Source organism: Ornithorhynchus anatinus, chromosome 14 (assembly GCF_004115215.2).
Source record: "Ornithorhynchus anatinus isolate Pmale09 chromosome 14, mOrnAna1.pri.v4, whole genome shotgun sequence".
Lineage (NCBI taxonomy): Eukaryota > Metazoa > Chordata > Mammalia > Monotremata > Ornithorhynchidae > Ornithorhynchus > Ornithorhynchus anatinus.
In genome coordinates this window covers 45,587,042-45,726,859 of record NC_041741.1, presented here as the reverse complement: position 1 = coordinate 45,726,859, position 139,818 = coordinate 45,587,042, and the positions used below count along the sequence as shown (strand labels likewise).

The 139,818-nt window shown below is 54.7% G+C and overlaps 5 protein-coding genes, 1 long non-coding RNA gene and 3 other non-coding genes across 19 annotated transcripts in view; 4 read left to right on the top strand and 5 right to left on the bottom strand.

Annotated features, from left to right (window-relative positions):
- Positions 1-4,485, bottom strand: part of MIEF1 (mitochondrial elongation factor 1) — a 12,079-nt gene extending 7,594 nt beyond the window's left edge. For 8 of the 9 annotated variants that reach the window (XM_029078925.2, XM_039914052.1, XM_029078928.2 and 5 more), the window contains exon 1: positions 4,079-4,485. The gene's annotated coding sequence lies outside the window, so the exon portion shown is untranslated. Of the gene's footprint in view, positions 1-1,039; positions 1,151-4,078 lie in introns of all 9 variants that reach the window. The other variant, XM_039914051.1, reaches the window with a different exon arrangement.
- An 11,641-nt stretch (positions 4,486-16,126) lies between these two features.
- MGAT3 (beta-1,4-mannosyl-glycoprotein 4-beta-N-acetylglucosaminyltransferase) lies at positions 16,127-41,461 on the bottom strand. Of its 2 annotated transcripts, none has more exons than XM_029079242.2 (2): positions 41,389-41,461; positions 16,127-17,718 (listed from the first exon to the last, which is right to left on the bottom strand). In XM_029079242.2, the coding sequence occupies exon 2, from the start codon at positions 17,715-17,717 to the stop codon at positions 16,197-16,199; it is 1,521 nt and encodes a 506-aa protein (XP_028935075.1). In that variant the 5' UTR covers position 17,718; positions 41,389-41,461; the 3' UTR covers positions 16,127-16,196. The 2 variants fall into 2 exon arrangements, with proteins under 2 accessions (XP_028935075.1, XP_001519819.2); XM_001519769.4 differs by lacking the exon at positions 41,389-41,461 and adding an exon at positions 20,080-20,160.
- A 7,505-nt stretch (positions 41,462-48,966) lies between these two features.
- Positions 48,967-71,761, bottom strand: TAB1 (TGF-beta activated kinase 1 (MAP3K7) binding protein 1). The gene is made up of 11 exons (XM_029078600.1): positions 71,709-71,761; positions 65,171-65,307; positions 63,041-63,194; positions 61,162-61,248; positions 60,594-60,732; positions 60,098-60,211; positions 57,418-57,529; positions 54,451-54,595; positions 51,971-52,193; positions 51,038-51,194; positions 48,967-49,635 (listed from the first exon to the last, which is right to left on the bottom strand). The coding sequence occupies exons 1-11, from the start codon at positions 71,739-71,741 to the stop codon at positions 49,428-49,430; spliced, it is 1,509 nt and encodes a 502-aa protein (XP_028934433.1). The 5' UTR covers positions 71,742-71,761; the 3' UTR covers positions 48,967-49,427.
- A 5,428-nt stretch (positions 71,762-77,189) lies between these two features.
- Positions 77,190-103,648, bottom strand: SYNGR1 (synaptogyrin 1). 2 transcript variants are annotated; one of them, XM_029078601.2, is made up of 4 exons: positions 103,207-103,640; positions 87,469-87,706; positions 83,658-83,803; positions 77,190-80,115 (listed from the first exon to the last, which is right to left on the bottom strand). In XM_029078601.2, exons 1-4 carry the CDS (start codon positions 103,303-103,305, stop codon positions 79,906-79,908), a joined length of 693 nt encoding a protein of 230 aa, XP_028934434.1. In that variant the 5' UTR covers positions 103,306-103,640; the 3' UTR covers positions 77,190-79,905. The 2 variants fall into 2 exon arrangements, with proteins under 2 accessions (XP_028934434.1, XP_028934435.1); XM_029078602.2 differs by lacking the exon at positions 77,190-80,115 and adding an exon at positions 81,359-81,915 and having other exon boundaries at positions 103,207-103,648.
- An 8,263-nt stretch (positions 103,649-111,911) lies between these two features.
- Positions 111,912-123,141, top strand: RPL3 (ribosomal protein L3). The gene is made up of 10 exons (XM_016226605.2): positions 111,912-111,992; positions 112,569-112,761; positions 116,431-116,599; positions 117,381-117,516; positions 118,940-119,126; positions 119,962-120,122; positions 120,954-121,055; positions 121,893-121,988; positions 122,180-122,299; positions 123,039-123,141. The coding sequence occupies exons 1-10, from the start codon at positions 111,990-111,992 to the stop codon at positions 123,081-123,083; spliced, it is 1,212 nt and encodes a 403-aa protein (XP_016082091.2). The 5' UTR covers positions 111,912-111,989; the 3' UTR covers positions 123,084-123,141.
- On the top strand, positions 117,325-117,380 carry LOC114816826. The gene has a single exon (XR_003764633.1). It is a non-coding gene; the product is annotated as a small nucleolar RNA U82P (small nucleolar RNA).
- On the top strand, positions 118,507-118,599 carry LOC114816825. Its single transcript, XR_003764632.1, has one exon. It is a non-coding gene; the product is annotated as a small nucleolar RNA U83B (small nucleolar RNA).
- LOC114816824 lies at positions 119,209-119,301 on the top strand. The gene has a single exon (XR_003764631.1). It is a non-coding gene; the product is annotated as a small nucleolar RNA U83B (small nucleolar RNA).
- Positions 123,142-125,975: 2,834 nt separating the features above from the next.
- On the bottom strand, positions 125,976-135,982 carry LOC114816410. Its single transcript, XR_003764182.2, has 3 exons — positions 135,898-135,982; positions 128,810-128,964; positions 125,976-126,048 (listed from the first exon to the last, which is right to left on the bottom strand). It is a non-coding gene; the product is annotated as an uncharacterized LOC114816410 (long non-coding RNA).
- Between the last annotated feature and the right edge of the window lie 3,836 nt (positions 135,983-139,818).

Below are 139,818 nucleotides of genomic sequence, written 5' to 3'. Positions count from 1 at the left end.
TCTGCACAGAGTAAGCACTCAATAAATACGATTGATCAATTGAACCCAGGGGGCCAGAAGCCCCTGAGGACCAACGGGAGATCCTGCTCGTTCCAGCCCAGGCGGCTTCCCTTGGGAGGTGGGGGAGACACCCGAACAAATCCAACCATGAGCTTGCACCCAGCCGGGGAAACCTTCAAGGGCTTCCTGAAGGGCAAACTGGGCTCAGCCAATTCAATTTCTCTTTTCTGAAAGGCAGAATAGGACATGTCACCCATCCAGACTGAAGGAAGCCCTAGATTCCACCCGCCTTGCTGTTCCCCTGACCAAGGGCACCATGCTAGTCTGAGCCTTGGCCCGGAGAGGACCACGTGGCTGGGCCGATTGGCCCGGGCCCAGGGATGGAAGGAGCCCAGAAGCAGGGCAGAGGCAGTCCTCCCCCTACCTCTGCTCCTACTTCCCCTCTCTCCCCGTCCCCTGGAAGGTCGCGGGGCAGCCCTTGTCCAGGAGCACCAAAAGTAGGGACCAGAACCAGCCCTGGGGTCACCTTCCCTCGCCGTGTCTGCAACAGAGGGTAGACTGTGTCTACCGACTCTGTTGTACCGGCCTCTTTTAAGCACTGAGCACAGTGCTCTGCACACAGTAAGCACTCAATAAATACCAAGGAGTGACTGATTAGCCCAGAAGCCGGTGGCACTGTGTCAGGTCTCAGGGCTCATGGCTGACTCTCTCTGCCAGTAGGGAAGACCCAAGATTGGTGGGGAAAGAGTGGGCCTGGGGAGGGTGGAAACCAAGCCGGGCCTTGGGGATGAAAACGGTCCACGGCGGTGCCGGCCCGGCCGCCCCCAGGGGGTCGGTGGCACCGATGGCTCCTGAGAACGTCCTGAGGGGTGGCCCAGCCACGGGACAGCCGGGGTCCAGGCACCGTTGACTGGTCACCGGATGGAGGAATGGAAAGCACCCTCACTCAATTTGTAAGGACTACAAAACTCTAGAGAAAGGAAGAAAATGCCTTGATAAAAGAGGGGAAGAGGGAAATCTGGAGGCAGAGAAGCCCTACCTCAACTCAGGGCCGGGCCCAAAGGGAGGAAGAAAAGGGCCTGAGCAGTGAACAGGGGTCACAGGCTGAATCTGAGGTGGCAGCTCCACACTCCTAGGGGGAAAAAAAAACCTAACACGGAAATAAGGAAGCGTTACTGGGGGGTGGGAAACGGGCAATAGCCGGGACCTGATTTGCCTATGTTAAACCAATTTCACTTAAAAGGAGCAAGTGGAAAAACTGGAAAGGGTAGGGAAGAGAGAGGCAGAGGGGCCTAGGGGAACGAGTACAGGCCTGGGAATCAGAGGACCCGGATTTTAATCCTGGCCCTGCCACTTGCCTGCCCTTTTTATGCCCTTGGGCAAGCCAATTAACTTCTCGGTGCTTTTGTTTCCTCATCAAATAATGGGGATTCAATACCCTCCTACTTTGACTGGGCGCTGCCCCTGTGGGACAGGGACGGGATCCAGCCTGATTAGCTTGTCTCTGCCTCAGTGCTTAGGACAGCGATTAGTACAGAGTAAGCGCTACACAAATACCACAATTATTATTATTAAACGATCAAGGCGGTGGAAAACAAGTCCTTACGAACAAAGGTAAGAGAAATCAGGGTTATTTAGCCTCAATTGGAGAAGGCTAAAGAGTGGCTTAATTGTTCTCAAGTTCACCGAGAACCAAATTAATAACTGCAGCATCTGTTAAGTGCTTCTTCTGTGCCACGCACTGCCCTAAGCACTGGGGTAGATACTAGATCATCAGGTCAGATTGGGGGGAGGAGTGGCAGGCTGTCTAGAGAATCAAACAATAACTGGTAGGCACTGACTATGGGTCAAGCACCGTTCTAAGTGCTGAGGTAGACAGAGGTTAATTGAGTCAAACATAGTCCCAACATGGGACTCACAGATTAAGTAGGAAGACAAACATCCCCATTTTACAGAGGAGGAAACTGAGGCACAGAGAAGTGACTTGCCCACGGTCACACAGCCGATAAGTGTTGGAGCCAGGATTAGGACCCAGGTCCTTCTGACTCCCAGACCTGTGCTCTATCCATTAGGCCACGCTGCCAAAGGTCCCACAGCAGACAAGTGGTGGAGCCAGGATTAGAAAAAAATAATAATAAAGGTATTTCTTTAGCGCTCATTCTGTGCCAAGCACTGCTCTAAGTGCTGGAGTAGATCCACGTTAGTTAGGGTGGACACAGTCCCTCTCCCACAAAGAGCTCACAGTCTCAATCCCCATTTTACAGATGAAGGAACTGAGGCACAGAGAAGTGAAGTGACCTGCCCGAGATCACACAGCAGACAAGTGGTGGAGCCGGGTCTAGAGTCCATGACCATGATCTTAGAATGATGACGGTGGTATCTGTTGAGCGCTTTGTGCCAAGTACTGTTCTCAGCGCTGGGGTAGATACAAGGTCATCAGGTTGTCCCAAGAGGGCTCCCAGTCTCAATCCCCATTTTCCAGATGAGATGACTGAGGCCCAGTGAAGTGACTCGCCCAAAATCACACAACTGACAAGGGGTGGAGGCGGGATGAGAACTCAATGACCTCTGACTCCCCAACCCGGGCTCTCTAATCCCGGCTCCTCCCCTGGTCAGCTATGTGACTTTGGGCAAGCCGCTTCATTCCCTGTGCCTCAGTTCCCTTATCTGTAAAATGGGAATTTATTCATTCAATAGTATTTATTGAGCACTTACTATGTGCAGAGCACCGCACTACACGCTTGGAATGGACAATTCGGCAACAGAGGGAGGCAATCCCTGCCCAGTGAGCCCCACATGGGATAGCCTGATCACCTTGAATTGTCCCCAGTGCTTAAAACAGTGCTTGGCACATAGTGCTTAGTAAATGCCATCATTATTATTATTATTGAGCGCTTACTGTGGACAGAGCACTGTACTAAGAAGCAGCGTGGCTCAGTGGCAAGAGCCCGGGTTTGGGAGTCAGAGGTCGTGGTTTCTCATCCCAGCTCCGCCCCTTGTCAGCTGAGTGACTTGGGGCATCACTTCACTTCTCTGTGCCTCAGTTACTTCACCTGTAAAATGGGGATTAAGACCGAGAGCTCCATGAGGGACAGCCTGATTACCTTGCATCGCCCCTTGCGCTTCAAACAGTGCTTGGCACATAGTAATGCCATCATTATTATTATTGAGCACTTTCTGTGGGCAGAGCACTGTACTAAGAAGTGTGGCTCAGTGGCAATAGCCCGGGCTTGGGAGTCAGAGGTCATGGGTTCTAATCCCAGCTCCAATCCTTGTCAGCCGTGTGACTTGGGCAAGCCACTTCACTTCCCTGGGCCTCCGTTCCCTTATCTGTCAAATGGGGATGAAGTCCATGCACGCCATGGGGGCCAACCTGATGACCTTGTATCCCCTCCAGCGCTTAAAACAGTGCTTGGCACATAGTAAATGCTTAACAAATGCCATCATTATTATTATTGAGCACTTACTGTAGGCAGAGCACTGTACTAAGAAGTGGGGCTCAGTGGCAATAGCCCGGGCTTGGGAGTCAGAGGTCATGGGTTCTGATCCCGGCTCCGCCCCTCGTCTGCCGTGTGACTTGGGCAAGCCACTTCACTCCCCTGTGCCTCTGTCCCCCTGTCAAATGGGGATAAAGACCGTGAGTGCCACGGGGGCCAACCTGATGACCTGGCATCCCCCCCAGCGCTCAGAAGAGTGCTGGGCACAGAGCCTGGGCTTCAGAGTCAGAAGTCCTGGGTTCGACTCCCGGTTCTGCCACTTGTGGGACTGTGGGCAAGTCACTTTACCTCTCTGTGCCTCAGTTCCCTCATCTGTCAAACGGGGATTAACAGGGAGCCTCACACGGGACAACCTGATGACCCTGGATCTCCCCCAGCGCTTAGGAACGGTGCTCTTGCACGTAGTAGGCGCTTAACAAATACCAACCCGATTAATAATAATACCGTCGGGATTTGTTAAACGCTTACTACGTGCAGAGCACTGTTCTAAGCGCCGGGGTTGCTAGAGGGGAATTTCTTAAGCAACGCCGTATTCCGAGGGTTCCTAAGCGCTTGGGAAGTGCACGCAGGGAGGGGCCTACCTCGGCCTTAGTGCATCTGGGGTGGCGGTCCTTCCTCCTCCTCGTGGTCCTCGGGGTGGTGGCCCCCTCTTGGTGGGGGGGGGGGGGTCCCCCGGGGCCGGGAGGCCTAGAGGAGGCCGCCGAGGCCGGAGCGGAGGAAGGCCCGTCCCTGTCGGAGCAGGCGGGCTTGGGCTTCGGGCTCCCGCAGCCGCTGGTGCAGGCGGAACTGCCTTTGGACGGAGGCCCGGTAGAAGTCCCGGTCGGTGTAGCGCAGCCCGCCGGCCCGCCGCAGCAGGCTCCGGTAGAGGCTCAGCACCGCCCGGCGGCTCCACCCGGCCATGGGGGGACGCAAGGACCGGCCGGGGGTCGGAGGCCGCGGGGTCACTGTGAAGGAGGCCTCCGCCGCCGCTCCCCAAGGCCCCGCCAACATGGCCGCTGCCCGCTTCCCTTCCGGGGCTCGGCCCGCCGCCCCGCCCGCCATTTCCGCCCTCGAACCCCCGCCCCGAACCCCGCACCCCCTTGCCTTGCCCGGGAGGGCGTTTCTCCAGCCCTTGCTGTGGGCCCAGCACTGGTCGAAGCGCTGGGGGAGCTACAGGGTGGGCCCACCGGCTTCATCTCTTCATTCATTCATTCAATAGTATTTAATAATGTTGGTATTTGTTAAGCGCTTACTATGTGCCGAGCACTGTTCTAAGCGCTGGGGTAGACACAGGGGAATCAGGTTGTCCCACGTGGGGCTCACAGTCTTCATCCCCATGTTACAGATGAGGGAACTGAGGCACAGAGAAGTCAAGTGACTTGCCCACAGTCACACAGCCGACAAGTGGCAGAGCTGGGATTCGAACTCATGAGCCCTGACTCCAAAGTCCGTGCTCTTTCCCCTGAGCCACGGATTGAGCGCTTACTAGGTGCAGAGCGCTGGACTAAGCGCTTGGAATGAACAAGTCGGCAACAGATAGAGACGGTCCCTGCCGTTTGACGGGCTTACGGTCTGATCGGGGGAGACGGACAGACGAGAACGATGGCAATAAATAGAGTCGAGGGGAAGAACAGCTCATAAAAATAATGGCAATGTCCCCTTTGACAGAGGAGGGAACTGAGGCACCGAGACATGAAGGGACTTGCCCACAGTCCCACAGCTGACAAGTGGCAGAACCGGGATGAGAAGCCATGACCTCTAACTCCCAAGCTTTAAACGCTTACTATGTGCCCAGCGTGGCTCAGTGGAAAGAGCCTGGGCTTTGGAGTCAGAGGTCATGAGTTCGACTCCCGGCTCTGCCACTTGTCAGCTGTGTGACTGTGGGCAAGTCACTTCACTTCTCTGTGCCTCAGTTACCTCATCTGTAAAATGGGGATTAACTGTAAGCCTCACGTGGGACAACCTGATTACCCTGTATCTACCCCAGCGCTTAGAACAGTGCTCTGCACATAGTAAGCACTTAACAAACACCAACATTATTATTATTAGCTGGGGGAGATACAGAGTGGGCCCACGTGAGGCTCACAGGCTCCCTTTGACAGAGGAGGGAACTGAGGCACCGAGACGTGAAGGGACTTGCCCACAGTCCCACAGCTGACAAGTGGCAGAGCCGGGATAATAATTATGTTGGTATTTGTTAAGCGCTTACTATGTGCAGAGCACTGTTCTAAGTGCTGGGGTAGATACAGGGTAATCAGGTGGTCCCACGTGAGGGTCACAGTTAATCCCCATTTTACAGATGAGGTAACTGAGGCACAGAGAAGTTAAGTGACTTGCCCACAGTCCCACAGCTGACAGGTGGCGGAGCTGGGAGTCGAACCCATGACCTCTGACTCCGAAGCCTTAAGCACTTACTATGTGCCCAGCACTGTTCTAAGCGCTGGGGAGTTAGAGGGTCATCAGGTGGTTCCACGTGAGGCTCACAGTCTTCATCCCCATTTGACAGATGAGGGAACTGAAGCCCCGAGACGTGAAGGGACTTGACCACAGTCCCACAGCTGACAAGTGGCAGAGCCGGGATGAGAACCCATGACCTCTGACTCCCAAACCTTAAGTGCTTGCTATGTGCCCAGCACTGTTCTAAGCGCTGGGGGAGATACAGGGTGGTCCCACGTGAGGCTCACAGTCTTTAACCCCATTTGACAGAGGAGGGAACTGAGGCACCGAGACGTGAAGGGACTCACCCACAGTCTCACAGCTGACAAGTGGCAGAGCCAGGATGAGAACCCATGACCTCTGACTCCCAAGCCTTAAACGCTTACTATGTGCCCAGCACTGTTCTAAGCACTGGGGGAGATAGAGGGTCATCAGGTCATCCCACGGGAGGCTCACAGGCTTCCTCTCCATTTTACAGAAGAGGGAACTGAGGCCCAGAGAAGTGAACTGACTTGTCACGCTCCTTCCCTTTCCTTCCCTTCCCCTCTTCCATTTCCCTTCCTCTCCCTGATTTGCCCCAGCGCAGCTCAGTGGCAAGAGCGCAGGTTTGGGAGTCAGAGGTCGTGGGTTCTAATAATACCAACATTATTATTATTATTATTATTAATCCCAGCTCCGCCGCTTGTCAGCGATGTGACTTTGGGCAAGTCACTTCTCTGAGCCTCAGCGATCCCATCTGGAAAATGGGTGACGAGACTGTGAGCCCCACTTGGGACGGTGCTGTTTCCACTAAACCACACTGCTTCTTCTACCTCCCCTCTCCCTCCTCCGCCCCCTCTTCCTCCTTCTTCCTTCCTTCATTCATTCGTTCAGTCGTATTTATTGAGCGCTTACCGTGTGCAGAGCATGTACTAAGAGCTTCGGAAAACACAACAATAAACAGTGACACTTCCTGCCCACAACAAGCTTACAGTCTAGAGTCCGGAGAGACAAACATCCATACAAATAAATAAAATTACAGATATGTACATAAGTGTGGGGCTGGGAGGGGGCCCTCTCCCTCTCTATTCCTTTTTCCCCCTTCCCCCTCTTCCTTCTAGATAGAGGAAATGAGGGCTTAGTCAAGGCCTACATCTTTTTTTTATACACACATGTATTTCTTCATCTGTAAAATGGGGATTCAATCTCTGTTCTCCCTCCCCTTTAGATTGTGAGCCCCTGTGGGAAATGGGCCACGTCAGACCTGATTTTCTTCTTATCCACCTCTTGGTTCATTATCATTATTAAAACACACCAAGGCCCGCCCTGCCCCTTTTCCTTAGTCATGCCTTTTGATCACTTCAGGCAATCCAACTCTGTCAGTAATTGAGGATCCCCTAAATATTCAGAACAAAATATTAAGCAAAACCCTTCCAGAGGTTGGTCGAATCAGCTAAAGTCAGGCTGCCGGCACCTGAGACCTAAGAGGGAGCGGTAAGGCAGGTGATAGCCCGATTTAGGGAAAGAATGGGATCCTGACACTCCATTGCTCTGGGTCTCAGTTACCTCATCTGTAAAATGGGAATTAAGACTGTAAGACCCCAAGTAGCACAGGGACTGTGTCCAACCTGATTACCTTGTATTTACCCCAGCAATCAGAACAGTGCTTGGCACATGTAAGCTTAACAAATGTATTTATTATATCTGTAATTAATTAATTTATATTAATGCCGGTCTCCCCTTCTAGACTGTAAACTCACTGTAGGCAGGGATCGTGTCTGTTTCTTGTTCTATTGTACTCTCCTGAGCGCTTAGTATAGTGCTTTGCACACAGCAAGTGCTCAAAAAGTATAATTGAATGAATGAGTGAATAAAATAGCACAATTATTATTACTGCTGGAAGCTTTGGAGCCTGGGTTCCCTCAGGGGCAGGAGCTGGTCCCGACTGTTGTTGCGTTATTGTGTTGTGCTTTGCATTGTGTTTTCCCAAGCTCTTAGGACAGTGCTCTACACACAGTAATCACTCATCCCCCCCCTCCCTTGGCCAGTGAGGCATCCCTGCGTTCTACATAAGACGAAGGCATGGATGGATGGAGGGAAGCAGCTTGGCCTAGTGGAAAGAGCAGGAGCCTGGGAGTCAGAAGTCATGTGTTCTAATCCTGGCTCTGCCACATGTCTGCTGTGTGACTTTGGGCAAGTTACGTCACTTCTCTGTGCCTCAGTTACCTCATTTGTAAAGTGGGGATGAAGACTGTGAGCCCCATAGGGGAAAGAGACTGTGTCCAAACTGATTTCCTTGTGTCTACCCCAGTGCTTGGCCCATAGTAAGCGCTTAACAAATACCAGGATTATTATTATTTTATTATTAACGTTTGTGGAATGTGGTACCTGGCCCGGCTAAGATGGCTGATGGGTTCCCATGGCCCTCTGCTGACCGCTGTGTGAAGGCGAGCCGGAGGTGTGACGGCTCAAGGGTAGGTTGGTTTGAGGAAAACCAGGTTTTCTTCATGGAAGGAACAGGCCCCTCCACCTCCTCTCAACCCTGCAGCGGGGCTTGAGTGATCCTACAGGGAGCTCAGATCCTGCTGCCTGGATTTGAACACCCGGGATCTCCAAGGAGCGGGTGGACGGGATGGAAAAATCACAGCGCGGCACCGTCCCAGAGCATCTTTCCCTTGGGCGCATGGGAGGTAGACGGGGGGCGGTAATTCCAAAAAAATTCTCGTGTCAGAGAATCGGGATCTGATGGAGGGATCGAGGCTCACGGGAAGCCACATTATTCATTCATTCATTCGATAGTATTTATTGAGCGCTTACTATGTGCAGAGCATTGTACTAAACGCTTGGAATGTACAATTCGGCAACAGATACAGACAATCCCTGCCCATTGACGGGCTTACAGTCTAATTGGGGGGACAGACAGACAAAACAATAGCAATTAATAGAATCAAGGGGATGTACATCTCATTAACAAAATTAATAGGGTAATAAAAATATATACAAATGAGTGGACGACCACAGTGCTGAGGGGAGGGAAAGGAGCAGAGGGAAAGGGGGAGAAGGGGGCTTAGCTGAGGGGAGGTGAAGAGGGAGGCAGAGAGGCAGCAGAGGGAGCAGAGGGAAAAGGGGAAGCTCAGTCTGGGAAGCCCTCTTGGAGGAGGTGAGCTCTCAAAACAGTCGAGTCCTCTACAATTAGGAGATCCCATCTTGGTCTTCAAGGAGTCGACAATCGAGTGAGGGAGAGAGGTGCTGATGTAAAATTTCAGTCCTCTTCTCCACTTTGCCTCGGACCTTAACCCGAGGGTGGGAGGTAGGCCCGCCACTCTGAACAGTGCTCTGCACCCAGTAAGCGCTCAATAAATACGACTGAATAAACGAACGAATGAACTCCCCGGATGACTCGGCACTGATTTTCACTGAGTCCTTTTTCTTTTTTTGATGATATTTCTAAAGCGCTTACTATGTGCCAGGCATTTTACCAAGTACGGGGGTAGATTCAAGCTAACCGGGTTGGACAGAGCCACCGTCCTATAAAGGGCTCGCCGGCTTAATCTCCCTTCTACAGATGAGGTAGCTGAGGCACAGAGAAGTTAAGCGACTTGCCCAAGGTCGCAAGGTAGACCAAGCGGCTGGAGCCGGGATTAGAACCAGGGTCTTCTGACTCCCGGGACCGTGCTCTATCAACTAGGCCATGCTGCTTCTCTATTATGGATTCAATCAATAAATTGTACAAGCGGCAGAGCTGGGATTAGAACCCACGACCTCTGACTCCCCAGCCCGGGCTCTTTCCACTGAGCCACGCTACTTCTCTAAGTGTTTAGCACAGTGCTTGGCTCACAGCAGAACGGCCTAGCGGATAGCGCGTGGACCTGGGAGTCGGAAGGACCTGGGTTCTTATCCCGGCTCGGCCACCTGACTGCTGTGCGACCTCGGGCAGGTCATTTCGCTTCTCTGGGCCTCAGTGGCCTCATCAATAAAATGGGGATGAAGGCTGTGAGCCCCACTCGGGACGGTGACTGTGTCCAACTAATCACCTCGTATCTACCCCAGTGTTTAGGAATCATAATAATGATGGTATTTGTGAACTACTTACTAATTGCCAGGCACTGTCCTAAGCACCGGGGTAGATACGAACAAATCACTTTGGACATAGGCCATGTCCCACGTGGGGCTCACAGTCTCAGTCCCCATTTTACAGACGAGGTAACTGAGGCACAGAGAAGTGAAGTGACTTGCCCAATGTCACACAGCAGAAAAGGGGCGGATCCAGGATTAAAACTCATGACCTTCTGTCTCCCAGGCCTGGGCTCTGTCCTCTACGTCATGCTGCTTCTACAGTGCCTGACACATAGTAAGCGCTTAATTCCACAATTATTATCATCATCTTGTATCTACCCCGGTGCTAGGTACAGTGCCTAGTACCTAGTAAGTAAGCACTGAACAAATTAAAACCAAAAAACCCCCTCTCATCCACACTGCACATCCCCTCCCACCTACCTGCTCATCACACTCGGGGGTCCCAGCGGGAACCCACCCGGCCGGGCCGGGCCGAGACGAACCCCAAGAGCACGTGTGCGACCGCGCAAACCACGAACGTGCCATTCCATCGATTCCTTCCGGCAGCTTCTTGGTCCTGAAGAGGCAAGGCCGAGGCTCCACCCTCTACACCGTCGGCTCGTTGTGGGTCCGCCAACTCCGTCGTAGCCTACTCTGCCAAGCGCTTAGTAAAGTGACCTGCACACAGGAAGCGCTCAATCCATACCACTGATTGAGCGACCCGACTTTCCGGCCGGGGGCTTCATCACACGCCGGGCTCTGAGTGTCACTGGGCTGTGTCAGGTCAAGTCAGCCATGCCCCTGCCTTCAGACGAGACTGCTCTTGGTTTGCACCCTTTTTTCACCCCTGCCTCAGCCCCCCCCCCAGCACTTCTGTCCACATGGATCATTTATTTCTTTATAATAGCGTCCGTCTTCCCCTCTAGACTGAAGCTCGATGAGAGCAGGGACCGCGTCTACCAACTCTGTTGTAGTGCACTCTCCCGAGTGCTTAGTCCATAGCTCTGCACGTAATAAGCGCTCAATAGATCCCACTGATCGATTGAGAAGCAGCGTGGCTCAGTGGAAGGAGCCCGGGCTTGGGAGTCAGAGATCATGGGTTCGAATCCCGGTTCGGCCGCTTGTCAGCTGTGTGACTGTGGCTCTGTGCCTCAGTTACCTCATCTGGAACATGGGGATGAAGACTGTGAGCCTCACGTGGGACAACCCGATGACCCTATATCTACCCCAGTGCTTAGAACAGTGCCCTGCACCTAGTAAGCGCTTAACAAATACCAATATTATTATTATTATTCTTATTATTAATCCAGCCAGGCCGGTGTCCATCTCCCCTCAGGCTTGGATTCGAGGGGGTCGCTGCCTCTCCGCTAGGGGGCGCTGTCCACCCTGCTCATGGCTCCCTTCTGGCCTCCTCTGGACGGACACTTCCATTCATTCCATTTATTGAGCGCCTAACGTGTGTCAAGCACTGTACTAAATGCTTTGGGAGAGTGCAATACAACAAGAGATGCATTCCCTGCCCACAACGAGCTCAGGCCGGGAGGGTGGGCGGGGGGAGAGGGAGGAAGAGCAGCAGAGCAGGGTTCCCTCTTCACCCCCACCCTCTGCTGAGAAACAAACACCTCTTTCTCACACACACACATACACACTGGTGCCCCTTCATCCTTTGCAACGTTTTTATTATTAATATTATCTTCTCCTTTAAACATCCCTTTAAGGGTGAAATGAAATCCAACCATTTACAGAGAAAATGATTTCAGAAATGTACATTTTGATTTATCCTTACCAAAAAAAATATTATTACCGGGGGTCTTTAAATGACATACATCCCAGAGTCCTCAATTCCCCCTCCTCCAGCCTGGGGCAAATCTCTCCCGCCCTCGGCCTTATTGCCCCCGGGGAACGTCCTCGGACCACCCTGGATCAACTCAACCCGCTCTGGGGAGCAGCACAGGCTTTACACTCTGGGAAGACAAGGGGGACCCTGCCCACCCCAGAGAGACCTCCTTCGGCCCCCAACCCAACGCGGGAAGGGGAATGAACAGTGTTTAAACCTGCAGTGTATTTTCCTTTTCTAGTCCTTTGGGAAGGGGCCAGGGAGACAGGGGAGAAGGGGCTTGGCGGAGACTCTCCCCCACCCCCGGAATACCCAGCATCCACGTATTGCATTTAAAATTCCCTCTGCCAGCGTGTAAACCTCTTCCTCTTTCTCCACCTCGCGCCTCACACCTCCCCCGTCCCTTCCCAGTTGGGAGAGTGGAATCCCCACTGCTCCCAGCCCGGGTGGGGGCCGCAACAGGAGGGGCGGCGGGTGCTCCAGACAGAGAGCCGGAGAGCAGATGGAGTTGACGACCCTTGACCTTCCCGCTGGGGCGAGGCTGGGCCTCCCTGGGAGCTTCCCTGCCCCAAACCAGTGTATCGGAACGGGATCCTGGCTGGGCGGCCCAGGACCCCGGCAGTGCACAACTAGAGCAGCCGGTGGGGGGTGGGGAGCGGGGCAGGGGGAGAGCGATGAAGGACACAGGTTCTCAGACTCACGGTGGTGCCCAGGAGATAGGGAGGAGACCAGTGCTCCGATCCCGGGCCAAACGAATCGGGGTGTGGGTGTGGATGCGTGTGTGTGTTTAGGGGGAGAGGGTCCGAGGGCAACTTTGCGCAGGGGGTTCAGATCCAACGAACACTGTCCCTCTCTCTGGAGTGCCCCCACATCCCAGGATAGCCCCTCCTCCTCCTCTACTCACTCCTGCCAAAGCCTCAGCTGCTCCAGCACGGAGGAAGTGGGGAAAACTTAGGAATGGGGTCCACTCAGAGCCCCCCGCCTTCCCGTTCCCCCCAGCCGGCAGGAGAGGGAGGCTGGGCAGGGCAGGGCAGAGGTCTCGTGACCTCCCAGCAGAAGGAACCGGCCGCGTTATAGAGCCAGGCCGAGATCTGGGTTCTCTCCTGGAAACCCGGGCCCCACATGCACCGGGCCAGCCCGTGGGCCCCTGTGGACGGATCCCCGGTGCCAAGCCGGCCCCGAACGCCAGCGGCCCCCAGCCAGCAGATGCCATCAGACCACCGGCTATGCCCGGGGAGGACAGGAAACGAGCCTGGACCCAACAGGTGAGAGGTCGGACCCTGGCACCCGATGGGACGTGGGGCCCTGCCACAGGTACGGGGACTGGAGCCGCCCACGGGCAGTAGTCCCCAGGGACTTCAATTCCCTGCAGCCCTCGGGGAGACCTCACCCATCCTGCCAGAGACGGGAGGAGGTTCGGCTTTGGCCGCCGGGGCTCAGGGCTGTGGTCGGGCCCCTCGAATCTGGCCCCTGCAGGACCCTCTGCCGACCTTCTCTGAGGGTCAGCAAGAGTGGGGTGGGGAGGGCAGCCAAACCAGAGTCCCGGGGCAGTAGACGCTTCAGAAAAATGCCACAGGGGCTCTCACCTGTTGTTTAGAACTGAGGTTTGGAGGGGCGGGAGGGTTCTGTGCAGGCAGGAGGGTCCCCAGAACAGGAACCAGAGACAGAGAGGATGGGAGTAAGGAAGATGAAGAGGAGGAGGAGGAGGAGGGGCCGGGCTGTAGCACAGAGTCACCATCACACCACCTGGAGGTCCACAGCTCAGCAAGTACTAAGGGACTCTGGGAATATCCACCTCGTGGGTCCTCCCCTTGCCCTCTGCTACCCTCCCTGGCATCTCTCCCCCTCTCTCCCGCTGCCAGCCAGTCACCTCCCCAACTCTGCCAAGACCCTCCCTCACACCCAAGGTTTAGTCAGAGACCTCTGATCTCTTAGAGTTCACTGCTGGATGCTTTAAAGGTCCTTGTTAAGTTGGGGTTTTTTTTTGAGTTGGGCTTGAGGACACACAAGTTTTATCTCTCTCTCTTTCCCTCTCTCTCCAAGCCCCCTCCACCTCCCCACCCCATCATCTGACTGGATCTGATTAAATTAATATTTTCTCCTCCCTCCTAGGAGCCTGAAAAGGCAAGGGAAGAGAGAATTTTATCATCCTCTCAAAACCCAAAGTCAACTTTCAAAGGTTTCCTCCCTCTCCCTCTCACCCTGGAAGGGGGTGAAGTTCCAGGGCATCACAAACACAATCAGCTGGAGGCGGGGGGTGGAGGGGAACCTGCTGGGGATTCAGCCTCGGAGATTAAATAACAGAAATATTTGCTTTGATTCTCAAACGGGGAGATTTAAAAAGACGAAGGCGAATACCAATTGCGAAAAAAATAAATAAATTTCCTTCTTTAGTCCCTTCTCTGTAAAAGCCAGTTTTTAAGTTCCAGTTCCTGACTCGGAGGGAGGGAAGACTGAGAGAGGAAGAGGGTTAGTCTGGACAAGGCTGGATCCTTGAGCGGCCCAAAAGAATTCCCTTCGGATCCAGTTGGGAGACCTGAACCCCCCTCATCGGGGCAGCAGGAGAGTAAGGGATAGGGGAGGGGAGACAAGAGAGGAGAGGAGAGGGAAGGGGAGAGGGTGTGCCTTAGAGCCACCGAGGGATGGGGGAAAGGGAGTGATTTTACAGAAACCCTCGATAGGCCAGTACCACTTGGCCAGGCAGCCACTAGTCCAAGACTGGAAGCCCAAGGCCAGGGAGAGAGGGGGTGCGGGAGAAGGGCAAGATTTCTTCTGCCCCTCATGCATCCATCTGCTCCTGGCCCTACCAACCCTCCTAAGCAGAGCAGTGGAGCCGTTGAGGAAAAGGGGAGGGGGAGATGGGGATCCCTCTCCTCACACTCTGCTGCCTCCCCCCTCTGTCTCAGACCCTCAGGGGGGCGGAAGGGCAGGGTGGAGGGTCGCCCCGCCCGTTACCAACTGAGCCCTTCCTGGGACCGGAGGGCGGCAGCGCCTCCTGGCCCTTCCTCCGTCTGCCAGCCCTGCTGCCCCTCCAATCTCTCAGTGCCGAGCAGCGCTGTCTCGATGGGGAGAGCGGGTGGTGGGGGAGGAGGAGGAGGCTTGGAGGGCTGTGTTGGGGTGGGTCTAAGAGCAAGGGTCGTCTCCCGAGGGGTGCGGTGGGAGCAACGGCGTCTCGGGTCACTCGGTCCGGCGTCCCCCGGCGGCCTTGCCCGCTCAGCCCCGCCACCCCAAGGAGCAGCGGCCCCGCGATACGACAGGGGCAGGCTTGAGGCTGCCCAGTGGCACCGAGAGATTCCTGGGTTCCCTGGAGACTTTCCCCAGAAATTTTCCCAGAAAAAAGATGGAAAACTCCCACCCCGTGGGGGAGGAGCTACAAACGAGGACAGGAAGTCGAAACTCCCAGATGGGCTTGAGGGGGCACGGGTAGCTCCTTGGTCTGGCCGGGCCCCTCAGAGTAGCAGCCCCCGCCCCTCCCGTTCTGAAACCGGGCCCTCGGTGTGGCGGGATTTACGAGATTGGCGTCCCTTTCTTCTTCCAACACTGGGGTCCCTCCCCCGGCTGGCTCCTTCCTCGCCGTACTTCCCAAAAATCCTCTCCGCAGTTCCTCCTCGGGCCCCCGTTACCTCTGCTTCCGGGGCTCCCCCTCCCCCTTTCTCCTCAGACTCCTGCGCGGAGAAAGGGGCTGCCTCAAAATCCCCACGGAAGGCAGGACAGCCCCGCCTGAGGCCTGCCACCCTCCAAAGACACATGGGACCGTGGGACGCTCATTCCCCAGCGTGTGCTCTCACGCGCACGTCAGTCACCCTCCACGTGTGTGTCCTCACCCTCACTAACCCAGCAGGTCCCCAGGGTCGCCAACTCACCCGCTCCCACCCGCCACCACTCGGACCCCTGGGCGGAGGGGGAGTCTGCGGCCTGGGAGGCAGGGGGTGAGATTTCTCCACCGACTCGAAAGACAGTCCTCGGAACAAAGAGCCCCGGCTTCACCCGGGGGCCCTGGATGTCCAACCGTGCATTCACACGTGTTCACGCGGGTACACTCTTTCGTCGGTACTTGGGCCGGCCTCACACGCGTGTCCACGCCGGGGGCCCGGAAGGGCCCGGCCCATGCCCGTCGGACCCGCCGGCGCCCCTCCCCCCGACACGGTCCACTCTCTCGGACCCTTCTGCCCGGGGCCCCCAGGGAAACCCAACCGGGAATCCCGCCCGGGGGGGGCGGCGGGGGGCCGGGGCGGGGGGGGGGAGGCGTCTCGACTTCCCGCCGTGGGTACACGGGGGACCCGGAGGAACCCCGCTCCCTCCCCCCTAGCCTCTCCCCACCCCCGCCCCGCCCTCCCCCCGTCCGACCCCCAAAGAAACCCCCCCGCAGCGGAGCCTCGGCCTCCGGAGGCCAGATCGCGCGGCCTGCTCCCTCACCCCGCGCCCTCCGCCCGGCGGTAGGGGTTGTCCAACAGGTAGCGGAACCGCCGGTAGTTCTGGAGCAGGTACTTGGGGGCGTACATGTGTTCCTTGGGGTCGGCCGGCGGGTACTCCTGGGCGGTGCCGTCGAACCAGCCGCCCGTGCGGATCAGCTCCCGGATGTAGTTGAGGTCGCGCTTGTCCTCGTAGTCGCCCCACCGGGGGAAGTCCCCGTTCTGGGCCGACACCAGCTTCAGGTAGATGCCCTCGGGGGGGAAGCACCAGGAGCAGTGCCAGCCGGCGAAGTGCAGGGGGCTGCCCAGGGACCACTGGACCAGGATGTGGCCCGTGCGGTTCTCGTAGCGCCGGAAGCCGGGCATGGTGTAGTAGTCGCGCCGGCGCAGGCGGATGCCGTCCGTGGCGTAGACGGCCCGCAGCATGTCCACCGTGCAGCCCGACACCACCTCCAGGGTGCCCGGCTGCTTCCAGAAGAAGCCGTAGAGCGACTTGCGCAGGTGGAAGGCGAAGGGCTCGGTCCAGCCGTCGAAGAGCTTGAGGAAGAGGACGCCGTCCCGGGCGGGGATCTCGTCGGCGTCGTCGATGATGAAGACGTCGTCGGGCCGCAGGTTGCGCAGGCGGGCCACCCCGTCGCGGGTCAGGAAGGTGCGCAGGTAGTCGTCGGCGATCCAGCCGTCCTGCCGCCCGCCGGGCGGGAAGTGGTCCAGGAAGACGTAGAGGACCTTGTGGCGGATGTAGTCGAAGGAGCCGTTGCGCAGCAGCTGGCGGAACCTGAGCGGGCGCGGCTCGCCGTAGGCCGTGAAGTTGGACTCGCAGACCACGAAGGCGTCCACCACGTCGCCCAGCTCGTGGAAGCGCACCTCCAGCAGGTCGAACTCGTGGTTGACGTTGATGGCGTTGATGACCCGGCGCGGCCTGGCGCGGGGGACCAGCCGGTCCTTGGTGGGCAGGTTGGAGTACTGCACCACCGTGGGCACCCCGCAGCTGGGCCCGTGCCAGCCGGGCAGGCACACGCACTCCACCCACTTGCGGCGCCGCTTGGGCCCGCCCCCGCCCCCGCTCAGCGGCCGGCGGCCCGGGCGCCCCGAGGCGGCCCCCGCCCCCCTGTCGTCCGCCCGGCCCGGCGGGGGCCTCTCCGGGGCCCGCGTGCCCGGCTTGAAGCAGACGCCCCCGGCCTTGGTCCGCACGAAGTAGTCGGCCGTGTCCTCCGGGAGCACGAAGTCCAGCCGGTGGAGCTCCTCGCCCGCCCCGCTGGGCGGCAGGGGCTGGAGCAGGGGCGAGTGGGAGGAGAGCGGGGGCCGCGGCGCCTCGGGGGGGCCCCCGGCCGGCCCGGCGCTGGCCCGCGGGGTCACGGGCGCGTGGTTCCAGAAGAAGCTGGACACCAGGTTGGGGCTGAGCGAGGCCAGCTCCCGCGGGAAGGTCACGTAGGACAGGGCCTTAAGGAAGTGCAGGAAGGAGATGAGGCACAGGCCGGCCATACACAGGGTCAGAAACAGCTTGTGGCGTCTCATCTTCATCCTGTGCGGGAGGGAGAGCCGGCGCGTGGGGTCCGGGGCCGTCGGGGGCGGGCCCCGCATCCCCACCCCCTCCCCGGCCCCAGAAACGGTGGGGAGCGGTGGGGACGGTGTCGGGCGGGGGGGGGCCCTGTTCTGAAGCCTCACCGGGGCACCGTGCGGAGCGCTCGGGAGAGTCCGACACGTTCGGCAGCCCCGATCCCCCTCTTCGACAAGCTTACGATCTAGGCGGGGAGACGGCCCGGCAAACGGATTCCGGGTAGAATCAACGAATCAATTGACGGTGTCCTACGGAGCGCTTACTCTGTGCCGAGCGCTGCTCTAAGCAATGGGGAGGGACGATCCCTCGCGGAGCCTGCCCCCTCCGCCCCAGAAAGGGAGGGAGGGAACCCCGCCCCTCGCCCCCCAACCCCACGCCCCGAGCCCTATCGTCTGGCTTCTGCTTCGTCCACGGCCTCTCGGTTCCGGTCCCTTCTCTTCTTCCGGGCCGCCTCGCCTCTTCCCCGGGGTGGCCCGGGCCCTCCGCAAGGCGGCCCGGCCGCTCGCCCCTCGCCCACGTAAGGCCGCGGCCTCCGCTCACCTGCCTCAACCCCCCGTCATCTGGGAGGCCCAGTGCACTGTGGCGAATTTCCAGCTACAGCTGGGGGAGGGGAAGGGGGGCGAGGGAGTCCCCAAGGGGGCACGATGACAGAGGTGAGTGGGGGGTGACGGAGAGAGCTGGGGGGTACAGGGGGAGGACCCTGGGAGACCTCCTAGGGAAGGACTTGTCAGAAGGGAGGACCGGAGTCTTTGGGCCCGAGGCCCGGGAGTTCCGAGCTCCAGAACCCGGACCCCGGGGGCGGGGAGGGGGAAGGGCTGGGGCTCAGACTGAGGGGTTGCTCCTGAGCCCACCACCCACGAACACGGGCCTTCCCCGCCACCGCCGGGGATCCCAGGGCCAATTCGGTTCCGATCCAAACCCAAGGTGGCTCATGCAGAACCACACCCTGCTTGACCTTAGGTAAGTCACTTCACTTCTCTGGGCCTCTGTGACCTCATCTGTAAAATGGGCTGAAGACTGTTTGCCCGACGTGGGACGACCTGATGACTTTGTATCTACCTCAGTGCTTAGAACAGTGCTTGACACATAGTAAACGCTTACTAAGTACCAACATTATTATTACTATTACTATTATTATTATTATTATTATTATTAATAAAAGAGCTAGTAAGCCAACCGTCTGTCAAATGCCCAGTCCTCTCCCTCCCTGAACCCCTTCCTCCAACATACCCTTCCCCAACCGGGGCCCAGGACATTCAAGGGGTCTCCCCCCGCCGCTCCCCCACACACTGTTTCATTTCTTCATCATTTGTTCGGATCTGCCCAAGGGGAACCTCTAGACTCTAAGCTCGCTGTGGGCAAGGAACGGGTCTACCCACTCTGTTATATTGTACTCTCTCAAGCGCTTAGTACAGTGCTCCACCAACAGTAAGCGCTCAATAAATACCATTGGTTGATTGAACCAGTCTGTTCCTTAAGCAGCGTGGCTCAGTGGAAAGAGCCCGGGCTTGGGAGCCAGAGGTCATGGGTTCGAAACCCAGCTCTGCCACTTGCCAGCTGTGTGACTGTGGGCAAATCACTTGTCGGTGCCTCAGTTACCTCATCTGTAAAAGGGGGATTAACACTGTGAGCCTCACGAGGGACAACCTGATTACCCTGTATCTACCCCAGCGATTAGAACAGTGCTGTGCACATAGTAAGCACTTAACAAATACCGACATCATTATCATTATTATTTACACTGAGAAATCTAGTTCCCTAAAAGTTACTCCTACTTGCTGTCCCACCTTGTAGCCATTTCCCTTCCTTGCCTGTTTTCTCCATCTTCCCCTTTTCCTTGGTCTCCTTTCCCGGGGAAAGAGGCCTGTCCGACACTGCTCCTTCTCACAGTGGGGGAGAGTGGGAGGGAAGGTATGTGTGTGTGTGTGGGGGGGTCTTCCCAGCAAGGAGGGGGGTCCTGCTCTTCAGCCGCGGGTTGGAGTTGGGGGGGCTGGGGAGGGAAGACTATGGTGGGGGAGGGACAGAGAAGAGCGTGGGATGGAGGATGGGGGCGGAGGAGGGGGTGAGACAGGAAGGGCAGAATGGGATAGAGGGAAAGGGGGAGGGCAGAGGGAAGAAGTGGGGCAGGAGGGCGGGGGGAGAGGCGAGACGGGGCGTGAGACAGAGGGGAGCGAGGCGGGGTGCTGAGAAAGAGAGGGGGGTGGGACAGAGTTGAGGGGTGGCACAGAGGGGACGGAGGCATGAGAAGAGAAATAGGAGAGAAGGAGAAGGAGAAGATGGCCAGGAGAAGGTCCGAAGGAGAAGACAGCAACAAGGTGGACTCACAGAGCCTCAGGGGGTCCTCAGCTCCTCCGGCAGACCGCGTCGGCCCCGAGCCGGGGAGCCCGGACCCCGCCACTGGCGGAGAGCAGCTGCCTGTGACCCCGGGCGCGGGCCCGACCCCGGCGGAGCTCGGCTCGGCGAGCCAGCGAAGGACTGTGAGCGGACCCGTACGGCCCCTGGCCGGAATTCAAATTGAATTAGATGGAAAATTAAAGTGGAAAATTTAAACTTTAACTAAGCTAAGAGGCTCCAGTTTAGATTAGAGGGCACAAGGCGACCCGCAGAAAATATCAGAAGGCCCAAGACGGACTGGGGTGAATTCATGCCTGAGCGGTGTCTGGTGGGATATGAATGTGTCTATTTACTGTTATACTGTACTCTCCCAAATGCTTAGAACAGTGCTTTGCACACAGTAAACGCTCAATAAATACAATTGAATGAATAAATATGAGAGGGAAACATTATTATTATTAATAATAATTGATGGTATTGATGCCTGACTAGTTGTTTTGTTTTGCTGCCTGTCTCCCCCTTTCAGACAGGCAGGGATTGTCTCTATCTGTTGCCGAAATGTACATTTTAAGTGCTTAGTACAGTGCTCTGCACACAGCAAGCGCTCAATAAATACGATCGTATGAACGAATGAGAAAAGTTAGGAGTGCAGGGTCAATCAATTGCATTTATTGAGCACTTACTGTGTGCAGACCACCGTACTAAGTGCTCGGGAGAGTACAGTATAACAATAGAATAGACCCATTCCCTGCCCAAAGCCAGCTTATGCTCTGGAGGGGGAGAGAGATATTAATATAAATAAATAAATAAATGACAGAGATGGACATAAGTGCTGTGGGGCTGGGAAGGGAGATGAATAAAGGGAGCAAGTCAGGGTGACACAGAGAGAGTTGAAGAAAAGGAAAAAAGAGCGTTAGTTCTGGGGTGATGTTCCCTGATTCCACAGGAGAAGCGACCAGGAGGTCAACCGTTCCACAGTCCCTCCAGGCTTCTCTAGAGGTAGGCAGAGGCTGCCCGGAGCTAAAAGGACAACAGCTGTTGGCCAGACCCTGACCTGAGCGGGGAAGGGGCTGCCCAATCTCTGCAGAGTAATCTCCTGAGCCGGGACGCCTCGCCCTCCCACCAACTCAGGATCCGTTTCCGGCTCGATCCCTGCCCACCGGTGAGGCCGGGACAGGATCCGCCTTCCCTCTGCTGGCTTTTAGTCCCCACACTCTCCCGTAGCGACGTGATTCTTACAGGTTCAGAAGCCGGGGTCTCCTGGCCCAGAGAGGAAGTTCTTCCTAAATTCTAACCCTCCTGCTCAGTCGGTCAATCAATCAGTGATATTTACTGAGCCCTTACTGAGGGCAGAGTACTAGACTAAACGCTCGGGACAGAACAATGTAACAGAGTCGGTAGATGTGTTCCCCACCCACAACGAGCTTATAGTGTAGAGGGCAGGACACGCTCACACAAAATCTCTTTGTGGCTTGAGTACTCATTCATTCAATCATATTCAATCATAAAAATAATAATAATAATGTTGGTATTTGTTAAGCGCTTACTATGTGCCGAGCACTGTTCTAAGCGCTGGGGTAGACAGAGGGGAATCAGGTTGTCCCACGTGGGGCTCACAGTCTTAATCCCCATTTTACAGATGGGGGAACTGAGGCACAGAGAAGTTAAGTGACTTGCCCACAGTCACACAGCCGACAAGTGGCAGAGCTGGGATTCGAACTCATGAGCCCTGACTCCAAAGCCCGTGCTCTTTCCACTGAGCCACGCTGCTTCTCCAATCATATTTACTGAATGCTTACCGTGTATAGAGCACTGTACTAAATGTTTGGGAGAGTACAATATAACAGTAAGCGGACACATTCCCTGCCCACAACGAGCTCACGGTCTAGAGGGGGAGACAGATATTGATATAAATAGATGAATGAGTACAGTTCCCTCATCCTCTTTCAGCTTTCTCCTCTCCTTGACAGCTGATCTGGTGGCAAGAGTGTGGACCTGGGAGTTAAATCCTCACTCTATGCCAAGCACTGTAGTAAGTCCCACGGTGAATGGGGATAACCACGTCGACCGCCTCGCTCGGGGTATACTCTGGCGTTGAGAGGCCGGAGGAGGGAGGAGGAGGGGACCGGGCCCTGGAATCTGGGGCCCACAAAGCCAGGAGAGACCTGAAGGCAACGACGAGGGGAATCGGAAGAGCTTCTGCCGGGCAGGCTGAAGGAGAAAGAACATCATCAAGGTCAGGGTCCAAGAGGAAGCCATAACAAGATGGAAGGTCCGAGCACGGGCTTGGGAGTCAGAGGTCGTGACCGCCTCTTGTCGGTTGTGTGACTTTCGGCAAGTCATTTCACTTCTCTGTGGCTCAGTTACCTCATCTGTAAAATGACGATTAAATCTGTGCGCCCCACCTGGGACAACCTGATAAACCTGATAAACCTGTATCTCCCTCAGCGCTTAGAACAGTGCTTGGAACATAATAAGCGCTGAACAAATACCGTCATCATCATCATTATTATTATTAGATGCCTCCTTAGCTCCAGAGCCAGGAAGGTGGGAATGCACAGATCACGTTAAAACAAGTTTTTATTTTTTTAATGGTATTTGTTAAGTACTTACTAGGCCTCCTCCATCACCGGCCAATCACGTACCTCCACTGCATCCTGAGCCCCGGGGCACAGCAGGGGGGACCCCACGTTCTGCTGCCGGCCACCCGCGGAGGGAATTCCTGCAGTTTGCCCCTAGTCACCTGACCCGGGGGGGAACCTCGACTCCCTCCCGCTGCAACCTTTCTATCCACCCACGGCCCCAGTTTGGCTGACACTTTCATCCTCTGCCCCTCCGGTGCCCCCTCTTCCCGGGCCTTCTTGGTGGGGAGACCCAGTCCCTCCCCCAGATCCTCACAGTCCGGCCACCCGTGAGTGACCAGACACGCGTCCACGCCTCCCTGGCCACATACGCCCCCCCCGCCCCCCCATTCAGGAAGCGGCTAGTGGACAGAGAGGGGACCCGGTAGCCCGGGGAACTGGCTCCTAATCCCAGCTCGGGCACTTGCCTGCTGGGTGACTTTGGGCAGGTCACTTCATTTCCCAGTGCCTCAGTTTCCTCTCTTATATAATGGGGATTGAATACCTGCCTCCCTCCCACTTGGTGAGCTCTGTGTGGGACAGGGGCTGGGTTCGACCTGATTATCTTCTATCCACCCAAGCAGAGCACAGTGCCAGGCACATCGAAGCGCTGAATAAATAGCACATTTATTGGGAGCCAGGGCATCTTCTCACCTCCTCTCCCCCGGCCAAGCAGGGCCCTCTGCTCTGTGATCCTCAGATGCTCGGGAGCTCCTCAAGGTCAAAGGTCCCATAGAGGGGAGGAGGGGTCGGGTGACGCGGATAGGGGCAATGAGAGATTTGGTGAAGGGGGTGATTTCTACACCTCCTCCCCGGGTTTTGTGGGGTGAGGCTTGGGGGTCCCCGAAAGATGGAGGACCTTCCCTCTGAACCGGAGCTCGGGAAGCTTGGATACAGAGGGGTCTGGGACGGGTTGTGGAGAGCGAAGGTGAAAAAGCCAGATAAACAGGTCCTGCTATTGGGAGGGAGTGGAAAGACAGGGTGAGGGGAACACTTCTGGGTCTGAGGGAGGAGGCAGGGGGAAGAGACAGCCCCTACCCCGCCCACCGGAGGACACGTTGGCCAGCTCCCTTCCCCCACCACGGTCCAAGGGACCTCAGCGGAGAGGGACGGGAAGGGCAGAGGGCCGGGGAGCAGCCATGGAGAGGAGAACGGTGATGCTGAGGTCAGAATCTCAAGTCCTCAGGAGGAGGCCCCTCGCCGGCTCAGAGCACGGGAGTCTGTCCTGGGAGGAGCCTGGGGGGGCCGAGGGGATGGGGGAGAGGGAGGTAAACCTGCTGGGGGTCAAGGGACAGGTGCTCGCTTCCATCCCCCGAGGAGACTCTGTGAGATCCCCCCAGCCTCTTCCACCCCGTCCCGTCCCATCCCGCTCCACCCTTCCTTACCTCTCCACCCCAGCTCCCGGCTCGGCTGGCGGCTCCGGCTCTTTGGCGGGGCCCCAGAGGGACGAGGAAGAGAGGATCTGGGCAGGGTGTGTGTCGGCGGTGGGGGGGGGGGGTGGCGATGGAGAACGGACTCTATGCCAGCAGCACCGGCCCAACCCACTGGTGCGCGGAGCCCGGACCCGGAGTCCTCCCGGGAGCCTCCATTAACTCTGGTTCCCGTCCTCGGGCCCAGTTGGGCTCTGAGGGATGGCAGTTGGGCTGCTGGTTCTATGAGGGGTTGAGGCAGACACGGCCCCCGGTCCCACCCCGGGGCTCCCCGCCTCGGGGACTCACAAACCTGGCGCTCTTCAGGGCCCTGGGCAGCTCCTGCCCATGCTGAGGGGCTGGCCCTGCCCATTTTCTCCGTCTCCGTCTCTCTTCCCCTACCCCCACGGTCAGAGGGGCAGAAGGAGAGAAGCCCGTTTCCAGGGGGCCTCGCCTCAGACAGGAGCCATTTTCAACGGTCCCAGGGCCGGCTTCCAGGCCTCTCTCGGGCGTTGGCCGAGTGCGTGCGGAGAGCAGAGCACTGTACTAGGCGTCGGGGGAGCAATCCGAAGAAGGAGAAGATGCCATCCCTACCATCGAGGACCTGAGCGTCTGAGGTCGGCCTTCTCCCCAGTCCACCTCCGCGGCTGCTCCGCGGTGAAGCAGGAAGGATTGGAGGAGGACTTAACACCAACTAGAATGGGGAAAACTTGGGCTCCAGGGGAGTGTGTGGCAACATTAATTACGATGATGATAGTAATAGATGTAATTTGTAAACTGCTTTTATCTTCCCAAAGGGCTTTTCCATGAGCCATTTCATTTCCCCCACATGACGTTCTGTGACGCACGGAGCGGCAGCTATGATTATTTCCATTTTACAGATAAAGAAACTGAATCCTTCTGAAAAACCACCTCCTCCCGGAGGCATGCCCTGAGTAGTCCCCACATCCCTGGCCATGCCATCTCATCAACCAGCTCGCCACTCACGAAGCAGTGCGGCCTAGTGGAAAGAGCATGGGCCCGGGAGTCAGAGGACCCGAGTTCTAATCCCAACTCTGTTCTTTTTCTGCTGTGTGGCCTCGGGCAAGTCACTTCACTTCTCTGTGCCTCAGTCATCTCATCTGTAAAAGGGGGGTGATGACTGGGAGCCCCTTGTGGGACGGGGACTGTCTCCAACCTGATTAGCTTGTATCGACCCCAGTGCTTAGAACAGTGCTTGGCATATAGTAAGCGCTTAACAAATACCTTTAAAAAAAAAGCTAAAAACCAGCAGAGCCCATGAGTTGGAGAGGACGGAACCCCTGGGAGGTGGAGTTGGGGATGGGGGGAGTGGGAGGGGCCTCTATGTATAAGGGCAGCCCATTTGAGGGTGAGTGACCCCCCCTGGGCGGAGTAGACTGCAGTCCACTCCCCTCTCCCCCCCCATCCCGACCCGGCGAATCCTCTTTTCCTTTGGGAAGCAAGCAGGGTTGGGCTGCGTGATAGGAGCCCGGGGAGGGGGCCAGACTCTCCCTCCTTCCCCCCTACCCGCTGGCCCCCTGCCCGCTCCTGAGATGGTCCAGTCCGCTGGCAACCGCAGCAGGTTCCCACACTGGCACCCGGACGTTGCCGGGAACAGAGCTTCCCAGCTGTGGCTCCGGCTGGCCCCTCCTCCTCCTTCCCCTCTTGCTGGCCCCTTCCTCTCGCCCTCCCTTTCTTCTTGGCCACTGGGACACCTCCGAGCAGGCTACGACCCGTCCCCCGTTCTCCCCCGCTCGTCCCCCGTCCTCTCCCACTCTCTCCTGGGGCACTGGGCCACCTGCACGGGCTAAATACTAGTGCTGAGTCTCCCTGCTCTTCAGGGGGATGGAGACAGGAATCGAGACACCCGACGGGTGCCCCCACCTCTCCCCGGATCCCGGGGGGGATTGTCTCCAGAAAGAAGGCTACCGGGGAGGAGGGGGGCGTCTAGGACAGTTCTTGGCCCCCAAGGGAGCCCCTCCTTCTCTCAATAGCCTGCAGCCAGGCAGGGGCAAACCCTGCTTGCTTCTCCCCACTCTGCTCCTGCCCCTTCTGCCCCTCCACAGGTCTCTGAAGGCCCCCGCCGCCCTCACCTGCCAACATCTTGGTTTTCAACTGCCCTTTGGAAAACAAGAACGAGAAGCAACGTGGCCTAGCGGCTAGAGCACAGGCTCAGGAGTCAGAAGGATCTGGGTTCTAGTCGCTTGTCTTCTGTGTGATCTTGGGCGAGTCTCTTCGTTTCTCTGTGCCTCGGTGACCTCAGCTGTAAAATGGGGATTGAGCCTGGGCGCCCACGCGGGACAGGAATTCATTCATTCATTCAATTGTACTTATTGAGCACTTACTATGTGCAGAGCAAGATCAAAAACCGGCAGGAAGACAAAGTCCAACTCTCCCAGCTCGCACGGGGCCGGCTCAGTCAGTCAGTCAAACTCATTTATTGAGTGCTTACTGTGTGCACTGTACTAAGCGCTTGGGAGAGTACGGTATAAATAACACAATAACAACATCCCGACAGACCCACACCCCGCCGGCCCCGGCCCAGCCCCCCGGGCACCGCTGAGAAGGGGCCGTCCGGCCAGGGAGTCTGTGTTCCCAAGTGGGTCGGAGCCAGCTAGAGAGCAGGTAGCGATGAGTTTCCAGAAGGCAACCCCGGGCTCTCTTGGAATGGCCAAACAGAGAATAATAACAGTAATGATGGTATTTGTTAAGCGCTATGTGCCAAGCACTGTTCTAAGCGTTGGGATAGATATAAGGTTATCAGGTTGTTCCATGTGGGGCTTACGGTCTTAATCCCCATTTGACAGACGATGTCACTGAGGCCCAGAGAAGTTAAGCAGCGTGGGGGAAGCAGCGTGGCTCACTGGAAAGGGCATGGGCTTTGGAGTCAGAGGTCATAGGTTCGAACCCCGGCTCTGCCACTTGTCAGCTGTGTGACTTTGGGCAAGTCACTTAACTTCTCGGTGCCTCAGTTACCTCGTCTGTAAAATGGGGATTAAGACTGTGAGCCCCACGTGGGACAACCTGATTCCCCTGTGTCTACCCCAGCGCTGAGAACAGTGCTCGGCACATAGTAAGTGCTTAACAAATACCAACATTATTATTATTAAGCGACTTGCCCCAAATCACACAGCTGACAAGTGGCGGAGCCGGAATTAGAACCGATGATTTCCGATTCCCCAGGCCGTGCTCTTTCCACTAAGCCACGGTGCTTCTCAAATAATGGTATTTGTTAAGCGCTTACTGTGTGCCAAGCACTGTTCTAAGCTCTGTGGTTGATATAAAGTAATCAGGTTGTCCCACGTGGGGCTCACGGTCTTAATCCCCATTTTACAGATGAGGTAACTGAAGCCCAGAGAAGTTAAGTGACTTGCCCAAAGTCACACAGCTGACAAGCGGAGGAGTCGGGATAAGAACCCACAATCTCTGACTCCTAAGCCCATGCTCTTACCACTAAGCCCCGAAGCGGACAGCTGACCTACGTCTCCTCATTGAAACTTGAAAAATGGAGATGATTCGAGTCAGGGGACCTTCTTTGCTGACTTGGGTTGGGTATTTGGAAGACGCCCCCTCCCCGCCCCCAAGGAACAGGGCCAGACTGGGAAGAGCTGGGGTCACAGGGCAGTAGAGCAAGCTGGGATGCCCCGGGCCCCCCCCCCAGGGCTGATTCGCGAAGGCAAAAAGTGCTGTTGGGTTGTGCGTTGTTCAGCCCAATTAACTTGTACTGCCAAGTTACGGTAGCGGGGACCTTGCCCTACCAGTAATACCTCAACAAACAATGAGACGCCCATTGCCAGGGCCCGGGACCGAGCCGACCGGGGAAACCCACAGACTGGAATCGACCGACTCGCCGGTCCGCACCCCACGACCTCAGGCCCCTGCCCCGACACTCCCACCGGTACTTTCACGGCGATGACTGGCCCTTCTCCTCCGGGCCCTGAAGGAACCGACCCCATCGCCCTCCCGGTCTCCCCTCCCAGTGGGGGCTTCATCTTCCTCCTCCTTCCCAGAATCTCACCCAAGATCTTGGAGCGGGGAGTGGGCCGGGGCCCGGGGCCACCGGCCCCCTACCTGGATAGACAGACACACTTTTGGCTAACGACCAAGCGACCCGAAAAGTCCCCCGCCCCGATCCCTCCCTGCCCGGGCCGTAGGGAGCGATGCCTCTGATGAAGGACCCCATGATCCCACCGGACTCTTCAGGGCTGTTTGGGGCTGGGGTCACGGCCCACCCCACTCAGGACGCGGAGGAAGAGCCTAGACCTCTCTCCTTCTATCTCCTCTCATCCCACTCCTCTCCTCTCCACCGGCCCTCTCTCTCCATCCCAGGACCCAGCCCCTGACAACGCCCCGGCTTTCTTTTGCCTCCCCCTCCCCTCCTAGACGCTTCCAAGAGAGGACGGGTCACCAGAGCCCGGGCTGGGCACTGAGAGCGGGTTCAGAGGGAAAGGGGAATGTGTCTCTGGAACCCCACAGGAGGGATTTTCAGGGCAGTCAGAGAAGAGACTGTAAGCTGACCGTGGGCAGGGAATGTGTCTGTTTATCATTGTATCGTACTCTCCCAAGCGCTTGGTACAGTTTCTGCACACAGTAAGTGCTCAATAAATACGACTGACTGAATTAGAGCAGGGGACGGGGTGGAAGGGGGAGCGTTCCTGGCTTATTTGTCAAGCAGTATGGAGGATCCGGGGAGCTGCAGGAGCTGTAAAGTTGAATTTGGTCTTCCCAACCCTTTCCCCAGGATGGGCAGTGCCAGTCAGGTGCCGCAGCCGGGCGGATCCCCTGCCGCTCACGCCCTCGTGCCCGGGAGGCCCAAACCCCACCGGACAGGACTCGGGGCTCACGGAGAACAGGGCGGCCGCCGCTGTCTCCTGGACTCTCCAGGAGGGGGAAGGCAGGCTCACGTTTTCTCTCTCTCTGTGCCGGAGACTTCTTGGCTCTTCCCACCTCAGCGGGGCAGGGCCCCATCCAGGCAGAGCCCCCTTTCAGCCACCAACTGCCTACCCGCATCTCTCAGTTCACCAAGGGCCCTTATCTCTGGTCAGAGACAGCACCATAAATTCATCCAGAGCTGGAAAGTGCCAACGGGTGAGATCAAAATTAGATCTCTCCTCCTGAAGCGGGGAAAGTCCATTGGTCCAGGGAGGGTTGATTCTCTCCTGGACACTCTAAAGAAGGAGGCTTCTTTCTCCTAACCGAAGGCCCCAGTCCCTGGTAGGGATCAGTTCTTGCCGACTTGGCCCACGGAGGTGGAACCTGCCCATAGCGAGGAGACAAAACAGAGGGGAACCGGGATGAGAATACCATTGATTGATTGATTGACTGACTGATTGAAAACCCGTCAGGGCTACTTGACTCCCTACTTGATTCGGGCACTCACTAATTGACTAGCCCGTCCTGCTCCATCCCAGAAGATCTTGGGATAGGATGGGTTCTCCTTTGGAGGGGTGCATTTGAAAAGCTTAGGACCCACTCTCTCCACCCTCGAAGTTTTATGGAAGGCCCATCTCCTCCAAGAGGCCTTCCCTGACAGCCCTCATTTCCTCTTCTCCCACTCCCTTCTGCATCAGTCATTCATTCATTCAATAATATTTATTGAGCGCTTACTATGTGCAGAGCAGTGTACTAAGCGCTTGGAATGTACAATTCGGCAACAGATAGAGACAATCCCTGCCCACTGACGGGTTTACAGTCTAATCGGGGGAGACAGACAAACACAATAGCAATAAATAGAACCAAGGGGAGGTACATGATAGTTGGTATTTGTTAAGCGCTTACTATGTGCAGAGCACTGTTCTAAGCGCTGGGGTAGACAGAGGGGAATCAGGTTGTCCCACGTGGGGCTCACAGTCTTAATCCCCATTTTACAGATGAGGTAACTGAGGCACAGAGAAGCTAAGTGACTTGCCCACAGTCACACAGCTGACAAGTGGCAGAGCTGGGATTCGAACTCATGACCTCTGACTCCAAAGCCCGTGCTCTTTCCACTGAGCCACGCTCATTAACAAAATAAATAGGGTAATAAAAATATATACAAATGAGCGGAGAGCATAGTGCTGAGGGGAGGGGAAGGGAGAGGGGGAGGAGCAGAGGGAAAGGGGGGGAGGGGGGCAGAAAGGGGGCTTAGCTGAGGGGAGGTGAAGTGGGGGGCAGAGAGGGAGCAGAGGGAAAAGGGGAAGCTCATCTGGGAAGGCCTCTTGGAGGAGGTGAGCGCCCTTGTGCTTGGATTTACTCCCTTTATTCACCACTCCCTCAGCCCCACAGCACTCATAACCATATCCATATCTGTCATTTATTTATTTACATTAATGTCTGTCTTCCCCTCTAGCCTGTAAGCTCACTGTGCGCAGGGAACGTGTCTACCGACTCTGCGATATCCGACTCTCCCAAGCTCTTAGTACAACGCTCTGCACAGAGTAAGTGCTCAGTAAATTCGATTGATTGTTTTTCCCTGCCCGGACCCGGGAATAAGGAGACCTGGGTTATGATCCTGGCTCCGCTATTTGCCATTTCTCTGCAGGGTGACTTTGGGTAAGTCACTTCACCCCTCTGTGTCTCAGTTTCCTCATCTGTACAAGGAGGGGTGAGGACCCGGTTTTGCCTCCCCATTTGACTGCAAGCCATATGTGAGAGAAGGACTGCGTCTGACCCGACTGCCTTCTATCTACCTCAGCGCTTAGCATATTGCTCAGCACGCAGAAAGGACTGAACAAATACCACTATTATTATAATCTCTTTAGCCTCTAAGGAGGAAACGGCTTCTCATTTTACAGCCACTTTACAGATAACTGAGGCCCGGAGTGGCCAAGTGACTTCCCCAAGGCCCGCCAGCAGGCCAGGGGTGGTGACAGGGCAGGAAGCTGGGTGCTACCCATTCCTCTAGACTGTAAACTCGTGGTGGGCAGGGAATGAGTCTTTTAAATTGTACTCTCCCAAGCATGTACTAGAGTGCTCTGCACACAGTAAGCGCTCAATAAATACGATTGATTCGACTGATCCCAGAGCGTGTCCACCAGGAGAACAGCTCCTGGTCTTTTTGGGAAACAGCATGGCTTAGTGGAAAAAGCACGGGCTTGGGAGTCAGAGGTTGTGGGTTCTAATCCTGGCTCCGCCACTTCACTTCTCTGGGCCTCAGTTACATCGTCTGTAAAATGGGGATGAAGACTGTAAGCCCCACATGGGACAACCTGATAACCTTCTATCTACCCCAGCGCTTAGAAGAGTGCTTGGCATATAGTAAGCGTTTAACAAATACTATCATTATTATTATTATTTATTATTTATTCAGTGCCCCTGGGACCTCTGGATTCTGACCTGGTCTGCCTAGCCATCCCCACCCCTGTTCGGCATGAGGACTATTCTGATTTTTTATTTTAAGGCATTTGTTAAGCACTCACTGTGTGCCAGGCACTGTACTAAGCACTGGAGTGGATACAAGCTGATCAGGTTGGCCACAGTCCATGACCCACATGGGGCTCCCTGTCCTTTAGACTGTAAGCTCATTGTGGGCAAGGAATGTGCCTGTTAATTGTTCTATTGTCCTCTCCCAAGCCCTTAGTACAGTGCTGTGCACACAGTAAGCACTCAATAAATACGACCGGCTGAGATGCCTCCCTGCATCTCTCAGTTCACCAGGGCCCTTATCTCTGGTCAGAGACTGCACCATAAATTCAGTCTCGGCTGCTCTTCCCCCACCTTCCAGCGGCCCGTCATCTTGTTTCAGCTGCTACTTGGTGATGGATGGTCGTGCTTACCTCGTCCCCCCCTCCTCACCGTCACCTGCCGCCCCCACCCCTGGGATGACGACCCTCCAAGGCTCCCAGGAGGCCAGGACCTCCGACGGCCCAGCCGGAGGCTTCACGCCAGCCAGGCGCACGGTGTTCAAGGTGGAAACGGTCCCCCTCTCTCCCAGAGTCCCCGCCCATCTTTCCCGGGAGGAAGCCCCCGGCCCCTCACGACCAGCCGCCTGGAGCCCCGACCGAGTCACGAGGCTGGGCAGGACCCCATTTCTTCCCATCGTTCCCGTCCCCTTCTTGTGACCCCCATTCTGTAGGTGGGGATCCGGGGTGGGGTGGGGGTCTGAGCCCCAGGGATGTCCGGGCCTCTTGCCCACGGCTGGCGGAGGAGATGAGGGGCCGGGCCCTCGGCTGCTCTCCCCCGGGGTTCGTGACCACGGGTAAATTATAAATGAAGAGGCCGCCAGCCCGGCCAGTCCGGCCAGGGGTCGGCCGGCGACGGGGGAGGGAAAGATGGACCCTCCCCAGGGAAGAGGCAGGAGTGAGGATCTGAGGGTCTGACCCACCGGGCGATGGACACAGACTAAGTGCAGGGGTGCGGGGCGGGGGGGAGGGAGGATAGGATGTGTGCAAGGCTTTGTTTGGAGACCTCAATGGCTCAATTGAAAGAATTTTTCCATTGCTCCAGCCCCTGGGGCACTGGTTGACCGGAGATGGCATTCTCTTGGGGGGCGGAGAGGGGGAAGGGGCTCTAGTGGCACCCGAAGGAGGGGCCGCCTGGATTGTTCCCAGCCAGGCCGGGGGTTCCTCGGGGAGCCCCCGAGCGGCCTCGGAGTATCCGGCCCCCGGGGACAGGAAGCTCAGGCCCCGGCCTCTGCACTCCCAGGCCAAGGGGGCCACAGGGGCCGGTTTGGATCCGGGGCGGGGGCTCGGTGGGGTGTGGGGGGGCTGATACCCCTCAGCACCTCCCCCCACAGCCTCATTAAAAGATGCCCCCACCCAGGGCCACCCTCGGTACCAGCCTTTCTCCGCTCCTCCCGCTGCCCGTCCCGCGAGAGACCACGGGCTCCAACACGGGCTCGTTGTGAGCAGGCCACCCCACCTCCGAGCGGACCAGCCTGGGGGGCAGATAGGCCCCGGCCTCGGCACCCACCTCCCCCACCAACCCCCAGATCTCGCAGCTTCTGTCAGCTCAGTCCAGTGGTCTCAAGGGGCACTGAGGACCGAAAGAAGCTGAAAATTGCCATCTGGGGGGGGAAGAGGGAGACGGGGAGAGAGACAGAGAGACGGAGAGAGAGCCTTCTCGGGGGTGGGAAAGCCAGGCGTGGCATGCGGAGAATCCTGCTCTGCCACCCAAATAATCCGCGGGCCAGAGGAGGGGCAGGGGGGCACGGCAGAGGCCGAGAGGCAGACAAAGGAAAGAGAGGCGGAGATTGCAAGCGAGGCTCCGCTGCTGGCCGCTTTGCTCCCCCGCCCTCCCACCCCCCGGATGGCCAGGCAAATGCCCATAAGGCGCGCCGGCACCCAGGCAGAGACAGGGAGAGCCCCTAGAAGGGCAAGGCGACCCGCACGTGTGGTCCCCCTGGTGCGGCTTGACGACCGACACCCACGTCGCCCCTCCCCGCGCCCCGGTCGACCGGCCGGCCGCCGAGCACCCCCTCCTCCCCTGCCGCCCACCCGGGCCGGACGCCAGGCCCTCCGGACCCTCCCCGTCCCCCGGCACCAAAGCCTGGGAGCAGGAGGTAGGCGCCTGGCTTTAACATGAGGAGCAGTGCGGCCTAGAGGAAAGAGCCCGGGCCTGGGAGTCAGAGGAGGTGGGTTCTAATCCCGGCTCTGCCACTTGTCTGCTGTGTGATATTGGGCAAGTCACTTCATTTTTCTAGGCCTCAGTTACCTCATCTGGAAAATGGGGATTATGACGGCGAGACACATGTGGGACAACCTGATTGCTCTGTATCTACCCCAGTGCTTGGCACACAGTAAGTGCCTAACGAATACCACAATTATTATCGTCATTACTAACGATGATGATGATAATAATAATAATCCTGGTCTCGCCGGGGCCTTCCGATCAATCGATCGTATTTATTGAGTACCTGCTGTGTGCAGAGCATTGTACTAAGCACTTGGGAGAGTATAGTATAACAGAGCTGGTAAACACGTTTCCCGCCCACAACAAGCTTACGGTCTAGAGGTGAGAAGCAGCGTAGCCTAGTGGAGGGACCATAGGCTCGGGAGTCAGGAGGACCTGGGTTCTAATCCCGGCTCTGACACTTGTCTACTGGGTGACCGTAGGCAAATCACTTCACTTCTCTGTGCCTCGGTCACCTCATCTGAAGAATGGGGGTTACGACTGGGAGCCCCACACGGGACATGCACTGTGTCCAATCTGATCGATTTGTTTCTACCCCAGCACTTAGCATAGGGCCTGGCACATAGTAAGCACTTAACAAATAGCGTTAAATGAGAAAACAAAAAACAAACCGAGAGAAGGGGAGGCCGGGCCTGGCCAACTCCATGGTCCAACCTAGAGAGCGGAAGGCTGCGGTCTGCTGCGGGAGGCCTGTCTGCTGAGCAAGACCAGCTGTGCCATTCATTCATTCGATCGTATTTACTCCGCACCTACTGTGCGCAAAGCACCGTACTAACCGCTCGTTGTACGCTACAACAACAAAAATACACATTGCCTACCTAATAGGAGATCACAGTCTAGAGGGGGAGACGCACACTCTATACATAAATAAATAACTCTGAGCACGTGAACTGCAGTCGGGCCGGAGGTAGGTAAAGGGGAAAGGGTCCCTGCTCTCCTCTTGCCTCTCAAGTGTCCTTGGCTTATAATACTAATAAAGCTAATTGGTGCTAATAATGATAACACAAATCCCTCCTCCCAGACCCTCCCAAGCACTTTCGTACGTATCTGTAATTTATTTATTCATATTAATGTCTGTCTCCCCCCAGCTCTAGACCGTAAGCTCCATGTGGGCAGGGAATGTGACTCTTTATTGTTGGATTGTACTCTCCCAAGTGCTTAGTACAGTGCTCTGCACACAGTAAGCGCTCAATAAATACAATTATCTGACTGGGTATTTGTTAAGCACTTACTAGGTGGCATTTGCTAAAGGGCTTACTCTATGGCGAGTACTTTCCTAGCGCTTAGTACAGTGTTCTGCACACAGTGAGCACTCAGTAAATTCGATTGAATGAATGAATACTGAGCAAAGCACTGGGGTAGATACAATATAATCAGGTGGGACACAGTCCCTGTCCCACGTGGGGCTCTCGCAGTCCAAGTGGGAGGGAACAAGGTGTCTTATCTAATTTTACAGATGAGGAAATGCAAGCACAGAGAAGTCAAGTGACTTGTACAAGGTCACAGAGCAAAGAAGTGGCTGTGTCAGGATTAGAACCAAGGTCGCCTGACTCCCAAGCCCTTCTGCTTCCCCATACTTGCCCCAAAATCCTGGAACCCCCCAGTCCTGATCGGTGGTTGGGGGAGAGGAGGGAAACGGCTGGCTGACTCAGAATGGAGAACTAAAACTTCAGGGAGAGGGTCATAGCAAACTCTGAATGGAAAAAAAAACATGGTTTAGATGCAAGAGACCCTACACTTATTTAAAACAAACAAGGAATCAGGTTGGCCTCATCCTCCCTTCGGGACCGGGAAGTCCCGGTAGTATTCCAGGCCCTCTGGTTGGAAAGTCCTTAGGGCCTGAAGGGACCCTCCTCTCCGGATCCCATCGGAGTCAAGACCAGAGGAGCCGGACTGTGAGAAGCTGAAGAAGTGTGGGCTAGTGGGTAGAGCCCGGGCCTGGGAGTCAGAAAGACCTGTGTTCTAATCCCAGCTTTGCCACTTAATAATAATAATAATAATAATAATAATATCAGTAATTATGGTATTTGTTAAGCGCTTACTATGTGCCAGGCACTGTACTGAGCACTGAGGTGGATACAAGCAACTTGGGTTGGACGCAGTCCCTGTCCCAAGTGGAACTCACGGTCTCAATCTCCAGCTTACAGATGAGGTAACTGAGGCCCAGGGAAGTGAAATGACTTGCCCAAGGTCACACACCAGACAAGTGGCAGAGCCGGGATTAGAACCATGATCTTCTGATTCCCAGGCTTGTCTGCTGTGTGACCTTGAGCAAGTTACTTCAATTCTCCTTGCCTCAGTTCCCTCATTTGTAAAAAGGGGATTAAGACTGTGAGTCCCAGGTGGACCATGGACTATGTCCAACCTGGTAACTTGTCTCTACGCCAGTGCTTAGTACAGTGCCAGGCATATAGTAAGTGCTTAAAAAATACCATCAAAGGGGTTGGGGGGGCAGGTCTTAGGGGAAGGCTGCCTCCTTTTGCTCCATCCCCCCTCCTCATCAAACTTGGCATTTTGTCTGGCATCCCGGGCACTGAGGGGACATGCAAAAGGAGAAACCCAGTGATTACTACAGTGCTTGGCACATAGAAAGCGTTTAACAAATATCTTAATGATTGTCATTATTATTATTATTATTATTAAATCAACGTGGCTCAAGACACAACCAAAATGGGGGATACACAGCAAAAATCCTCCCACGAAACAGTGAGGCCAAGTAGGAAGAGGACAGAGGAAGGCATTCCAAGTTGGAGAAAGGGTGTGGGTCGGTGGCGGTGGGGGGAAGGCGGGGAATGACCCAGGGCCCCACGGGGGCAGGAACGGGGTGGGCCACCATCAGCCTTGCACGACCAGCGTGGGAGGCAGGAACTGGGCTTCTTATCCCGGCTCCACCATTCGCCTGCCCTGTGATCTTGAGCAAGTCACTTCACTTCTCTGTGCCTCAGCTGCCTCATCTGTAAAATCTGTTCATTCATTCATTAATGAGTGCTTACTGTGTGCAGAGCACTGTACTAAGTGCTTGGGAGAGTACATTCTAACAGTAAACAGACACATCCCCTGCCCACAGTGAGCTTAGAGTCTAGAGGGGGAGACGGACATTAATAGAATTAAATAAATGACAGATATGGACATAAAGGCTGTGGGGCTGAGAGACGGGGATGAATCAAGGGAGCAAGTCAGGGTGAGGCAGAAGGGAGAGGGAGGAGAGGAAACAATAATAATAATAATAATGATGGAATTTGTTAAGCGCTTACTATGTGCCAAGCACTGTTCCAAGCGCTGGGGAGGATACAAGGTGATCAGGTCGTCCCACAAAGGAGGGCTTAGTCAGGGAAGGCCTCTTGGAGGAGTTTAAGACTGGGAACCCCACGTGGGACAGTGTCTGAGCTCGAGGCAAGGGTCGGAGACCGAGTTTACTCTGTTCTCGCTCTTAGAGACCAGACACAAGTGAGGGCACAGTCAATCGGATTTATTGAGCGCTTACTGTGTGTGGAGCACTGTTCTAAACGCTCGGGAGAGTATGTTATAACAATATAACAGACACATTCCCTCTGCACAATGAGCTTACAGACTAAAAGCCCAGGACACACCTCCACACCCCTGGCTGAAGATACCCACACACCGCATACACACACACACACACACACACACACACACACACACAGACATCCTTTCATTCAATAGTATTTATTGAGCACTTACTATGTTCACAGCACCGTACTAAGTCCTAGGTATGGACAACAGATAGAGACAATCCCTGCCCAACGATGGGCTCACATCCTGCCCTCCCACACGCCAAAGTCCCTCACCGCCCGGCCACAGCCGACCTCTGACTCCTGGGGTCTCCACGGCTGATCTCTGACTCCCAGGGTCACCGCGGAAGACCTCTGACTCGACCTCTCACTCATTCACTCGCTCAATCGAATTTGCTGAGCGCTGTGTGCAAAGGACTGTACTAAGCGCTTAGGAGACTACAACATAACCATCATCAGAAGAATTCCCTGCCCACAGAGAGCTTACAGTCCCTCTTACATTAGGGCAGCTCCTTCAGCTAGCGTATATCTTTTCGGATCAAAATAAACTTCTCTCCTAAGTCTACCCTGGCGATGCTAAGGTCACCACAGCCGACCTCTGACTCCCGGGGTCCCCCGTAGGCGACCTCTGACTCCCGGGGTCCTCGCAGCCGACTTCTGACTCCTGAGGTCGCCACAGCTGATTTCTGACTCCCGGGGTCACCATCCCTCCCTTCCCTCTCCAGGTCTGTCCGTTCCCCATTCCGGCTCACCCACGCAGTAGCCCAGTAGCCAGGATCCAGCTGCCCAACCCAGAGGACCGCGGCCAAGACAGAAGGGAGGCACAGAGAGGAAGAGGGGGGAGTGAGGGCGGCCCGCCACCCAGTTGTGAAGGAAAACTTCCCGAGCAGGGCCCTGCTCCCGGGATGCTGGGGGAAAGCGACTGGGGCCTCCATCTTAAATTCCACCACGCTTTCACAGCTAGGCCCCTGACCACGTTTGCATTTGCAATGAGGAAGAGGGTAGAAGATGCCGTTCGCCCCCACCACCTGCCCCAGTCCTACTTGGACTGGGAGTCCCAGGTAGAACGGGGACTATGGTCCCATCTGATTTTCTTGATTCTATCCCAGTGCTTGCTACAATGCTTGGCACATTCATTCATTCATTCAATAGTATTTATTGAGCGCTTACTATGTGCAGAGCACTGTACTAAGCGCTTGGAATGTACAAATCGGCAACAGATAGAGACAGTCCCTGCCCTCTGACGGGCTTAAAGTCTAATCGGGGGAGACGAGCAGACAAGAACAATGGCAATAAATAGAATCACATAGCACTTAACAAATACCGCTATCACCACCGTTACTATCACTCCCAACTTTGATCTGCTTTCCCGAGTGACTTTGGCCAAATGATCTAAAAACCTCTCTGTGCCTCTCTTTCCTCATCCGTAAAATGGGCACCATAGTAACTGCGTCTCTCTACCCAAAGGGACGTTGGGAGGTTAATTTAAGATCATCAGTGGGAAAGTGATCTGGAAAGATAAAAGCGTGAAACAAAATTCAAGGGAGCGGGGGTGGGAACGCCTGATGGATCCCTCATGGCTTGAATGTCCAGAAAACTTTTCTCTGTCACACCGACACCTAGGGTTGTCGACAACCGGGACAAATAAGCGGGGATCTGTCCGTCTCTAGACGCGTCCCCAGTCCAAGCTGGCACGCGGTTCGGGATAAAAAAAGCCCTGGGGAGGGCCCCTCTGGAGGAAAAGGGGGGCCCCACGATACCTTTGCATCAGCACCACCTCTCCCAACGCCCCGGGCAACCCCTCCGACCCCCGGCCAGGACCCCGAACCTCCCCTGGCCCGGAGGGTTTCCCGACCTGCCGTCCTGCACGCATCCGGTAGAATTCGCTGAGCTCCTACCGCGTGCAAAGCACTGTACCAAGCATACCCCAACTCAATATCACCTCTGGAGGTCGGGAACATGCTGGATTGGGGTGCCCCGGCTGGATCGGGGTTCACCGGCCATCCACTCCCTTCGGAGGCCCTTAAGGCCCCTGGGTCTTGGCAGCCAGAGCAGGACACTCACAGGCGTCTTGGAGAGGAAAGCGTGACTCAGGGCCGTTTCCCACCTTCTCCAGAGCCTGCCCGTCCTCTCCCCGAGACCGTTCGGGGATATTTTTTGCCCGCCGCCGGGCCTGCGGGTTGGGGAAAGATGGGGAAAGATGTCAGGATGGCCGGGAGAGGGGGGCGGTCCCCGGTGCCCCTCGGAGGAAGAGGGCCTAGAGGAGCTGCTTCTTTTGCCTAATCGTTAAAGCGGCTCCTCTTGGGGTCAGTTTTCTACAACCGACCGTGCCGGCATCCACTATTTCTAGGACGGCGGGGTGGGGTTCACTTGCTCCGCTCAGGCCCCAGGGGAGGGATAAGACTCCACAGCAACGACGATGGGCTCAGCACCTCGGGGCCCGGACGCGGTGGTTACAGCGGACTCTCCCCAGCGCTCAGTACAGTGTTCCACACACAGTAAGCTCTCAATAAATACGTTCGACTGCTGGTGGCGGCCACCTCTAGGGTTTCAGCAAGTAGCAGCAAGAATCAACCTCCCGAAAGAGGCCAGCTCACCCGTTCCCCAGGGTCTTATTCCCGAGGAGGCGTTGGGACGGGTGTCGGGGGGGTGGGCGGCTGACGGGGAGAAAGAGGGGAGAGACCCGCCGCTGTCTAGATGAGGTCACGGGCAGACACGGCGGGTCAGACCAGAGGCCCACCCGGGCCGGACCCTGCCTCCGGCCGCCTCGGCCCAGGATGGCTGGAGGGGGAGTGCGGGAGTGGTGCCCGGGTGGGGGGCGGTGGCAGGGAAAGGGTCTCCCCTTCACTGGCCGACCCTCGGATTATGGGGGCCCCCCGCCCACCCCCGGCAAGCCACAGCCCATGCATCCTCTCATCTCCCCTCCTTCACGGTGCTTAACCCCAAACCTCACTCTCGCGACGCTGGCAGTCGGACGCAGGCACACACACCCAGACACACAGACACAGCCTGTTCCAGAACAACTCTCTGTCTATATATATATGTATGTATCTATGTGCATATATATATACACATGTAAATATATAACAAATGAATGCCTGCCACTGCCCCTCACCCCACTGGCTCCGGGCCTGGGTCCGCCACTCGCTCTCTCCCGGAAAGCGGAGGAAGCAGTGAGGGGCGAGAGGATGGGGGAAGGGTTTGGGGGGTGGGGGGGTCTGCAGATTGTCCATTTCTCCAGAAGGGCCTCTTCCTCCTCCTCCTCCTCCTCCTCTTCTCCTCCCCTGGTCCCCTGGCCCAGCCGGCCAGGCCCGGCCCCCCGTGGGACGCTTGCTGGCTTGGCAGCCCTGCGGGTCCGGGGCCCTCGCCGGCCCTGGGGGTGGGTGGACCCCGGGGGGGTCCGGAGGGTCCAGATCGGCCTCCCCTTCGTCCCGGTTTGGTCAGGGGTCTCTCCTAGGAAGCTGCCCCCGCGGCTCTGCAGGCGGGGGCCGGCCCCCCACCCCCTCCCCTTGCAGGCTCGGGCTCCCTCGAAGGGCCCTGGAGTGAATGCCCCCACCCCTGCCCCCCCACTTCGTTAGCATCGGCCTCCCCCAAACCCCCACCCCCGGCAGCACGGGCGGTGGGGGGGAGGGTTCCGGCCCCTTCCCCCCTTGGGAAGGGAAAAAGGAAGAGATTTTGGTACGGAGGGAGGGGGGAGGATGGAGAAGGGGCTCCCTCGGAGGGCGGCCCTGGCGAGGCCCATCCAGCCTTCGGGCAGCCTTTCCTGCCCCCCCAGGAGAGGGACCACCCCGGGGGGAGGGGAGGGGCAGGGACGGAGGATGGAGGGATGGAGGGAGGGATGGAAGGATGGAGGGATGGAAGGATGGAGGGATGGAGGGATGGAGGAAGGAATGGAGGGATGGAGGGATGGAGGGAGGGATGGAGGTGTGTGGGGGGCGCGGCGCTATCTCCGGGAATGAGGGAGGAGGGTCCGGGGGTCGGGGTGAGGCCGGTGCGGCTGTCCCCGTTGGCGCGGGCCTGCCCCCGGGCGTGTGTGTGCGGTGCGGGGTGCGCGGTGCGGGGTGCGCGGTGCGCTGTTTGGTGCGCGGGGCGCGGGGCGCGGGGCGCGGGGCGCGGGGCGAGACTCACCCATGGCCTGCCGCCGCTCAGGACGGTCCTGGGGGGAGGGCGCCGGGCCCCGGGCGGGGAGATGCTGGCGGCCGCCGCGGCCCCGCGCCCCATGCCCGGACCCCGCCCCGGGGCCGGCGGCGGCGGCGGGGGGCCGGGCGCGCAGCGGGGACCCCACGCCGAGAGATCGATCCACAGAAATGAACAAATCGATCGATCCGGCGGGGCCGTGCGGAGGCCCCGCCCCCCCCCCCGGATCCCCCCGGGCCCCCCGCGCCCCCTAGCGGCCGACCGGAGAAAGACGGCCGGGCCGCGGCGGGGGCCGCTCTCTCCCGCCCCCTGCCGGACGCCCGCGGTAGCCCGGCCCCGCGCCCGCCGCGCTCCCGACGCCCCTCTCTGCGTGCGCGACCCCGGGCGCGCCCCCGCCTCCCCCCCCCCCAGGCCGGCCCCGGGGACCCCTCCCGCTGGGTGGGTAGTTGCGAGGCGCTTACTATGTGCCAAGCACTGCTCTAAGCGCTGGGGTCGGGAGAAGCGGCGTGGCTCAGGGGCAAGAGCCCGGGTTTGGGAGTCCGAGGTCATGAGTTCGAATCCCGCCTCTGCCACTTGGCAGCTGGGGGACCGTGGGCGAGTCACTTCACTTCTCCGGGCCTCAGTTCCCTCATCTGTCAAATGGGGATTAACTGGGAGCCTCACGTGAGACGACCCGATGATCCTGTATCTCCCCCAGCGCTTAGAACGGTGCTCTGCCCATAGTAAGCGCTTAACAAATACCAACATTATTATCCAAGGGGCTCCCAGTCCTTCCTCCCCATTTTCCAGATGAGGGAACTGAGGCCCAGAGAAGTGATGTTGGTATTTGTTAAGCGCTCACTCTGTGCAGAGCACCGTTCTAAGCGCTGGGGGAGATCCAGGGTCATCGGGTGGTCCCACACGAGGCCCACCGTCTTCATCCCCATTTGACAGATGAGGGCACTGAGGCCCAGAGAAGTGAAGATTAGACTGTAAGCCCATCAAAGGGCAGGGACTGTCTTTATCTGTTACCGATTTGTCCATTCCAAGCGCTTAGTACGGTGCTCTGCACATAGTAAGCGCTCAATAAATACTATTGAATGAATGAATGAATGAATGAATGAATGAAGTGACTTGCCCACAGTCACAAAGCTGACAAGTGGCAGAGTCGGGATTAGAACTCATGACCTCTGACTCCTTAGCCCAGGCTCTTGCCACTGACTCACCCTGCTTCTGGTGGGTGGGTGGGCTAGGAGGAGGGTCCCTCACGGCCAGTCGTGACATCGCCCCGCTCAGGATAAGGGGCAACAGGAGGGGTGGGAGAGGGGTCCATCCTGCTCCCCCAGAACCTACCTGGGCACCTGACCAGACCCCCAGGCCCTCGCCGGGGGCGCAGGACCCCACTTGGGTCCTTCGGGATCCTTCCTGCCCCCAATTCCAGGGAGACCCTCCTCCCAACCGGATCGTCCCGTCCTCCCCTCCCCGACCGACTCTGGGGGGGTAGCTGGTCCCCCCCGTCCTTGTCCCCTGGGGGAGAAGAGACCCTCACCCAGGGAGGGCCTCCTCTCCTCTCCCAAGGGGGAGAAACCCCTCAGATCGAAAGCTGGGAGAAGGCTCGGAGGTGGGCGGGAGGGGGGGGAGTGTGACTCAGTGGTCCTGGAAGAAAGAGTGGGAGAGTGGAGACGCACGAGCTGGGAATAACCAACACACAGACACGCAGGCTAAACCCACCCCTCCTCCTCCGGCCCCCCGCCCCGTAGGGCTGAGCTGTGCGAGCAGATGGGGAAGGGGAGGCGGAAGGTTGGAAGGAAAAGGCTGAGGCTGGTGGCTGCGAGGCAGCGGGGAGGTGGGGGAAGCTGGAGACGAAGCCGAGGTCACCGGGAGGAGGGGGAGGGTGACCGGCTGGGCGCGGAGCTAAAGGAAGGGTTGGGGGGGGGGGTCTTTCTCCCCCACCAGCCTCCCGCTCTTTCTCCTTCTATGCTCTTCCTCTCCCCCTCGAGGTGCCTTTCCCGTTACCCCCCGGACCCCGTCCTTCGGGGTCGACGAGAAAGCATCCGTCCGTCCACCTCGGGGACACCAACGTTGTCTTCTGGGCCGAGCACCTCCCCCGCTGTTCCCTCCCTTTGGCCTTCCACGGTCCCAGGGTGGGTCGGGGCACCCACCCCACTCCTCAGATGAGAAGACCGAGGACTAGAGCGGCCACCACGGAGGGTCGGAGACGTGACTGATGATCCCCATCCTCCTTCCTCCCCCCGGCCCGGGGCTCTTTCCCGCCTGTCCTCCCTCCTCCCCAAACGGCTCCCGCCTGGTCGACTCTCGCCGCGTCTCGGTTAGGCTGCTGGGTCGGCCTTCTGCTCTGTCGGCCTTCTCGCTGGTCTCCCTGCTTTCAGCCTCTCCCCGCTTCACGTCTGTGCCTCAAGTGGGCACATCTGTCTACTTCTCAAACACCTCCAGTGGTCCCCCACGTCCCTCCGCATCCGGCTGTCCGGCGACCCCCTCCGTCTTAAAGCTCGGCTGCCTTCACCCGCTCCTCCCCGGCCCCTCCCCGGCCTCACCTCCTAACCGCATCTCGCTCTCATCACTCCTCTTTCCGACCCCTCGCTCGCGCTCTTCTCCCGGCCAGGGACCCCCCCTCTCCCCAGATCTGGGCTCTCCCCGTCTTCAAGGTACTCGCTTGTTTCTCCGGCGAGCGGGCTGGGGGAGAAGTGGATGAAGAGAACAGATGGATGAGATGGGGTGAGTTGGTGGAGAGCCTTGAAGCTAATCGGAAGAAGCGTTCGCTTCGAGTGGATGGACGCGGGGAGCCGGTGGAGGTTTGAAGGAGCCGAGGGAGGCTTCGGAAAGAGAATCCACGTGGCATTCGGTCAATCCATCGAGGATATTTAGCCCGCTCCCTTTATATCCATCCTCCTTTCAGGCCCACGGTACATTATTTATACAGATATCTGTCTTCCTCTCTCGTCTGTAAGCTCACTGTGGGCAGGGAACGTACTCTCTCAAGCACTCAGTACAGTGCTTTGCACACAGTGAGCGCTCAATAAATACGATTGGATGAATGAATGAAAGGGAGCCAAGATCCCCCTCGACGCCTGGGGGAGCGGAGGTCACTAGAAGACAGACGACAGGCCTGGGAGTCAGGACTTGGGATCTAATCCTAGCTCTGCCGCTTGTCTACCGTGTGACTTCGGACAAGTCGCTTCCCTTCTCTGTGCCTCAGTTACCTCGCCTGTAAAATGGGGATCGAGACTGTAAGACCCAAGTGGGACGCCGACTCTGTCCACCATATTATCTGGTACTTACCCCAGCACAAAATAAGCACTTAACAGGTGCCGTTCAGAAAAAAAAATATCAGAGGACGCAGGCCTCGGGTCTCTCTTGCAGATCCGCGATGTCAAGAGGGCAGAGAGTCCCGGGGACCCCAGCAGGTTTCTCCTGTTCCCCCTCCCCGCAGTCGGAGGTCGGAGGGAGTGGCGGGACTCCCAAGACCCCCCCACCAGAGGCTTGGCCATGTTTCTGTCAGGCTCTTCCCCACCCTCTCGCCGGGGCAGCTCGATCCATCAATCAATGGTATTTATTGAGCACTCACCGTGTGCAGAGCACTGTACCGAGTGCTCGGGAGAGTACAACAGAGTCGGTAGACACGTTCCCTGCCCACGACGAGCTCGCAGGGTACAGGAAACAGAGGTTAACAGAAATAAATTATGGATATGGAAATAAGTGCCGTGGGGGCGAGGAGGGGTGAATAAGGGATGCCAATCCAAGTGTATTCTTGTTGCTTCTCCGGGCCGGGAAGGGGTGTGAATTCTACCCGGTCGTTTGTTCTAGAGTTTGAGGAGGGACGGAAAGAGCGCTTACCTGCGGGCGGCCGACCGAAACCGCTCTCTCCCGCCTCCGCCACCTCCGTCCCCGTCCCGAGGGCCAGGGCGGGAGCGGTGGTCTTGCTCCCGGGGTCAGGGAAGCCTCGGCCTCGCGGAAACCCCTCGGAGCAGCGCGTCCGGGGAGGCCGACTCGGGGACGGAGGCATCGGGATTACCTCCGCTCTCCGGCCGAAGAGGAATCGGGGGTTGGTAGTATTCCGACCTGGCCCGGAAATGGTGTTTGCTCACTGCTCGAAGAATACAGGGCGTGGATTTCCCTGCAGATGAGCCATGGTTTGTGTTGGCCTTGCCGTGGCTGTTTGTCAGCGGACTGGCCTGCCCGGTTCACTGGGCGGCCCCAAACATCCCCATGCCACGAGCCCTTGAAACGCCCTTCCCTCGACAGCCAAGCCGACGGGGCGACAAGCCCGTCGACTGCCACGGGTGCAAGCCGAGGGGGTTTCGCGGCTAGGGCCCAGGGTCGGCCCGTCAGGAAACCTGGGTTCTAATCCTCCTGCTTGCCGTGTGACCCTGGGCGAGTCGCATCACTTCTCCGTGCCTCCGTTTCCTCATCCCGAAAACGGAGATTCAATCCAGGCCCTGCCCCCGGGTGGAAAGGGGACCGTGTCTGGTCCGACCGTAGAGAAGCAGCGTGGTTCAGTAGATATACCCGGGCCTGGGAGTCAGAAGGACCCGGGTTCTAATCCCCGTTCCACCAATTGTCTGCTGTGTGACCTTGGCCGAGTCACTGCACTTCTCTGTGCCTCAGTGACCTCATCTGTAAAAGGGGGAGTAAGACCACGAGCCCCCAGTGGGACAGAGACTACATCCAACCTAACTTGCATCTACCCCAGCGCTTAGAACGGTGCTTGGAACCTAGTAAGCGCTTCACGAGCACCATAACTACCCTATCATTTTCATTATTGTACTGGATCTACCCCAGCGCTTGGCATGAAGTAAACGCTTAACAAATACCGCCAGCTTTATGCTTGTTATTCTTATTCGATTAGACCGTAAGCCCATCAATGGGCAGGGATTTTCTCTATCCGTTGCCGAACTGTACATTCCGAGTGCTTAGTACAGTGCTCTGCACATAGTAAGCGCTCAATAAATACTATTGAATGAATGATTAATACGCTCACGGGGGCTTTTCTCTTTCCCCCAGCTAGAAAGCGTCAGTGGATGCTGGGGAGGCAGGTCCTCTTTCCACTAGGCCAGCGGCTCCCACTCAAAATTTCCTAGCGGCTCAGGGTATTTACACGGAACTCTCCCAAGCGCTTAGTACAGAGCCTCGCACGCGGTAAGCGTTCACTAAATACAACTGACTAGGATCCGCTCGGCGGGCCCCGTTCCTCCGACACCTCTCCGCCGCCGTGACGTCTGCGAGGCACCTTTCTCTCAGAACTTCGGCTGCCGATTCCCTGACAACGTGTTGAAATAGCTGTGGCCCGGAACAGACGGCAGCCTAATTACTGGCAACTCTGAGAGTGGAGATGGAAATAGGAAGCCAGGTATGCTTATTACGAATAATACTTGTTATTCCTCTTCTGCCTCTCTTCCAGGGCTCAGACTGTGTGACGAACAGCAGCTCCGCAGGCTCGGGAAGTTAAGTAGGTGGGGGTGGCGAGCCATCTTGCAGGTGAAACGGCGGGGAAGTCGGTGTGGCCCGCCATTTTGGAGGCAGAGGTGTGAGGAAGGTGGCTCGACTGTCCATTTTATAATCGATCGATCGCTGGTATTTACTGAGCGCTGACGGGCGGGACGCCGGGGGTCAGCTAGCAGGGTTGGCCATTTCAGACAGAGTTGCGGAGGAGGCGTGGTCAGCCATTTTGAAGATGGAAGGAGCGTGGCCTGGTAGAAAGAGCGAGGGCCTGGGAGACAGAGGATCTGGGTTCTAATCCCAGCTCCGCCACAGACCTGCTGTGCGTGACCTTGGACAGGTCACTTAACTTCTCTGACTCGGGTCCCTCAGTTGCAAAATGGTGGATTCGATACCTGCTCTCCCTCCTACTTAGACTGTGAGCCCCAGGTGGCACCTGGTTATCTTGTGTTATCCCAGTGCTTAGGACAGTGCTCGGCACATGGTAAGCACTTAAAAAATACCATTATCATCATCATCTCCTGACAGCAGTATGGATCGTCTTAAAATGTCTTTGGAACATAAGCCTTCCCTCCACAAAAGCCTACCCTGACTTTCCATTTTTGCTGGAATAAAACATTCATTCCTCACCACTGATTTTTCTTTTTTGCATGGTATTTGTTAAGTGCTTTCTACGTCAGGTGCCGTATTAAGCACGGGGAAAGATACAGGCTCATCGGGTTGGACAAAGTCCATGTCCCAAATGAAGCTCACAGTCTTAATCCCCAGTTACAGATGAGGTGACCGAGGCGTAGAGAAGTGAAGTGACTTGTTCGGGCCACGCGGCAAAGGACAGAGGCAGGATCAGAACCCAGGTCCTCTAGGCCACGCTGTTTCCCTATTATTGACTCCAAAGCTCCCCATCAGCTGCTACTCTCTTACCGCGGGTTCTAATTCCGGCTGCGCCACTTGTCTGCTGTGTGACCTCGGGCAAGTCACCTCACTGCCCTGTGCCTCAGCTACCTCATCTGTAAAATGGGGATCGAGACTGTGGGCCTCATATGGGACAGGGATTGTGCCCGGTTCCATGTGTAACCACCCCAGCGCTTATGGCACCTGGTAACCACTGAATAAATACCATCATCATTATTATTATTACTACCATTTACTCTTCTACCCTCCAGCTCACATTCTTCACTCGTTATTTCTTCCGCTCAATTGATTTTAATGTCTGGCTCCCCCACCAGACCACAACTGAGGTGTTTCCTTGCCAGGAGGTCAGAACAATCCTCTGCACCAGGGGGGCTCTTTTTCCCCCCAACCCCCCCCCAGGCTGGGGGTCAAACTTGGGTTCCCGGGTGACTGCGACGACAATTGCTGCCCCCACCACTTTAAAGCCTTTTTGAAGGCCCATCTCCTCCAAGAAGCCTTCCCTGATTAAATCCTCTTTTCCTTTTCTTCCACTCCCTTCTGCGCCGCCCTGACTTGCTCCCTTTCTTCATCCCCCCCACCCAGCCCCACTTTCGTACATATTCGTAATTTAGCGCCTGGCACATAATAAGCCTTTAACAAATACCGTAATTATTATTTATTCATATTAATGTCTCTCTCCCCTTCTAGACTGAAGCTCGTTGTGGGTAGGAAATGCGTCTGTTCTACTGTTCTACTGTACTCTCCCAAATGCCCACTACGATCTTCTGCACGCGGTAAATACTCAGTAAATACAACTGACTGCTGGACTCCGTCGTTGATCGGAACCACCACCTCTCAAGAGCTGCAGAGGTAAGGCAGGGGAGAGCGGCGCCGGGACCTAACCCTTCACCCCTGGACTGGAGGTCCCCGTTTCAGTTTCTAAACCATGAGATCGAGAGGATTGAAAAGCTGTTCTTTCCCAGGCGCTTAGTACAGCGCTCTGCATGCGGTAAAAGTTCAGCGGCTACTACTCATCGATCGAGTGCCTGAGAAATGGAGGGGGGGTTCTGGTCAAGAGGTGGCACAGCCACTGGGCACTTCTAGGGGGCGAGGCCAAGGCCAGGTGGGGGGAAGGGGAAGAAGCTTGCCTGTGAGCCAAAGTTCAATTGAGAATTCCAACCTCCAGGGTTTTTGACCGGCACCTTCCAGGGTGACTACAAAATCACTTTCGGACAAATCAAAGACATGCCCGCAGCCCCTCCGCTGCAGACCGCGACATTTATTCTGAGAAATGGAGGCATCGGCTGAAGCGCTCCATTTTCGAGGCGGGAGCCGCACTTCCCCACCCTGATCTGAAGTGACAGGTGAGATACAGGCCCCCGTGACACAGTCTGCGCTGACCTCCTTTTGGCAACATAAGGCTCGCTGCTGAGCTGATCCCCGGACCCGGGGAGTGTTACGGCTCGGGGGGCGGCGGGGGGAAACCCCATTTCCGGGAGTTGGGTCCCAGCTGCCCCGGGAAGCGTGGCAAGAGAGAAGAGGAGGCATCCCTGCCCACACGGTCACTCCCCAAGGCACCGGCTCAGTGGCCCACGGGGCCATCCGGTCTGCCCTCAGGGGGCCGCCGGGCCACACAGGGCGATTAATCTGCATCCCCGGGGGGACGGTTCTCTCTCGGTCTCTCTCTGGCGTCTCCGCGGACACTAAGGCACAGCCAGGGCCCCCTGCTCGGCGTGGTCCACGTTCCAGAGCCGGTAGAACTCGGCAAAGTCCACGTAGGGCTCCACGCGGCCGTCCTCGTCGGGCTGCAGGGAGTGGGAAGGGCGCGAGCGGAAGAGGCCCCCGTCAGAGCTCGAGCTGCTGCTCTGGGTGTGCGTGTTGGTCGACTGGAGGGTCATGGTCGGGCTCTGGCTGCGGGCGACAATGAGAGACGGGGGAAATCGACGGGGAATCCACGGCCCAATCCTGCCCCGACGCTGCGGCCAGCTGCGAGGTCCGGGAGCTTCGTCCTCCCGTAATGTCTCGCCAGGCTGCCCGCCCGTGAGTTACCCCATTGGGACGAGGAGGTGGGGGGAGGCCTGGGGGGGCCAGGACCAGCCTCCCCTCTAGCCGGGGAGAGCCAGCGGAGGGCTCAAGTGCTCTCTCCCCTCCCACGCAGCGGAGCCGGCGTCCAGGATTCCATCTCTGCCCCCCCGCCAGGCACCGGCCCCTCCCGGTCCCGGGGTCCGGTGGCACCTGAGGCCCCCCGGGCAGACAGGAGGGGCCCTCGGCTCTGGGGGCGGGCGGCTCGACACACGGGGCCTTTGTTAGGAGGGGGACGGGGCAAGGGCCCTGGGAGAAATCTCACCCCCGGCCCAGAGATCCCATCCCACCAGCGGGGTCCGCCGCGAGCTAGCCGGCGGCGAGCAACTCGCTTCACCGTGCGGCCGTCCCCCGAGGTGGGGGGGGGGGGACTGGCGAGGGAGGCCAAGGCCGGTGGTGGCCCGGGCCGAGCGGGGCGGCTCCGGGTGGGATCCCGTGAGGGAGGGAGAGAGCAGAATGCAGAAATCAGAGCCGCTCTCTGGCCGGGACCGGACTCCACGTTCCAGGCAGGGCGAGAGGCCGGACGGACGCAAAACCTGTCGGGCAGGTCTGCTCTTCTGAGGGGACTCTGCGCCTGCCTCGTGCTCCCCTGCTCACCAGGCCCTTGCCACATTGGCGTCTGCAAAGCGGTCGAGATCCTGCCTCGTGCTCCCCTGCTCACCAGGCCCTTGCCACATTGGCGTCTGCAAAGCGGTCGAGATTTTCCGGGGTACTTTTCCCCCAGAAGGCAGCAGCTCAAAGTCAGGAGGGGTCTGGACAACGCCACAGCAAACACGCCTGTGTGCGGGGCCTCAAATCTGGCCCGTAACTGTCACCCAGAGAGCACGGTTCCCCCCTCAAATGAATCAGAGGCCAGAAGGCTCTTAAATGGGTTTCCGCCCGATTTCTGAGGGAATGGGTGCAGGGGTGACTCCATAGCCAACTGACCGGTCGTGAATGTGGGAGCCATTTCCCCAGTGGAAGTATCAGCAGCAACGGTATTAAGCGCTCACTGTGTGCAGAGCGCTGGGAAAAAAAAAATACCCGGGTGACGGTGCTGCCCTTAATCTATTGGCCCCCAAGGGAAGTCGAGGGCGGCAGCTGCCCCGTTCTCCCTCCACCAGGCTCCACTGGAGTGCGGGACGGGCCGTGGGCTCCTTTCTTGTCGTTTATCTTAGTGGCCGTCTTCCCCGCTAGGCCGCGACCTCCCAAGCGCCGAGGAGGAGCCCGTTCGATGCTGACTGCTACTCACTTGGTGAGGGTGGGCGTGGCTTCGTCCAGAGTGGAAGCGCTGTGGGCGCCGTTGACCATCTGGCCCTGGGAGGGCATGACGAGGGACAGCGTCACGCTGGTCTTGCTTGTGCTCTGGGCGCTGGAGTACGGCACCGACACGGGATACACCCGTCCCCCTGCGGGGCACACGGAAAGGAATCGCGTGTCAGAGGCCCCCTGGGAGACCCCAGGCTTCAGGGGGTCTGAAGACGGGGCGGGGGGTGGTCAATCCCGGGGCTGAGCCGTGCCCGGGCGGCTCCGGCCCCGCCTCCCTGCTGGGATCATCGTCGGGAGACCACGGGCCCTGCCCCATCCAGCCCCGGGGCTCCCCTTACTGCTGGGTAAGTAGGATTCCCAAGGCAGGGAGTCCCAGTTTCCCTCCTCCACCCTCCCCCACCTCAACTCCACCCCTTGAAGACGGCGGACGCAACCGGCTTCCTTCTCGACATGCCCATGGAACCTCAAAATCGTGCCTGGGAGGGCGGGGAAGCAGGGAGTGGTCCCAGGAGGCCAGGATTAGGTACTAAGAATCAAGTTGTCTGGCTTGAAAGACAATTCTGGGGACGGCAGAACAACTTCTGCTTTCTCTGACCCTGCTGGATGCCCCACCGCCCCTCACCCCCGTCCCCCATCCCGCCTCGACGGATTCTGCAGGCTGTGACGGCTTGAGAACTCCCTGACTGATCTTGCCCGCCTGCCTGCCGAGACACGGGGGCAGGTTCATCGTGTTGGACACAGTCCCTATCCCTCATAGGGCTCACAGTCTTGATCCCCATTTTACAGATGAGGTAACTGAGACCCAGAGAAGGGAAGTCACTTGCCCAAGGTCACACAGCAGACAAGTTGCAGAGCCCGGATCAGACTCTCAGGCCCGCGCTCTATCGTGCGGAGGGGGCGGGGGGGCGGAACGTACCTGGGGCCGGGGTCAGCGCGGGCTGGCTCATCTCACCCAGCGGGTAGCCAAAGTTCCTCACCAGCAGGGTCATGTCCTCGTGGCGGGGGCAGAACCTGGAGCGCTCGCCCCCGCTGGCGAAGGTGTCGCCGTGGATCCGCTTCACCCGGTCCACCACCGCCTGGGCCACCGCGTCCAGGGAGGTCTGCTTGGCAAACTCCGTGTCTATCATCGCGGCGATCTCCTGGATTTGGGGGGAGGGCGCGAGGGGGGAGAGAGGGCCGACAGTCAGAGTCAGGGGCGGCTAAGAGCCGGCCGAGAGGCGGCCCGTCGTGTCCGGGGAGGGAGGTCTGCTTGGCAAGTGCGGCGTCACGGCGATCTCCTGGAACCGGGGTGGGGGGCAAAGGGGAAGAGAGGGGTGCGCGTCAGAGTCGGGGCCCTAGGTGGCCGAGAGACAGCCCACCGTGGCCGGCGAGAGCTGTTTGGCAAATACGGTGTCTATCCTCACAGCGATCTCTTGCAATTGGGGTGGGGAGGGTTGAGTCAGAGTGAGGTCCCAGCGCGGCCTAGAGCCGGCCCACCGTGGCCCAGGGGAAGGGAACCGGGGTCAGGCCGCTAAGGGACGAGCGACCAGCCAGCCGAGCAGGAGGTGGGAGGGAGGAAGGGAGGGAGCGAAGGAGGAAGGGAATGCCTACCCTGCCAACCCAGCCCTGTGAGGTCCTTGGCCCAAACCCAGCTCATGGCAGAACACAGCGTCAATGTGTCCAAATCGCAACGGCACCGGCTGCCGGGCCTGGCGTCCAGCACTCTTCTCTCACCAGGAGTTCAAAACCACCGGCGGCCGGCTGGATGACCTCGAGCGGGTCGCTAGCTCTCTGCCTCAGTTTCCTCATCGGTAAAATGGGGATTCGATACCCGTTCTCGCTCTTATTTACACTGTGAGCCTCCTGTGGGTCAGGGCCAGGGACTGTGTACGACCTGATGATCTTCTATCTACCCCAGCAGGCCTCAGCACATAGTAAGAGCTTAACAAGGATCATAAGTACCAGTATTACCTAGGCTTTGAACCCTTGGTTATTATTATTATCACCCCCTGCCCAAAATGAGGAAACTGAGGCTCGGTGAGAGATAAGCTGGCAGCCATACTGAGAACTCAGTTATTCTGAACCCCCGATCCAAAACCACCTCAGAAGATGGCTGTCTTTTTTTAAAAATGCTATTTGTTAAAAATAATAATGACGGTATTCGTTAAGCGTTTACCATCTGCCGGACACTGTACTATGTGCTGGGATGGATACGAGCAAATCAAGTTGGACACAGTCTCTGTCCTATTTGGGGCTCACAGTCTCAATCCCCATTTGACAGACGAGGTAACTGAGACACAGACATGTGAAGTGATTTGCCCAAGGTCACCCGGCAGATAAGAGGCAGGGCCGGGATTAGAACCCATGGCCTTCTAACTCCCAGGCCCGGGCTCCATCCGCTAAGCCACCCTGCTCCCCGTCACCGTACTAAGCGCTGCGGTAGATACAAGCTAATCAGGATGGACGCAATCCACGTCCCACGTGGGGCTCACAGTCTTAACCCCCGTTTTACAGATGAGGGACCCGAGGCCCAGAGGAATGAAGTGACTTGGCCTAAGTCACACAGCAGACTAGTAGCAGAGCTGCCTTGTCTTCATTTCCTCGAACTGCGCTGAGCACACGCCCAGAGCTGGGCCACACAGGAGCAGCCCGGCGCCCTGTCCCGTCCCATCCCATCCCTCCTCCCAGGATGCCCACGGGAACAGCACCCATCACCGGGGCAGGGGGGGTCCTCTCGGGGGAGGAAGGGCCCCGGCTTCCGTGTCCAGCCTCTCTCAGGCCCCTGGGCGACGCGCCTCCTACTCCCTGCCTCGAACCTCGACCCTGTGGGCCAGTGGGTCTTTTCAGGGGGTGGCGGTTCCCCGATATCTTCTGCAAGGCTGAGCACGGGCCGGGATAACACCAAAGACGTCTCGTGGCTGCACTTGAGATCCCCAGAGCAACGCCACCCACAAAGGACCGGGCCCCCATTTGCCGGGAGCCCTTAGGGTGTGAAAACCAGAGGCTCCAAGGGGCATCGGGTGGCTAGTGGAGAGAGCCTGGGCTTGGGACTCAGAAGGATCTGGGTTCTAATCCCAGCTCCGCCACTTGCCTGCTGTGGGACCTTGGGCAAGTCGCTTCACTTCCCTGGGCCTCAGTTCCCTCATCTGGAAAATGGGGATTAAGACCGTGAGCCCAGTCTGGGCCAGGGACTGCATCCGTCCCCGTTTGCCTGTACAGTGCCCGGCACGTAGTAAGCGCTTAACAAACACCACAGATATCATCATCATCCACCACCATCTGGCCCGGCCGTGTAGCCAACAGGAACCCGTGGGGGAGAGCCTACATCTCGGCTACCTTCTGACTTGGACAGACACGGGAGATGTTGGGGGCGGGGAGGGATGGGGGCGCACCCACGTCCGGCCGCGGCCGCCTCACCTGATTGGCCTGCCCGGGCCCATGGGCTGCTTCCAAAGCCTTGTAGAGCCCTTCGGACATCAATACCAGAAAGCCCGTCACCCCTTCCAGGGACTGACCTCCGTGAACTTCTGGCTCGGCGATGATCGGTTTGGACTTGGCAGAGCTGGGAGAGAAAGCCCGGGGAAAGGGTTTTTTAGCATTCTGGGCACACCCTGTCGCCCTGTGGGGTGGAAACGCTGCCCGTTCCCGGCACGGTGACGGTCGCCAGACGGGAGGGGAAACACAGAGAGACGGGGAGGGGGGATGGAGGAGGGAGGACGGCGGGAAGGGAAAGGACGCGGTTAACAAAGTAAGGAGCCAAGGTGCCACATTTCAGATCTACCGGAGCCCTTGGAGCTCACAGGCACGCCGGCTCCGGGTGCCCCGGTCCTGCTCTCTCTCCACTCCCCCAGTGTACGGAGGGAAAGAAGACAGGGCCAGCCATCTCGGGAGAGCCGGGCCCTCTCCTTCTCCTCCACCAGGCAGGTGGCACAGCACCAACGAACTCTCCGAGAGGCTAGGCAACCGGGCCGTCTTACTCTTCACCAAAATGTTAAGAGGACCTCGATGATGTCAGACAGACCTCAGAAAATTCAAAAATTCCACCTGGACGATAGGGATGTTTATTTGAAAGCAATCCAGATCCCGCTTATCTGGAAATCTGGAGGGATCGGGCAGAGGGTTTTTTTTAAAAAACAAGACCGCCAGGGCCCGCTGGTTTTACAGCAGAAGACCCCAAAGTCTCGCTCCTTAATTCTTGCTCTTGGAGCCGAAAAGCAGGACCAGATGGCCAGTGCCTTGGAACCAGCTGATTCGGGAGAAACGTTCAGGGAATTTTCTTGGCCGCGCTCTCCCCGGCTCCTCTCGAGCATCTTCTTTGTCGCCTGTGAACTCTTCCTATCCCTCTCTTCTGCCCCTTCCTTGCCCCACAGCTCATCATGCCAATTCTCTTTTCCTCCTAGTTTCTGCCAGTTTGGATTCCATTCTTTCGCGACTATCCCCTTCACCCCAACCGTCTCCTCTTCTCCTCCCGTGCCCCTTTTCGTCCACCGCTTCTGACGATGCCCTTCGTCCCTCCCCGCCTGCCTTCCTCTCTGTCCTCCCCTCCCTCCCAGTCCCCACGCCACCCCCCAGGCCCCTGGGGGACCCAGCACCCACTCGCTCCCCGGCACCACCCCCGCTCTCAGGGGGAGGGCGGGGAAATCTCCGGTGGTTGCCCATCCACCTCCGCACGGGATTCCTCCCCATCAGCTTTCAAACCCTCCACCGGCTCCCTACCTCCTACCGAACGCCGCTCATCTCCCACTGCAGCCCGGCACGCACACTTCGCTCCTTTAACGCCAACCCACTCTGCACCTCGATTTCGTCGATCTCGCCGCCGACCTCTCGGCCACGTCCTCCCTCTGACCCGGAACTCCCCCCTCCTTTGTAACCGACAGCCCGCCGCTCTCTCCACTCTCAAAGCCCTACTAATCTCACACCTCCTCCAGGAAGCCTTCCCCGACTACGTCCTCATTTCCCCACCCTATTCGTCTTCCCTTCTGCACTGCCTATGCATCTGGCCGTGAGCCCCTTGAGCGATCTGATACCCATCTCCAGTCCCATCGCGCTTATGTCCAGATCCTTAGGGTCTGCTGCTTCCCCTTCCCCTTCCTCTATCTGTTCCCCCAACTAAACCGTAAGCGCCTTGAGGACAGGGATCGTGAAGCAGCATGTCTTAGTGGAAAGAATTTGGGGCTGGGACTCAGAGGACCTGGGTTCTAACCCTGACTCTGCTGCTTCTCTGCTGTGTGACGCTGGGCAAGTCACTTCTCTGTGTCTCAGTTCCCTCATCTGCAAAATGGGGATTTCATGTCTGTTCTCCCTCCTACTCGGACTGTGAGACCCTTGTGGGATCTGATTATCTTGGATCTACCCTAAAGCTTAGTACGGTGATTGATACATACCAGGTGCTTCACAAATGCCACAATTATTATTCCTACTGCATTGTACCGCCGCACTTTCCTGAATATTTACTCTACAGTGTTCCGCAGACAGTAAGCACTCAATAAACCGTTGTCAACCGAATTTGTTAAGCGCTTGCTATGTGCCAGGCACGGTACTAAGGCGCCGGGGGTACATTCATCAGGTTGGACACAGGCCCTGTCCCACGTGGGCCTCGCAGTCTTATTTTACAGATGAGGTCACTGAGGCACAGGGAAGTAAAGTGACTTCTCCAAGGTCACACGGCAGACAAGTGGCAGAGCTGGGATTCGAACCCAGGCTCTTCTGATTGCGAGGATCCACTAGGCCATGCTGCTTCTCGTTTTCTCAATAAATACCGCCGACTGCCTGACTGGTGGATTGATTCCTGTAGCAGGAGGCTGAGGTTGTGGGTGGCCCCCAGGATTTCCCGGCTCCCACTTCCCGCCTCTGCACGAGCCTCTCCCAGACTCCCGACAAAACCAAAGTAGTGGCCGCTGTCCAGGGCGGGGCCGCAGGGAACCAGGGGAGACCCAGACCCAGACACACGTCCTGACACTAGAGCAGGTTCGGAGCCAGGGCGGGAGCGGCTATTCTTGATCCGGGGGCGGCCTGCCCATCCTCCTTCTGCCCCTCCCTCGTGGCTGTGCAGTCCTAGCGGCAGGGGGTCAGCCCCCTGCCATCGGGAACCCCGGGGCGCCACCCCCATCGGAGGGACGGGCTCAATCGCTCCATCAATCGATCGTATTTATTAAGCGCTTTCTGTGTGCAGAGCACCGTACTGAGCGCTTGGGAAAGTACAATGCTAAAAATAGTGACAATCCCCGCCCACAACAAGGTCACAGTCTAGAGGGCGGGCTCACGGTCTGTGGGGGAAGAGAATGGGCAGAAGCCGTTAAATGGGCCCCTCCTCGGGCTCTCGCTCAGGCCTGACCCCGGGGCCACCCGGCCTGGGCAGAGGCGGGGAACCGGCCCTCCGCTTACCTGAGCAGCTCGATGTCGCTGTAGCCGTACTTGACTTTATAATCCCCGATGCGCCGTGTGCTCTCCTGCCCACACAGGATGCCCACCTGCTTGATCTTCCCTGCATCCAAGCCTAGAGGGGAAACAGACAAAGAGTGAAACAGAACAACTCCTCTCTGGCCCCTATCTTTCTAAAAACGGTGACTTTTACGCACTTACTATGGGTCAAGCACTGGGGTAGATACAAGCTAATCGGGTTGGACAGAGTCCCTGTCCCACATGGGGCTCACGGTCTCAATTCCCATTTTAAAGCTGAGTTAACTGAGTCACGGGGAAATGAAATGACTTCCCCAAGGTCCCATAGCAGACGAGGGGAAGAGCCGGGATGAGAACCCAGTTCCTTCTGACTCCCAGGCCCGTTCTCTTTCCACTAGACACACTGCTCACCTATTCAGTGTTCACTGCTGACAGGAGGACAACATCTGCCCCGAAAAGAGGCGGGTCGGGGTGCGTTAGGTCCCGTAGAATAGGTGAGGGGCTGAAAAGGGGAAAAATGGGGAAAGGCTGACCCCCATCCCCCCACACCACACCCTCTGACACTCCCACCCAAAGCCCCCGGCAGAGAGCTGAATTTTTCATTAACCAGAAAGCTCCCCCAACCCACTTCCACGTGGCGGGGTGACCCTTCGGCATTTCGACAGTCACCCCAGTCCCGCAGCAACTCTGTACATCTCCTTACACGCTACTATTTCTTCCACCTCTACTTTTGTTATCATAAAGGTTCATGCCTACCAACTCTACTGAACTGTAATGAAAATGACAACTGTGGCATTTTTTAAGCACTTGCTATGTGCCAGCCACTGTACTAAACCCTAATCAGGTTGGACACAGTCCCTGTCTCACAAAGGGCTGACGGTCTTACTCCCCACTCCAGAGATGTCACCGAGGCGAAGAGAAATGACTTGCCCCAGGTTACACAGCATACAAGTAGAGGAGCCGGGATTAGAACTCAGGTCCTCTGACTCCCAAGTCTGTGCTCCTTCCGCTAGGCCACACTGCTTCTCAAGTTCTGTACTTTTCCGAGCGCTTAGTACACCGCTCTGCAGGCAGTAAGCGCTCAATAAACACCACTGATGATGGACTTACTCATCCTTCATGCTGAGCGAGGATGACAGTTCGGACTAGAACGCCCACCTCCCTGGTGGTTCTGTAGCCACGGATCGTGGCCCGGCCCGGGTCGTTTCACGATGAAGAAACCCAACTCGTTTGGACTGCCCGAGTGGATGCTCCTTTAGTTTCCTGATCACCTGAGCTGATCGTGGCGGCCCAATCGACATCTACCTCCTAGAGAAGCCACGTGGCCTTGTGGAAGGAACACAGATCGGGGAGTCGGCAGACCCGGGTTCCTATCTGGGCTCGGCCCCTTGCCCGCTGTCGGACCTTCGGCCAGTCTCTGGACTTCTCTGGGCCTCAGTCTCCTCATTGGTAAAATGGGGGTTCAATGCCTCTTCTCCCTTCCTCTTAGGCTGTGAGTCCCGTGTGGGGTAAGGGCTACTTTTGTCTGATTATTTTGCATCTACCCCAGTGCTTGGCACATAATAGTGCTAAGCAAACACCAGAATTATTATTATTATTCTGTCCCTTTTCCTCGCCTGTAGGTCTGTGTTGGCAGGTGATTCCTTCTGCGTTGAGCACCACCTGGGTGACCGAGGTCATATGCTCTTGGACCTCTGCTCCCCGAGAGCCCACCCCACCGGCTCACTTTAGGACGCTGGCAATCCAAGGTGGCCGACAAGTCACAGCCCTAATCCGGCTCTCCGCCTCACCCTTTCCCCGCAGCGGGTTGCATCCAGGCACGGGCTGGGCCCAGGGCACCGGAGAGTAACCCACCCTTTGAATGAAAAAGGGTGAGTGAGAAAACCTTATTGATCCCGGAGGGTCCCCCGAGAGATTTTAGAACTGCTCGACCGTAGACTCTGCCCAAGCGTCCAGCAGCAGCGGCTACTGGAGGCCGGAAATTGAAAGCAAGAGGCCCAACTCCACTGTCTCAACTACTCTTCCCCTTTTTTAATGTCTGTCTTCCCCAGGAGACTAGAAGCTCCCTGTGCCCAGGGATTGCATGTACCCACTCTGTTGTACTAGACTTTTCCAAGTGCTTAAAACAGTGCTGCGCACACCGGAAGTGCTCAAACGGTAAACTCTTTTTGGGCAGGGAACGTGTCTACCTACTCATAATGCACTCTCAGAAGCGAGTGCTCCGCACATGGTAAAAGCTCAAAAGATGACCCTGATTACCTGGTTTCTCCCCTTTCCTTCTCTGTAGGAAAGCCCACTGAATGGTACCTGAAATATCCAAACTACCCAAGTTGGGAGATTGACCAGATGACCTCGCCCCTTTATTGTGATAATTCCTGAGTGATTGGCTTTGCAACAACAGTTAAGAAGAGGCTCAGGGCAGAATTTCACTTGGCCGGCTCTCCTCCAGTATCGGGCAGTAGAAGCTCTCCAGGCCCTGAGGGCGGGTTAATTAACTATGCTAATTTTCGGGCCGAGGTCCTCTCTACTTGCCATCTCTGGAGGCGGTTAGTCCCACATTCGGCTTTGCCCCCCAGAGAGAACCCAGAAAGCGGAGAGGAGAGTGAGTTGAGTGGAGAGGGAGGTGTGAGGAGGGTCTGAAGTGGGGGGAGAGACAGCAGCGCACCCAGCTGGGAGAGGCGGAAGAGCTCGTCCTCGTTCTCGGCGGTGTGGTCCACGCTGAGCTGCGTCACCTGCAGCCCGTCCACTGTGGACTTGCAGAGCAGCGCACGGTTGGTACCTGCGGCGGGGGAGACGACAGAGCGGCTGAGAGGGAGGGGCGGGGGTCAGAGAGAAGGATAACCGTTGGGTGGGTCGGGGGAGCGGGCCGGGACCCAACAAACCACAGCAATGGCCTCTCCGACAGGGATGGGAGATGGACCTCACCACATGGCTAGCTGGAATGACCCCCCCTCTGGACCCTTCCCGGAGCCATCGCCTCTACCCCACTCCTCTCGGCCCCGGCCTTCTCCAGGGTATTTTCGCTCCCAGCCCGACTTCCGAAAGGCGGTGTTGGAAGGTCTCGCGGCCCAAAGGGGCCGCCCGGTAGCCTCCGCCCCTCTCCCGCACCCCGGGGTCACCTCCCTCCCGGACCCCCGGCCCTCCCGCGGCCGGAAACGCACCTACATTGGCGATGTACAGCTTGTTGTTGAGGATGACGGCGACGATGGCGGTGGCCCCTCCGGAGATCTCCCTCTCTACCGCCTTCAGCCTCTCCACTATCTTCTGGAACTGAGGCGGGAGCTGGTACTGGGGGACGCCCTGGAACACAGGATCCAGCCCATGGGCCTGAGGCCACCCCACTTTGCCTCAGGGAGACCGGAGCGGGAACTCCAAGGCCTGGGGGTGGGCCAGGTGACCACCGTCGCCTCTTCCCCCCTCACTCAGAGTACCCCAGTCAGGAAATGCCTTCCCGTGCAAGTCGGTCTTGATCTCCAGATGAGTGGGAGAGTCTGGTGAAGCACAAAACACTTGTTGGACTCCCTCCCCCAGAAGCCAGATTATAAAATTTTTTCCCGTTGGGCCACAGAAAGCCCACCACGTGAAAACACCCTCCCTCATGGGCCCGGCCCACGGCCCCGAGAGAGTCGTGGGTGACCCCCGGGTCAAAGAGCCTCTACGGCTTCCTCCCGATGGGGCCGGGGCCATCCTTCTCTCTGAAGGGTGGGTGAGGGGAGAGGGCGGCGTTACCTCTGGGAGCTGAGACTGGAGGCTGGCCTTCTCTGCCAAAGTGTCATCGATGGACTCCAGGAAGCTCCTCTCTACAACATCGAAAGCCTGGGTGGGGCGGGGCAGGGAGAAACAATTAGGTAAAGGCAAGGGAAGGGAGTGGAAGGGATGAGGCTAGTAGGAAACAAAGGAATTTACATTCCTACAAAGCCCTTTCTTCCCACTCTCCAGAGTTTTCCATCGCCCCACAGGGCACTCTGGTAAAGGCTTTTGCGGTCTCAACTCCTCCGGTGCTGAAAATTAAAGATCCCTGCCAAATCAGTGAAGCAGGGTGGCCTAACGGATGAAACACAGGGCTGGGTGTCAGAAGAAGCTGGGGTCTAATCCCGGCTCTGCCACCTGTCTGTCTTGTGACTTTGGCCAAGTCACTTCACTGCTCTGGGTCTCAGTTCCCTCATCTGTAAAATGGGGATTAAGACGGTGAGCCCCACAAAGGACAGGGACTGTGTCCAACCTGATTAGCTTGTATCTAACCCAGGGTTTAGGACGGTGCGTGGCACATCGTAAGCGCTTTACAAATACCATCAAGAAAAAAAAGAGCGAAACCTCTCAGTCATAAATCATTAGTAATTACTGAGCTCCTGGAGGCAGGGCACTATATTGAGCACTAGGAAGATGCAATATAATCAGGAGACATGATCCTGGCCCTTAGGGACGGTCTACCGGGGAAACGGATTCCAAGATAAACCACAGGAAGGGGGAAGCGATAGACTGTAAGCTCCTTGTGGACAGGGAAGAGGTCTACCAAATCTGTTGTACTGTACTCTCCCAAGCACTGTGCACACGGTAAGCGCTCAACAAATGCCACTGACAGATTATAAAGCTATGGATGCAAGTGCTCCAGGTGCGCGGAGGGAACTGGAGGTGCCCAAGTGGTGAAGTGCCCTTACTAAATGAAGGGGAGAAGACTTGAGTCAGGGGAGGCCTACTGGAAGAGAAGTGATTTCTAAAAGGCCTTTGAAGATGGGAAGGGCGTTGGTCTGTCTGGACTCCCATTGGGGCAGCCAGGGCAGCAGCTCCAGGGGCTCAATCAATCAACGCTATTTACTGAGCACTTACCGCGTGCACAGCACTGGACTAAACACTTGGAAGAGTCCGATTCAACAGAGTCGGCAGATACGTTCCTGGCCCGCAATAGCTCACAGTCTAGAGGGAGGCTCAAAGAGACCACACTTCGCAGTAGAGGTTGAGATGTCCTGAAGAACCGAGGAGCCCCTACCATAATAGGCAGCTTTCCAAACTCCTGGGATTCTGGAATTGGGCCTGAGAGCACGCACCCCGGCTGCCGCTGGGAAAAACAGCCCCAGGATCTTCCTGCTGGCCCTCCGCCCCCTTTCCGTTTTCCTATTCCCTGATGCTGAAGGAGAGTTGGGGGCACGAAACTCATCCGGAATTTGTCCCTTTGCTGGTCCCGACCCCAAAGGAAAAGGAACTGGCGAATGCAGCGGCTGCAGCAATCGCAGCAGCCGTCTCTGCCCACCGGGAAGGAGAGCGGGAAGGAGAGGGACCGGGTTGCTTGCTGAGAAGGTTCAACCCCACAGGAAGCTCCCTTAAAGGCAGATGGCACCTCCCATTATCCTAAGACGTTCCAAATTCCTTCTTCTTTAGCCTTCCCGGCCCAAATTCCTCTTTCCCCAGGACATAGCCCCTCTTCATCCCTTGGAACGACTCTCGGTCCCAAGAGAGCCGAAGGCGGTCCTTTGGGGGCCGGTTAACGGCCCTCCCGGGAGCCAGGGAGAACCCAGGACGCTTCTCCTCCTCTGGCAGGGAGAGATCTCCGGGCACAACCAAACGAGCTCGGGGAAAAGGGGCTGGGAGCCGGGGAGCTCGGGGCCGCTACCTGCAGCAACACCCGCTTCACGTCGGCTTCGCTGTGGTCCCAGTGCAGCTGACCCAGCAGCAGCTCCGCTGACAGCCGCTGGCTGACAAAGTTGGTCACCCGGTTGCCGTCGTAGCCGTTGAAGATGCCGTAGACGAAGCAGTTGTTCTCGCTCCTGGTGGAAAGAGCGGAGAGGAGGGCTGAGGTCGGACGGGAGAAGAGAGGGGAAACAGCGTGGCCTAGTGAGAGAGCACGGGCCTGGGAGTCAGAGGATCTGCGCTCTGATCCCGGCTATGCCACCTGCCCGCTGTGTCACCTTGGACAAATCACTTCACTCCTCGGGCCTTCAGTTACCTCATCTGGAAAATGGGGATTAAGACGGTGAGCCCTATGTGGGACATGGACTGTGTCCTACTTGACGGTCTTGAATCTACACCAGTGCTTAGTACAATGCCTGGCACACAGTAAGTGCTTCACACACACCAAAAAAAAAAAAAAGCCCCAAAACTTAACTTCTCTGTGCCTCAGTTACCTCATCTGTAAAATGGGAATGAAAACTGGGAGCCTCACGTGCGACAGGGACCGTGTCCAACCTGGTTAGCTCTGCCCCAGCGCTCAGTACAGTGTTTGCCACATAATAACCACTTAACTGGTACCAATAATAATCATCATCAAAGGAGAACATTTAGCCCACTGTCCTCAAGAAGTTTATAATGTAATGGGGAGCCAAGAAGGCAACGATTAATCACAAATCATAGGTGCAGGGAAAGAATACCGCTGCCAATTATTGAGAGCAGGAGTATGGATGAATAAATATTCAATTAATTCAGTCATATTTACTGAGCGTTTACTGTTTGCACAGCACTAGAGAAAATAGTTCCGGTAGGTTATGGTAGGCCGAGATATACGTCAGTGTTAAGGACTGGTTCAGACATAAGCGTTCCTGGGGTGTTTCGTAGTGATACAATCTGTAAAGGTGGAGGATGTAGGTTTTCAGGTGGGCTTTGAAGATGGAATGAGCATTGGACCATCAGATTTGAACAGGAAAGCTTTTCCAATCAATCACTGGTATTTATTGAGCGCTGTTTTGCTGAACGCTGACCTAAGCACTTGGGAAAGTACTATACAACAGAAAGATGGTAGGTACGATCCCGGCCCACAGGGAGCTTGCAGTCTAAAGGGTTCCAGGCTGGAGGGAGCGGGGTGAGCGAGGGATCAACAGGGAAGGAGATGAGAAGGCGGCACAAGAAGGTGGCTGGTTTCAGAGGAATGAAGAGTGTGAGCTGGGGTGTGGTTGCAGAAGGGAGTGGATAACTCAGAGGGGCAAGAGGGGGAAAGAAGGCGAGGAGTTCGATTTTAGACACGTCGAGTTAAATGTCCCGGCGGGATTTCCGGGCGGAGGGATCCCTGTGGCCGAAGGAACTGGGAGATTGCTGAGGAGGTGAGAAGCCAGGGCTGGCGAGGTAGATCTGGGGGAAGGATGTCTGAAGTCATGTGAGAGGTAGAGCTCTCTGAGGTGGACAGGGAGGGGAGAAAGCGGGGAGGGTTAGGGTTAGAGGTAGGGGATCCAAATGGCATTCTTGAGGGACTCCACCATAACCATTTCTATGTGCAGTCATTCTGTTTTTAACTGTACCTTTTAAGGGCTTACTATGTGCCGGGCACTGTACTGAACACCGGGGTAGATACCAGATAATTGGGACAAACACAGACCCTGTCCCACACAAGGCTCCCAGTCTGAGGAGGAGGGAGGAGGATTTTATCCCCATTTTAATAATAATAATGTTGGCATTTGTTAAGTGCTTTCTATGTGCAGAGCACTGTTCTAAGCGCTGGGAGAGATACAGGGTAATCAGGTTGTCCCACGTGAGGCTCACAGTCTTCATCCCATTTTCCAGATGAGGTCACTGGGGCATAGAGAAGTGAAGTGACTTGCCCACAGTCACACAGCTGACAAGCGGCAGAGCCGGGATTCGAACCTATGACCTCCGACTCCCAAGCCCGTGCTCTTTCCACTGAGCCACGCTGCTTCCTGGGATGACGTAGGCGAGCGAGCTGGCCCCGGGCCACCGCTGAGGATCCCCGGATGGTCCAACCCCCGGCTCCCGCCACCCCTCTCCTGCCTCGGTCCCCTCGGCCCTCTTCTCTCACCTAAACTTCAGCCAGTTGTCCTCCAACGGGTGGCTCTCCGTCCCCTTGCCGTCCGCTGCGTAGGTTCGGTTGGGAGTGGAGCCAACTCCAGAGAGCTGACAGAGGGGCAGATCATCTGTCCAGCTTGGCTGCTGCTCCTGGAGAGAGATGAGAGAGGCAGAGACACAGAGAGAGCACACTGAACCACTTCTGCCTCCACAGTCCAGACCCAGGCTAATCCCCCTTCCCCCAGACCCCGGCCGGCCCACTTAGTCCTCCACACAAAACAATCCTTCTTCCCCTTTCGCAAACAAAGCCCCTTTCTGTGCCGGGGAGACCGCAGACCAGACGCTGCATTTTTCCCGACCAGGTCATGTTCTTTCAAAGCACCCCCATGTTGCAAGCTGAACTCACGGGAAGGTCTGCGAGTGAATGCTAAGAAACCAGTAAATGCAAGATTCCCAAACAAAGGGTGAGGCAGCGGAGTGCGTCACAGAACACACAGGAGGGGGGCAGAAAAAAGAAAATCGGGAACACACACACTCGAAAAATCTCTCAACATGGAAAGAATTGAAAAAATGAACAGGCCTTCTCGTTGACCTCGGGACTTAGAGACAGCAGAGTTCTCACAATTCACACAGTGCTCACCACTCGCCTCTAGATTTTAACACAAAACACCGATCCATTGATAGAAAGACGCTGTAGACGGTAAGCTCCTTGCAGGCAGGGAATGTGTCTGTTTATTGTTATATTGTACTCTCCCAAGTGCTTAGTACAGTGCTTTGCACACAGTAAGCATTCAATAAATACGACTGAATTGAAAAAAAATTTTTTCAATTTTTGTTAAGGCTTTACTTAAAAATGAAGGTCAAACGTCTCAGCCGGGAAACGAATGCCTCTATTAGAAGAAAAATATCATTTGTAAAATCAAGGGGAATTTTGTCGAGTTTAATCCTCCACCAGAAGTGACGTGGTTTTGTACAGCGGGATCATTTTTTAACTGGGCCTGTCCACAGGTTGTTCATCCTTGATATTCTTTTGTGCATGAAAAAGATTCATTTTTCAAAGTGGGTCTTGTAACTGAAAATGGGAGAGGAGAAAATCTGCCCCTTATCCCGAGGAAGGTGAAAACTAGTCAATTTAAAACATGGGACCGTTCCCCTAGGTAGCCACAATTCTAGCCTGTAAGCTCAGGGTGGGCAGGAAAAATGTCTACCAACCCTGTTGTATTTTCGTCCTCTCCTGAGGTTTAACTGCAGTCCTCTGCAAAAAGTAAGAGCTCAATAAAAATCAGTGATGATGAGAGAGCCTGTAAGTTTCACCGCAAAAGGGGACATGTGGTGGTTTGTAAATAAGGACTGCTTGTTTGCCTGGGGCCTGGTGGTTCCAGGACTAGCCTGCCTTCCCAAAGGAAGAACTAATCATTTAGTTGTCTTGGTTTGTTGACTCTGTTGCTGGTTGTTCGCAGTCCTTTGTGCTCTTATTTTTTTCTCTGTTTACCCCCATATGTACTCAGGGCAAGACAGGGACAATATCTTCTCCCTCAACACCGTGGCACTTGAGTCGGCAATTTATTTATTTATATTAATGTCTGTCTCCCCCTCTGTACACTGTAAGCAGTGTGGGTCGGTGGAAAGAGCCCGGGCTTGGGAGTCAGAGGTCAGCCACTCTGCCACTTGTCAGCCGGGTGACTGTGGGCAAGTCACTTCACTGGGTCTCAGTTACCTCATCTGTAAAATGGGGGTTAACTGTGAGACTCATGTGAGCCTCATGTGGGACAACCTGATTACCCTACATCTACACCAGGTCTTAGAACAGTGCTCGGCACATAGTAAGCACTTAACAAATACCAAAAAAAAAAAAGCTCGTTGTGGGCAGGGAATGTGTCTACTCTGCTAAATTGTACTCTCCAAAGTAATCAGTACAGTGCAAAAAGCACTCAATAAATACGATCGATTGATTTCAGAACACTGAACTAGTCCCTGGGAGGGCGTAAATACGCACGGGGGAATTAGAAACGCCCTGTCTCTCAGGGGACTTGTTTTACTGCCTTTTTTCCTCCACCCCAAAGCTTTAGGGATCTTTAGAACACTCCATCCTTCACCCTGAAGCCATTCGCACCCGCTAAACCCCTTCACCCTCCTCGCTAGGGTACCCCCAAAAGCATTCAGTCCCCTGTATGACTACTCCTCTCTTAATAATAATAATGAAGGTATTTGTTAAGCGCTTACTATGTGCAAAGCACTGTTCTAAGCGCTGGGGAGGATACAAGGTGAGCAGGTTGTCCCATGTGGGGCAACTTGTCAGCAGCTGAGCCGGGATTTGAACCCATGACCTCTGACTCCCAAGCCCCGGCTCTTTCCACTGAGCCACGCTGTTTCTCTTCACATGGCCTCAGCAGGTTTGGAAGCACTGTTCCTTTCTCATACTCTTCGCCTGCGGCCACCCCTCTAACTTGGTGGGGACTTTGAATTTTTTCAGCATCTACGTTTTAATGAAACTGTAGAATCACGGGGCTGGGTAGGATCCTAAGGGGGAGCCAGTCTGCACCGAGACCTAAACCGGAGAGACTCTACCCCGAGTTCGAATGGGCCAAAAGGAGAAGACTGCCCAACTCAATTAATCAACCCCTTCTGTGTTTAACGAACCTCACTGTCAGCACGTGACCATTTACGTATCACAGTCGGGCATCTTCATTAATTAACAATCAAAACTGGGGTGGATACAAGACAATAATCAGGTCAGACACAATCCCTGTCCCACCTGAGGTTTCCAGTCTAAGGGGGAGGGAAAATAGATATTTAACCTCCAGCCTACAGATGAGGAAATGGAGACGCAGAGAAGTTAAGTGACTAGCCCAAAGTCACACGGCAGGCAAGTGGCGGAGGCGGGATTAGAACCCAGATAACTTGACTTCCACGCCTGATCTTTCCAGTTTCTTCATTACTTATTTCTGTCTCCCCTTAAACGCTCCTGCTGCAGTTCACCGTTTCTCTTATTCTCTTCTCCGTGAAGGACACTGCCAGAAACTTTCCTTGGGCATAATAACCATTCATTTAGAGTAGCTGAAAGATCAAGTCAACCTGCAGTTCCTTTCTCCAGAAGGTAAGGCGGGGAGAGTGTCTTCTACTATACTTCTTCTATAATATGCTCCTATTGGCCTCCTGTGTGATCAAATCGATCAGTGGTATAATAATAAAGTTGGTATTTGTTAAGCGCTTACTATGTGCAGAGCACTGTACTGAGCGCTTGGAAAAGGACACTATAAAAGACACATTCCCGAGTTTACAGTCTAGAGGGGGAAACTACGGAACACAACGCATCTCGCACCACACCCACAAAAATGAGTACAGAAACACACGCCCTAGGCCAAGATGCACACACTTCCACAACAGAGAGCATCCAAATTGCACTTTCCAAGCACTTGGTACAGTGCTCTGCACAAAGTAAGCACTAAATAAATACAACTGAATTAATGAATCCACACACACACCCCCTCACTGACACTTCCACAAATCATCCACGCACACCCCCAACACCACCTCCGTAACAAAAACCATCCACACATACCCCCCTCACCGACACCTCCAAAACATAAATCATCCAACCACACACCCCTCACTGACCCTTCCACAACACAAATGGCTCAGTGGAAAGAGCCCGGGCTTTGGAGTCAGAGGTCATGGGTTCGAATCCCGGCTCGGCCACTTGTCAGCCGTGTGACCGGGCAAGTCACTTAACTTCTCTGCGCCTCAGTTACCTCATCTGGAAAATGGGGATTAAGACTGTGAGCCCCACGTGGGACAACCTGATTCCCCTGTGTCTACCCCAGCGCTTAGAACAGTGCTCTGTACATAGTAAGCGCTTAACAAATACCAACATTATTATTATTATTATTACCCCTCGACACCTCCATAAAAAAAAAATCCACACACACTCCCGTCACCGACACCTCCACAACATAAATCATCCACATACACACACCCCCACTGACACTTCTACAGCACAAAGCATCCACACCCACCCTCCTCACTTCCACCTCCACAACACAAAGCATCCACACCCACCCCCCTCACCTCCACCTCCACATCACAAAGCATCCACACCCACCCCCCTCACCTCCACCTCCACAACACAAAGCATCCACACACACTCTCCTCCACTATTTCCACAACACAAAGCATCCACACCCACCCTCCTCACCTCCACAACACAAAGCATCCACACCCCCCCCACACACTGACATTTCCACAACACAAAGCATCCACACCCACCCCCCTCACCTCCACCTCCCCAACACAAAGCATCCAAACACATCCCCCTCACCTCCATAACACAAAGCATCCACATACCCCTCACTGACACTTCCACAACAAAAATCACTCACACCACCCCCCATCTCCACCTCCATTACACAAAGCATCCACATACACACCCCTCACCTCCACAACACAAAGCATCTACACCCACCCACCCCCCACACTTCCACAAGACCAAGCATCCACACCCACCTCCCTCACCTCCACATCAGAAAGCATCCACCTCCCCCCCACCTCCACCTCCACAACACAAAGCAACCACACACACACCCCATAACCTCCACCTACACAACAGACAACACACACACACACATGCCCAGCCCGTAAAATGCCCAGATGCCCTGAGAAGCAGCGTGCCTTAGTGGCAAGGGCCAGGGCTTGGGAGTCAGAGGACGTGGGTTCTAATCCCGGCTCCGCCACTCGTCTGCTGTGTGACCTCGGGCGAGCCCCTTCACTCCTCTGGGCCTCAGTTCCCTCATCTGTGAAATAGGGATGAAGACTGGGAGCCCCATGGGGGACAACTTGATCACCTTGTTTCCCCCCAGCGCTTAATAATAATAATAATAATGATGTTGGTATTTGTTAAGTGCTTACTATGTGCATAGCACTGTTCTAAGTGCTCACAGTCTTAATCCCCATTTTACAGGTGAGGTCACTGAGGCACAGAGAAGTTAAGTGACTTGCCCACAGTCACACAGCTAAGTAGCAGAACCAGGATTCGAACCCTTTACCTCTGACTCCAAACCGCATGCTCTTTCCACTGAGCCACGCTGAGAACAGTGCTTGGCACAAAGTAAGTGCAGCATGGCTCAGTGGAAGGAGTCCAGGCTTAGGAGTCAGAGGTCGTGGGTTCTAATCCCGGTTTGTCAGCTGTGTGACTTTGGGCAGGTCACCTCACTTCTCTGGGCCTCAGTTGCCTCATCTGTCAAATGGGGATGAAGCCTGGGAGCCCCACGAAGGACAACCTGATTCCCTTGTATCTACCCCAGCGCTTAGAACAATGCCTGGCACATAATAAGCACTTGCAAATATTATTATTAATAATAATAACCCCCATTTTAGAGATGAAGTTCCTGAGGCATATAAAAGTGAAGTGACTTCTCTGACGGCTGGTATAAGAGCAGCAGCGTTTAGAACAGTGCCTGGCACATAGTAAGCGCTTAACAAATGCCATCATCATTATTAATCCCCATTTTAGAGATGAGGTTACTGAGGCACAGAAAAGTGAAGTGACTTCACTGACGGCTGGGATAAGAGCAGCAGCACTTAGAACAGTGCCTGGCACATAGTAGGTGCTTAACAAATGCCATCATCATTATTATTATATTATTAATCCCCGTTTTAGAGATGAGGTTACTGAGGCACAGAAAAATGAAGTGACTTCACTGACGGCTGGGATAAGAGCAGCAGCGCTTAGAACAGTGCCTGGCACATAGTAGGTGCTTAACAAATACCATCATCATTATTATTATTATTATTAATCCCCGTTTTAGAGATGAGGTTACTGAGGCACAGAAAAGTGACTTCACTGACGGCTGGGGTAAGAGCAACAGCGCTTAGAACAGTGCCTGGCACATAGTAGGTGCTTAACAAATGCCATCATTATTATTATTATTATTATTAATCCCCGTTTTAGAGATGTTACTGAGGCAGAGAAAAGTGAAGTGACTTCACTGACGGCTGGGGTAAGAGCAGCAGCGCTTAGAACAGTGCTTGGCACATAGTAAGCGCTTAACAAATACCAAATTATTATTATGAATAAAAAACACCATCATTATTATCATTATGATGAGGAGGATGCACCTTCCTCCTTTTATGGTGATAATGTCTTGTTTATGTCTGTCTCCCCCGATTAGACTGTGGGCCCGTCATTGGGCAGGGATTGTCTCTATCTGTTACCCAATTGTCCATTCCAAGCGCTTAGCACAGTGCTCTGCACAGAGCAAGCGCTCAATAAATACGATTGAATGAATGAATGCAGCTTCCAGGCCGCGCGCAGGCGCACGCGGTTAAGGTTCGCAGTGCGCATGCGCCGGCGGCCGGCTGGCGGGAAGGGTCGCGCATGCGCCAAGCGCGCCCCCGCCTCCTGGGGAAAAGGACCGGCCCGTGGCGGCGTCCCCGAAGCCGGAGGCGCGGCGATTGCCTTCTGATGAAAAAGTTACCCTCCGCTCCTATGCGGAGACTCCCCCCCGCCCCCCCTCCGGACCCGGGAAGCGCCGGCCGGCGGGGTTTTTCCTCACACTCTGCAGCAGGCTCCTCCGCTGCGCCGCCATCTTGGAGAGCACCCCGCGGAGCCGGCGAGGGAGGGGGGCAAGAGAGGCCCCCGCTCCTCCCGCCGTGGCGCCAGCGCGCAGCGCCCTCTAGAGGCCGGGCGGCTCCCCGGCCGTCAGAAAGGGAGCCTCTGCGCACGCGCGTTGGCCACCGACTGCGCTTTCCGGCTTAGGCCGTCGGGGTCCCCTCGTGCCGGGTCTCGTCGTCACTACCGTCAGTGCCCTGGTGGGGGCAGCAGAGTCCCAAAACGCCGTGATGACGTCACGCCCATCTTCGGCTGCTGCCCCCCTCCAAGTCCCTGTCCAGGCACAAACCCGTTTTGGGTTTTTTTGATCATTTGTCTTTCCAAATGGTATTTGTGAAGCGCTTACTCTGTGCTAAGCACCCTACCAATTGGTGGGGTAGACTCAAGGATGGACACAATCCATCTCCCACATGGGACTGACGGCCTTCCCATTTTATTCAGTGCTTAGAACAGTGCTCTGCACATAGTAATAATAATAATGTTGGTATTTGTTAAGCGCTTACTATGTGCAGAGCACTGTTCTAAGCGCTGGGGTAGACACAGGGGAATCAGGTTGTCCCACGTGAGGCTCACGGTCTTCATCCCCATTTTACAGATGAGGTCACTGAGGCACGGAGAAGTGAAGTGACTTGCCCACAGTCACACAGCTGCCAAGTAGCAGAGCCGGGAATCAAACCCATGACCTCTGACTCCAAAGCCCGTGCTCTTTCCACTGAGCCACGCTGCTTCTCCTAAGCACTTAACAAATACCAACATTATTAGTAGTAGTAGTAAGCACTTAACAAATGCCATTATTACTAATCAGTCTTATTTATTAAGAGCCAACTGTATGCACAGCACTGTACTAAGCACTTGGGGAAAAAAATACAACAATAAATAGTGACGATCCCTGCCCACGATGAGCTCACAGTCAAGGGGATTTTCAGATGAGATAGCTTAAGTTACCTCAGGAATAATAATAATAATGTTGGTATTTGTTAAGCGCTTACTATGTGCAGAGCACTGTTCTAAGTGCTGGGGTAGATACAGGGTAATCAGATTGTCCCACATGAGGCTCACAGTCTTCATCCCCATTTTACAGATGGGGTCACTGAGGCACAGAGAAGTGAAGTGACTTGCCCACAGTCACACAGCTGACAAGTGGCCGAGCCGGGATTCGAACCCATGACCTCTGACTCCCAAGCCTGTGCTCTTTCCACTGAGCCACGATGCTTCTCCACAAGAAGGGAGGATGTCTCAGGGACATCCTCTTCACTCCCTCAAAGTGAAGTGACTTACCCAAGGTCATACAGCAGACGAGTGACAGAGCGAGGATCCGAACCCAGGTCCTCCGACTCCCGGGCCTGTGCTCTTTCCACTAGGCCCTGCTGCTTCCCGAAGTTGGCAGAGAACTAGAAGCTCTCACCTCAAACTCTTTCCTCCCCTCACCCCTGTCCAAGGGTGACGATGCCCCTGCTCAGTCTGAAACGGGAAAAAAGTCTGAGGTGAACTGCACTTGATCCCTTTCCAGTTTGCTCTAATGTTACCTCCAGTCGGCAAGCACTAGTGTGGCCACTGGAGAAGCTGCATGCGAAGTCAATCATATTTATTGAGCGCTTCCCGTGTGCAGGACACTGTATTAAGTGCATGGGAGAGTACATTATAACAACAGACACATTCCCTGACCAGGAGAGCTTACAGTCTCACGGTGGTGATGCTGGCCACATGATGCACATAGCTGCAATCAATCGATCCTATTTATTGAGCACCTACTACTTGCAGAGCTCTGTACTAAATGCTTGGGAGAGTAATAATGAGTGTATTTGTTGGGCCTTTACTCTGTGTCAAGCACCGTTCTAAGTGCTGGGGTAGATGCAAGGAAATCAGGATGGATACAGTCCCCGTCCCACATGCGGCTCAGTCTAAATCCCCATTTTCCAAATGAGGTAACTGAGGCACCGACAAGTGACTTACCCAAGCAGACAAATGGCGGAGCTGGCCTCGTGTTTAGAGCAAAGGCCTGGGAGTCAGAAGGACCTTGGGTTCGTGCCATGCCGTGGGCTCACGCCACTTGTCTGATGTGTGACCTTGGGTAAGTCACTTAACTTCTCTGTGCCCCAGTTCCCTCATTTGCAAAATGGGGATTCAATGCCTATTCTCCCTCCTACTTAGACTGTGAGCCCTATGTGGTACCAGATGCTCTCGTATCCACTCCGACACCTAGTGCAATGCTTGGCACCATAATTATTAGTCGTATTATACTGTATATTACACTACACTGGGCTTTGGGGAAGCCAGAGGCCAGGTTTTCATCTGGTCCGTCCCTCTGTCCCGTCTAGTGTGGTTAAGGAAGCAGCGTGGCTCAGTGGAAAGAGCACGGGCTTTGGAGTCAGAGGTCACGAGTTCAAAGCCCGGCTCTGCCACTTGTCAGCTGTGTGACTGTGGGCAAGTCACTTCACTTCTCTGTGCCTCAGTTACCTCATCTGTAAAATGGGGATCAAGACTGTGAGCCCCACGTGGGACATCCTGATTCCCGTGTCTACCCCAGCGCTTAGAACAGTGCTCGGCCCATAGTAAGCGCTTAACAAACACCAACATTATTATTATTATTATTATTATTATTATTAAGGCACCAGACGCCTTTATGCCCAGCCTTTTTATTTTCAGAGCCTAGTGACCCTCCGCCTCCAGCTACCGAGTTCCACGGTTTGGAAGTGGTCCCCGAATTTGGAGGGACCTGGGAAGAGATCACAAAAGTTCTGGATCCAAGTGGCGGGAGGTCACGGCCAGGGCCCTCTCCCTCATTCCAGCTGGAGAGAAGCTGTCTGTAGGTTTGAGCCAATTCACAGACTTCTGCAAAACGGCACCCGTGCCATGACCGGGTTTCCCTGCGGGCCCGGCCTACCCCGCGTGACGTCTCGGGCCCCTCGGTGCCCTGTGTTCTCAAGGGCCGTCAGAGGTCACCCTCCCGGGCACCGTGACCAAACCGATCCACAGGAAACACCGTCCTAGGAACGTTCGTTGTAAAGAAAAGGCAGGACGTGACACAGCGTAGTTGGCGGGACGGAGAAAGGAAGGAAAGGGGTTAGGGGGCGGGGGGATTCAGCGGGGACCTGAGGGTCGCACTCACTTGAGCGCTAGCGCTGGGGGGGGCCCACTGAAAGCCAGGCCTGGGAAAGCGGCCTATTCTCTCAGGTCTTCTTCAGCGGGAGAATTGCCTTCCCCTACCTTACCTCCTCCCCCCCCCCCCTTTCCCCCCTTCCTCTCCCTCTCCCCACCTTGCAACAAAGCAGAAGGGAAAACAGATTCAGTCAGAATAAATCTATTACAGTTTCCACTATTTTAGCTCAACAACTTAAAAAAAAAAAAAATGGGAGATTTTCCCAGAATCCACATTCCTGTTGGGAGGGACATCATCTCCATCTTCAAAGCCCTATTAAAATCACTTCTCCTCCAGGAAGTCTTCCCTGACTCATCTCTCCTCTTCCCAGTCTCTTCCCCTCCCTGTGTCACCTATGCACTTGAACCCATAGCCCCATAGCACATTTATACTTCAATTTACTTCAACGTCTGTCCCTCCTTCATAGACGGTAAATTCCAAGAGGACAGTGGTTGTGTCTACTATATTCACCAAAGTGTTTAATACCATGCTCTGCACAGACAGCTCTCAAATACCACTGATTTAATCTTCATTTTACAGAAGAGGAAACTGAGACAGAGAAGTGACTTGGCCTCTGGTCTCCCCCAGCAGGCAAGTGGGAGAGGGAGCATTTGAACTCACGTCCTCTAACTCCCAGGCTCTCTCCACTAAGCCACACTGCTTCCCAACAGTACCAAGGTAGGGTAAGCACTGGGTGGGAGTTGGGGGAAGAAGAGAAATACTATGGCTTCCACGCCCAGCTCTATCGGAGCTCCGGCATATGTCGGAACACCCCAAAATAAGGATCTCCAACCCCAGTAGTACTGCCCTCCCGCCCCCCTCATCCACCCTAGCATGGACTGATGGCTGAGTCAGGGTGGACGGGGTTTGCCTTCGGTGCCCAGCGCTTAATACAGCGCCTGGCACAAAATAAACGCTTAACAAACGCCATAAAAAAAAATTCTGCCTCCCACTGACCTAGCTCTGCTCACTTAAGAAATCTGAGGCTGAGGACTGAGGAAGGAAGGGGACTTAAAATCCCACGCCATGGCTAATTCTGCCATGTGGATGGAAGAGAAGAGGAAAAAACAGAACAGGAGGCGAGAGGCCAATTAACACCATCAACGCAGGCAGGAGGAGTGTGGGGAGCGAAAATAGCCCCAAGCTTCCCGAGTCAACGTTTTACCAACCTGGAATAAAGACCTGCAGTCTGGTCTGCCTTCGGAGACTTTCCTACCCTGGTAGGAGGAGGAAGAGGGATAAAGGAGGGGGAAGGGGAGAAGGGGGAAGGAGGGGAAAGAAGAAAAAGGAAGAGGGAGAGGGGGCGAAGGACTAAATGCCAACTTGAACAAGGGCCGTGCGAATGATGGGTATTACTAGGATTGGAGCAGTGTGGCCTAGTGGAAAGAGCACAGACCTGGGAATCCGAGGACCTGGGGGGGGGGGCTAAACCCAGCTCCGCCCACTGCTTGCTGTGTGGCCCTGGGCAAGTCACTTCACTTCTCTGTGCCTCAGTCATCTCCCCTGTAAAATGGAGATTAAGACTGTGAGCCCTATGTGGGGCCGGGATCATGTCCAACTCGATCTGCCTTGTATCTACTCCAGCGCTTAATACAGTGCCAGGCACACAGTGAGCACAGGTCGCTTAATTTCTCTGTCTCTCAGTTACTTCAACCGTAAAATGGGAAGGACTGGGAGATCCATGTGGGACTTGGACTGTGTCCAACCTAACTTGTAATAATAATAATGGTATCTGTTAAGCATTTACTATATGCCGAGCAGTGTTCTAAGCGCTGGGGGGATACAAGGTAATCAGGCTGTCCCACATGGGGCTCACAGTCTCGATCCCCATTTTACAGGTGAGGAAATTGAGGCACAGAGAAGTGACTTGTCCAAAGTCACACAGCTGACAAGTGGCAGAGCTGGGATTAGAACCCATGACCTCTGACTCCCGAGCCCGGGCTCTTTCCACTGAGCCACACAGCACCCCAGTGCTTGGCAAACACAATTATTACCAGTATTATGATTAACACAGGATGGGTGGGTGAAGGTCTGAGGTGGAAAAAAGGGGGGAGAATCTTTTGAAAATGGAATGGAGGAACTCGGTGAGAATGAAGCCCTTTAAACGCTTGGAGTCAGGTGGGAGAGGGGGCTGGAGAGTCCACCCGGGGTCTGGGGAATTCATTCTGCTGCTAGCCCAGGCCCAGCTGGCGATCCAGCCTCCGGACCGCCCCCTCAAATGCCCCCTACGCTTCCGGGATGAGGAGAGGAGGGCGACGGCAGATTGAAGAAATCAGGCGGGCCGGGGACCGTCCCTGGGCTTTACGTGTTTTCACTTTATTGAGAAGTCACCAGAAGTCACCACTTTCACTTGGTTCACCACAGAGATACAGGACGCCGGAAACACAGGTGCCAAGATGGCAGGGGGCCGGGGGGGGGGGGGGGTGGTGGTCATTCCAATTCACTCCACAGACCGGACTGGACAGCCAAGGATAGGGGTGAGGGGTGGTGGGGAGAGACCGAGAGAGACAGAGGGATGTTGCGGTGGGGAGGGGGAGGAAAGAGACACACGCCCGCCGGGGAAGATCAGGTGTATAGTCTACAGCACCCAAAAGGAACTGAACAGCCTTCACCATACACAAACGTCATATATAGATATTTGTATAGACTTATATCATACATCTTATATATAGAAAATATATATATATTTATACTATACACAGGCAGTAATGCTGCGGAGTGGAAGGGGCGAGGGGCCCCCAGATTGGAGCTAGGAACGGCACAAGGATGGGATGGAGCTAGGCTAGACAGATCCTTCAAGGTCCAAGGGCATCCCCCGCCCCCAACACCCTCCTCCCCCCCCACCACACACACACAGGGATCCTCCACCTCCAGCCTCCTCACAACAGGGCCCGCAGGAAGAAAGATTCCCGTGGGAGACGAGGATCTGGGACAGACTGTTAGGGAGAAGGGCGGCAGGGGTCGGTGAACCGGGGGACGCGGACGGGGGGACCGGGAAGTCGAACGAGGAGATACTGGGAAAGGGGAAACCGAGGTATCTACCTTCTACTCGAGTGATACAGCACGGATGTGGGCTGGTGATCAGGAAATTCTAGTCAATTCGCTCTCACCCTGCCGTTTCCCTGGGTGAGCGACAGGACCAGAGAGAGGGCTGGCCCAGGACAGCTTTGGGGAACAGTGGAGGGGTGGGGGGAAGGAAAGGGCAGGTAGGGGTCTTCAGACCGCCCCCCAACACCCTCTTGCTCCAGGCCCCTTAGACTAACACTGAAATCGTCCCAAATCTCTGAGGGACACAGCTCTGCTATAGGAGAGATGGCAAAGTAGCTCATTCCCCTCCCGCCCATCTCTGCCCATCTACAAGACGGCGCCCCTGAAGTGGCGGGGCTAAGGAGAGACAGACAGGTAGGTAGGGAGGGGAAAGAGGGAGAGGGAGGAGGGGGAGGAGAGAGGAAGAGATTCCGGGGGCCACGGACAGGAACGAGGAGGTGGCAGAAATAAGCTATTTCTTAGGAGGTGTCTGTGGAGACCACGGAATTCACAGACACGCTCGACACCTCTGATTGCAGGTCTCCGGGTGTGGATAAGGAAGGAGTAAGAGGGAGAAAGTTGGAACGAGGCAGGAAAGAGGAAACGAGTTTGCTACAGTTAGAAGTCCCAAAGGCCCGGCCCACTTCCAGGCCACTGGTAAGGTGTGGATCGGGCTACCGGAAGCCCGCCACCCATGGTGCCGGTCGAGGGCTCGCTCTGCCCAGACATGGGATTGGCCTCAAGATCCTACAAAACCAAAGCCGGCGAAGGACTCTTGTCTGGGAGGGCGGGCAGGGGGAGAAGGGGACAGAGGGGGAAGGAGAACCTGGTGGGGGTGGGCAGGAGGTCCGCAGTGCTCTGGTGGGCACAGGGCCTGGCGAGCCCAACGTGATTTTCACTAGCCATAAAGAAGAGATTTTTCTTTGCCCCTTGGGGCCCTGGGTTGGGGACGGCCTCCTTCCAGCGGGAGGTGGGATTGGCCGGAGCAGGTCGGCAGGGAGAGCCTCACCCACGGCCTCCTCACACCGACCCCCAAGCTGGGATCCGGCAACCAGTCAGAGTGACCGCGGCCGCCGGCTCGGGAAGCCGGCGTCTGAGGGGGAGATGAACCAACCCAACCGGGACACGGAGAGATGGGGGTGAGGGTTGATTAGAGAAGGCGCTCCGCTCCCCGCCCCCCACTGGGTCCCTCCAGAAGGCGGCATGGTGGGAAGAGCCACCCTTAGGTAGGAATCTAATGAACGTAAGAATGCAGGGTGCGCCAGACCCCAACAGCGTTCGAGCCGGAAGCGGAAGAGGAGGAAACATAGCCCGCTCGCCCACCCACACACAGGGGAGTGTCTCACCTCGGTGGCCTGGAGGGATCCTCTGCTGTCGTCGCTCCCTTCCACCTCTCCCTCTCAGGCGACCCCACTTGCCCACCATCACACACACTCTACATCCACCCTAACCCCCAGCCCGGGGCAGGAGGTGGGCCTGAAGAGGCCCCTCTGTTTCTCTACGCCTGCCCCACCCTCCTCTAATCTCTCCTGGACCAGCTTCTCACCGACTCTTCTAATTGCCCTCCCCCTGCCCTTCAAACAGGCCCAAACACTCCCTCCTCTTGCCCACCTCTGACCCCGCGGGCTAAGCCTGCGAGGGCTTTTCCTCCCCCAACTGTGGCCTTCCTCTTGGGGTATTTCCCACTGTCTCCCCCAACCCCCCCGACCCCAGGCTCTCCCTGCTGGTCTGTGGGGAACCCAGGGTCCAAGAAGGGAGTCCCTCCTCTCAGTCACACTCGGCAAAATCGTCCGGAGCAAACCGTTTCACCTAAGGGGGTAATGGGGGAGAATATGTGTTCTAATAATAAATAAATCAACGCAAACAACTGGGGAAGACCGGGACTCCTGCCTGTGGACACCCCAAGCGCCCCTCACTCGGGGGGAAGGGGGAGAGTGGAGAGAGATCCGTCTCCCCCCCCCACCCCGCCCCCGCCTCAGTACCCCTGCGTCTGGTAGCCCTGGGTCTCGGCGTCGAAAGGTTGTTGGTACGAGCCTCCGCCGCCGGCGGGCCCCGCTTCCGGCTCGCTGGCGTAGGGTGCGTAAGGCACGCTGGCGTCCTGGCTAGGGTCCGTGTAGTCTTGGGAGAAGAGGGCCGAGTCGGCGCCGATCCGGTACCGCTGGAACGCCAGGACCGCCTGGCCCACCTGGAGGAAGGGGAGGGCGGGCGGCCGGGCAGGTGGGTGGGCAGCCGGAGCGGGGGAGGAAGAAGCCAAAGGGAACATACGAGGAGGGAGCGGGGGGCAATGGCAGCAGGAAGATGGCGGGGGGGGGAGACACAGACAGGAACCAGGTTAGTCGCCATTAGAGGTTAGAGGACATGACACCACGGGGCAGAATCAGTGCCCGGAGTGCAAACGGGTAATGGGTTGGCACCGCCCGCATCCAAGCTCCCTTCACCGACACGGAACAGGGAGAGGGGTTAGAGGGACAGACAAGCCTGGAGTCCCCGAACATCTCACCAGGACGGACGCACGGACAGATGGAAGGAGGGGAGGGACAGTGGCTGTGGTTGTCGACCGTCCCTTCCTGGCGAGCTCTTCCGGAGAGGGCAAAGAGCAGCCCTAGGCAGGCCAGAGCTCAGGGCATCAACTGCCCGAGGCCACCATATGGAAGCTTGCAAGACGAGAGAGATTTTGTGAGCTTTACCTTCCGGGGTGCTTTAAAGTGCGACACTGTCTGGAGACAGGAGGATTGACTAGATGACCTCTGGAGGTCCCACACCCATTAAGAATTCTAGACCGGGAGCTCGTTGTGGGCAGGGAATGTTACAGTGTTCTGTCGTACTCTCCCTGACACTCAGTACAGTTCTCTGCAAACAGTAAGCGCTCAATAAATATGCTCAATAAATACGAATGACTAAGAATTCTGTGCCCGGTGGAGCGGGGAGTAGTTCTGGCCGTAACTGATAAGGTCTCCTCTGCCCAGGGGATGGGGGGAAGGAAAGTCTAGCCCAACCCCAGCCAAGGGAATGCCGGGAAGCATTTGAAATGTGGAGGGGGCTCCCGCTCAGGCAGAGAGGGCGGGAATCACCCACATTTGAGGGGTCTTGGCCAGAGCCCACTCTGACAGCAGACCACGAGGGTAAGAGGCTTTGGCTAGGAGGAGAGATGGAGGAGAAGCTTAGAGACTCAGGGGGAAAGATCTTACCCTCCCTCCCGACCTCATCCCCTCAGCCCCAAAGCGGCGTGGCCTAGTGGAAAGAGCACGGGCCTGGGGGTCAGAGAACCCGGGTTCTAATCCCAGCTCCGCCCCGTGTCTGCTGTGTGACTTTAGGCAAGTCGATTAACTTCTCTGTGCCTCAGTTACCTCACCTGTAAAATGGGGATCAAGACTCTCAGCCCCGTGTGGGACAGGGACTGCGTCCAGCCCGATTACCTTGTATCTACCCTAGTGCTTAGAACAGTACTTGGCACATAGTAAGTGCTTAGTGCTCAACGAGTACCATAATTATTATTCTTCTTCCCATCCAGCTCCCCCAGGGGGTGAGTGAGCTCCACGGGGGGAAAGGCATTGTGGGGTTAGTGCAGGGTTAGTGAGTCGGCGGGGAAGAGGGAGGGGAAAGGGGGAGCAGAAAGTAGGTGCCCCGCCTCCCAGGAGCAGCAAAATTTGTTCCACACCGGCAGGACGCTCAGTGGATCCAGATTTCGGGCCAGGTGGGTTTCCTCTCTGATCCCCTCATCAGTCCTGGGGGCACCTTGGGGTGCATTTGTGCTCTTTCTGGACCCTGCCCTCCTTGCCCCCACCGCAGGCTAGAGAGGTATGACCCCGGGTTGGGTCGGGGGATCCCCACTCCCTTCCTGCCCACCGGGGCTGAGGAAGAGAGGATAGGATCGAGGGAGGGGCCGCTACGGTCTAGGTGGAGGGGGGCTGGGGAAGAGCATGCTGTATTCCTCCTGAAAGGTAAGATCCTGGAGTCTCCGGAAGGCCAGGAACGCCAGGAAGCTCTGTAGGGAGAGAGCAGGAGTGAGGGGCGGGGCAAGGACAGGAGAGGTCAGGAGAGTCAGTTCAATTCTCGCTGCAGGCTGGACCGGGGGGGGGGGGGGGGGGGGGGGAGCAGCCGGGTGTGGGAGGTTTCTTCCCAAAGAGGAAATGGAAACATCCCACTGAGGCCAGAGGGGTCCCGGTTATCCTCTTCTGAGGTCCCCCCCGCCGCCTCCCCTGCTCTCAGTTTGCTCTAGGCGATCTCCCCATTGGTTCTTCCGCCCCCTCCCTCACCTGAGGGGGCTCCTTCCGAAGCGCCCCCGCCAGCCACCAGCTACCAACCCACATCACATCACCCTGCGATGGCCACCTTTCCCTGGTCCTCCAAAAAGCTGTGGGAAGCCAGGGAGTCTCAGAAGGGATTTCAGACTGGTTCCATTAGGGCTACGAGGTGTCAGGTGCAGGGAGTCGGGGGGAGAAAGAAAGGGAGAGAGTGTGTGTGTGTGATTGAGAAAGACACAGAGTCAGGGGTAGGGCCAGGGAATCAACAGGTGGAGAGGAACAGGGAAACCGATCCCTGCTAGGGAGCAACGGAGTAGTCCCCACCTTAGTCCTCTGGCAGGAAGTGGAGAGACGTATCAGAAGAGGAAGAAGGGGGAGATGGCCCAGGAAAGGCAAGGGAGACTGCCCGCCCTCCTCCGCCCTCTCCCCACAATTCCCAGATTGGGTCTCTCCTAAGCTAACGCTCATAGCTAGTCCCCGTCTGCGGAGGCCGGATCCCGGCTGGAGCCGGAGGGGAGAGCCGGGGCAGGAGGGCCGAATCTCGGGAGGGGCTTCCACCTCCTCCCCACCTCCCCGGACTCCCAGCAGCTTCTCTTCTCTGTGCCGGCCACGCTCTGCCCTCCCCGGCTCTGCCCAAGGCGCCGACCCTCGTGCGAGAGGCCGGGTTGCAGGCTAGAGGGGGAAGCAGATGGACGCTCTCTCCCCACTCTCGTCGCTGGCCATCCGGCGATGCCCACATCACTCTCCCGTCTGACCGTTTCTGGAACCTTCCAGCAGCTTGATTCCTTCCCATCCCCCCGGCCAGACCTCAGTCACGTTAAAAAGCCCCAAGAGGCAGGAGCGGCCAGAGTTGGACAGTCTGAAAAATTGAGGGGTTCCAACTGGCCATCCTCCCTCCGCTTCTTGAGAAGGAGTGTGGCCTAGCGGATAGAGCCCGGGGCCGGGAGTCAGACGGACCTAGGTTCTAATCCCAGCTCCGCCACTTGTCTGCTGGGTGACTCTGGGCAGGTCACTTCACTTCTCGGTACCTCATCTGTAAAATGGGGATTAAGACTGTGAGCCCCATGTGGGACAAGGACTGTGTCCAGCCTGATCGTCTTATATCTAGCCCAGCACTTAGTACAGTGCCTGGCACATAGTAAGCACTTAACACATACTATAAAAAGGAAAAGGGTAATTCTCAGACTGGATAGCCCTCAGAGGGCAGAGACTGCCAGCGCTGCCTCCTCAGAAAGGTCTTGGTCAAAACGGTGGGAGGGATGGTGAAAACAGTGGTGGAAATGCACAACGACCTCAATTCATTCGTCTTGGGGTGGATTCATCAGGAGGGGGAAATCGAGGCACAGAGCCGGGGCGAGTGTGTCCGTGGCTAGGCGGGGTCCCGGCCCGACGCCCCCCACCTGGATGTCCTCCGTGTCCCGGACAGGGACGGGGCAGCCCGCCTCAGCCGGGCCGGGGGTGGCCGGCCGGCCGGGAGACTCACCCAGGTGAAGATGGAGAAGAAGGAGAAGGCGATGGCGGCCCGGGCAGCGTCCGTCCCCTCGTTCAGGAGGTTGTCTTCGGGCTTGGAGGCCTGCCACTGGTTGGCCAGGAAGCAGAAGCCGACGAACCAGAGAAACGCCCACAGGGCTGAGGGAGGGAGTCCCAGGAAGGGAGACCGGAGCCGAGCAGGGGTAAGCGACAGACAGAGAGCCGTGAGGCGAGAGAAAAACGCAGGCGCGTGAGCGGACACGGGAGGGAAAAGGAAGTGTGGGGAGACACAACGGGAGGCACAGGGAAATGTGGGAGAGACGAGAAGAGACCGAGGCAGAGACACGGAGGAGAGAAGGAGAGAGACGGAAATGGTAAATCAGCAGACCCCTTGCATTTCTTCACCCCATGATGGTTTGCAGATTTCCCAGCAGGATCCAATGCCCACCCCAACACAACCCCACCTACCCACAGTGGTATTTACTGTGCGCGCGGCATCGTACTAAACGGTTGGGTGAGAACAATATACAATAGCCTCAGCAGCCCAAGAGGAGATCAGAGCAAGGAACGACTCCAGAGGCAGCCACCCCGATCCCGTGCCTGCCCTGCCCCTTCTTGAAGAAAAGGCAGGGCTCTGGGTAGGAGCCGAGGGGTTGGCACCCCTTCCTTAGGCCTCTTGGGCTAAAGAAGCAACATGGCCTACGGGATAGCGCCCGGGCCTGGGGGTCAGAAGGACCCGGATTCTAATCCCAGCTCCGCCCCTTGTCTACTGTGTGACCTTGGGCAAATCACTCCACTTCTCTGGTCCTCAGTTACCTCATCGGTAAAATGGGGATTGAGACCGTGATCCCCATGTGGGACAGGGATTGTGTCCAACCTGATTTGCTGGTATCTACCCCAGCGCTTAGTACAGTGCCTGTACATCCCCTTGATTCTATTTATCGTGATTATGTCGTCTAACTTTGGTCCGTCTGTCTCCCCCGATTAGACTGTGAGCCCGTCATTGGGCAGGGATTGTCTCTATCTCTTGCCCAACTGTCCATTCCAAGCTCTTAGTACAGTGCTCTGCACACAGTAAGCGCTCAAAAAATACTATTAAATGAATGGTACATAGCACTTAACAAATATCACAATTATTATAACTATTATTATTAAGGTGCAGGAGACAGGGCTTCCCATGGGAGTCTCTCACCACCCTTCTCCCGGTTCACTGTGAAACTGAAAAACATCCTCAACCTCCCCCCTGGCCCGACCTTTCCTTTCTTTCCTTTCTTCCTTCCTTCCCCTTCCTCCCTCTCTGCCTCTCCCCTCCCCTCCCACTGCCTCCCCTGAGCTCTCCTGGGATCTCTTTCCCACTGCTCTGATTCACTAGGGCAGGGTGCCAATCCTGAGGACAGATCTGGTAGAGTGAGGAGTGGGAGAGGGGGATGATGAGGAGCAATCACAATCTAAGAAGGGAAAACAGGCACTGAATCCCCATTATACCGATGAGGAAACTGAGGCACAGAAAAGTGAAGTGATTTGCTGAAGGTCACACACAACCCAGGTCCTCTGACTCCCAGGCCCGGGCTCTATAATAATAATAATGTTGGTATTTGTTAAGTGCTTACTATGTGCAGAGCACTGTTCTAAGCACTGGGGGAGATACAGGGTATTCAGATTGTCCCACGTGAGGCTCACAGACTTCACACCCATTTTACAGTTGAGGTAACTGAGGCACAGAGAAGTTAAGTGACTTGCCCAAGGTCAAACAGCTGACAAATGGCAGAGCTGTGATTCGAACCCATGACCTCTGACTCTCAAGCCCAGGCTCTTTCCACTGAACCACGCCGTTTCTCACTATACTAAACGCTGGAGTGGACACAAAGCATTTCAGGTTGGACACAGCCCCTGTCCCACATGGGGCTCACAGTCTGGATCTCCATTTTATAGATGAGGTAACTGAGGCACAGAGAAATGAATGACTGACCCAAAGTCACACAGCAGACAAGGGGGCGAAGCCAGGATTAGAAACCATTTCCATTAGGCCATACTGTTCCACAGTGCTTACTAATTTTGATTGCTAGTAATAATAAGAAAGGTTGTCTATCCACACAAATGCAGGAAACATGCATTCTCCAGAACTCTAGCTCCTTGAGGACAGGGGTCACGTCTACTAACTCTACCATACACTCCTTAGTGTTTAGTACAGTACAGAGCTATACTAATTAACCCAGAGAGCTCAACCTGAACCAAACTGTTAAAGGCCCACCTCCTCCAAGAGGGCTTCCCTGACTATGTCCTCCTTTCCTCTTCTCCCACACCCTTCTGCATCACCCTGACTTGCCCCCTTTATTCATCCCTCCTCCAAGTCCCAAATCAATTAGGTCCATATCTGTCACTTATTTATTTATGATAATAATAATGTTGGTATTTGTTAAACGCTCACTATGTGCAGAGCACTGTTCTAAGCGCTGGGGGAGATACAGGGTAATCAGGTTGTCCCACATGAGGCTCACAGTTAATCTCCATTTTACAGATGAGGGAACTGAGGCACAGAGAATGAAGTGACTTGCCCACAGTCACACAGCTAAGTGGCCGAGCCGGGATTCGAACCCATGAACTCTGACTCCCAAGCCCGGACTCTTTGCACTGAGCCACGCTGCTTCTCTATATTATAGAGACATTATATAGAAATTACAGAATTATATAGAAATTATAGAAATGTCCGTCTCTCCCTCTAGACGGTAAGCCTGTTGTGGGCATGGGTCGGTTTCATGTTGTACTGTGCTCTCCTAAGCGCTCAGGCCAGTCAGAGCACAGAGTAAGTGCTCAATAAATACGACTGACTGACGGACAGAACCAAACCGGCCTCCGCCTTAGAGCAAGCAGAAGGCTCTTTGACTCAGGGTGGGGGCTGAATCACGGGAGGCGTCCACCCACTCCACCCTGCCCTGGGGGGGCCGGGCTGGCCTCAGCCACATTGCACAAGTAGTTTAGGGCAACTGCCCCTCCCCTCCCCACCAGTCCATCCAGTTTGAGCCGCGGGTTGGGAGGAGGAGGAGAGGAGGGGCCAGAGAAGCAGGGCCTGGGCCTCCCTCGGATTCATTCAATCGCATTTATTGAGCGCTTACTGTGTACACAGCACAGCACTCGGAAGAGTATGATATTCATTCATTCAGTCTTATTTATTGGGCACTTACTGTGGGCAGAGCATTCATTCATTCAATCGTATTTAGTAAGTGCTTACCGTGTGCTAAGTGCTCGGGAAAGTAAAACAGAACAATAAAAAGTGGCAATCCCTGCCCACAGTGGGCTATCAGCCCGGTGGGGGGGAAAGACAGACATCAATACAAATAAACAGACATCAATACAGTACATAAAATTACAGATATGCCTCATAAGTGCCGTGGGGCGAGAGAAAAGGGAGCAAGTCAGGGCGACGTGGAAGGGAGTGGGAGATGAGGAAAAGTGGGGTTTAGTCAGGGAAGGCCTCTTGGAGGAGATGGGCCTTCAGTAAGGCTCTGAACAGGGGGAGAGTCATTGTCTGTAGGATTTGGGAAGGGAGGGCGTTCCAGGCCGGAGGCAGGACGTGGGCCAGGGGTCGGCGGTGAGACAGATGAGATCGGGGCACAGTGAGAAGGTTAGCGGCACCAGAGGAGCTAAGTGTGCGGGCTGGGTTGGAGAAGGAGAGAAGCGACGTGACGCAGGAGAGGGCAAGGTGATAGAGCGCTCAGGACAGAGCTGGCACATAGTAAGCGCTTAACAAATACCATTAAAATAAAAAAGCCCCCCACGATTACCATACCAAAAAAGAAAAGAGAAGAGGGGCCCAGCTGACTCACCCGAGACCCCGATGTCGGAGATGACGGCCTTCTTGCGGTCCTTGACGCTGCTGATCTGGGGGAAGTAGATGTCCAGTGCTAGGTAGACCACGCAGCTGAGGAAGGAGAGGACGCCCACCGTGACCCCGTAGTTACAGGCGTCGGGGTTGCGGTTGTAGATGCAGAACTCCTCCTCCTCGGAGGCGTGGTTCAAGTAGCCCTCGTTCACGATGGAGCCAAAGACCACGATGGAGAAGACCTGGCCGAGGCAGAGAGGAGAGGGTGGGGAGGGGGTCGGGGGTGGCCTGAGGGGCCACGCGACCGGCGGCTTCCCCGGCTGCCCTTGGGACCGGCCCACCTCGAAACCCAAGACTTCCTACAGCAGGTAGAAAATGGGATGGAATTCCTTACCACAGGAAGTTGGCGAGCCCAAGATACCAAGAGATTCAGGAGGAATTGGAACCCATTCTTGGATAATAATGGTACCCGTTAAGCACTTACTATATGCCAAGCACCGTTCTAAGCACTGGGGTAGATATAAAGTAATCAGGTTGGACACAGTCCCTGTCCCACATGGGGCTCAAATTCTTAATCCCCATTTTACAGATGAGGCAACTGAAACATAGAGAAGTGAAGCACTTGCCCAAGGTCACACAGTAGACAAGTGGTGGAGCCGGGATTAGAACCCAGGCCCTTCTGACTCCCAGGCTCGGGCTCTATCACCTAAGCCAAGCTGCTCTCTTGGATCCATCAATTGATCGATCGTTTATGGATGAAAGGGCCACGGTGGTCTACTAGGGAAGAGCTGGAGATGCACGCTCAATTTTGTCCGATTCCCCAATCTGCCCCACGGCGATCGGAAACACGGCGTTTTATCCGTCTTACAGAAGGTCGGCTAATCATCTCTCTTCCCTCAGTGAGCGGCTCAGCACACTCAGGGAATAAAGCCACCCAGAATTACAATATTTAGGCAGCGCAGACCAGTGGGGCGGGAGATAGGACTTCATAAAATCCCGCCAGAATGGGGTGAGGCTGGGAGATACCAGAATCGGAAAAGGACAAAAGCCATGAAGATCTGAGCTCTTCAAGGGATAGGGTCCGTGTAGAAATCCCATCTGCGTACTCTTTCCCAGAGCTTCGTGCAGCGCTCTAGCAGCGTGGTTCAGTGGAAAGAGCCCGGGCTTGGGAGTCGGAGGGCATGGGTTCGAATCCCGGCTCTGCCACTTGTCAGCTGTGGGCAAGTCACGTCACTTCTCTGTGCCTCAGTTACCTCACCTATAAAATGGGGATTAACTGTGAATCTCACATGGGACAAGCTGATGACCTGTAACTCCCCCAGCGCTTAGAACAGTGCTCTGCACATAGTAAGCGCTTAACAAATACCAACATTATTATTCTTATTACGGTAAGCAATTAACAAATGTTATTACTACGATGATTATAAAATATCTCTGACCAGAGTGGCCAAGCCCGTCTACCAACTCTACTGCACGCTCCCCAGTGCTCAGTACAGTGCTCGGCACAGTCAGTGCTTAATAAATACCACTGATTGACTGATGAACTGAAGAGCTGAAAGACAATAAGATGGTTAAGAGCTACAGATTTAAAAAAAACCAATCCTTTAAATGGAAAGGCAAGCAGCTTTGCCAGGGGAGGAGGGCGGCAACAAGCGGCAGAGAGTGGTGGGGGTGAGGATGGCAGTGGGCCAGGGCCAGCCAGGGGAGGGACTGGGGGCCGAAGCCCCTCTCTAGCTCGATTCCTCGAACGATTCTGGCTCGGTTGCTGAAAGAGCTGGAAAAGCCGCATCCTGTGGCCGGTGGCCCCCACGGCGGAAGGAGGAGTTAGAATAATAATAATTACGGCATGGTAAGTGCTCACCATGTGCCAGGCGCTGGACGAAGCGCTGGAAAAATTGTGTAGATGCCAGGGATCGAACCCGGGGCCTCATACCGCTCTACGCTGAGCTACATCCCCGACTGCAGCATGGGCTAGTGGATAGCGCACGGGTCTGGGAGTCAGAAGGACCTGGGCTCTCATCAAGGCTCTGCCACTTGTCTGCCGTGTGATCTCGGGCAAGTCGCTTCACTTCTGTGGGCCTCGGTTACCTCATTTGTAAAAGGGGGATTAAGACTGTGAGTCCCATGCAGGACAGGGACTGTGTCCAACCTGATTAGCTTGTATCTCCCCCCAGCACTTAGTACGGTGCCCGGCACAGTGTAAGCGCTTAACGAAAACCATTAAAAAAAAAAATCCGAGGAAGGACACAGGGATTCAAACACCAGAACTGTGCATAATTACCCCTGGCAAGGAGAAATAGCATCTGAGCTAGGTGTGGTCGTGACGGTTCATACCAAAATAGCTCCGGACTACCAGCAGGCTGATGAATTCTCTGGAAACCCTGACCAAATGGCAGGCCCGAATAGTCATTCCAAGTCATTAAAGGAAGTGGGTAACATCCCCCAAACCACCGGGGCTTGTTTTGTGACCTTGTGCAAGTCACTTAACTTCCTTTAGACTGTAAGCTCGTTGTGGACAGGGAATGTGTCCTTTTATTGTTGTACTCTCTCAAGCGTATGCTCTGCATGCAGTAAGCACTCAATAAATACCCTTTGTGGGCCAACTGATAGCCAGGAAAGTCCAGCTTGTGCGGCCCTCTACCCTCAAGTAGCACACCCACCAATAATAATAATAATAATAATAATAGTAATATTCATTCACTCAATAGTATTTATTGAGCACTTACTATATGCAGAGCACTATACTAAGCGCTTGGAATGTACAAATCGGCAACAGATAGAGTGAGTTCCTGCCCACTGACGGACTTACAGTCTAATCAGGGGAATAATGATAAGCTGCAGATAATGATGATAATAATGCAGATAATAATGATAAGCGGCAGAGTTGGGATAAGTACCCAGGTGTCCTGACTCCAAGGCCACCCTGCCTCTTGGCAAAAAGGCAAGAGATATGAAAGGACAGAATGTGCTCCTGCCCTTCAAAATGGCGAAATGAACGATCCTAAAGATAACCATCTGGGTACACTGATATGAAATGTTACGGCAACTTTTCTTTTATTAAACACTCCGGGGTCGCTGGGACGAGGTCAGGCATGACATCTGGGCCTCGGTTACCTCAGCTGTAAAATGAGGATTTAAGACTGTTTGCCCCACGTGGGACAACCTGATTACCCTGTATCTACCTCAGCGCTTAGAACAGTGCTTGACACATAGTAAGCTCTTCACAAATACCATCATCATTATTATTACAGTGCAATGAAACTAAAATCCATGAAAGAATCATGAGCCAGGGATCTGAGGTAGAGAAACCACTGGATGACAGAGGAAATGACTTATCCAAAGTCACCCCAAAGAGTTCGAGAAGGGGTTCGACTGGAAACTAGGAGTCCGGACTGACTCCCCGTTCCGTTATCAGACAGACACGGAACCAAATCCCACAGCTACTTCAGGAATGGGAAACAGAGATGACAGGTGAGGAATTTGTTTGAGGGTTTGTCAGGGGCCCTGAGATTATTTGCTGCAAAAGTCAGAGTGGATTAGAGAACAGTCAGAAGGGCTGAGTCTGTGCTTCCTTGACTGGCTTTCAGGCAGAGGAAGGTGGGTGTTAAATCTGGCCTTCCAAAACTCCCTCATCAAGACTAGAGTCAGAGAGCAAATAGCACGTGACTGAAAATGGGCAGCGACCTTAAATCGCGACAGGCTGAAGCCAAAGGGAGCAAACGTTAATACAAAACGGACTAAAGGACGGTAGAAAAATGGATGGAAAATAATCAACTGCATCACTTGCACGTGCGACCCACATCACAGAAAAATATCACAACACTAATATTAATAATTTTGGTATTTCTTCAGGGCTTATTATGTGCCAAGCACCGTTCTAAGCGCCAGGGCGGGTACAGGTTATTCAGGTCGGACGCAGTCCCTGTTCCACATGGGGTTCGCAATCTAAGTAGAAGGGAGAACAGGGATTGAATCCCCATTTTATAAATGAAGAAACTGAGGCACCAAAATGCTAAGTGACTTGGCCGCACCTGCAACCGGTGGCCACCATGGCGAAAGGAGATAGAAGAAAAGCGGTACGGCCTAGCGCATTGAGGCCGGGGCCTGGGAGTCAGAAGGACCTGGGATTTAATCCTGACTGCGTCACTTGTCTGTTGTGTGACCTCGGGCAAGTCGCTTCATTACTCTGGGCCTCGGTTACCTCATCCGTAAAATGGAGATTAAGACTGAGCCCCATGTGGGACATGGACTTTGTCCAACCCTATTATGTTACATCTACCCCAGTGCTTAGAACAGTGCTTGACACATAGTAAGAACTTAATAAATACCATTACTATTATTACCATTATTAATATCAAACCTAATCCCCATACAGGGGTCACCATCTAGTACGCAGGGAGAACAGGTATTTTACCCCCAATTTATAGATGAGGAAACTGTGTCCAAAGTCAACCAACAGGCCAACATCAGAATTGGGACTAGAACTGTATTTACAGCAACTTAGTACAGTGCCCAGCACATAGTAAGTGCTTAACAAATACCAGTATTATTATTATTTCCTAAGGCCCGGTCCCATTACTCTCTGGGCTCTAAGCTCGCTCTGGGCGGGCATCGTGTCTACCAACTCTTTCGTACTGTACTCTCCCAGGCGCTTAGTGAAGTGTCCTGCCCACAGTAGATGCTCAATAAATACCACTGATTGCTTGAAATTTTTGCACCGAGGCACAGGACCTTCCTCTTGTGTAGGGACCATGTATGCTCATTCTATTCATTCACTCAGATTTATTGAGCGCTTACCGTGTGCAGATCACTGTACTAAGCGCTTGGGAGAGTACAACAATACACAGACACATTCCCTGCCCACAAGGAGCTTAGAGTCTAGAGGTGGGGAGATAAACATCAGTAGAAATAAATGACAGATATGGATATCAGTGCTGTGGGGCTGGGATTGGGCGGAAAACACAGGGAGTGAGTCAGAGTGATGCAGAAGGGAGAAGAGGAAAGGGGGGCTTAGTCTGGGAAGGCCTCTTGGAGGAGGTGGGCCTTCAATAAGGTTTTGAAGGGGGGAGAATATTTATCCGCTCTCTCAAGGGTTTAGTACAGAGCCCTCCCGTATTGGCTAATTCTTTTTTACTCTCCCAAGTGCTTAGTACAGTGCTCTGCATATAGTGTTCAATAAATACAACTGGTTGCTCTGCAGGCAAGTACGGTTAAGTGTTTCCTAAATACCACTGCTTGATTGAGAGATGGGTGCCTGGTGAAGGATCTAGAAAAGAGACAGCGGGGAAGAAAGTCATTCTTGGCAGAGAGAGCAGAGCTGGCAATAAACGACTATTTACTCAAAAAGAGGCCGGAGTTGCTCAAAGTGTCTGGAAGAACAATTGAAAGATAACCTTCAATGAGGGTTCAATTGGCTGCGCTTCTTATCTGGCTCCAAGCAGGCCTCCGGGCTCTTTTAATTGCCTGTTTGACCTTGGGCAAATCACTTCAAAAATAAAAGTTAAGCCATTTGTTGAGGACTTACTACGTAGTAGATAGATTCCCCACAGAGGGTTCACAGTCTTAATCCCCATTTTGCAGATGAGGAAATGAGGCAAAGAAAAGTAGAGAGATTTGCCCACGGTTACCTAGCAGACAAGCGGTGGAGCAGGGATTAGAATCCAGGTCCTCTGACTCCCAGGCCGGTGCTCTTTCCACTAGGCCAAGCTGCTTCTCTAAGCCAAACAAACTTTCAAATGTCAGTTAACTGTAGCATTTAAGCGCTTACTGTGTGCTGGGCACCGTACTAAGCACTGGGATGGATAAAAGCAAATCAGGTTGGACAAAGTCCCCGTCCCACACGAGGCTCACAGTCTCAATCCCCATTTTACAGATGAGGTACCTGAGGCACAGAGAAGTGACTTGCCCAAAGTCACACAGCAGACAAGAGCCAGGATTAGAACCCATCTCCTGACTCCCAAGCCCATTCTCTATCCACTATGCCGTTCCCCGCCTTCACCCCCAGTTCTCCAGAGGAGAAGCAGTGTGGCTCAGTGGAAAGAGCCCGGGCTTGAGAGTCAGAGGTCATGGGTTCTAATCCCGGTTCCACCACTTGTCAGCTGTGCGACCGGGGGCAAGCCACTCACCTCTCTGTGCCTCAGTGACCTCATCTGGAAAATGGGGATGAAGACTGTGAGCCCCACATGGGAAACCTGATCACCTTGTATCCCCCCAACGCTTAGAATGGTGCTTTGCACTAAGTAAGGACCAACAAATGCCATCATTATTATTTTTCTTCCCAAATCCCAGAATTTCCTCCCCCTTCCCACCCTGCAGGTCACCTCATGAGGGTCACATGAGGCCTCCCCTTTGGCCGCCAGCAGGATTGCGCCGGAATCATATGATTTTCCCCCTGCCAGGGCGCCGGCCTGGCTTCCAAAGAGGAGACAGGAGAGGGTCCCTCCTCCCGAGTCCCATAAGCACTAACTTTTCTCTCTCTCACTCTCCCGAGTGCTTAGTACAGTGCTCTGTACATTGCAAACGCTCAATAAATAATAATGGCATTTAAGAGTTTACTATGTTTCAGGCACTGTACTAAACTTTGGGGTGGATATAAGCTAATTGAGTTGGACACAGTCCCTTTTCTGCGTGGAGCTCACAGCCTCAATCCCCATTTTACAGATGAGGTAACTCAAGCACAGAGAAGTGAAGTAATAATAATAATGATGGTATCTGTTAAGCGCTTACTATGTGCAGAGCACTGTTCTAAGCGCTGGGGTAGATAGAGGGTAGTCATATTGTCCCACGTGGGGCTCACGTTTTTTAATCCCCATTTTTACAGATGAGGTAACTGAGGCACAGAGAAGTGAAGTGACTTGCCCCAGGTCACACAGCAGAAGAGTGGCAGAGCTGGGATTAGAACCCATGACCCTCTGACTCCCCGGCCTGTGCTCTATCCACCAGGCCATGCTGCTTTCCTATGTTTCCTTCTGTAAGATGGGGATTCAATACCTGTTCTCCCTTCCCCTTAGTATCTGATCTGATTGTACGGCGCCTACTCCGGCATTCGTAAGCTCCTTGCGGGCAGGGACTGGATCTCTTTCTTGTTATACTGTACTCTCCCAAGCGCTTAGTACAGTGCTTTGTACAAAGTAAGTGCTCAATAAATACAACAGAATGAATGAATCTGGCACACAGTGAGCGATTAACCATTTCCTGATTGATAATTTAAAGAAAAGACTGTAAACTCGTTGTGGGCAGGGAATGTCTACCCACTCTGTCGTACGGTACTCTCCCAAGTGCTTAGTTCAGTGCTCTGCACACAGTAAGCAGCGTGGCTCAGCGGAAAGAACACGGGCTTGGGAATCAGAGGACGTGGGTTCTAATCCCCACTCTGCCACTTGTCTGCTGAGTGACCTTGGGCAAGTCACTTCACTTTTCTGTGCCTCTGTTACCTCATCTAGAAAATGGGGATTAAGACTGGGAACCCCATGTGGGACAACCTGATTACTACCTTGTATCTACCCCAGCTCTTAGACCAGTGCTTAGAACATAGTAAGCGCTTAACAGATACTATTATCATTATTATTAAGCACTTAATAAATACCACCGATGGAGTACTTAAGTTTGCAGTTTGGAGCTGTGGCTTTTTGGTGCTGGAGAAGCTCCAGCCCAAACCACGAAACAATCCTTAAAAATCCAGGTTTATGGGGATGCTGCCTCACTCACAACCCTCACATCCTTTACGCCTCGATTAAAGTCGGAGGCAGAATGGGAGAGTTTTTCCCGGACCCATTTTGTTCAAGGAATAAGTTTCTGGGGCCTAAATCCACACTCCTCACTTATCCCTTTTCATTCGAGAACCATCTTGGACAATGTGTAAGTACGTCACCTGTGACACAGCTGTGTACTTTCTTCCATGCTCCTTAACCCCACAGCGTTATGTATAAATCCCAATACTTGGGTGTTTTCCCTCCCCATAATCTATTTCAGTAACAATAATTATCACTATTACGGTATTTGTTAAGTGCTTACTAGGTGCCGAGCACTGTTCTAAGCACTGGAGTAGATACAGGGTAATCGGGTTGGACACAGTCCCTGTCCCGCAAGAGGCTCAGGCTCTTAATCCCCATTTTACAGAAGAGGGAACTGAGGCACAGAGAAATTAAGCAACGTGCTCAAGGTCACCCAGCAGACAAGTGGCGGAGCCAGGATTAGAACCCATGCCCTCTGACTCCCAAGCCATGCTGCCTCCAGCTCCTTGAGGGGAGGGATCATGTCTTCTTACTCTACTGTGCTCACCCAAACACTTCGTACAGTGCTCGGCCAGCAATCAATCAGCGGTATTTATTGAGCGCTTACTGTGTGCAAAGCACTGAACTAAGCGACTAGGAGAGCACAACAGAGTTGGTAGAAGTATTTGTCATCCACGATGAGCTCACAGACTAGAGGGGGAGACAGACATTAATATAAACACTGTACTGAGCACTTGGGAGTGTATACTGTAACAGAGTGGGTGGACACACATTCCCTGCCCGCAAAGTGCTTGCCATCTCCAGGCCTCTTCAGACCGTAAGCTCGTTGTGGGCAGGGAATGTGTCTCCTTATCGTTATTATGTCTTCTCCCATGGGCTCAGTACAGTGCTCTGCACACAGTAAGCGCTCCATAAATACGATTGACTAGAGGCACACGATCAGCACTCAGTAAATACCCCTGATTGAGTGACGGGGTTGTAAAAACCATAGCTTTGACCCACGGTCCCTTCTGCTTGGAAGGAGAGGGATGCGGATGTATGTCTGGAAAGGGACCCTGGCAGCAGATGGCCATTTTCATCTTCCCTGGACATCTTCCAGGAAGACTCTGTTTTTTAGTTGGGTAACAACTTTTTAATAAGCTTCTTTTTTGAATGGTATATGTTAAGCGTTTACTATGTGCCAAGCACGTACTAAGCGCTGAGATAGATACAAGCTATTCAGAATGGAAACAGTTCCTGTCCCACGTCAGGCTCCTAATCTCAGTGCCCATTTTATGGATGAGGGAACTGAGGCACAGAGGAGGCAAACTGACTTGCCCAAGGTCACACAGCAGACAAGTAGCAGAGCCGGGATTAGAACCCAAGTCCTTCTGACTCCCAGGCCCAGACTCTATCCACTAGGCCGTACTGCTTCTTTAAGTTTCCCCTGAGCATCGGGCACTCTAAGTGCATGGTGTCAATTTTCCAAACTTTTTTTTTCCTAAAACCAAGAGATAAGCCGCCCACTCTCCCAAAGCGAGCCGCTTCCTAAACCAAATGGAGCTGCATCCCTGGAAATAAGTGCATCCAGCCAAAAGGAAAGTGCTCTTACAACCAGCAGCCCCATCTGAATAGACGGTTTATTTATTTACGAGGCCGATGTTACAGTAGGGGCTGGTGGATCACATCCTGTCTAGAAGTCTCTGGCCTTAGAATTTGGCGGAGGTCAAACCTGCAGCAGAGGAAGGCGAAGAGGTGGGCTACGGTCTTGTACGTCTGAGTCAGATATAAATCAGTATTTTTCTTTCTACTGACGCCCGACTCCTCCTCTAGACTATAAGCTCATTGTGGGCAGGAAATGTGCCTGTTTATTGTTATAGTATACTCTCCCAAGCGCTTAGTCCAGTGCTCGTCACACAGTAAGTGCTCAGTAAATATGATCCAACGAATACTCTCCCAAGCTGCTCCGCACATAGTAAGCCCCCAATACATACCACTGGTTGAACTGAGTAAAGCTGTCCGTGGGCCCAAATGGGCAGGAGAGAATTGCTATATAACGCACCAACGCACCACCCTGTCGGAGGTTTACCCACCCAACGCTCCACTATGAGCATCTCCAAAGGTCTAGAATTCCACGAGGTGGATAGGCCTTTCTTCCGACGAGAGTCGCTCCATCAGCTCTAAAGGTTGGCTTAGTTCAGGGCCAGAGAGTCCAATCTAGAACCCGGGACCCCAGGCTGACCCAGACCTGTGAACTATTGTAAGCCCGTCACTGGGCAGGGATTGTCTCTATCTGTTGCCGAATTGCCCATTCCAAGCACTTAGTACAGTGCTCTGCACATAGTAAGCACTCAATCAATACTATTGAATGAACTAACCCAAGCGCCCCCCGCCCCACCACGATAAGTCCAGGACAGACCCAGGTCCTCCCAAGAGCTCCTCTCCACATCAGACCCCCTCCCCGGCCGCCTCTTCGTCCACCCCACGCTGACCACAGGGTCTTGGTTTTTTTGGGAAACCGGACAGAGGTCAAGCTCCAAAGAGCAGAAAATCTGCTGCTGGAGAAGATGGCGGGGTGGCGGGGAAAGATCTTGAGGTCTTGTCATCATCCAGACTGCTGAGTTGTTCAATCGTCCCAGATGGAGTGAGGAGAGGATTCATTCATTCATTCGTTCATTCACTCATTCCTTCTCGAGCACCTTCTGCACGCGCAGCACTGGTCTTAGCCGCTGGATGAGTACCACTGAAGCAAAAAGACACAGGTCCGGCCTTCGAGGAACTGAGGGAAAAACCTCCAAAGTCCCTTAAGTTCCTCAAAGGCAGGGCCTGTGCCTTGAGCATGGAAATGTGAGAGCCAATTAATCAATCAATCAATCGCACTGGAGCGCTTACTGTGTGCAGAGCACTGACCTATGCGTTGGGAGAGTACAGTATAAGGGAGTCGGGAGACAATGTTTCCTGTAATTAAATAGCTGGACTTTGTAGACCATTTGCATTTTTCCAAAACACTTTCACGTCCATCATTTTGTTTTCTCCTCACAACGACCTCGTGAGACAGTGAAAGACAGCACTAATATTCCCATCTTTTATGAGTAAACAGGTGCACAGAGAGGTTAACTGACTTGCCCATGGTCACACAGCAGGCCAGGGGCTGCGCTAGGGCTAGAAATCTAACTCCCAGGCCCACGCTTCCTCCACTAGACCGAGCTGCTTCCCTTGTTCACAGGATACTGGGATAAACATTCCCCCAAACCTCAATTGGCTAGGTACAGATTCCCTGCCATCAAGGAGTTTACAATCTACTGGATTTTTTTAAAGTGGGCTTTTTCCTGAAATCCTCTTCTGGGCTCCAAATCTTGGGCAGCCTACCCTCCCTGAGCCCAATTTGGAAAAATATAAGCAGCGAGGCCCAGTGGACAGAGTAGAGGCCTGGGAGTCAGAAGGACTTGGGTTCTAATCCCAGTTCCCGCCAAGTGCCTGCTGTGTGACCTTGGGCAAATCACTTAAATTCTCAGTGCTTTGGTTCCCTCATCTGTAAAATGGGGATTAAAACCGTGAGCCCCCTGTGAGACAGGGACTGTGTCCAACCCAATTATCTTGTATCTACCCCTGAGTTTAGAATAGTGCTTGGCACATAGTAAGCACTCAACAAATACCATATAAGCATATTTATATACATATGCCCAAGCCCCTTTGCCTCTTAGTCACCATTAATAATAATGATGGCATTTGACACTGTTCTAAGCACTGCGGGGGGATAGAAGGTAATCAGGTTGGGGCTCACAGTCTTAATCCCCATTTTACAGTTGAGGTAACTGAGGCACAGAGAAGTGAAGTGACTTGCCCAGAGTCACACAGCTGACAAGCGGCGGAGCCGGAATTCGAACCCATGACCTCTGACTCCCGATCCCGGACTTTTTCCACTGCGCCACGCTGCTTCTCATTCAAAGGAACCAGAGTGGCCATAGTGAAGCCCTGACCACAGCAATCCGGGAGACCTCCCAAAGGCGCTGGAAAGGAGTCCTTCAGTCCCCTCTACACTGTAAACTCCTTCCAGGCCGGGAACTTGTCTACAAACTCTGTGGTACTGTACTCTCCCAAGCGCTCAGTACAGCGCTCGGCACACATTAAGCACTCGATAAATAGGATTAACCGACTGAGGGTAGGAGGGATCCTGGAGGATTGAGTCTTGTAGCAGAGATGGTCAGAGACTCCGTCTTCCTTAAGCCTGGGCTGCAAGCTTTCTAACCTGGCATGTGTCTCCCAACTCCGGTATATTGTTCTATTGTACTCTTTCAAATACTTAATACAGCGTTCAGCACACGTAAGCATTCAATAAATACGACCGATTGATCCCTATCTACCCTGCCCTTGGAGGAACCCACCAGGATTCCCTTTCCTGCTCCCCTTCGGCCCAACGGGACGACTCGGGGACGTCTGGTTTGTTCAGCAAGAAAGAGCCAAGCCATTTCGCTCCCCCTTGGAGGAATAATGATAATAATAATAACTGTGTTATTCGTAAGCGCTTACGATGCCTTACCCGTGGTCAGAGAAGGCAAGTGGCAGAGCTGGGATTAGTTCTCCGACTTCCAGGCCGCGCTCTTTCCACTAAGCCTCGCCGCCTCCCCAGGAAAGAACTGGTGTCGGGGGAATCCTGAACCTGTATCCTTGGGACACTTGGCCCATCCTCGACCCCACGGCACTTACGTTCATATCCGTAAATCACTCGCTTAATGTCCGTCTCCCCCTCCAGACTGCAAGCTCGTTGTGGACTGCAAGCCACGCTGAGAAGAAGCATGGCTCAGTGGAAAGAGCCTGGGCCTGGGAATGAGGTCACGGGTTCGAATCCCGGCTCAGCCACTAGTCAGCTGTGCGACTGTGGGCAAATCACTTCACTTCTCTGTGCCTGTTACCTCATCCGTAAAATGGGGATTAAATGTGAGCCTCGCTTAGAACAGTGCTCTGCACATAGTAAGCGCTTAACAAATACCAACATTATTATTATTATTAAAATGGGGATGAAGACTGTGAGCCTCACGCGGGACAACCTGATGACCCTGTATCTCCCCCAGCGCTTAGAACAGTGCTCGGCACAGAGTAAGCGCTTAACAAATACCAACATTATTACTACTGTGGGCAGGGAATACGTCTACCAACTCTGTTGCACGGTACTCTCCGAAGTGCTCTGCACACAGTAAGCGCTCAATAAATACCAGCGATTGACTGGTCAGCCTGTTGGCGGGCCCTCGTAACCAATCTAATCCGGGCTGTGGGAGACACACGCGCACACAGAGTGTCATTTATCCCCCAGAGGACCCTGCTCTGGGGGCATTTTGCCCCCCTCCTTTTCTTCCTCCTCCTCCTCTTCCTCCCAGGCTGAATGTGCCTCCTCCTTCTGGCCGCTCAAGCTGTTCTCTTCATCCTTCCTTCCTTTCCGATGGCGGGCTGCCCTGCCCTGCCCGGTGCGACTGGCAGCTGAGACGTCAAGCTCTCCGGAGCCCGCTCTGCTCCCTTAATCCCCGTGACCTTCCTGCGCTTGCCAACACTAGCCCCCCGTCCCTCCAGCTCCTCCCACCCCCCAAACCTCCCCCCAACACAAAGCTCCAGACACACACACCCCCCACCTCCCTCCGACACACATCCCTCGACAAACACATACACACACAGACACATATCCTCCTCCCCGGCTCTGAGGCTGTTGTGGAAAAGCTGGCTGGCCGCCCCTCCGCCCCCTCATCACTTCCATTCATTTCTTTACCTGCAGCTTGAAGGTGACACTGCAAAGACCCCCCTCCCCATCCTCCTGCCCCCCATCTCATCTCTGACGCCCAAAGAGGGGGGGATGGAGGGAGGAGGTGCGGCTCCCCCCAGACAAGACCCTGACACCCCCCATTCCTTTCTCCAAACTTTCTGGGGAGTCCCTGCCAGGGAAGGACAAGGACAAGAGGGTCCCTCTCTTCCTCCCAGATTCTGTCACCCCTCGATCTCCCGCCCAACCACCACTCTCCTCCCTTCAAAGCCCTACTGAAGGCTCACCTCCTCCACGAGGCCTTCCCAGACTACGCCCCCCTATTCCTCAGATCCCCCTCCCCATCTCCTCGACTCACTCTCTTTTGCTCTCCCCCTTCTCCCTGCCCTAAAGCATTTATGTCTGTATGTATCTATATATATATATCTATAATTCTATTTATATTGATTCGTGTTTACTTGTTTGGTTGTCTATCTCCCCCCTTCTAGACTGTGAGCCCGTTGTTGGGGAGGGATCTTTTAGACTGTGAGCCCGTTGTTGGGCAGGGACTATCTGTTGCCAAATTGTATATTCCAAGCGCTTAGTACAGCATTCTGCACACAGTAAGCGCTCAATAAATACGACTGAATGAATTTGTTGCCGAATTACACTTTCCAAGCACTTAGAACAGGACTCTGCACACACTAAGCACTCAATAAATACGATTGAATAAATGAATGGGTATATGTCTATAATTCTATTTATTTATAGCGATGCCTGTTTTACTTGTTTTGATATTTGTCTTCCCTCTTCTAGATTGTAAGCCCGGTGTGGGCAGAGATGGTCTCTATTGCTGAACTGTACATTCCAAGCGCTCAGTACAGTGCACTGCACACCGTAAGCGCTCAATAAATACGACTGAATAAATGACTGGATAAATGTCTATAATCCTATTTATTTATAGCGATGCCTGTTTTACTTGTTTTGATATCTGTCTTCCTCCTTCTTGACATTTAGCCCGGTGTGGACAGGGATGGTCTCTATTGCTGAACTGTGCATTCCAAGCGCTCAGTACAGTGCTCTGCACACCGTAAGCGTTCAATAAATACAACTGAATAAATGAACGGGTATATGTCTATAATTCTATTTATTTATAGCGATGCCTGTTTTACTTGCTTTGATGTCTTCCCCCTTCTAGACCGTAAGCCCGGTGTGGACAGGGATGGTCTCTATTACTGAACTGTGCATTCCAAGCGCTCAGTACAGTGCTCTGCACATGCTAAGCGCTCACTAAATGCGACTGAATGGATGAAAGAATGGCCTTTTAACCCCAGCCCCGCATTCCTCCCTGCAGCAACCCGAGCCGGCCTTGCCATTTGGCTTCTCCCGGCGGCTTAGAGGTCACTTTGGGGAGGGGAGCCGGACGGGCCACCAGCTTCGCACTGGGAAACCCAGCCGGTTTGGATGGTGCTGATGGTATTTACTAAGCGCTTACTATGTGCCAGCTCGGACCCCTTTCATTCCATCCATTCAATCGTAATTATTGAGCGCTTCCTGGGTGCCCAACACCGGCCTGACCGCTTGGAAAGTACAATTCACCTCCCAAGAGGGTCCCTCCCTGCCCCCAGCGGGCTTAGAGTCTAGAAAGGGGGAAGAAGGACATTCATTCATTCAATCGTATGTACTGAGCGCCTACTACGTGCAGAGCACCGGACTGGACGCTTGGAATGTACAATAAGACATCAAAAGAAGGGGCATCGATATATAGAATTATAGCCATGTATGCATCAAATCAAGGAAACAGAGGGCAGGCACGGTCTCTGTTGCCAAACTGTCCATTCCAAGCGCTTAGGACAGTGCTCTGCACATAGTAAGCGCTCAATAAATACCACCGAATGAATGATCAATACATAGAATTGTAGATATAGAGAGACAGGTGGTGTAGGGAAGGGAGGAAGAGCAAAAGGGAGCGAGTCGAGGTGATGGGAAGCAGAGGAAAAGGGGGGGGGGGGGCTTCGTCTGGGAAGGCCTCCTGGAGGAGGTGAGCCTTCAGTAGGGTCGAGGAGGCGCTCAATAAATGCTACTGAATGAATGGGGCGTTGAAGGGGGGGGAGAATTGGGACTGTTTGGCGGATCTGAGGAGGGAGGGGGCGACTCGGCCGTTGCACCCTTAGGCGGGGACGTGCAGCAGCGGCAACGGGGTGCAGCAATAGTGTGCAAACCAAATAGACGCCTGCACACCCAAAGAGACCCCTCCTCCGGGACCCCGCCCGGCCCCGACCCCCCGCGGCCAGGTCCTCACCCAAGACACCAGGCGCAGCACGGTGTGAGGCTGGCGGATGAAGGTCTGGGGGTCGAAGGCTCCTCCGGCTTTCCCGGCGCCGTAGGCTCCCCCTTCCATCCTCGCTGCGGCCCTCCGGCCCGCTCACCGTCGCACCGTCGGGGGGGGGATGGTGGGTGGGGGTGGGTCTCTCCGTGCACGGCTGGGAAGGGCCGGCCCGGGCGAGGCTTTTGGGGACGGGGCGAGCGGACGGAGGCAGGGGCGGGACGATCACTGGAGGGGCTGGTTTCTTCGGCCGGGGTGGTGGCTGGGCATGGCAGCGCTCGCCGGGCACGGCGACGCCGCCGCTCCTGCAGCCGGTCCTGCAGCCGGTCCTGCTGCCGCGGCTCCTGCTCCAGCGGCTGCTGCTGCTGCAAGCCGAGGCCCCTGCGGCGCATGCGCTCTCGCCTCGCGGAGCTCCGGGCGCGTGCGCCCTCTCCCGGCCCGCGCGCCCTTGCCTCGCGGGGCTCCGCGCGCGTGCGCCCTCTCCCGGCTCGCGCGCCCTTGCCCCTGACTCGCGGAGCTCCCGGCGCATGCGCCCTCGCCCGGCCCGCGCGCTCTTTCCTCACGTGGCGGTGGCGCGCGCTCTTTCCAGAGGGGCGGGGAAAGCGCGCTCCCGCCGCCGGTCCCTAAGTCCGGCGTCTGACGTCTTCAGCGAGGCCTAGGGGATAGAGCCGGGCTCTGGGAGTCACAAGGCCTGGGTTCTAATTCTGCCCCCAACCCACTTTTTCTTGCTTTACTGTCTGTCTCCCCCTTATAGACTGTGAGCCCGTCATTGGGCCGGGATGGTCTCTCTCTGTTGCCCAATTGTCCTTTCCAAGCACTTAGTCCAGTGCTCAGCACATAGTTAGCGCTCAATAAATACTGTTGAGTGATGGCTGTATGATCTTCGGTGAGTCGCTTCACTTCTGAGGGCCTCAGTGACCTCATCCGTAAAGTGGGGATTAAAAGTGGGAGCCTCGTGGGGGACGGGGACCCCGTCAAGCCGAGACCCCCGCGGCGCATGCGCCCTTGCCTCGCGGAGCTTCGGGCGCGTGCGCCCTCTCCCGGCTCGCGCGCCCTTGCCCTTGACTCGCGGAGCTCCTGACGCATGCGCCCTTGCCCGGCGCGCGCTCTTTCCTCACGTGACGGTGGCGCGCGCTCTTTCCAGAGGGGCGGGGAAAGCGCGCTCCCGCCGCCGGTCCCTAAGTCCGGCGTCTGACGTCTTCAACGAGGCCTAGGGGATAGAGCCGGGCTCTGGGAGTCACAAGGCCTGGGTTCTAATTCTGCCCCCCAACCCACTTTTTCTTGCTTTATTGTCTGTCTCCCCCTTATAGACTGTGAGCCCGTCATTGCCCGGGATGGTCTCTCTCTGTTGCCCAGTTGTCCATTCCAAGCACTTAGTCCAGTGCTTTGCACAGAGTAAGCGCTCAATAAATACTACTGAATGAAGTCTGTGGGACCTTCGGCGAGTCGCTTCACTTCTGAGGGCCTCAGTGGCCTCATCCGTAAAGTGGGGATTAAAAGTGGGAGCCTCGTGGGGGACGGGGACCCCGACAAGCCGAGGCCCCTGCGGCGCATGCGCCCTTGCCCGGCGCGCACCCTTGCCTCGCGGAGCTTCAGGCGCGTGCGCCCCCTCCCGGCCCGCGCGCCCTTGCCTCGCGGAACTTCGGGCGCGTGCGCTCTCGCCCGGCCCGCGCGCCCTTGCCTGGCGGAGCTCCGGGCGCATGCGCCCTCGCGCGGCCCGCGCGCCCTTGCTCTTGCCTGGCGGAGCTCCGGGCGCGCGCGCCCTCGCCCGGCCCGCGCGCTCTTTCCTCACGTGGCGGCGGCGCGCGCTCTTTCCAGAGGGGCGGGGAAAGCGCGCTCCCGCCGCCGGTCCCTAAGTCTGACGTCTTCAGCGAGGCCTAGGGGATAGAGCAGGGCTCTGGGAGTCACAAGCCCTGAGTTCTAATCCTGCCCCCCAACCCACTTCTGCTTGCTTTGCTCTCTGCCCCCCCTTTTTAGACTATGAGCCCGGCATTGGACAGGGATTGTCTCTATCTGTTGCCACATTTTACGTTGCCCAGGGCCTGGGAGTGGGAAGTCATGGATTCTAATGCCGGCTCCGCCACATGTCTCCTGTGTGACCTTGGGCAAGTCACTTCACTTATCTGTGCCTCAAGTACCTCATCTGTAAAATAGGGATTAAAAAAATGCTTCTCTGTACAATGGATCTGTCTTTGAGCTTTGGAGTAGACCAACCAGAAGTCCAGATTTTCACTCTTGTTGCTGTTTGCGAAACACTCATCCAAACCCTTATTAATAATTGTGGTATTTTCCATGTGCTTAGATTCCAACATTATATGCAACCCTGGAGCCTTAGTAAGGAAGAAGAGTTATTTAATCCCCATTTTTACAGAGCAGGAAACTGAGGCACAGATAAACTAGTGACTACAAGGGAATCAGGTTGTCCCACGTGGGGCTCACAGTCTTCATCACCATTTTACAGATGAGGTAACTGAGGCACAGAGAAGTTAAATGACTTGCCCACAGTCACACAGCTGACAAGTGGTGGATCTGGGATTCGAACCCATGACCTTTGACTCCAAAGCCCGTGCTCTTTCCACTGAGCCACACTGCTTCTCTAAGAGGATAAGAGTATGAGCCCCATGTGGGACAGGGACCGTGTCCACCCTGATTAACCTGTATCTACCCCAGGGCCTAGAAGAGTGCTTGGCCCATAATAAGCACTTAACATTACCCTATTTATTTTGTTAATGAGGTGTACATCCCCTTGATTCTATTTATCATGATTATGTTTCTTGTTTTTGTCCTTCTCCCCCAATTAGACTGTCAGCCTGTCATTGGGCAAGGATTGTCTCTCTCTGTTGCCAAACTGTACATTCCAAGCGCTCTACACATAATAAGCACTCAATAAATACTATTGAATAAATGAATGAAAGTACCATAATTATTATTGTTTATTATTATCTCCACTTGTCTGCTGTGTGACCCTGGACAGGTCACTTCACTTTTCTGTGCCTCATTTACCCTAGCTGTAAAACAGATTAAATCCAACTCCCTCCCTTTAGATTTTGAGCCCCCTGTGGGACAAGGATTAGTCTAACCTGATTATCTTATTTCTGTCATAACGTTTGAAACAGAGTATGTGCTTAATGAATGCCATTATTATTCCTGATGGTGAAGCTATTCATTAAAGAAGAACAATCTCGGTCATCCAAGTTTCCAAATTATCTTTTTTAATTGCTCATTTGCAGTCTGAAGTATTTGAGATAGGGTGTCAAATAAGATGCATTGATTTATAAGGAAGAAGTTGTCTTAAATAAAGCAGGAAAAGGGCATTTTCCTACCCCTGTAGACTGCAAGATCTTTATGGGTGGAGATCCTGCCTACCAGCTCTATTATACTGCATTTTTCCAAGCACTTAATGGAGTGCTCTGTAAATAGTAAGCACTGAAATGCTATTGTTTCATTGAAAGGAACCATGAGAATACCAAGTAACCTTGGGCAGGTCACTTTACTTCACCGTGCCTCAGTTACTTCATCTGTAAAATAGGGATTGAGACTGAACCCCACGGGGAACAGGGACTGTGTCCAGTGCGATTTGCTTGTATCCACCCCAGTGCTTAGTACTGTGTCTGGCACATAGTAAGAGCTTACATATACCATAATTATTATAATTATTATACTGTATTCTCCCAGGAGCTCTGAAAACAGTAAGAGCTTAAGAAATGTGGCTGATTGATTGATGGGTTGATTCAGTGCTCTGCACAGAGTAAGTATAAGCCCCCTTCTCCCCCTGCTCCTTCCCTTCTCCCTTCCCCTCCCCTGAGCACTGAGCTCGTCTGCTCAATTGTATATATTTTTATTACCTTATTTATTCTGTTAATGAGATGTACATCCCCTTGATTCTATTTATTGCTATTGTTTTTATCCGTCTGTCTCCCCCAATTAGACTGTAAGCCCATCAATGGGCAGGGTCTGTCTCTATCATTGCCGATCTGTACATTCCAAGCGCTTAGTACAGTACTCTGCACAAAGTAAGGGCTCAATAAATACTATTGAATGAATAAGTATTCAATAAATATGATTGATTGATTGAACCCTGAAGGTGCCAAGAATTGGGCCAGTGACAGACCTTGAGTTTCTTACTGAGGTCATCACAGCTGGTGATCCCACTTAATAATAATAATAATGACAATAATAAAAATGTTGGTATTTGTTAAGCACTTACTATGTGCAGAGCACTGTTCTAAGCGCTGGGGTAGACACAGGGGAATCAGGTTGTCCCACGTGGGGCTCACAGTCTTCATCCCCATTTTACAGATGAGGTCACTGAGGCACAGAGCAGTTAAGTGACTTGCCCACAGTCACACAGCTGCCAAGTGGCAGAGCTGGGATTCAAACCCATGACCTCTGACTCCAAAGCCCATGCTCTTTCCATTGAGCCACACTGCTTCTCCACTTCTGACTAGTAGCAGACTTCTGCCCCTCACTGCCCCCCACCTCGCTCACAGGCTTGAACCCTGGGACACTGACCCCCAATAAATGGGGTATTGGGCAGTGGCTCTTAAAAAAATCACCTCCTTAATCAGAAATTTAACAATCATCTCATTGTAAGGCTTACAATAAGAATGGAAACTCGTTGTGGGCAGGGAATGAGAAGCAGTGCAGCTATAAGAAGCAGCATGGCTCAGTGGAAAGAGCCCGGGCTTGGGAGTCAGAGGTCATGGGTTCTAATCCCAGATCTGCCACTGGTCAGCTGCGTGATCTTGGGCAAGTCATTTAACTTCTCAGGCCCTCAGTTACCTCATCTGTAAAATGGGGATGAAGACGGTGAGCCCCACTTGGGACAACCTGATTACCTTGTACCTACCCCAGTGCTTATAACAGTGCTTGGCACAAGGTAAGCGCTTAACAAATACCAACATTATTATTATGCATCAGTTTATTGTTGTATTGTACTCTCCCAAACACTTGGTACAGTGCTCTGCACCCACTAAGCATTCAATCGAAACCACTGACCCCACTAGCATGACCTCCTTTCCTCTCTGAGAAGCAGCGTGGCACAGTGGAAAGAGCACGGGCTTTAGAGTCAGGGCTCATGAGTTCAAATCCCAGCTCTGCCACTTGTCAGCTGTGTGACTGTGGGCAAGTCACTTCACTTCTCTGTGCCTCAGTTCCCTCATCTGTAAAATGGGGATTAAGAGTGTGAGCCCCACGTGGGACAACCTGATTCCCCTGTGTCTACCCCAGCGCTTAGAACAGTGCTCTGCACATAGTAAGCGCTTAACAAATACCAACATTATTATTATTATTATTTCTCCCTCGTGTAGTCTGTAAAATGGGGATCAACTGTGGGCCCCACGTGGGACAACCTGATGACCCTGTATCTCCCCCAGCGCTTAGAACAGTGCTCTGCACATAGTGAGCGCTTAACAAATACCAACATTATCATTAGTCAGTCCTGATCCAATTGGAACCGCCTAATAAAAGCGACAATAATTCACAGCATCCGCCTCCCTGCGAGATCCCCAAAAAGGGGGGCCCTGACTTCGCCTCCAACTCTTTCAATACGATCATGGACTGGCAAAGGACTGGAAAAAACGCGTTTTCCGAGAAGTTTGGCCTCTGCCCCGTTCCGTAGTGCCGCCCTCACTTCGTAGGCCTCTTCGCTTCCCTCCCTCCTGGCAAAAGGTGACGTCACCTTGGATCTAGGTCCGAATGAGCATGCGTGAGGGGCAGGCGCGCGCCGGAGGAGGGGGCAGGCGCGCGCCTGGAAGGGGCGGGGCCAGGGGCGCGCGCTTGAAGCGAGCCGGGGACGCATGCGCACTCTGCTCGCCCGTCCTGCGCCTCAGCTGTCAAGGGCCTTGTCAGGGCGGCCCCTCCTCCAGGAAGCCTTCCCAGATTAAGCCCCATTTTTCCTCATCCCCCCCCTCCTTTCTGGGTCGCCCTGACTTGCTCTTGCCCTTAGCTCTTCCCCCACTCCCAGCGTGACTCAGTGGGAAGAGCCCGAGCTTGGAAGTCAGAGGTCATGGGTTCTAATCCTGACTCCGCTGCTTAATAACAATAATAATAATGTTGGTATTTGTTAAGCGCTTACTATGTGCAGAGCACCGTTCTAAGCGCTGGGGTAGACACAGGGGAATCAGGTTGTCCCACGTGGGGCCCACAGTCTTCATCCCCATTTTACAGATGAGGGAACTGAGGCACAGAGAAGTGCGCGGATTCGAACCCATGATCTCTGACTCCAAAGCCCGTGCTCTTTCCACTGAGCCACGCTGCTTCTCATAATCATGTTGGTATTTGATTATGTTTGATGTTGGTCAAGGAAAGAGTTGGAGAAGCAGTGAAGACAGTACGTTTAGGCAACTCTTTCAAGGAGTTTGGACAGGAAGTGGTGGCGGGTCGGGGCCAAGATGGAGCGGTGAATAGCTGAAGGAGCTTGAGGAAGCCAGAGATTTTCTTAGGACAGATGAAATGTTAAGGCAGTGGGGAAGGAGCCATTTGAGAGTGAGCAGTAGGAGAAGAGGGTGGGAAGGAGTGTTTTTAGGACTTGAGAGGGGATGGGGTCAGAGACAGACAGTGGAGAGTTCCCTTGGAAAAGAGAAGAAAGGAGAAGGGATAGTAGAGCCAAGGAATGGTGAAGGAGAAACTAAGGAAATTTCAGACCTGGGGGTTTCTGTTGTACCTACAGAATAGCTGGCAGGATGGCTCAAGAGTTAGGGAGGGAGATAGCGGGGTGCACTAAGGACTTCGATTGGAGTTAAGGGTTTAGAAAACACTAGTTGGAAGGGATTGTGTGGACTTGGGGGTCAACGAGGGAGGAATCGGAGAGTTGCCAAGCTGAAGAAAATTGCATTAGAGCATGATAAAGAGAATTTGAAATGGCTGAATTCAGCATGATTTTCTCCTTGGACACATTGGGTCAAACAATAATGGCATTAATTAAGCACTTTGCCATGTGCTGAAATCTGGGGGAGATTCAAGGTTATGAGATAAAACACAGTCTTTGTTCCACTGGGCTCACAAGCTATCATCCGTTTTTATGGATGAGAAAACTGGAGTCTGGAGAGGTGGTAACTTGTCTAAGGTCATGTTGTAAGCCAATAATGGAGCTGGAAGTTGAATCAATCAATCAATCAGGTGTATTTACTGATTGCTTACTGTCTGTTTACTATTTAGTACTGTTTGTACTAAGTGCTTGGGAGAGTACAATATAACAGTTAGTAGACATGTTCCCTGCCCTAGTCTAGAGGGGGAGCCTGATATTAAGCAGCGTGGCTCAGTGGAAAGAGCACAGGTTCAGGCGTCAGAAGTCGTGAGTTCTAATCCCCACTCCTCCACTTGTCAGCTGCATGACTGTGGGCAAGTCACTTAGCTGCTTGGTGCCTCAGTTACCTCACCTGTGAAATGGGGATTAAGACTGTGAGCCTCACGTGGGACAACCTAATGACCCTGTATCTACCCCAGTGCTTAGAACAGTGCTCAGCACATAGTAAGCGCTTAACAAATACCAAAATTATTATTATTATATTAATATAAGTTATAGATATGGAAAGAAGTGAGAAGCAGCCCAGCCTAATGCAAAGAGCACGAGGCTGAGTTTCCAAGGACTTGGGTTCTAATCCCAGATCTGCCAATTGCTTGCTACATGACCTTGGGCAAGACACTTAACTTCTTTGTGCCACAGTTCTCCCGTTCTCCCTCCTACATTTCTGTGAGCCCCAAGATGATGATGATGGTATTTGTTAAGTGCTTACTATGTGACAAGCGCTGGGGTGCACACAAGGTCATCAGGTTGTCTCACATGGGGCTCACAGTCTTCATCCCCATTTTCCGGGTGAGGTCACTGAGGCCCAGAGAAGTGAAGGCCTTGTCCAAAGTCACACAGCTGACAAGTGGCGGAGCGGGGATTAGAACCCACGACTGCCAACTCCCAAACCCGTGCTCTTTCCACTAAGCCACAGTGGCTTAAGAGAAGTAGCGTGGCTCAGTGGAAAAGAGCCCGGGCTTGGGCGTCACAGGTCATGGGTTTTAATCCCTGCTCTGCCGCTTGTCAGCCGCGTGAACTTGGGCAAATCACTTAACTTCTCTGTGCCTCAGTTACCTCACCTGTAAAATGGGGGTGAAGACTGTGAGCCCCATGTGGGACAACTTGATCACCTTGTATCCCCCCAGCGCTTAGCACATAGTAAGTACTTAACCAATACCATTATTATTATTATGGGGGATAATAAGGATGGCATTTGTTAAGCACTTACTATGTGCAAAGCACTGTTCTAAGGAACTGTGTCCAACCTAAATAAACTTGGATCTGCCCCAGCGCTTAGAAAAGTAACACCTAATAAACACCATAAATCCAGCTGTGGGGCAGCTAGGTTTTCTAACGCCTAGTCCTGATTTAGCTCCACGAGGCCGCTCTGTCACCTCCGTGTAAAAGCAGGGGCTCTGAAGTGAGCTTCATTCGGACACCTAATCACCCAATTCCCGCAGATCGAAGCCCCTCTAACTTCCACCCAAATCAGCCACCATGGTCCAGCAGAACGCTTTCTACCAAGTTAGGCCGCGGCCGCGCTCCGTAGGCGCGCCCCCCTCCCCCTTCGTTTCTGACAAGGGTCCGCAGCCTACTGAGCATGCGCGAAGAGCACGCGGGCGCGCAGGGCCGCGTCGACGTCGACGAGGTCGCGCGCCCCCTCGGCCGGAAGGGGCGGGGCCAGAGCGCCTATATATAAAAAAGCCGGCGACCCGCTCGCTCTCTCTCGCTTCGTCGACGTGGTGTCGTCATGGTACGTGCGGCCATGGCGGGCGGCTTGGGCTTGCGGGAGACCAGGGGCTGGGACTATCCGTCTCCATCGGCGCCATCGCGACTCCTCCGTGCCTCCCTCTCTTCTCGGCGGGGAGAGGGAGCCCCGGGGGAGTCGGAGGCGGCCCCATTTTCGGGGTTCGGCGCTGGCGAGGGCGGCCAGGGTGCTGGATGCGGGCCCGAGGCTGGGCGGCCTAGATGGCATGAAAGGCATGGGGCACCACTGGATCCAAATGATATCCTCGATGGGTGGACATAAAAAACCTAATTGCCGAGTTCTGATTGCTTCCTGAAGCCGGTGGGGAAGCTGGAGCCCCTGGGATGGGACTGCCCTGTCAATTCAGGACGACCTGGACGCTTTTTAAGCGGCCCCATGATCAGGTCGAGCGCTTAGTCCACTGCTGTGCACATAGCGCTCAATAAGTACTATTAAATGAATCCCTGAAAGGGGTTCCTTGCAGGCCCCAGGAAGTGCTCCCGAGGAAGGTGGGGCAGGGCTCGTGGGGTCGAAAAGGCAGCGTTAACGAAAGATGCTTTTTTTTTTTTGGGTCTCTTTTAGTCCCACCGCAAGTTCTCGGCGCCCAGGCACGGTTCCTTGGGCTTCCTGCCTCGGAAGCGCAGCAGCAGGCACCGGGGCAAGGTGAAGAGCTTCCCCAAGGATGACCCCACCAAGCCCATCCACCTCACCGCCTTCCTGGGCTACAAGGCGGGCATGACCCACATCGTGCGGGAAGTCGACAGGCCTGGGTCCAGTGAGTCGTCGCCTCTCTTTCTTGCATTCACTTTAGCTCCCCAAAAAGGGCGGGGTTTAAGTGCTTGCTCTGTGCAGAGCACTGTTCCAAGCGCTGGGGGAGATACAGGATCATCAGGTCGTCCCACGTGAGGCTCACAGTCTTCCCCCATTTTAATAGTATTGTTGGTATTTGTTAAGCGCTTACTATGTGCAGAGCACTGTTCGAAGCGCTGGGGGAGATGCAGAGTAGTCAGGTTGTCCCATGTGAGGCTCACCGTCTTCATCCCCATTTTAGTAATAATGGTGGTATTAAGCGCTTACTATGTGCAGAGCACTGTTCTAAGCGTTGGGGGAGATACGGGGTCATTAGGTCGTCCCACGTGAGGCTCACAGGCTTCCCCCATTTTAATAGTAATGTTGGTATTTGTTAAGCGCTTACTATGTGCAGAGCACTGTTCGAAGCGCTGGGGGAGATGCAGGGTAATCAGGTTGTCCCACGTGAAGCTCACCGTCTTCATCCCCATTTTAGTAATAATAATGTTGGTATTTGTTAAGCGCTTACGATGTGCAGAGCATTGTTCTAAGCGCTGGGGAAGATACAGGCTAATCAGGTTGTCTCATGTGAGGCTCACAGTCTTCATCTCCATTTTAATAATGTTGGTATTTGTTAAGCGCTGACTATGTGCAGAGCACTTGTTTTAAGCGCTGGGGTAGATGCAGAGTCATCAGGTTGTCCCATGTGAGGCTCAGTGTCTTAATCCTCATTTAACAGATGAGGGAATTGAGGCACAGAAGTTGAGTGACTTGCCCACAGTCACACAGCTGACAAGTGGCCGAGGCTGGATTCGAACCCGTGACCTCTGACTCCCAAGCCCATGCTCGTTCCACTGAGCCACACTGCTTTCTACCCCCAGCGCCTTGAACAGTGCTTGACACATGATAAGCGCTTAAACACCATAATTATTAAAATGTCTTATATCTACCCACAGCGTTTAGATCAGTGCTTGGCCCGTAGTGAGTACTTATTGTAGAATATTATAGAATTATTATTTTGAAGCAGCAGTGTGCTTTAGTGAAAAGAGCATGGGCTTGGGAGTCAGGTCGTGGGTTCTAATCCTGCCTCTGCCACGTGGCTGCTTGGCGACCTAGGGCAAGCCAGTTAACTTCTGAGCTTCAGTTACCTTATCTGTAAAATGGGGATTAAGACTATGAGCCCCATGTGGGACAACTTGATTACCTTGTATTTACCCCAGTGCTTAGAGCGCTTGACACATAGTAAGTGCATAACAAATACCGTCATTATTAATCCTGCGTTCTTCTGTTCTGTGACCTTGGGCAACTCACTTCACTTCTCTGCCTCAGTTACCTTGTCTAAAATGTGACTGAGCCTTAGGTGGGACAGACCGTCCAACACGATGTGCATGGATCCACCCCAGCCCTTAGTTACGGTTCTGGGCACGCAGTAAGCATTTCAACGAATACTGTTATTATTAAGCTAAATAAGGTTGGACACAGTTCCAGTCCCACATGGCTCACAATAAGGAGGGAGTATTGAACCCTCATTTTAGGGCTGAGAAAAGAGAGAACTTTTGGTAAGATGACTTACCCAAGGTCAAACGAGACACGTGGCAGGACCGGCATGAGAGCCCAGATCCTCCCAGGCCCGGGCTCCGTCCACTGTCCTAGGCCACGCTGCTTTCTCCTGTAAGGAAAAGGTTTTTCTATTCACCAGTAGAAGGGAGCCGCGTTCTGGGTTACACTGTGCATGTCATTGTCTGGCACAAGGTGACAGCGTGTGCTGGGGCCTACCTTAGTCTCCAGTGGGAAGAACGAGGACTTGGGTTCTAGTCCTGGCTCTGTCATTCAAATTCCGTGACCTTGGACAAGTCACAGTACCTCAGTTCCCTCATCTGCAAAACGAATAGAGCACCTTTGCCCCTTGTGACCGAGCCTCATGTAGAACCTGATTACTTTGTATCTGCCCCAGCACTTGGGAAATGTTTTGACCTAGCAATTGCCCTGATTAGTGGTGGTGGATGGGAGTATCCTTGGGAAACCATGGAGGCAGAGACTCTTCCAATCCGCCAGGGTAGTGACATGCAGAAAGAGATGTGGTCTGGGCAGGAACACGGCAGTGTGGTTGCAGTACCTTGCTACAGGACCAAGCTACTTATCCACCATCTCTGAGAGGCAGTGTGACCTAGTAGATGAGAGTACGGGCTCTGGAGTCAGAGGGACTCAAGCAAAAACTCCTATCGACTTCATTGCAGTCTATCACCTTGCTCCCTTCTTACCTCACCTTCTACACTCCTAGTGCCTCATCTGTCCCCTGGCCCATGTCATACCTCTGGCCTGGAATGCCCTCCCTCCCCAAATCTGCCAGTTACCAATCTGCCCCCCTTCAAAGCCCTGCTGAAGGCTCACCTCCAGGAGGCCATCCCACAATAAGCACCCTTTTTTCCTCTCCTCCCCATCGCCCCTACTCCCTTAACTCTGCCCCCCGTCCCCACAGCACTTGTGTATATATTTATAATTCTATTTATATTACATGTATTATGTAATTTTATTATTGATGAGACTGATGCTTGCTTACTTGCTTTGATTCCTTTCTCTGCCCTCGACCGAGCCCATTGTGGGCTGGGATTGTCTATTGGTTGCTGAATTGTGCTTTCCAAGTGTTTAAGGGCAGAGCTCTGCATAGTAAGCGCTCGATGAATACAATTGAATGAATAAAGGCCTTGAGTTCTAATTCTGGCCCTGCCATTTGTCTGCTCTATGATCTCATCTGTAAAATGGGAGTAATCCTGTGAGCCCCATGTGGGACATGGTCTGTCCAACCTGATTAGCGTGTACTTTTCCAGTGCTTAGTACGGTGACTGGCATAGAGTATCAGTAAAAAAATGTTCAATTTTGTGTGTAATGTGTTCTACACATTCATAAACTCAATACATAGTTGCAACCGCATTCCAGACTTTTCACACCAAGAAAAGATTCCAGAAATTCTAGTTATTATACTGTGTTGACCAACTAAGGGAGAACAGCAGTCACCTGAACCCAATGAGAGGTGGGGGTAAGGCTCCCTAATTCTAAGTCTGTAGACCATTTTGTAGCAGGAGATGTGTCCCATTAGGCCTATCACCACAGTCTGCTGCCTACTTATTCCCTCCCTCTTTGTAGAAGAATAATATTGGTATTTAAGTGCTTATTATGTGCTGAGCACTGTTCTAGGCACCGGAGTAGATACAGGTTAATCAGGTTGTCCCACATGGGGTTTAGTCTTAATCCCCATTTTACAGATGAGGTAACTGAGGCACTGAAGTGAAGTGACTTGCCCAAAGTCACACAGCTGATAGGAGGCAGAGCTGGGATTAGAACCCATGACCTCTGACTCCTAAACCCAGGCTCCTACTGAGCAACAGCCCTGCTCCTCAACTTTGAAGCCCTACTAGAGGCCTTCCCCGATCAACCCCCAACCAACTCCCTTTCGGTCTGTATCTTTCAAGCATTTGATATCCACCTCACTCTTAGCCTCAGTATGCATTTGTATGTGTTGAGCCCCTCTGAACTAGTTCCTTGCCGGCAAGGAACATGCGGTATATTGAGCGGTGCTCTGCACAGAGCAAACCGCCAATAAATAGCTTGGATTTGGTTGTATCCTAACTGAGGTTTGTGCCTCTCTTCCCCTCAGAGGTGAACAAGAAGGAAGTGGTAGAGGCCGTGACCATCGTGGAGACCCCACCCATGGTCATCGTGGGTATCGTCGGCTACGTGCAGACCCCCCGCGGCCTCCGCACCTTCAAGACCATCTTCGCCGAACACATCAGCGATGAGTGCAAGAGGCGTTTCTACAAGAACTGGTAAGGACGCCGGGAAGACCAGAGCTCCACCTGACTCGTGAAGTCTGACACGTATCAGAGTTGAGTTGATGAGATGGGACGGGCCTCACTTCCCAGGGGGTGTCATATGCCCAGATGGGTAGGGGATGTGCCTTCAATTACAGGATAACCGGCACCCAAATGTAGATCAGATAGGCCCGAAGGAGGACGATGGTGGGATTTTCCTTGGGGTGTGTCGAGGGAGGTTTGGGAAATGGACTACAAGTGATGAGACCCTTGACGGGCGGACATAGGAAACCGCCTCTGGCGCTTGATGCTGATTGTCAAGTTCTGAATGTAGTTCTGTGTCCTCTGGGCGAGTTGTGATCTGAACCAGAAAGGATGATGGGCCTGGGATTTTATTTACTATTTTTGCCCCCAGAAAAGCCCAGCCGTAGTGTTAATTGCAGTCAGTCGATCCACTTTATTGAGCACTTCGTAGGTGCAGAGTGCACAATTTTTCTGTGGAGCCCAGGGAGGTTTCCTGCCCAGTTAATGGCTGAGGGGAACAGGAATTGCAGTGTCTGTTCCGGATGCCTTTGACATCTATTAACACGCTCCGACCATCCCGCGGCAGCTCCGCTCGGCTCTGGCGACCCCGCCTCTGCCCGATGAGCTCGGCTCCGCTTGCCGGTGGAGAGGACTCCTCGGAAGCCGGCAGTGAGCCAGGACTCCTTGGCCCCGGCGCCTTCCGCTCGACCCCGAGGGGGCCGATGAAGGGCTGAGCCGAGACCCCCTCCCCAACTGTGCTCTGCTCCTGAAGGCACAAATCCAAGAAGAAGGCCTTCACCAAGTACTGCAAGAAATGGCAGGATGAGGAGGGCAAGAAGCAGCTGGAGAAGGACTTCAACAGTATGAAGAAATACTGCCAGGTTATCCGTGTGATCGCTCACACCCAGGTGAGTGGCCCGGGACCCGAGGGGGGGAATTGAGGCTCGGGAACCGGGGTCAGGATCCATCTGACTCCCGGCCCGAGGGGAAGACCTGGGGATATCGATGATTGGGGGCCCCAGATTGGCCCCGGGGTCAGGATCCATCGGAGTCCTGGCCGCCCTGGTCTGTGCTCTACTAGCCCAGAGGTGCTTGTTCTCTAGGAACTGCCAGAAGCCTGGGTTTAAAGCAGACTGGACTAGCCATATGGTTGGTAGCGAGCCCTTGGGGCTGCTAATGTTCAACCTTCAGCTCAGCATGGGCTCGGGGGCAAATTCCAATGTTGCCAGCAGGGGGCACTGCATCCCGCGTTCTCCACTTGCCCTAAAGGAGAAGCTTGCCCAGCTGGTGTCCCGCACCACTTTTATGATATTTTAAGTGCTTATTATGCCAAGCACGGGGCTAGATTCAAGCTAATCAGCCTGGACACAGCCCCTGCCTCACCCGGGGCTCAGACTTTATCCCCCTTCTACGGAGGCGGTAACTGAGACACAGAGCAGTGAAGTGTGACCTGCTCCAGAGCCAGGATTAGAACCCAGCTCCACCTGGATCCCAGGCTCGTGCTCTCCACTAGGCTGTGCTGCTTCTCCACCCACCATCTCTGGAGTTCAGATCACAGTTCAGTTTTTTTAATACAGCAACAGGACAGGGCCTGTTCTCCAAAGGGTCTGGCAGAGCTCCGGGTACTATTTAACCAGTGGACACCAGGGCATGAAAGCCTTGCTCAAGGCTGGCTGTAGGCATTCATTCAGTTGTATCTATTGAGTGCCTACTATGTGCAGAGCACAGTACCAAGTGCTTGGAATGTGCAACTCGGCGACAGGTAGAGACAATCCCTGCCCAACGGGCTCCCAGTCTGCAAGGGGGAGAAAGACAAAAATAGACCGGCAGCGTGGCCCAAGGCAAAATGGCCCAGGCCAAAGCCCTGGTGCACCACAGTGGTCCCTCAGGCAGACCAGACCGTTCAGTGATGAGTCGCTGGAAGAAGCGCCGGGCACGGCGCCCGAAACGAATGAGGATACTCTCCTTGCTGCCTTCCTTCTGAGAACGGTCACCTCTCCCGGTCCTGACCCGGTGATCGGCAGGCTGGGCCAGAGCTGGGACCGGTACGGTCGGCCCCTTTCCCTCAAATGGGTGTCTTCTGCCGGCTGAGCGTTTGACTGTACCCGGCCTGTTCGGCGCTCTTGGTATGCAGAGCACTGGGCTAAGCATTTGGGAGAGCCTGCTCACGAGCCTAGGGGAGCCAGACGGACAGTGTAAATTACGGAAAATAACTCACGGCTGAGGGAGCATTAGAAAAGGAGCGAGTCCCAGGCACCGAAACGATAAGCCACCGCCCCCCCCCCCCCCATCGCTCCCGCTAGTCTGACAAGTCCTCCGCCTCTTGTGCAGATGCGCGTCCTCCCCCTGAGGCAGAAGAAGTCTCACCTGATGGAGATCCAGGTGAATGGCGGCAGCATCGCCGAGAAGGTGGACTGGGCCCGGGAGAAGTTGGAGCAGCAGGTGCCCGTGGCCACGGTCTTTGGCCAGGACGAGATGATCGACGTCATCGGTGTCACCAAGGGCAAGGGTTACAAAGGTAGGTGCTCCTTTCCAGAAAATCCATACCTGACCCGCTGGGGATGGGGGAAGGGGCTCGATGCCCTCATCCCCGGGGCCGGGCTGTTCAGTGATGAGGCACTGGAAAAAGCGCCGGGCACGGCGCCCGACCCCGATGAGGAATCCTTCCTTGCTGCCTTCCTTCTGAGAACAGCGCTGAGGTTGGGATGCTGGGGGCCGGCCGTACCGGGAACCCCACCCCGTGGGCTCGACTCGAGGGTAATGATGGCATTAAGGGCTCTGTGTGTGCCACGTTCTGGGGTCGGAGCATGTTAGACCCTGTCCTGCCTTATTTTGAGGGAGGAGAGCAATCAGTGGTATTTACTGACCGATTAAGGTGTGCACAGCTCTCTACTAAACACTTAAGAAGAGTAAGGTCTAGTGGAACGGTCACACGCCTGGGAGTCGGGAGGACCCAAGTTTTAATCCCCATTCTGCCACTTATCTGCTGTATGACCTCGCGCAAGTCACTTAATCTCTCCCTTGAAATTAGCTCACCTGTGAATGGGGATTAAGATGGGGAGTCCCATGCGTAACATGGACTATTTCCAATCCGATTAGCACGTATCTGCCCAGCACAGTGCCTGACAACACAGTAAACACTTAATAGATGTCATTAAAAAAAAACAGCACTAGGGGACACGTTCCCTGTTAGAGGCTTTGCAGAAGAGGAAACTGAGGCATAGGAGATAGTTGCCCAAGGTTAAACGGGACACCTTATAGTCACCTGCTTTTCAAGTTCCGCTCTCTTTCCACCGGCCCCCCTCCGCTTCATCAATTTCCCCCTCCGGAACTCACGTGACCCTCTCTTTCAGGGGTGACCAGCCGCTGGCACACAAAGAAACTCCCTCGCAAGACCCACAGAGGTCTCCGCAAAGTAGCCTGTATCGGGGCCTGGCATCCTGCCCGCGTGGCCTTCTCTGTGGCCCGCGCCGGTCAGAAGGGCTACCACCACCGCACCGAGATCAACAAGAAGGTGAGGTGTGAAGGGAGCCGGCTGGGTAGGACTGGGTGACAGTGAGCCGGCCGGCCGGCTCCGGGAACTGCTGAACTTTTCTGAGTCTTTCCCTCGCATCCACCCTCCCTCTCTGTTCCCAGTGAGCTGCGGGTCGGCTCCAGACGCCGGAAAGTCCAGGCTCTGGCTGTAGGTCCCCAGGGATCCATCCCAACTCTGGACGCGGGACGACTGGGCTCTGATCTCTTCCCCTGTCAGCATCTTCTATCGCTTGTTTGTTCCCTGAACAATACGGGACATGTGGAGATCGCATTCTCTACCATGTCCCGCCGCACTGCTCTGAGGGGCTTGGCTTCCTGCGAGCACCTCGGTGGTTCCCCTGTGGCCGGGGAAACTGCCTCGCGGCCCTCCGGTGACACGCGCCCATTGTTCGAGAAGGGCGAGGCCGTCTGCCCTTTAACATGAGGCACAAGTGCCCCGGAGGAGGTGGCCCGTGGCTCCCTGGGTGGCTGCGGCTCCTGCTGGCCTTGGGCTTTCCCCTCTCGCCTCTCTACGTGGCCTTACTGAAGTGCTGCTATCCTTCCCTGGGGAAGCAGCGTGGCTCAGTGGAAAGAGCCTGGCCTTCGGAGTCAGGTCATGAGTTCGACTCCCGGCTCTGCCACTTATCAGCTGTGTGACTGGGCAAGTCACTTAACTTCTCTGGGCCTCAGTTACCTCATCTGTAAAATGGGGATTAACCGTGAGCCTCACGTGGGATGACCTGATGACCCTGTATCTCCCCCAGCCCTTAGAACAGTGCTCTGCACATAGTAAGCGCTTAACAAATACCAACATTATTATTATTCTATTCAGATCTACAAGATTGGCCAAGGCTACCAAATCAAGGACGGCAAACTCATCAAGAACAACGCCTCCACCGACTACGATCTGTCGGACAAGAGCATCAATCCGCTGGTGGGTGTCCCTCTTGGGTTGGAGGCCCCGCCCGACTCCCCTCCCCCGGCCTCCGCCAGATATGCTGCGCTCAGCAGCAGCGGCCCCCCAGCTGGCGGGGTTGGACGCGGCTCAGGGAAAGTCCAGGTGGTGCAGGGACGGGCTGAATCATAGGGTGCACTGTTTACCAAGTTATTAACTGATCCCGAAGCCCGAAACTCCCTTGGCAGCTCCTTGCAGAAGGCAAACCTCCATCTATTGTAGCTGGCTCCAAGCTGAGGGATTTGCATCCTGCTGACTCCGATCTTCTCCAGAAGATCGCAATCTTCCTTTCCCTCACAGCTGGCCCCCCGGAGAGCACGGTGTCTGCATTTCGGCCTTAGCCATCTCCCTGCCCACCTCAACCCCGTGTGGATTGCTCGGGGTTCCCGGCGTGCGGGGAGGATGGCGGCGAGGCTGGGGAAAGGGTTAGCGATGTTTTCTTTTTGCACTTGGGGGCCAGCCTCTTGGGCTCCTGTGTCCACGTCAGCAAATGGTATTTGAGGAATTACTGTAGGCAGAACACTGTACTGAACGCTTGGGAGAGTACAGAGTCTTAAGTGAGTCTGTAGACCCGATCTCCGCCCGCAAGGAGGTTAGTCTTGAGGGAGACCGACATTAAAATGAACGATAAGGGAAAGAGGATAAGGGTTATATTCCAGTGTCCTGGGGGTGGTCTGAGGGCCGAAGGGCTGCCATCCTTCCCCGGGGAAGCAGCGTGGCTTCCCAAGTGGCACCCAAGTGCGTAATCGACACCGAAGGCAAGGTGGATAGGATTGGGAAATAGCGGTGATGTTTCACCCGCCGTTTCTTCCGCAGGGAGGCTTCGTCCACTATGGTGAAGTGACCAATGACTTTGTCATGCTGAAGGGTTGCGTTGTGGGAACCAAGAAACGTGTCCTCACCCTCCGCAAGGTGAGCAGGGCTTCGGGGTGCCGGCCATCGGGGCCGCGCAGGGCATTTGAGAGGTGGAGTGGAACACCCGGCCTTCTGTTGTAGCCAGGGACTGGCTGCGGGGAGGAAGGGGGTTATTGGTGTCGTGCGAGGAGGGTGGTGAGGAGCCGTGAAGGACCGGCCCCTGACCGGGCTGCGCTCTGTGCCCGTAGTCTCTTCTGGTGCAGACCAAGCGCCGCGCCCTGGAGAAGATCGACCTGAAGTTCATAGACACCACCTCCAAGTTTGGCCACGGCCGCTTCCAGACAGTGGAGGAGAAGAAGGCTTTCATGGTGAGGACCTCCTTTTCTCCTTCCCCATCCCCCTCCTTGCTCTCAAGACAGCAGATGCCATGACCTAAACTGTTTGTTGTCTACAGATAAGTCTAGAGATTGCACGCAGGAAACCTGCCGGACTAGCTCTTGTGCAACCTCGCACAGGGCTGCTGCTATTTGCTCAGGATGAGGCTGAGCTGGAAAGCATTAGAGGAGTGAATTCAGGGCGGGGGGAGGCGGGAAGAGGGGGACAGACAGCCCTCGAAGCCTGAGACTTCCCCAACTCGTGTCTGGCCCGTGCCGGGAGTCACCGCAGAAATCTAACAGGGTGGCACTCCGTGTTGGCACTTTCCTGCTGCTGCCGCTTCCCAGCTCAGATCTCCATGTGGAGAAGCGGCATGGATGCGAAGGAAAAGCAAGGACCTGAGTTTCCAATCTCAGCTCTACCACTTTGCTGCTGTGTGACTCTGGGCACTTTACTTCCATGCTCTGCACCTCAGCTTCCTCATCTGCCAAATGATTCACTGAGCCCCTTGTGGGACCTGATTGTCTTGTGTCTAGCTCAGTGCTAGTAAGGGCTTAACAATTGCCTCAATTACTGGGTTTCCCTGGTTGGGTGTCTCAGCTGGGGTCAAGAGGGTGGTGACAGGACTGCTGGGTGGGGACCAGGTAGAGAAAGCTAGAGGCCGAATCCCCCTGCCTAAACCGTGATGGTCTGCCTTCCTCTCCCACTAACATAGTCATGACTTCTTTCCAGGGACCACTCAAGAAGGACCGGATTGCTAAAGAGGAAGCTGCTTAATGCCAGGGACCGATTGGGAGCAAGCTGGTGGTCTATGAATAAAACAATTGTATAAAAACTTGGTTTGGGTGAATCTTCTGACCAGGAGCCAGGGAAGGATAAGTAGGATCCAAGTCGCCCTTCCCATCCCACCCCCCCCCCCCCCCCACACACAGCCACTCCATCCTCACCTGCTCATGTGCATCAGGGTGTTCTGTTCCTGGACTAAGGATGGGGAGATGTTGTGCCACACTGTCACAGGGCAGCAGGAGATCTTCCACCGTGCCCCCCGGAGTCAGGACGTCACCCTAAAGCATCCCACCTAAACAGGCCAATGTCACCCGTGCTGGCTGTAGCTCTCCCCGTCCGACCACCACAGGACGTCTCCGCCATGGCCACTTGTCATGACTAATTGTTGGATGTTTGCCCAGCCTGGCTGGCTGTTTGCTCACCTGCCTTCTCCCCTCCCTATCCCTGCCCCCTTCCTGATTCAAGAGCAAGTAATAGGCAGGTGCCACATGTTTCAGAACTCTTTGGGCCTGGTAAGTTGCTCCCCGGGGGGAGGATGGGCAGATCTCAGTAGGGGTAGAGGGACAGTAGCCTGGATGTGCCAGACCTTGGCTGCTGCTGCTGGGGTTTTCAAGGGATTTGGAACAGAGGTTGACTTCCTTGCATTTCTGCTCTGGGACCTCAGGTGCAATATAAGCTTCAGTGGTCATCAAGCGGGACTGCTTACAGCCACTTTACCCTGTAAGGCTTTTTTTTAACCCAACTTTTAGCCCTCTACCCACACTAACCTCAGGGAATATGTCTGTTTAAAATGTACTTTCCCCAGTGCTTATTAAAGTCCCCTGCACACAGTAAGCACTCAAATACAATTGACTCATGAAGTCCTGGCTTGGAGCTCTGCCTCAGTGACTTCATCTGTAAAGTGGGCATCTGTCCAACCTGATTAGCAAGTCTACCCCGGTGCTTAATACACTGCTTGGCACACATGGCAGGCACTTAAATACCATGAAAATCTGGGCTCATGGCTGCTCAGCCCAATGCCTTTCTGCTTGTGATGAAGTGCCTCAGCAGGTGTCTTCCCTATTTAAGGAGTTATCTTGGCCACCATATGTACATACATATAATTTATGCATTTGTTATTTCCCATACTTTGCCAATTTGTAGGAAGCAGCAGAGCCTAGCGGACAGGGACAGGTAGTCAAAACCTGGGTTCTAAAACTGGCAGAGCACTGGTCTCCTGGATGACCTAGAGAGCAAATCTCTTCCTCAGTTCTTTCATCCTACTTAGCGTGTGAGCCCCATGGGGGATAGGGGTTGTGTCCAACCTGATTATCTTATCCACCCAAGTGCTTAGGCCATAATTGTGTGTGCCCCTATTGTGCTGAGTAGCTTACAACCACTCTTACTAGCCAGCAACTACTATGAAGGGAGTTTTTCTCTGACCCAATGAGAGCATTTGTGAGTATCCTAATGGTGTGGGAATGATATTGACTTCCATCAGCCTGACATCCAGTTCATGACCTTTGAGGTTTTTTTCTATTAAGAGGAAGCCCTCTCCCTCCTACTTCACCTCACTGATCTCTCCAACCCAGAAGCGATGTAGTTGAGTGGATAGAGCAGGGGTCTGGGAGTCAGATGGACCTGCTTTCTAATCCCTGCCCCACCACACTTTGCTTCTCAGTACCTCAGTTACCTCAACTTTAAAATGGGGATTAAAAGCATGAGCCCCACGTGGTACAGGGACTGTGTCCAAACCCGATTTCTTTGTATCCACCCCAGCACTTAAGACAGTGCCTGGCACATAGTACATCAAAAATACGATATGTGACATGGACTGTCCATTCTCATTAAGTTGTATCTACCCCAGTGCTCAGAACAGTGCTTGGCCAATAGTAAGTGCTTAACAAGTACCATAATTATTACCCAACCACGAAGCCCCATTCCTCCAATGCCAATCTACTGTTGGTACCTCAGTTTCTTCTGACCTGCTGCCAACCCTGTGCCCATGTCCTTCCTCTCAAATTCCCTCCCCATCATTCCTGAGAGCCCTCTCTCCTCGTCTTCAAAACCCTTTGAAATTCATCTATCTGCCCTACTCTCTACATTAATAATAATAATGATAGTTGTTAAATGCTTACTATGTGCCAAGCACTGTTCTAAGTCCTGGCGGAGATCCAAGGTAATCGGGTTGTCCCATGTGTGGCTCACAGTCTTTTAATCCTCATTTTATAGTTGAGGGAACGGAGACACAGAAGTGAAGTGACTTGCCTAAGGTCACACAGCGAGAAGTGGTGGAGCAGGGATTAGAACCCACATCTTCCGACTCCCACGCTTTTGCCCCCAAGCCACACTTCTCTATGCTTCCCTGCATTTCCAAACTTGGCTGTGTACCCCTTAAACACGTTGAATATTCCGCCCAGCCCGAACGTACATATCCTAATACTTCTACTATTTCCCTTAGGTAATTCCCCTTCTAGATTGAGCTCGTGGACAGGGATCATAATCATAATTATGGTATTCATTAAACACTTATGTGCCGGGCCCCGGAGTAAGCGCTAGAGTGGGTAAAAGCAAATTGGGTCGGACACGGTCCCTGTCCCACACTGGGCTCGCACTCAATCGCCGTTTTACAGATGAGGTCAATCTGTTGTATTCTCCAAACCGTTAGTACAATGCTCTGCACCGAGTAAGCGCTCAAGGCCGTTGGATTGGTTATTTGATCTATTGCTTGTACCCACCCCAGTGCTTAGTGTAGTGCCTGGCAGATAGTAAGCATTTAACAAATACCATCTTTATCACTATCATTATTAATAATCAACTCCCCGTGGGCAGGAATTGTGCCTACCAACTCCGTCGTGCGCTCCGCACACAGTAAGCGCTCAATAAATACCCAGGGCAGGGTGATTTGGGACTTGTTGGGATTTATTGTTGACACGCCTTCCTGCCCTTCAGTCCCCTCACCAATCCAATCCAGCGCCTGTGGGGCGAAACAGTCTGCAGGTGAGATTAGCACTGGGCTCTGAGCCAGAGGCTAGACTCAGTCTCTTTGCCTAATAGGCCTCTGTTTACCCCTCATCAAAGGTGGGGGAGGTTTTCCTGGCAGGAGGGTTGTGTGTGTATGTGTGGGCGTGGGTGTGTGTGGGTGGTACCGGGACCCTGCAGAGAGAGGGGGTCTCCCATCAGTGTGAACCAGGGAGGTCTGAGTGGAGGAGGGCAGGAGGGCAGGTGGGCGGTCAGTCGTCCCCCGCCAAGCACCTGGGGGATGCTTCTGAGATCTGAGCCAGGCGTGGCTGGCGTGGAAACCACACCAGACCATGCGTGCAGGGTGTGTACAGTCAAGGGGGTGTACGTGGGGGGGCTCCTGTCGGCACCCAGGCAGGGCCCCGATGCGCCAATTGACGGTCGGACCACTTCTCTGCCCCGGCCGCCGGTCTCGGGGGTTTTAGGGGAGTGGGGGGGATCTGTCAGGTGGGTGGCCTGGGAGCCCCTCCCACCCCGAGCAATCCGCTGGATCGGCTTACGGGGTCCCAGCTCTCTATCGCTGGGAGACTAATTGGACCGCTTAGCTTTGGGCTATCTTTTTTCTTTTTAATGGTACTCGTTAAAGCGCTCCCTATGCGCCAGTCGTCGTACCAAGCGCTGGAATAGATAGAAGCTGATCAGTTCGGACGCAGTCCGCGTCCCACGTGGGGCTCGGTCTTCGGCCCCGTTTTACAGATGAGGTCACTGAGGCACAGAGAAGTGAATAATGGTGGTATTCGTTAAATGCTTACTCTGTGCCAAGCACCATCTAAGGGCTGGGATATATACAAGGTAATCAGGTTGGACACAGTCCCTGTCCCACGTGGGGCCACAGTAGTCTTCATCCCCATTTTATAGATGAGGCCACTGAGGCCCAGAGAAGTGAAGTGACTAATTCAAGGTCACACAGCAGACACGTGGCAGAGCCGGAATTAGAACTCACATCCTTTGACTCCCAGGCCCGTGTTCTTTCTACTAGGCCACGCTGGCCCCAGGTCACACAGCAGACAAGTGGGGGGGAACCGGGTCTAGAACCCAAATCCTTAACCCCCAGGCCCAAGCACTAGAGAAGCAGCATGGCTCAGCAGCAAGAGGTCATGGGTTCTAGTCCCGGCTCCGCCACTTGTCAGCTGTGTGACCCTGGGCAAGTCACTTCATTTCTCCGTGCCTCATTTACCTCATCTGTAAAATGGGGATGAAGATTGTGAGCCCTACGTGGGACAACCTGATTACCTTGTATCTAGCCCAGCACTTAGAACAGGGCTTTAGACTGTTTAGACTGTGAGCCTGTCATTGGGCAAGGATTGTCTCTATCTGTTGCCAAACTGTACATTGCAAGCGCTTAGTACGGTGCTCTGCACATAGTAAGCGCTCAATAAATACTATTGAAAGAATGAGTGAATGAATGCTTGGCACATAGTAAGCGCTTAAATACCAACATTATTATTATTATTAAACACTAGGCCATGCTGTTTCATTTTATTTAAAGTTTGGGGGACGGTGGTTGGTTGGAAAAGCCAAAATACACTACGGGCCTGGGAGTCAGGGGACCTGGGTTCTACTCTAGGCTCTGCCACTTGTCTACTGTGTGACCTTGGGTGAGTCGCTTCACTTCCTCTGTGCCTCACTGACCTCATCTGTAAAATGGGGCTAAGTGTGTAAGCCCCACATGCGATAAGAACCGTGTCCAACCTGATTGACCTGTATCTACCCCAGTGCTTAGGACGCATAGTAAGCGCCTAGCCAATACCATCATTCTTATTTATTATGATTTTAGGCCAAGCTGCTTCTCTAGTTTTATTTAAAGAGTGGGGGGCGGTGTCTGGTTGGAAAAGCCAAAATGATCAATCCTCAAACCACCTCCACTCCAGCCAGGGAATGTGGCCTCGTGTGGCCCTGGCAACGTACAGCTCTTTCTTCTCTGTCAGGTGAGGGAAGAACAGGGGGCTTCCCCTTGCCTTACAAGGAGTAGTCTGGGTTCCCCGAGGCAGTGTAAATAAAGTAGACTCCCCTCGGCCCCCCCATGTAACTAAAATGCGTGGCCCCCAGCTCTGCCGTTGGGTGGGGGGGTGTTCAGATCTCAGCCACCGGCTGCAGGATGGGGCAACGGGACCCCCACCTCACCGATCCGTGGGCGTCGGAGCTGGATCTTGCCAACGTGGGCTGGCGGGCGCTAATAGTAATAATAGTTATGGCATTCGTTAAGCGCTTACTATGTGCCAGGCACTGTACGAAGCACTAGGGTGGATTCAGGCAAATGGGGTGGGACACGGTCCCTGTCCCACATGGGGCTCACAGTCTCGATCTCCATTTTATGCATGAGGAAACTGAGACGCATGGAAGTGAAGCGATTTGCCCAAGTTCACACAGCTGGCGAGTGGCAGAGCCGGGCCTAGAACCCAGATCTTCTGATTTAGGGGCCTGTGTCCTTTCCGTTAGGCGAGAAGGCTTCAGGCAGGAGGGGAAAATCTCCATAAGTCAGTCGAGGCCGGTGTCTGGGGGCCACGGAAGGGAAAGGGAGGAGCTAGGAAGGGCAGGTGGCTTGCAATCATCCGCTCTGCCAGCCACCGAGCAGCTGCCAGGGCCTGGGTCTTTGATGGATCCTACAGGTGCAGAATTTATGTGCTTACAGATGCGGGTGGGAAGGAAAAAACTGGAGTCCCCCAGGGCGGGTTCTCCCCCATCTCCTCCCCCTCCGCAGCTCCCCCTTAGCCTACCTTTCCTTTCTCTGCTTTTCAATGCTCCTTTTCCCTCCTCCTCCATGTCCCTAGTCTCTGCAGCAAGTTTCAGGGGGGCCCAAAACCAGTCCCGCGCATGCTCCCGGACTCAGACGCGGGGTCTCCGCAAAGGAATCCGTCTGCAGCAGTAAAGCCTTGGATAAATAATAATGATGGTCTCTGTTAAGCGTTTACTATGTGCCAATCACTGTTCTAAACACGGGGGTAGAGACAGGGTAATCAGGTTGTCCCACGTGGGGCCCATACTTTTAATCCCCATTTTACAGATAGGGAACTGAGGCAGTGAGAAGTTAAGTGACTTGACCAATGTCACACAGCAGACAAGTGGGAGAGGAGGGATTAGAACCCACATCCTCTGACTCTTTTCACTAAGCCACATTGCTTCTGTAAACACCGTTTCCTCCTCTCATCCTCCTCCCGTGCCCCCCACCACCAGGCTCTCAGACATCGGGGGCTCTCTACCCCTCCAACCTTGGCGGGGAGGGGAGGGAATGGGGAAATGTTATCAGTTTCTCATTATCTAACGGCTCTGATGGCTCTCCTGGTGGCCCTTGGCTCTGGGCACCTCCTCCTCCCCACTCCCAATTCTTCTAATGTGAAGCGGCGTGGCTCAGTGGAAAGAGCACGGGCTTTGGAGTCAGAGGTCATGGGTTCGAATCCAGGCTCTGCCACTTGGCAGCTGTGTGACTGTGGGCAAGTCACTTAACTGCTCTGTGCCTCAGTTACCTCATCTGTAAAATGGGGATGAAGACTGTGAGCCCCACGTGGGGCAACCTGATTCCCCTGTGTCTACCCCAGCGCTTAGAACAGTGCTCTGCACATAGTAAGTGCTTAACAAATACCAACATTTTTATTATTATTACCTCCTTGAAGCCTAGGACCCTGTCCAGTGCTCTACTCTTGCCCCATGCTTAGTGCAGTGTTCTGCCCCTAGAGAGGGCTTGATAAAAGAGAAGCGGCCTAAAGTTGTGGATAGAGCACGGGCCTGGGAGTCAGAAGGTCATGGGTTCTAATTCTGACTCCACCACCGGTCTGCTCTGTGACCTTGGGCAAATCACTTCTCTGGGCGTCAGTCACCTCATCTGTAAAATGGGGATCGAGACCGTGGGACAGGGGCCGTGTCCAATTCAATTTGCTTGTAACCGCCCCAGCACTTCGTACGGTGCCTGGCACGTAGTAAGCGCTTAACTAATTCAGTCATTCAGTGGTACTTATTAAGCGCTTACTGTGTGCAGAGCACTGTACTGAGCGCTTGGGAAAGTACAACAATCAACCGTCACATTCCCTGCCCACAACGAGTTTACAGTCTAGACAAGGGGAGGCAGACATCAATACGAATAAATCCCATCAGTCCTCCACACCAGGGCTCCGCTGGGAATGGGACCGGATCAGCCGTGGGTGATCGACTCACTCCCCTGGGTCACCCCTCGAATCGGCTCCACCCGGAGTGGGGGGGCGGCTCCTTCCCACCTCTCGATCCCGCTCCCCACCCAAGCCGGCCTCTCCTCTCCCTCCAACTGCCCCTAAACCCCCCCTCTCTGCGGGGGGCCAGCCCCCGTCCGGGGGGGCGGGGAGGGGAAAGAAGAGGTTCTCATAGTAACGTCGCTCCATCGCCCACCTACAGAAAAAACGCTACATCTGGGAGACCGACAAGGAATCCAAGCACCACATATGTGATAGTGGGCGAGCTGTGGGAACCGGAAGTCTTAACCCTCACGGTCCTGGGCGGTGCCCATGGCAGCGGGGGGACGTCCTCAACGGGGTGCCACGTGCCGGCCTGGAATTTCCTGGTCAGGGGTGGGTCAGAGGAGAAAGTAGCATGGCCTAGTGGATTGAGTACGGGCCCACCATCGGTTGCATGACCTTGAGCAACTCACTTCATTTCTGTGGGCCTCAGTTCCCTCATCTGTAAAATGGGGACTGAGACTGTGAGCCCCCTGTGGGACAGATGGTGTCCAACCTTGATTTGCTTGTAACTACCCCAGCGCTTAGCACAGTACCTGGCACATAGTAAGCACTTAACAAACACCACGATTATTTTGTTATTATTATTATTATCTGGGCCTCAGCTTCCGCATCTGTAAAATGGGGATTCAAAACCTGTTCTGCATCCTTAGACTGAGCCCCATGTGGGACAGGGACTGTGTCCCACCTGATTATCCTGCATCTCCCCCAGCTCTGAACCCAGTGTTAGGCACTGAACAACTACCCCAGCTATTAAGTTTTTTGTTTCAATGGCATTGTTTAGTACTTACTATGTGCAAGGCACTATGCTAAATGCTGGGATACATACAATCCAATCAAGTTGGACACATGGGGTCACAGTCTCAGTCCCCACTTTACAGATGAGGGAACTGAGGCACAGTGAAGTGACTTGCCCAAATTACCACAGCGGACAAACGGCGGTCCTCCTGACTCTCGGGTCCGTGCTCTATCCGCTAGGGCGTGCTACTGGAGGATGAACACTGGGATTCAAATGTCTCCCTGACACCAATAATAATAACAGTATTTGTTTAGTGCTTATTATGTGCCAAGCGCTGTCCTAAGCACTGGAGTTGGGGCAAGGTAATCAGCTTGAACACAGTCCCTGTCCCACATGGGGCTCCCAGTCTTAATCCTTATTTGACAGATGAAGTAACTGAGGCACAGAGAAGTGAAGTGACTTGCCCAAGGTCACGCAACAGATGTATGCTGGGATTAGGGCCCACCTCCTCTGACTCCCAAGCCCGGACTCTGCTGCCCACTTGGCCACGCTGCCTCCCAAGAGAGAGCTGTTCACCGGACCCCCGGCCCCTTTCTCCACGGCCAAGATGATTGAGTAAATGTTTGTGGAGCCGGTGACATGAAAAGTTCCCGGGGCCTAAGGGCTCTCGTTACATCCGGCGGGGCAGGAGCTGGGTCACCCTGGGGACTCAAGTGGCTTCCGCAGAGCACAAAAGGTGACAACAGGCAGGAGGCCCGCTGTTTCCGGGGGGGACCGGGGTGGGGGAGGGAGATGCACATGCTAAGCACACGTGTGCTTCCACACACACACACACACACACACACACACACACCCCAACCCATGCCTCCTACAACCTCACAGTTGGTGGCCTTCACTCTGAGGGGCGAAGAAGGACTACTGTTCCCAGCGTACCATTGTCCTGAGGCCACACCATGCCGCTCTCTGGACCAGTCGGTCAGTCATTCGTATTTATTGAGCGCTTACTGTGTGCAGAGCACTATACTAGGCACTTGGGAGAGTACAAGGTAACAATAAACAGACATATTCCCTACCTACAGTGAGCTTACAGTCTAGAGGGGGAGGGGGACGTTAATATAAATCAATAAATGACAGATATGGACATAGGTGCTGTGGGTCTGGGACGGGGCGGGGTGAACAAAGGGAGCAAGTCAGGGCGACGCAGAGGGAGTGGGAGAAGAGGAAAGGAGGGATCAGTCAGGGAAGGCCTCTTGGAGGAGATGGGCCTTCAAAAGGCTTTGAAGGAGGGGAGAGTAATTGTCTGCCGGATATGAGGGAGGGAGTTCCAGGCCAGAGGCAGGACACGGGTGAGAAGTCGGCGGGAAGATAGAGGAGATGGAGGGCCAGCGAGAAGGCTGACATTAGAGGAGCCAAGTGTGCAGGCTGGGTCGTAGTAGGAGAGCAGAGAGTCCAGTGCTCCCTGAGGTGACTGCCCCAGCCAGGGCCATCTGCGGGCCTGAAGGGGTCAGGAGCCGGGTTGGCTGTGTGGTGCCCGTCGGATGACGGATCAGGTGGGTGATCTCCCTGTCCTGGCACCATCTCTCTGGGGGCCCAGCTGGTCGGTGGAGCTAGGCTCCGGCCTCCCACCTTAGGAGGTGGGAGGGGTCTCCCGTTTCAGTGAAAGCTCCTCCTCACTGAGATCCCCTGGCTCTGTCCTTTAATGATCACTGGGATGTGTGTTCAGTGCTAACTCTGTGCAAAACACGGGAATAGATAAAAGATAACCGGGACAGACGCAGTCCCTGTCCTGTACGGGACTCACAGTCTAAGGGGGAGGGAGAACAAGGGAGGCAGAGTGGTCTAGCGGATGGAGCGCAGACCAGGGAACCAGAGGACCCGAGTTCTAATCCTGTTCCGCCACTTGCCTGCTGTGTGACCTTAGGCAGGTCTCTGCACTTGTCTGTGCCTCCGTTTCCCCAACTGCAAAATGGGGATGCGATCCCTGTTCTCCCTCCTTCTTAGACTGTGAGCCCCATGCGGGACACGGACTGAGTCTGATTAACTTGCATCTACCCCAGTCCTTAGAACGATGCTTGACTGTAAGCTCGTAACAAATCCCAAGGGAAAAAAAAAAATTGAATCCCCATTTTACAGATGGGGAAGCTGAGGTTCAGAGACGTGAAGTGCCTAATGACACCCAGCAGGCAAGTGGCGGAGCAGGGGTTAGAACCCAGGTCACCTGACCCCCGGATCGGGACTCTTTTCACAAGGCCGCCCTGCTTTTCTAAGGAAGATTTCTCTCCCCTGTGCTGAAGGCCTGAGCCAGGCTCATTGTCTCCTCGGGCTGCCCTGAGAGGAGATTGTCCACAAGGGTTCTGTTTGAATCACCCTGGGGAAAAAAGGAAAAAAAAGATCATCCTCTCTGCTAGGAATGGCAAGAGTCCTCAGTCTCATTCCATTCCTCCCATACAAAGGAACGCACCAACCGACAGACATTTCTGAGCATGTGAGAACAGGGAGTTCGGAAAGTATCCATCCTGTAACCTTAAAAGGAGCAGGAACGGCGGGGGGTGTCTTCCCCTCCCTAACTCACCGGTGGCCAGCCGGCCGGACGACCCACCCTTCCGGCGTGAGCCGTGTCCTCGGTCAGGGAAGTGACTGGGAAACTCAACCCCGCTCCCCAACCCCCTTCCTCACCCACCATAATGTCACCTGAAATAATCATATCAGCCAAGCTTTTTTTGTTTTTTAATGTTCTGGATTCCTGCCCCAATTTTCACCCTCTCTGGGCTCCTCCTCAGAGTAGTGGTGTTCCCTCCCAGGGAAGGTGGGAGAATCAGTAAGGGTCTTCCATCCCTAGACCCCTGGCCCAGAATCCAGAGCCACGAACCCCTCGCTTTTCCTCTCTGACCCACCGTTTTATGAATTTAAACTCCTGGGAACACTTTTGGATTTTGGAAGGAGCGATGGTCAATCTCTTTCCCTTCCTGTTGCCCCAGCCTTTATGCCACCCCTGCTCCGCTTATGGCCTGGGAGCAAGAAAATTTAAGCAGCGTGGCTCAGTGGAAAAGAGCCCGGGCTTGGGAGTCAGAGTTCATGGGTTCGAATCCCGCCTCTGCCACTTGTCAGCTGTGTGACTGTGGGCAAGTCACTGAACTTCTCTGTGCCTCAGTTTCCTTATCTGTAAAATGAGGATTAACTGTGAGCCTCACGTGGGACAACCTGATTACCCTGTATCTACCCCAGCGCTTGGAACAGTGCTCTGCACATAGTAAGCGCTTAACAAATACCGACATTATCACCCCCCATGGAATCCATGACGTTGCTTTCCTCACGATCCACTCGTCCTCAACAGGAGGGGCTCAGTGCCATTCTCCCCACGGGGAGAAGAAAAGCCCAGAGAGGGGAAGATACCTGTCCACGGTCGCCCAGCATGGCAGTTGAAGTGGCAGGCGGGGGCCGGAAGGACGCCCGGACCTTCTCCCTCATGGGGGCCAAGCGAGCCCATATCCCCGAGGCCCCAGGGTGCCTGGTCCGGTGCAGCCGCCGGCCCCAAGGTTACCGAAGTTCACACGACTTTGGAGAAGTCTCTCCCTCTCCCAGCCCCCCAAGCAGGGACACCCCGTGTCCCCCGCGGAGTCATCGGAAAATTGCCGGGAGGGGAGGCACTAAAGATAGCCGCTCTACAGTCTGGACTTCCCCAATCCTCCTCCCCGCCGGCCCTCAGCCTTTCCCAGAAACAGGGCCCACCTAGAGTGACCAGTCTCTTCCGGGTTCCAGCAGGCCTGCCCTCTGTCCCATACCAAATGTTTTCTCTCTCTTGTTTTTTATCTCTGCAGCCGAGCCTCCCTCAGCCACAGTGCCAGAGTTCACAAGGGCTTGGGAGGGGAACGCCGAGGCTCTGGAGCAAATGGGGTGCAGTCAGGGGATCCCCCGGAGAAATACGCAAAATTGGCGTTGTTCCACAAAATGGCGGGCTTGACATCATCACGTGTGATGTCACGTGCATCTCCTTGTCCGGGAATCAGAGGTCAGTTTATCCCTTTCAGAATATCGCACCTTCTCTTCTCCCCTCCTTGACCTCTTACTCTCTCCCCTCATCCCTTCACCCCTCACGAGAAGGTGCGTGGCTCAGTGGAAAGAGCAAGGGCTTTGGAGTCAGGGGTCATGGGTTCGAATCCCGGCTCTGCCACTTGGCAGCTGTGTGACTGTGGGCAAGTCACTTAACTTCTCTGTGCCTCAGTTACCTCATCTGTAAAATGGGGATTAAGTCTGTGAGCCCCACGTGGGGCAACCTGATTCCCCTGTGTCTACCCCAGCGCTTAGAACAGCGCTCTGCACATAGTAAGCGCTTAACAAATACCAACATTATTATTATTATTATTATCCCTCTCCCTTGACCTTAAGGGGCTGAGGGAATGTTAGGGAGATCCGGTGGTCCATCCCAGAGGACCAGCGTCACACGGCTCCTCCGATTCCGTCGCCGCTGTCGGAGACGGGGCCAACAATGGCCAGCGAGGCTGATGGTCCTCTGTTCTTCCGACAGGACAATCCTCTGAAGTGCTCTCTCCTTTTCACCCACTTTCCTCTCTGGGCTTTTTTTTTTGTAAAGTGCTTACTCTGTGCCAGGCACTGTACTACGCGCTGAGGTCGATACAAGCCATTCAGGCTGGACACGGTCCATGACCCACGTGGGGCTCACAGCTTCAATCCCCACTCTACAGATGAGATAACTGAGGCACGGAGAAGTGAAGTGACTTGAACATGATACCACAGCAGACAAGAGGTGAAGCCAGAATTAGAAACCAGGTCCTTCTGCCTCCCAGGCCCCCGGTCTCGCCAGTTGGCCACGCTATATGCACGAGGTGAACACAGTGACACTCACGTTTTGTTTGCTAAGGTGAGGCTCCCAAGTGGCAGAAGAAAACAGGAAGGTGCCTGGAGCCTCTAAGAGGCGTGCTGAGCCTGCAGGACCTGAAAAGGGGTTAGAGGGCAATCTCATGCGTCTTGGCCCCAAAAAACCCTCGCGTGTCACATGATAAGCACACATGACGAGAAATCAAATGGACATTGTATTGTTATCATTATAATAATAAGAAGAAGAATAAAATTGTGTTATTTGTTAAGTGCTTACTATGTTCCAGGCACTGCACTAAGTACTGCGGTAGATACAAGATGATCAGGTCGGACTGAGCCCCGGTTCCACCCAGGGCTCGCAATCTTAATCCACATTTTAAAGCCGACGAAACTGAGACACAGAGAAGTTAAGTGACTTGCCCGAGGTCACCCAGCAGACAAGTGGCAGAGCCAGGATTAGAAGCCAGGGCCTCTGACTCCCAGGCCCAGGTTCGCTCAATTGTAAATATTTTCATTACCCTATTTATTTTGTTAATGAGATGTACATCACCTTGATTCTATTTATTGCTATTGTTTTTGTCTGTCTGTCTCCCCCGATTAGACTGTAAGCCCGTCAATGGGCAGGGACTGTCTCTATCCGTTGCCGATCTGTACATTCCAAGCACTTAGTACAGTGCTCTGCACATAGTAAGTGCTCAATAAATACTATTGAATTGAATGAATGAATAGATTTGTTAGGCGCCTATTATGCGCCAAGGAATCAGTTAGATACAAGATATTCAGGTTGGCCACAGACCCTGTCCCTTATGAGGCTCACCGTCTAAGTAAGAGGGAGTAGGATTAAATGCCCATTTTACAGATGAGGAAACGGAGAATGAAGCGACTTGTCCGGTATCACACAGCGGACGAGTGGCACAGTCAGCATTAGAAGCCAGGTCCTCTGACCCCCAGGCCTATGCTCTTTCCACCAAGCCATGCTGCTTCGTTTGAGAGTAGAGTGATTGCCAGCTTTTGATTTTTGGTCAGTCGTGCCCAGTATGACTTGCTTACGTCCCCTCCCCCTCAACAAATACAATTGACTGACTTACTGAGCGACTCCGCCCCGCATTACAGTATAAGCTACTTGTGGGCAGAGACCATGTCATTTCTTTACTTTGTCCCTCCCAAGGACGTAGGCGAGTACACTGCATTCGGCGGATGCTCAATATATGTTATTATGACTAATAATAATAACTGTGGTATTTGTGAAGCATTTACTATGTGCCAGGAACTGTACTGAGCGCAAGGGTGGAGACGAGCAAATGGGGTCGGGTACAATCCCTGACCCACGTGGGGGCTCACAGTCTTAAACCCCATTTTCCAGATGAGGTAACTGAGGCACAGAGAAGTGAAATGACTTACCTGAGGTCAAACAGCAGACAAGTGGCAGAGCTGGAATTAGAACCCAGGCCCTTAGACTCCCAGGTTTGTGGTCTCTCCACTAGGCCACACCCACACCTACAACCCCCCCCAGCACACATTATGTCAGCACCACACCCCTCCACGCAGCCCCAAGCCGGAGCACGCCGCAACAGCTGCCCAGCCCGTCCTAAAAATAGCTCCCCCGTGGCCTCCTCCGAAGTCCTCCCTACTCCCCAGAGGCAGCACTGGGCCCCTGCCTCGTGGCAACTGCCTTTTTTCCATCAATCAATCAATCAATTGATCGATGGTATTTATTGAGCGCTTACTATGGGCAGAGCACTGTACTAAGCTCTTGGGAGAGTACTACCACTTGTCAGCTGTGTGACTGTGGGCAAGTCACTTGCTCTGTGCCTCAGTTACCTCATCTGCAAAATGGGCATTTAGATTGTGAGCCTCACGTGGGACAACCTGATGACCCTGTATCTCCCCCAGCGCTTAGAACAGTGCTCTGCACATAGTAAGTGCTTAACAAATACCAACATTATTATTGTCATTGTTACTACAGAGTTGGCAGACCCGCTCTCTGTCCGTAACGAGCTTAGTCTAGAGGGCGAGACAGACATTATTATGAATACACAAATAATTTATAATATAGAAATTTAAAGATATGCGAGGCCTAGTGGCTACAGCACGGGCCCGGGAGTCGGAAGGACCTGTGTTCTAATTCCGGCTCCTCCGCTTGTCTGCCGTGTGACTGAGCAAGTCACTTAACTTTTCGGTGCCTCAGTTCCCTCATCTGTAAAATGGGGATGAAGACTGTGACCCCCATGTGACACAGGCCCCATGTGACACAGGCCCCGTGTGTCCAACCAGGTTAGCTTATATCTATCCCAGCGCTTACGACAGTGTTTGACGCATAGTGAGCGCTTAAGAAAGGCCATCGTCATCATCAAGTGCCGTGAGGCTGGGCGTGGGGCGAATATCAACCGTCCAAAGTTCACAGTGGACATCAATCAATGCGGTGGGTGTCAGTGGTATTTACTGAGCGCTTACCGTGCGCAGAGCAAAATATTAAGCCCTCGGGAGAGTATAATACAGCAGAGTTGGGTAACAGGGAAAACTCTTCAGAGATCCTTTCTGCGCTCGTGCTGACTTGCCAAATCTGGCCATTTGGGTTCCCTGCCTGGAAACTGGGAAGTGCTGCAGCTGGCTGCGTGGAGTTAAAAATAATTCATTCAATTGTATTTATTGAGCACTTACTATGTGCAGAGCAATGTACTAAGTGCTTGGAATGGACAGTTCGGCCCCAGATAGAGACAATCCCTGCCCAAGCACAGGCTCACAGTCTTATATTAATAATGATATGAAGTGCTTACTGTGTGCCAAGCACTGTAAAAAACACTGGGGAAGATACAAGATAATTAGATCGGGCACAGTCTCTGTCCCACTCTGGAGCTCGCAGTCTAAGTGGGCGGGAGAACGGGTATCTTATCCCCTTTTTACAGATGAGAAAACTGAGGCACAGGACACAGAGAAATAAAGCGACTCGCCCAAGGTCACCTAGCAGGCCAGTGGCAGACTTCCAGGCCCGTGCTCTTGCCACTAGACCACACTGCTTCTCTTCAAAGAAGTAGGGGGCTTCTCTCCCTCTGGGAGGGGGCTGCCCACCCTTCTGGGTCGGGGGGCAGAAGGAGCTGTTCTCTAGGAGGAGGATGTGGCAGGAGCACGTGAGAGAGCAAAGAGAAATCAAAAGCCAAGGCAACTTCCTCAAAGCAGATCGAAGAAAACTGAAGTGAAAAACCAGGCGAGGGGGGAAGATTTCCTCAGCCCCCGCCGAGGCGTGGACGGGTCCTGGGAGCAGGGCTGCGTGTGGGCGCGTGGGCGCACTCTGGGGTGGGTTCGTTACTGAGGCAGCGGCCTTCGGCCTCCAAAGCCGGGGGTGGCGTGGATCGGCGGGGGCTGGGCCTCGGGACTCCCGGCTTCGGTCCCCGGTCCTGCCCCTCTTCCTGCCACCTGCACCATTTTCACACCCGTCTTCCCTCTCCCTCACCTCCCTGCCCCCCCAAAGCAGGGGGAAATTCACAACACAACACCTGGTTGTCAAGACCTGGTGCCTCGGGCCAGGTGCCAAGTATTGTTTTCCGTCTGGAGCAAGGCCAGGTGCCAGGAGAAAATTCCTCCCTCCTCCGGCCCTGACTGTGAAATCCAGTTGGGTCTCCAAGCCTGCACTTTGCCGCCATACCCTGCTTACTTGAGCCACTCGTGTGCATCCTAGAGGGTGGCTCACCTTGGCCCGCTACGGAAGCCCGCTGGGGCGGCTCACTGTGGTAGCCCATCACGGCAGCCCACCATGATAGCTCACCATGGCTGCCCACCACGGCGGCTCACCGTGGCAACCCGACACGGAGGCTCACCGAGAGAGCTCACCTTGGTGGCTCACCATGGCAATTTACCTTGGCCCCCGATGGTGGCCCACTGTGGCAATTCACCCTGGCATCTCATCTTGGCCCACCGTGGTGGCTCACTGTGGCGGCTCATCGTGGCGGCT

Bases quoted from the DNA above. Each gene is read 5' to 3' on its own strand.
- MGAT3 (XM_029079242.2), bottom strand. From the start codon at position 17,717: ATGAAGATGAGACGCCACAAGCTGTTTCTGACCCTGTGTATGGCCGGC.
- TAB1 (XM_029078600.1), bottom strand. From the start codon at position 71,741: ATGGCGGCGCAGCGGAGGAGCCTGCTGCAGAGT. The intron at 65,308-71,708 runs GTGAGGAAAAAC...ATCTCTCTCCAG, and splicing joins GGAGGAGCCTGCTGCAGAGT to GAGCAGCAGCCAAGCTGGAC. The intron at 60,212-60,593 runs GTGCGTTTCCGG...CCCCCGCCGCAG, and splicing joins GCTGTACATCGCCAATGTAG to GTACCAACCGTGCGCTGCTC.
- SYNGR1 (XM_029078601.2), bottom strand. From the start codon at position 103,305: ATGGAAGGGGGAGCCTACGGCGCCGGGAAAGCCGGAGGAGCCTTCGAC. The intron at 87,707-103,206 runs GTGAGGACCTGG...TGCCTCGGCCAG, and splicing joins TGCTGCGCCTGGTGTCTTGG to GTCTTCTCCATCGTGGTCTT. The intron at 83,804-87,468 runs GTGAGTCAGCTG...TCCCTCCCTCAG, and splicing joins CTCCGACATCGGGGTCTCGG to CCCTGTGGGCGTTTCTCTGG.
- RPL3 (XM_016226605.2), top strand. The intron at 112,762-116,430 runs GTGAGTCGTCGC...TCTTCCCCTCAG, and splicing joins AGTCGACAGGCCTGGGTCCA to AGGTGAACAAGAAGGAAGTG. The intron at 116,600-117,380 runs GTAAGGACGCCG...CTGCTCCTGAAG, and splicing joins AGGCGTTTCTACAAGAACTG to GCACAAATCCAAGAAGAAGG.